The sequence below is a fragment of the Podarcis melisellensis genome (genome assembly GCF_964234715.1).
Source record: "Podarcis melisellensis genome assembly, chromosome: 5".
Classification (NCBI taxonomy): domain Eukaryota; kingdom Metazoa; phylum Chordata; class Lepidosauria; order Squamata; family Lacertidae; genus Podarcis; species Podarcis melisellensis.
In genome coordinates this window covers 76,085,298-76,229,476 of record NC_138537.1, presented here as the reverse complement: position 1 = coordinate 76,229,476, position 144,179 = coordinate 76,085,298, and the positions used below count along the sequence as shown (strand labels likewise).

At 43.4% G+C, this 144,179-nt stretch overlaps 1 protein-coding gene across 4 annotated transcripts; it reads left to right on the top strand.

Annotated features, from left to right (window-relative positions):
- Nucleotides 1-25,410: 25,410 nt before the first annotated feature.
- Nucleotides 25,411-86,535, top strand: WAPL (WAPL cohesin release factor). 4 transcript variants are annotated; one of them, XM_081913483.1, is made up of 19 exons: nt 25,411-25,577; nt 44,405-44,925; nt 52,789-53,823; nt 58,026-58,144; nt 59,045-59,140; nt 60,197-60,349; nt 60,576-60,712; nt 62,514-62,625; nt 63,076-63,303; nt 65,657-65,768; nt 67,659-67,756; nt 68,966-69,042; nt 77,175-77,350; nt 78,123-78,238; nt 79,129-79,290; nt 80,962-81,169; nt 81,865-81,953; nt 82,958-83,053; nt 84,070-86,535. In XM_081913483.1, exons 2-19 carry the CDS (start codon nt 44,427-44,429, stop codon nt 84,133-84,135), a joined length of 3,579 nt encoding a protein of 1,192 aa, XP_081769609.1. In that variant the 5' UTR covers nt 25,411-25,577; nt 44,405-44,426; the 3' UTR covers nt 84,136-86,535. The 4 variants fall into 4 exon arrangements, with proteins under 4 accessions (XP_081769609.1, XP_081769610.1, XP_081769611.1 ...); XM_081913484.1 differs by lacking the exon at nt 25,411-25,577 and adding an exon at nt 39,227-39,623; XM_081913485.1 differs by lacking the exon at nt 25,411-25,577 and adding an exon at nt 39,475-39,619.
- Nucleotides 86,536-144,179: the final 57,644 nt, after the last annotated feature.

Below are 144,179 nucleotides of genomic sequence, written 5' to 3'. Positions count from 1 at the left end.
CAATATACAGCCTTGCCGTACTCCTTTCCCAATTTTGAACCAATCAGTTGTTCCATGTCCAGTTCTAACTGTAGCTTCTTGTCCCACATAAAGATTTCTCAGGAGACAGATGAGGTGATCAGGCACTCCCATTTCTTTAAGAACTTGCCATAGTTTGCCGTGGTCGACACAGTCAAAGGCTTTTGCATAGTCAATGAAGCAGAAGTAGATTTCTTTCTGGAACTCTCTAGCTTTCTCCATAATCCAGCGCATGTTTGCAATTTGGTCTCTGGTTACTCTGCCCCTTCGAAATCCAGCTTGCACTTCTGGGAGTTCTCGGTCCACATACTGCTTAAGCCTGCCTTGTAGAATTTTAAGCATAACCTTGCTAGCGTGTGAAATGAGTGAAATTGTGCGGTAGTTGGAGCATTCTTTGGCACTGCCCTTCTTGGGGATTGGGAACGTGTACTGTAGTATTTACCCTATTTAATTAGCCACGCCCCCCCAGCCGACCAGATTGGTCAACCCAAGGAGTGATTCAGCTGGGGACTCCCTAATGGCGTGGGGGCTTGCCACGCCTCCTGCGCAGAGCTCGTGATGAGCCCACAAAAAGGAAGTGGCTTTGGTGGGCAGGCGCTCGGGGGCTGCAAGAGATTGCTTTTTCAAAATTGCCTGGGGGACCATTTGAAACCAGCTCAGGGGCTGCAAGTGCTCCCCGGGCCGGACTTTGGACATGCCTGGACTAGAGAGTTACAAATTATGCTGGCCTGGATTAAGATAACGTTTTTATTTAAAAAATTGACCAGGACCCTCTAACACTTCTCTTATGAAAATAGGGATGCCCTTCAATAGTAATAATAATAATAATAATAATAATAATAATAATAATAATAATAATAATATTTGTACCCTGCCTATCTGAACTGGGTTGCCCCAGCCATTCTGCATAAAAACATAATAAAATATTAAACAAAACTTCCCTATACAGGGCTGCCTTCAGATGTCCTCTAAAGGCTGTAGAGTTACTTATTTTCTTGGCTCAGGGGTCACATAACTCCATACCCTCCCAACATTTCTTCAATGAAAACAGGGACGTCTTAAGGAAAAGCGGGACATTCTAGGATCAAATCAGAAAATGAGAAAGCTTCTGTAAATCTGGGACTGTCCCTGGAAAATAGGGACACTTGGAGAGTCTGGACACACACCCACCTGTCTGGAGTCACACTAGGACTAGAACTGGGAAACTTAGCTCAGGCCAGTGAGCAACTGCTGCACATTGTGAATTAATGGAACTACAGCTTGGAGTATGATACTCTCAAGCTTAATAATAATAATAATTTTATCATTTATATCCCACCCATCTGGCTGGGCTTCCCTAGCCACTCTGGGCGGCTGTCAGCACATATAAAAACATAACAAAATGTCAAACATTTAAAACTTCCTAATACAGGGTTGCCTTCAAATGTCTTCTAAAAGTCAGATAGTTGTTTATTTCCCTGACATCTGATGCGAGAGTGTTCCACAGGGTGAAAGCGGCTACTGAGAAGGCCCTCTGCCTGGTTCCCCGTAACCTCACTTCTCACAGTGAGGGAACCACCAGAAGGTCTTCGGAGCTGGACCTCAGTGTCCGGGCTGAACGATGAGAATGGGGATGCTCCTTCAGGTATACAGGGCTCCTTCAGGTTTACAGGTCAGCACCAACACTTTGAATTGTGCTCAGAAATGTACCGGAGGTCAGTGAAGAAACTTTAGGACCAGTGTTATATGGTCCTGCCTCTACGCTGGCCAAGCCCTGATATTGTAAGTTATGGCAGTACAGAAATACTGTTATGAAGAAGTGAATAAAACTTGGGAGTGTACTGGTTGGCTAGCTCTGCAAACCTGCCCAGGACGACTGTTTGATCCTCCTGGACAAGAATCAGTGTCAGAGTGCTCCCTGTTAAGCCTTAGCTGAGTACAGGGTATTCCTGAACTTTAGCGTGTTCCTGTATCCTTTCGTTCTGGCTTGCTTCTTGATCCCACCCCCTGGTTTGTCCTTTGGCCCTGACTTGGTACTGGCTTGTCCCATAAGCTCCTGGGCCATCTCAGAGTAATGGCTTTGGCCCAGCCTTGACACCACCTGTTGACAAGTGCAGATCCAAGTCCCGGAACCATGTGAAATATACTCGGAGTCGAGAGTGGATTTAATGCTCTTTATTCAGCTCATAGTGGTGAGTAGGAGTGTGAAAGTTCCCCTAAAGTATCTGCTTTATATACCGGTACATTATTTACACAATGGGCTGCACGTGATTGGCTAATTCCGGAATTCTCCTGTAGGCCACTCAGGTTGTGGATTCACATCCATCTGGAGCTGGGTTGGGTGGCTCCTGCAGACCAGTCATACTGCTGAATTGTTCTAGGACCAATCAGACTGCTGCATTCTGAATCCTATTGTTATAGGACCAATCAGACTGCTGCATTTTGGATCCTATTCAACTCAGTACATAACACCATGGTTGTGTCTTTGCCCCTTCTGTCATCCTGTGACAGATCAAGCTGAAAGCGGGTCAGTTATGGCCACCAACTTGGACAGCTTTAAAAGAGGATTGGACAAATTCATGGAGAACATCAGTAGCCACTAGTCATGATGGCTATCTTCTATGCCCATCATCAGAGGCAGTATGCCTCTGCACACCAGTTGCTAGGAATCACAGGTGGGCAGAGTGCTGTTGTGCTCATCTCCTGCTTGTGGGCTTCCCACAGGAATCTGGTTGGTCACTTTAAGAACAGGATGATGACCTAGATGGGCCGTTGGCCTGATGTCATGGTCTTCAGTTCCATCAGTGCAACTAAACAGTCAGCTCTAAACAAAGGCACACCTCTACAGAGCTTCCCAAAGCGGCTCCCATGTCTCCCAGCGGAAGCCTTCCTTTGCAAAACTGCAGACCTGCGGTCTCTAAGCACAAGCAAGGATCAAGAGACTGGGTAACATCTGGCCAATTATCAGCTACCCAAATATCGCAGCCATGCTTAATTGCTGCTGTCATGGTTCCTGAGCCTCCCAGCCACCCTGCCTGCTCCCTGATTGACCTTAATTACCATCATTAAATTTCGTTGTAAAAATAGATGGCATTAGCTATTACCGAAAAACCTTTGCGGGGAGAAGAGAAATCTCACTGTAACTTGGAAAATTGGGCCCGGAGGGACCTACTTGGAGTTTCCAGCTCTTACACTGCTTCTCTGGGTATACTGTAGTTAACTTTCAATCCTCAATTGGGAAAGCAAAGTGATCCTTTGCTATGGGAACTGATGATCCTGCTATGGGATCCTGGGTCTTGCTACTTCCCTATCTTCCCATGTTTCATGCTACATGGGACAAAGGGAGAAGCAACAGGAAACACACAGGCCAGAGGTCCACGTTGGCTTCCCACGGGATTCCCATCTGCCCCTCAGTTATACAACTCAACCGCTGTTGCGTGTAAGGCAGGAGCCATAGCTCAGCAGCAGAGCACAAGTTTTCCATGTGGAAAGTCCCACGTTGAATCCTGGCATCTCCAATTAAAAGGTTCAAGCAGTGGGTGGTGGTGAGGAAATGCTTCTTCCCGAGAGAGCAGAAGACTGCTGGGCCAATTGGACAAATAGCCTGACCTGGTGGGAACCAGCAACTCCCTAAGCTTCAAAACAGGCAAAGAACTCTTAAACCCAGGGCTGGGAACCTGTGGCTCTCCTGGCACAGCCCACATCACTCCCAGCCAGAATGACCAAAGGACTGTGACCTGCAGTCTCAGAACATCTGGAGGACCACAGATCCCTGGCCCTAGGCTGTGTACATACCACATGTTCAAAGCACATGTCTTACCCCAAAGAACCCTGGAGGAACCCCTCCCAAAGCAACAATTCCCAGCACCCTTAACAAGCTAGAGTTCCCAGAACTCTTGGGGGAAGTGATGTGCTTTAAGTGTATCTGAGAAATCATTAGCTCTTGCAGTTCCGTCTGTGGTCTGTAAAGGCATTCGCTGGATTTTTCATCCTCTGTTGCTTGCCAAATTCAGGGCCTTTCTGCACGTACTGTTTAGAGCAGAACAGCTGCTCCTTGACCTGACATTTTTAAGAGTGAAGTTGTAGGTGACTGTCAGCATTGTTCATAGGGCCACCAGACTGGGCTTCTCTGTACTAGCACCTTTACACAGGTAGCATATATACAATCACTGTAGTTTTTACCGTGGCAGCTGTTAAGCAAGGGCTTCCTCTATCGCAGACCAGATATGCACTGAACACAAAACGGCAACTCGTAGTAGCACAGCCTGGAGGCAGCCCTGAGTAATCCCAAGGCAATTGCATGAGTCATCATCATATGTAAACCAGCCCTTGATGTCTTACAGCTGAATCTATGAACTGTTTCCATTGACAAATAGTGTGTATGACCAATATCCTTGAACTCCATGTTGTGGACTTGAAAGTTCCCACTTTCTTACACAGGAATTTCAGAAGGGAAGCTCCAGCGCAAAATAGCTGAATGAGAACTACCAACTAAGTTTGATTCTCTCGATTTGGACATGAATAGAGACAATGGTTTCCTGACCCACTGTACATGTTAATTAACTTTGCAGGGCTGAAATGATTGTGTTATCATGAATTACTGCAGTTGTGAATGGTCACTGTGCTTATTTTCCATAGCTTTAAGCTTTCAATGAATTTCTAGTCTGCACTTTTTTGCATTTGATTGCTATTTGAGTCCCTTGTCCTTTCCCTCACCATCCTTCTAAACATATTTCTGCCTATTCAGGATAAAGTTGGATGCATCTGAGAAAGTGAACCCCATTCCATGAAAAGCCTGTGCCATAAAAAATACCTTTAATGTGCCACAAAACTCTTTGATGTTTTCGTTTAGTGCAATGCTTTGAGCAGCTCCCAGTGGGCTCCCATCCAGACTCTGATGCAAATTTCAACAAAGGTGCAGCATCAACTGTTCCCAGATATAAAACCTCTAGGAAGACGACTCATTCACACTTCATGTGAACATGGGTGTCTATGTATTTGAACAGGGCTTTAGTCCAGTGAGGGCATATATTCAAAATCTCCTGCCTCAGTCTGCTTGTGCCCACAGAAAAGATCTTAGTAGCTTCCACACACTGCTAAAGAGAAGCATGGCAATTTGTATTGGAGACCCTTCCTGGTCACAGAGAACAGAAGCAGATATAAAGGGTCTCTGTATGCTACTAATGAACAAAGCAGTAACTGTACAAATCAACAAAGCGGGAAAGCTAGAAAGCTGAAAAAGAGGGAAACTACTAAAAAAAGAGGGTCTCTTTTCCATTTGATGTCACAGGAGGGAAGAGAGGAGCAACGGAAAGCATCTAATTTCCCAGAAATTTCTTAAAATAAAAGAAAAAATGCCCACAACGTTCTCATAAAAACATCGGTTGGGGGCAAACAGCAAAGGCAGAATAAAAAAGCTGTCTATTTCTGGAGTGCCCCAGTGTGCAGAAATTGGGGGACTCCTGGCCATTTCTGAGGCAATAAGAACACTGCTGGAGTTCTGTTTGCCCCTGTCGTTTTCCTAGGAGGGAATCACAAGTTTATTGTAAGCAGTTGGCAGTACATCATCTGTTCTATAATTATCTTTTGGGAAAGAGCTGTTTATTTCATTCTGAGCACTGTTCTCTGGAAAGTAGAATGCAAGCCAGGCTGAATCTTGCTTACTTTTTATCTGTATTTTGAGAACATTTACATCCCTACCTTTGCCGTGGAGTCAGCCCTGCATGGTTAATGAATGTCATTTGACAGCACCCACCCACCCAGATATACACAATGCTAATCATTCCCTCTATTTCCGGTGCTTAGGCTATGAGTGCCATTGTGAATGTAGCCAATACCAAACTGGGATCTCTATGTGAACTCTAAAGGCTATTTTTATTTCAGTCCGTTTTCTACCTGTTTTATTGCTGACCCCTTACTTGCAGCTGCTTTTATTGTATGCTTTTCATGGCCATACATAGCTGTCAATTTACAGATTTGAAAATAAGGGACCAGCAGCCTTGAAAATAAGGGACCATCAGCCAAAATAAGGGACTGCTGCCTCTCCTGTTCCAGGCACTTTTCCATAGATATTTTTTTCCTGTTGTTGTTGTTGTTGTTTAGTCATTTAGTCATGTCCGACTCTTCATGACCCCATGGAGCAGAGCATGCCAGGCACTCCTGTCTTCCACTGCCTCCCACAGTTTGGTCAAACTCATGCTGGTAGCTTCGAGAACACTGTCCAACTAACTTTGTAACCAGAGGTTCAACTGAATAGAATCTGAATCACATGCACCACAAGGCCTATGCAGCCTCAACTTAAGATGGCTCCCCGGCCTGGCTTTGCACTGCAAAGTTTGCAGCAGCACATGCAACAAAATGGCGTCCAGCATTCAAAAAACCCCTCAGCTTGCATTAACTATCCACACACAAGGCATGCAACCTCCACCCCCCAGTCGTTCTTAGACTTCTTATTGGGTGAGCAACACAGCCAAGCAACAAAGTTGGAGCCTCCCTCCTCCCTGGCCGGCAGGAGGGAGAGGAGCTGCTTCCTTTGAAATTTAAGGGACATCATTTAAGGGACACCCATCAATAAGGGACAGCAGCGGGACATGGCGCTGGAATAAGGGACTGTCCCTTCAAATAAGGGACACTTGACAGCTATGTGACCATACAATAGATAAGTTGACAATAAAGAAGGAACCATTAAATATGGTTGTTCAAGGGCATCATTTCACCTGAGACAAGCAGGCTTAGAGAGCACTGATCAGGCTTGCAAACAGGTACTAGTCTGGTCACTTTTGATGAGTAAGAATTGCCTCCTGGTGGTGATCAGCAGAGATGCTTCTGAATGCTGCTGCAATGGGGTAGTCTTTTAAAAAATAAATAAACTGAGCAAATCAGGGACTTATTTGCGAGTCCAGAAATCAGTCTCATTGTTTGGTACTGTTAGCAAACTATGATGCTGCAGTTATTTTCTGTGCTTCCGTTATGGGTGCCACTGGAGAGCTGTCCAGGAGAATTAAGGGTATGGGATCTGTGCCAGATCCTGATCAGGGCAAACTGATGAAGCAACATACACCTCTGCCAGAAAGCCATTAGCCTGTCTCCATCTCCCATGGATCAAGCAATTAATAGATCAAAGGTTTCCCAAGCAACAAGGCCTTCAAGGGAAGGAGACAACAATTATGCTGTCCACAGAGGTCTCTGCTCTCTTTACAAAAAGCAGCCATTTAATTTGAAATTAGAATGCGCTCCCGCAGTTATTATTGAAAGTCCAGTTGATGGTGCTGGCGAATCATCATTTTGCAAGGCTTTCTGTGATGCTCTCCCTGCCGCTGCCACTTCTAAGATGTTAGGATGGTATATTTTGCTCCCTGCACAGCTAAGCCTTGAAGTGACTTAGCACTATTGCCACACCTGTACAGAAGAATGGTTGGTGTGATGGCTGGTAACCCTGCCCCTCTTCCTTCAACACCACTTGCTGTCCATTCTCTCTCCTTGAAGAGAAATTGGCAGTGTGGGGGGAGGACAATTTTAGGACAAAGTTGGAAGGTCTTCAAATGAGCATTGGGTGGGCTGGAAGAGTTGGGTTTCACCAGCTTCTCCTTGATTGCCAGCTTTCTGATCTCCCAAGCTTCCCAACTTTCCTGAACATTGTTTACATTTAGTTGACTGTAAGAGCTGGAGGGTGGGGGGCTTTCACCCTGACTGCCACTCAGCCTGTCCTTTGACTGCTCTCCCCATACCCTATTGCTAGGCTTGGGCTTGATGTCTAGGTCGCTCCTTTGTGGCAGTGATAGGTCACAAGGGAGCTTGTAGGGCCATGCTGGGGCTGAATGAATCTCTCTGGTGATGCTGGGAAAAGATATATAATGAAGTTAAAACATATATATGTTTAAAATAACTTTTGTTAAAAGACCATGTTATGTATAAGCTTGGATCCTAGAACAATAGGCAAGTAGGATCCTAGAATGCAACAACTGATTGGCTTGCAGGAAAAGACCAATCAGGCTCCAGGAGGGAAGCAGAATCAGCCAATCAGATGGGACTCATTGTGTAAATAATGTATATAAAAGCCTGAGGGTTTTTTGGGGGGAGGGCAATTAATCACTGTTTTACAAGCTGCAATAAAGAGCATGAAATCACTACAGGACTCTGAGTATATTTCAGAACAGAAGCCTTTCTTTTAGGAATTTTAGGTAAAGACATACCGAAACATATGAGAAGAGTGTTCATGTACACGACTACAGCTGCAAGGATGCTGCTTGCTCAGTGATGGAAAGATGATAAGATGCTGACAAAGGTGAACTGGCAGACAAAACTATTGGAATATGCAGAGATGGCCAGACTGATTGGGAAAATAAAAAATCAGGGGGACCACGACTTCAATAAAGAATGGGACAAATGTAGATTGTATTAAAAAGAACACCGTAAATACTTTAAATCTCTGGCAGGCTTTGAATAACTTGTGCAAGGACCCAAAGATGGGAGATATATTTGGAAAACTATAATTTGGATGACTTATAATACAGTGGTAATGCAGGTTAAGAACTTAATTTGTTCTGGAGGTCCGTTCTTAACCTGAAACTGTTCTTAACCTGAAGCACCACTTTAGCTAATGTGGCCTCCCGCTTCCGCCGTGCTTCCGCTGCACAATTTCTGTTCTCATCCTGAAGCAAAGTTCTTAACCCGAGGTACTATTTCTGGGTTAGCAGAGTCTGCAACTAAAAGCGTCTGTAACTTGAAGCGTCTGTAACCTGAGGTACCACTGTATGCAGTAGACTAAGATATTGGAAGGACCCACGGAGGGGAGGAGGGAAGTCCTCAGATTCGAAAGAATCTTGGTTTTGTTTTAAAATTTAAATGTTCTAATTGTATGAATCAATTTGTAAAATCAATAAAAATTATTATTATTATTATTTTTAAAAAGGCCAGGAGAAAAGGACAGAAGAGAGAATTTCAGCAGGTGAAGCTTCCCGTTTCTTTTTCTAGGTAAAGGTAAAGGTACCCCTGACCGTTAGGTCCAGTTGTGGACGACTCTGGGGTTGCACAGTCATCTCATTCTATAGGCTGAGGGAGCCGCCGTTTGTCCACAGACAGCTTCCGGGTCATGTGACCAGCATGACTAAGCCATTTCTGGCGAACCAGAGCAGCGCACAGAAATGCCGTTTGCCTTCCCACCAGTGCAGTACCTATTTATCTAACTGCACTTGACGTGCTTTTGAACTGCTAGGCGGGCAGGAGCAGTGACCAAACAATGGGAGCTCACCCCTGCTGCGGGGATTCGTACTGCCGACCTTCTGATCGGCAAGCCCTAGGCTCTGTGGTTTAGACCACTTTTTCTAGATAACTATTAAAGGTGCAGAAGCCCACATTCTCTTCTTCACCTATGGCAGACTCCCGCCCAGTCACTGACCAGAACAAGAACTTCCTAGTTTCAGCAAGATTGTGGCATCTTGGCCCTCAGATGAGATTAACAGCCATCAGCTGAAACAGTGGTGGGAAGTTGTTGTGGGAGCATCAATGTTTGGCCATGGCCATGGCTCCAGAGGCCACAACTGAGACCAAACGTTCTCCCCAGCCATGTCTTCCTCTGAGTGATGCTACAGATTCCCATGGACATTGAACAGAAGAGAAGATCAGCAAGGGACCTCCAAGTATGTCATTACTGCAATTACTGAAACAATTACTGAAATGATAAAGGGATATTTCCTGTTCCCTGGTGGCGGGCTATTTAATTAATTGTTCAGGTTATATATTATTACATCTCAGAATCCCAGTTGTATTGTCATGTAATTGTGATTTTTTTTTTAAGAAAAAAACCCCCAACAAGAACACTAAACTAAAACTGCTTGTTGCCAAGGAAAAGGAAATGACACATTAAGGCCATGATACTGTACACTTAGTTGAACAAAAGGGAGATTTATTTCTGAGTAAATGTGCATAGGATCAGGCTGCACAGGAATGATTTCAGTGCAGTTCAAAGCAGGTCCTGCCCTTGGCTAAGACCTGAACAGATTCGCTGTCTTAGTGACAGACCAGTCTTCATCCATTCAAGCTGGCTGCTAGGAAATCAATCTAGCTCTTTTAAAGTTCTGCAGCCATGTTTCCCCCCATCGCCAGTACAAAGCCCATTGCTTCTCAAGTCTTCTTCCATTGAAAGGCTAGATAGCACATTTGCTTCTCCTCTGCCAAGTCTTAGAATTCTGTAAACTGGAGCTGGAAGTATTTGCTTTCGGATTGATGACTATTTTAAACAATATTTTTGCTTATTGCCTTTGCTTTATCATGTTTCACAGTAGACCTAAGCAATTCTGTAGGGTGTTTTTTGTTTAGCATGCATCAGTGGTTATTGCCAAAAACAGGTACAGATAAGTGAAAGGTTTTTCAAAGTCTGGCCTTTTTAACAACAAGAACAAGCAACAACAAAAAAGAGGAGGAGGAAAAGCTAGGATAGTCATTATGCCCTATTTGGAATGTGAATCTTGTCTTTCCCTGTTTCAAGTAATATCCAATTTTGAAATTGAAGTGTGCTATGGAGGAAAGGGTTGGGCACCAAAGAGCACTTTGCTTTTGTTGGGAAAAATACGTGAGTGCACATTCTCTCTCTCTCTCTCTCTCTCTCTCTCTCTCTCTTACACACACACACACACACACCACAAATTCAAAATAAGAGAGGCGTGTACAGCTTAAACCACCCTGGCAAAATTTCCCATCAAGCCTGGATGATTTAGTTCCTGGAACACCATTAAATTCAGTTTCCATAAAATAAGCAGAACTACAGTATTGGAAAAGTGAAACATATTAAATCAAAGAAAACACATGAATATTTCCACTACTTTGAAGAGACAGATTGAAAGGCTATTTCCTCCCTCAGTGCCTTGTTTTATTTTCTTACCTTCCAATGACTGTCAGGGTATTAAAATGGGGGACTTTTATCTCAATTAAATTATGGATGTGCTTTTTAAAACATAAATGCCACCAGGGAAGCAAGAAGAAGAGGCTGTCAGAATATTATGGCTTACCTGTTTGCTGCTTATGCAATAAAATAAGATGCCCCCCATGTTCTGGCAAGTTTAGCCCAAGTAGATAATATATTTTCTTTACTAATAATGCAACAAGCCATTCTCTTGAGTGCTGATGCTTATGTAACCAAAACAACACTCACCCACACACAAGAGGAAGGTACCAGCAGGCTTTGGGGATCCCCATGGTTTATAGAAGCACAAAACTTTGGGATGGGGACAGCAGCATAGCGTGGGTTGCTGGCGCCCGGGGCGGGCAAACCACGAATGCCATCAGAGCCGTGCTGTGCTGCCTGCCTGTGCAGGTGGGAGCCTGGCTGGCTGATGTGACCCTTGGCAGGTGAATCTCTCCGATGCCCATGGAAAGGAGCGCTGGGCCGGGCCATGCTAGGGTCATCCCTTGCCTGCTTCCTCCCATATGTGCCCACTCACAGTGGGCCTTGGCTGCTCTGCTACCTTTGCTGGGGCAGGGATTCCTGAAGTCAGCGTCTGCATGGGGGCGCCTGGTTGTGCACCCTCAGAATTTTGTGCCTGGGGCCACGGCCCCCCTGGACTCCCCTCATGCTATGCCACTGGGTTAGGAGCCTGGCCAGGGGGAACACCCCAAAATTCTTTGAGGGAAAGAATGTGCTTTAAAGATATAGTGCATACCGAGCCATCGCTTGAAGATCAAGTGAGGAGTGCTAAAATGTGTTTGAAGCTCCTAGCCGTCTCCTAGTTGCGACAAATGGAACATGAGACCTTCATGTTTTAAGGATTCACTTGCAAATCCTTGGATAGCATATAGCTCGCTCTATATACTGTATATGTGACGTACACCTAGTCCCTTTTAACACTGCCAGTTAAAGATAACAGATAACAGAGCAAGTCCTTTGCCAATCACAGCAGGGAATGCAGGGCTCGAAAGCCCAGTGACCCGACCCTAATGAAGGGAGTCTCATCTGTTCAAGTTTATTTGGTGATGTGCAAATAAGGATACTTTTTTCTATGGCAGCAGTCATATGCAGTGCATGACCAGACCAAAGCAACTCATCATGTGTAGAATTTTCTAATGGCTGCTGGACTAATCCAGGTGGCCAAATGCGCACATCACACTCCAGTGATATCTGTTGGAAACAATCATGTCGCTTGAGCCACAGATGCTGTTACTCCACATAGCTGGTGTGTGAAATAAACCACATAATTTACTTGACTCAGGCAATTGCTTTCTGAAGACCTTCATGGGTGGCAAGAGATTCAGCTCCCATTTTGGCTCAACAGTGTATGACCTTGTTGCTCAATTCTTTTGCCCTCCCCCACGAGGTATTTTGGTGCTTTTTCTTCTAAGGAAAAGCACCAGGAAGCAGCTTGAATCTTGAAGGGGGATGGCAGCTCAAACTTCTCTTCGCCAAATGTTTGAGTGCTAAGAATCTGCCTCCTCCCCGCTGCCCCAAACTGCTGGGAAAGCAGCTGACAAATGACAGGCAGGGTAAGGGTTAAGCTGTGAGGTACCCAGCCTCATATAACCAACCTACTGAATTCTAATTAATGCATGGCAGGGTTAATACAGTAAGCTGTCCTGCCAAGCTTAGCTAGGTCACTTGTGTAATTTGGGAGGAAATAGGTAATCAAGCCTATTGTGCTCCCCACCCTCAGTCTACTAAAGAAGTTTGAGCTTTTTTCTCCTGCTCAGCCACATGACTCTGACCAGCCATTTTTATGTTCCTATACCAATAATTTAGGAACTTTTATCATTTTGTAACTAAGCTAAGTTTTACTGCCTGTGCAACTTTTCTAACTGATGTATGGAAAAGCACATGAATCTGACCTTTGGAGATTTTGTAAGGAAACCATTTCCAACTTACCAAACATGTGTTTTTTTCCTATGCAGGTGGAAGAGGGAAACTTTGGAAGGGCATATTTTAAAGATCTAGTAGCCTATATCTCAGGGAATTGGACTAGATGACGCTTGTGGTCCCTTCCAACTCTGCAATTCTATGATTCTATGATTCCATGCTTCACTTTGCTGCATATTTAATGACTTTAAATCTCTGCTGGGGTTCTCTCACCAAATAATTGTTGTCCCAAACTTGGATCTTGGCACCCAGAAATTCTCTCTCTCCCTCTCCCTCTCTCTATATATTTGTACCACCATAGACACTCCCTATCCATTGTTTTTAAAGCAGTAAGAAACACAGGCAGTACAACTTAGGTTCCAAAGTGGTAAGAGTTTCTAAATTATTCGTATAGAAACACAAATATGGCTTGCTAAGCCTAGAATATCTAGCTTAGACCACCTTACTGGTAGGATTCACATGGTGGAATGGGAGAACAAAGAGCTTGATAACCCTTCATTCCAAAGTGTGGGGGAGTGACCTAGCTAAGCCCAGCAGGACAGCTTACTCTATGGTCTTAACCCCATCATGCACTAATCAAACTTAAGGATATTAGTTATATGAGGCTGTCTAGCCCACAATCTGAAGCAGCATCCAAACCCTAGACGGCTTGCATCACTGCGTGAAGCTCAGCAAAACAGGGATTCTTTTATTATTCATTCTAACAGAAGGGGATGTGCACCGGCACGATCTTTTGGATATTTGCATTTTTACAATTGCTGCAGGGACTGCAGCATTCTTTCTGAGATCTGAATCTGATGAGCATTTCCAAAAATACATGTAAACTTTAAGAGGCTATTGGTATGGGGGTGGGATATTAACACAATCTGAATTTCATATTGAAGCAGAGAAAATTGTGTGTCTGAATGTACTTTTTTTAAAAAAATCCATTCTTTGGAAGTTTGTTTAAAATGATTTCATAGATCACATTATGACTCATTTGGCAGGTTCTGAGTCTTCTGTTGAGGCTGTAGCTTGATAACCTATGAGTCACCCAGCCCATTAATCCTTTTTCTTTCAGTTGACTTTTATCTGCTATTCACTTTCTCTCCCATTAGAGCCCCTCCACATCCCTTTCCCTTCACTTTTCTCTTTTAGGATCAGTTCAAATGCATTTCCCCTCTAGCGGTCCATTTCTACTGTTTCTTGCCATTTCTGCAAGGGGCCAGAGAGAGATTTTTTGCAGCTTTCATTATTTTCCTTTACCTGGATACGAGCAAGCTTTTGAAATGCCACTCGATTATTATCTTTCATTTTGATGCATCTAGATCCCATCTGCCAGATGCAAATGGCAAAAGCAGCAGAACAGATTAGTGGATTGGGGCAAAACTCTAGAACTAACTCATGGCGGAAACAGATCATTGTGTAAGGAATGGTTAGGAAGAAACCCCTTCTTGACAATGTCCCCAGGTTTATGAAATTATCCAGGTGAGCAGTGCAGCACATTGAAAGATCCTTACTTCGGCTGTGCACATATGGTTATGTAGACTGAAAATTGTCCTTCCTCAAAGGGCTTGAAGGTCAAATAGAAAGAAAGGCATAGATCTCCCCAGGAAAATGGGTGCAAATGGGGAGGGAGATTCTGCCCTGGTTCCATCTTCCCCCAAGACTCTTTGAGACAAACTGTTACTTCTACAAAGTGATGCTACCTCTTCTGTGGGTCCCTTAAAGATCACAAGGAAAATTGAATCTTGAATTCAAAATGAGCCACTGAGTGTGGAAATGGCATTGAATTTCTCGGTTTAAATTTATTTTCAACTCTGGATCATATATCCAGGAGTGTTAGTGATGGAAGTCTTGCATTCAGCTTGCATTCAGACAATACGCTTGCAACCTCAAGGGGGGGGGGATTTGTGGCCCTGTGGATGTTTGGCTCCAAACTCCCATAATTCCCAACCATTGGCCATGCTGGCTGGGGCAGATGGGAGTCAGAGTCCTTCAACATCTGGACAGCCACAGGTTCCCTATCCCTACGGTACACATATTATTATTGAAAAATCATGGTTTGTTAGTTTGTTTAGCAACATTTACCTATTGTCCAACAGCAATTGTCCTGTGGGTGGTTTACAATAAGACATTTTGCAGAGCTTTTTAAAGATCTTTTGCATTCATGGCATTTGCTGTTGCTGGGTTAACTCTGGCTTACGCTGCGAATGGTTTTAATTTGTTTTAAATTGCATTTTATCTCTTTGTCTCAACATAATTTTAGAACAAATTGAAACCAGCCATAGGATATACCAGAGTAAACCCAGCAACAGCAAATGCCATGAGTGCAAAAGGTCTGAAAAGCACTTTAAAAATGGAAAATATTCTTAAATGGAAAATGATGAAAAGGCCAGAGATCATTGAAAAATAAAAAAGACTGCAGTTTGGCTTACTTCTGAGTAGGCGTGTATTGGATTGTACAATTAGTCTGTAGTCTTGTACTCACTTACCTGGGAGTAAGTTCCATGGAACTCAATGAAGCTTATGTCTGAGTAGATATGCACAGGATTGTACAATACAAGTCAGTTTTTACTATTTAGGTATTCAGTATCTCAAACCTGAGGGGACACAGGTGGCGCTGTGGGTTAAAGCCTCAGCGCCTAGGACTTGCCGATCGAAAGGTCGGCGGTTCGAATCCCTGCTGCGGGGTGCGCTCCCGCTGCTTGGTCCCAGCACCTGCCAACCTAGCAGTTCGAAAGCACCTCCGGGTGCAAGTAGATAAATAGGGACCGCTTACCAGCGGGAAGGTAAACGGCGTTTCCGTGTGCAGCTCTGGCTCGCCAGAGCAGCGATGTCACACTGACCATGTGACCCGGAAGTGTCTGCGGACAGCGCTGGCCCCTGGCCTCTTAAGTGAGATGGGCGCACAACCCCAGAGTCTGTCAAGACTGGCCCGTACGGGCAGGGGTACCTTTACCTTTACCTTTTATCTCAAACCTGAGATTAGGGTGCCTGCAGAAGAACGCATTCTGTATCTGCCCTACCCCATATTTTGCCTGCATAGTTTTTACTGCTACTCTTGCTGTGCACGAATGCATGATTACAAAGTATGTAAATAAATTATTATAACAATAGTATTTTTAATCTTACTTTGCAAGTTGTTGCCTTATTCTTTCTTAATTTTGGTTAGAAGGAGAAAGCCAGCTTACTTCGAAGCTGGACTTGCACAAAACAAGGTTTTTCAGTCTCATTCCTATGCTTTTAATTTTCCTGCAAAGGACGGCAGTTTGAAACTCTGTTCAACCCACACACATAAGCTCCTGGAGAGATAAATTGCAATTAATATAGCCTCTCCTACCCATTAAAACCCATAACCCATCCCTCACCAATTTCTCTGTATAATGTCTCTTACAACAATCATAAGCAATTGTCACTGTATCTCAAAATGCCCACCCAGCTTCCCTAGCCAATTATCAGGAAAGTGTTTTCCAACAACCTTTGAGGAAGGGGAATCCTTACCCTAGATGGAACTTTTGTTGGATTTAAGGTCATACAGGCTGGCAAGCCGTTGATGAAGAAACCCTATTTCCACCTTCCCTTTTGTCCCCCACAATTTTAAATTCAACAAACCCCAAGGTAGACAGACAGGCTAACACAGTGCCATGAAACAGGCAAAACAGAGAGGACTAAGGGGTGGCACTGGGGTGTGGGGTGGTAGTTTTTTCTGTCCTGAAAATAGATAAAGGAATCAATGTCAGAAACATAGGAAGCTTACTATTGTCTACACACGGATTGGTAGCAGCTCCCCAAGCTTACCCATAGGAGTTAGAAATGGCCAGGGACTGAACCCAGGGTTGTCTGTATATGCTCTACCACTGAGCTGCAGCCCTGTAGGTTTTCCTAGAAGCCCTGTGGACTGTTAAGGCTTAAGCAGTGCTAGCGATTTGTTAGAAACTCCTAAGAAATGTCCCGGCAAACCCTAATAAGCCTAACGAAACACGTCCTTTCTGAATCAAGCTGAAGGGCAACTGCAGTCATTTTGAAGTACTCTTCTTTCCTTTCCTCTCTATCTGCCAGGAATGAATTGGTACAGTCAAAGAGGCATTCTTTGGCCTGGGAGCCTGTTTGCATTGTCTTCCTGCTTCCCTGCCTGCTACTTATTTATAATTACATACAACTCTCTCTCTCTCTCTCTCTCTCTCTCTCTCTCTCTCTCTCTCTCTCTCTCTCTCTCTCTCTCTAATATTGAGCTTTTTCCAAAACACTTCTCTCAGATTCCTACTTGTCAGCTCCCAATTGCATGTTGATTGCGGCTTGGAGGTCAACATGAGATTCAAGAGGATGAAACAGAAATGCAAATTTTCCTCTCTCTTGTCTTGCAAATGTTGCTCCAGCCACCTCAGGGGGGAAGAAGAAGAACAGACCAGCTGATGTCAAGGCAAAGGCCTCTCAAGGAAAGCTTGATCACATGGACATTAGGCCATTTTTCACAATGGCTGGAAGCTTCCGGTTGATTATTGGTAGTCAAAATTGAACTGAGGAGGGCAATTTTTAATTGATGAGTGAGCTAAGGGCACATGTATGCTTTCCGAATTCATTTTGATTCTGCTCTCTTTTGCAGTACTAGGAAATTTTAAAAACCCTGCAACCTTATGCAAAAGTTCCACTTTGAACAGAAATGAGGAGGTGTGAGTCTCTTGAGGACACAGAAAATTTCCCACTGTTGGACTTGAGTAACAGCCCTCCAGTCAAATAAAAGTTGTTTCTTAACAACTTTGGGTATATCCAGAAGTCCAGTCTCCTCTTCATCTCTCGTTATTTGCATTTCTTTCTTTTCTTTGCAAGAACAGCTCCTGGGAACCTCAAGACTGGAGTAGGAAAGAGCTATGTGAGATCTAGGAGCTTACCACAACTGCTTTGATAATAGATTAGATGGTCATCGAATCACAGAATCGTAGAGTTGGATGGGATGCCAAGGGTCATCTAGTCCAACCCCCTGCAATGCAGGAATCTCAGCTAAAGCATCCATGACAGATGGCCATCCAACCTCTGCTTAAAAACCTCCAAGGAAGGAGAGTCCATAACCTCCCAAGGGAGACTGTTCTACTGTCAAACAGCTCTTACTGTCAGAAGGTTTTTCTCTATGTTAAGTCAGAATCTCCCATCAGGTTTAAATCAGGACCAATTTCACCCATGCTCACCAAACTACACTGTCATATAACTCTATGAATAAACTTGATGGCTACAATCCAGGAGAGATTTAGATATGTTAAAGTTGATTAAAAACAGTGGACAGAGGCCTGGAGGTTGTTGTTATTAACCTTATTTATAGTCCTTCACCTGAAGGTTCTGAGGCAGAAAAAACAAACAAAATTAAAACCGAAACGAAACACTAATATTAAAATCAGCCAACATAATTTCCATAAAAATAAAGCAGCAATTTAAAAAAAATGTACCTCATCCTTTCCCAAAACCTGAACAAAGAGGTGCGTCCTCACTTGAGGATGAAATGACAACCACATCATGGAGTGAGACACTTCAGAGGGGAGGCCAATGCAGAGGCAAGGGGCTGCCTTTGAAAAAGCCCATCATCACGTTCCCATCCCATGGATCTCACTGGGTGAGCAGATCCCTAAGTGGGCTTCCATGGCAGATTTCAAGACATGATATAGGAAGAAGTATGGGACGCGGGTGGCGCTGTGGGTTAAACCACAGAGCCTAGGACTTGTCGATCAGAAGGTCAGCAGTTTGAATCCCCGTGACGGGGTGAGCTCCTGTTGCTCGGTCCCTTCTCCTGCCAACCTAGCAGTTCGAAAGCACATCAAAGTGCAAGTAGATAAATAGGTACCGCTCCGGCAGGAAGGTAAATGGCGTTTCCGTGCGCTGCTCTGGTTCGCCAGAAGCGGCTTAGTCATGCTGGCCACATGACCCGGAAGCTGTACACCGTCTCCCTTGGCCAATAAAATGAAATGAGCACCACAGCCCCAGAGTTGGTCACGACTGGACCTAATGGTCAGGGGTCCCTTTCCTTTTTTTTTAGGAGGAAGTATTCTTTCAAATACTTGGAACCCTGGTCATTTAGGGCAGGAATGGTGAAGTTGTGGCCCTCCATATGTTGTTGGACTCCAACTCCCATCAGCCCTAATCAACATGGTCACTGGGCAAGGATTATGGGAGTTGTAGGCTGGCAACTGCTAGAGGGTTTCCCCACCCCTGGCTTGGGGCTATAAATACTAAAGACATGGTTCTCACATATAGAATTGTAACTTGATTACTATGTGAAATCTGTACACTCAGATGAGGTAAATGTGTACATCAGCCTTCCCCAACTTCCACCATCCCTGACTTGATCATTGACCATATTGGCTGGAGGTAATGGGAGTTCAAAACCCCCTGAAGCCTGTCAGGTTGAGGAAGGCTGAATTGACTCTAGCACACGAAAGCACATGCCCAGAGTCCTTTGAGTGGACCTGGGGCAGGGGAGTCTAAGAAACTACCATTCCCAGAATTCTTTGAGGGAAGCCATGGCTGTTTAAAGTGGTACGATAGTGCTTTACATGTATCATGCAGATGAGGCCACACTTAATCATTCTCCTCACTAGCCATGAGCTGGAGCCAATCTTTAGTTTCACTTCCTGTGGCGCGTGGACCAAGCTAGTAACAAGCACATTATGACAAGATAGTGTACTGAGTGGAGACTGGAGTACAGGCTGCATTTTTGGCCCTGCTCTCTGACATGGGGTCCCCCCCCCTACAACAACCTCCTGTTGTGCATGGTTGTCTGTAAAGAAAGTCCAATCTCCTGCTTGTGATGGTGTCCTATCACATTCATTGTTGAAAAAGATCTAGTCCTGGGGATGGGACCAAAAATGTAGCCCCATCCTCAATTTTCAGCACGGTTATGCTCTAAGCATAAGTTACATATGGTACATGCCTTCTCTCTGTTGAAATGTGTTCCTTTTGTGCTTAAGAAACACAGGATGTTCTAGCTATCATGGCCCATTCGAACATGCAAGCCACTGCTTGCTGTTCATTTCGTACATCTCTCCCTCTCCACTTCTTCCAAGGTTCTCAGGATAGCATATGTGGCTCTCCCCTTCTCCCATGTTCACCTTCACAGCCACCCAGTACGTGGGGCTGCCTCTGAAGACTGGTTGGAAACTGCAGCTGGTGCAGATCTACAGTGTGGAAACCCGCAGCAATGCTGGAGAGGCAGAGTTAGAGAATGGAGCCATGCAAGAAACTTTTAACATGGTCAGTTGCCTGGAAATGGCTCTGAATTCTTCTTTCTTCAACAGGGCTCAAAAGGATTTCACATGCCAATGTGGTGGTTACTGGATCAGTGTTTTAATGGCAATGTAGGTGGCAGATCCTTACCCCACAACTGATCTCTGGCAGAGGATAAATGCTCTCGTAAGCAGTTTCTTTCAGCCCCATTCATATAATGCAGAGGCTAGTTTGTAAGAGCCAAGTTACAGTGGCCCTTTCAGTGACCTCTTCTTAGGAAGAAATAATGCTCAATTTAGATGCAAATTTACTTTCATGCTCAAGGAAGCTGCAGTGTTTTCATGGCATATTGTACATTAACAACAGAAACACTAAGCGTAACCAGGACCTGAGGAAATGTTTATCCCAAACAAATTCCCAGTCATTTAACTGATGGGCTAATCCTCTTCTTGTGGGTTTTGACGCTCCCCACCCCACCCCAGCTCTTGCCGTTCAACACCCCCACCTAGATTAGCATTTATTTTTCACAGTGGTTCCCTGTCCTCTTTCAAAGTGCAGAACAGCTTACATGGCATGGTCCCCATGTATAGCGATAGCGCTATTTCAATTTTAATATTTTATCTTAACAACAACCCTGCGGAGAACAACTAAGTTTGTTATTGATATGAGCTTTTGTGTGCATGCACACTTCTTTACGAAAGCTCATACCAATAACAAACTTAGCTGGTCTTTAAGGTGCTACTTGAAGGAATTTTTTTATTTTGTTTCGACTATGGCAGACCAACACGGCTACCTAACTGTAACTAAAATCTGTGGAGAACGATAGGCTGATAGATAGTGATTTGTCCAGGTCCAGCCAGCCAGCTTCATGGTGAGCAAGGATCTGAACCCAGGACTCATTGGTCCAAATCTGCCCAGTGCACTGCCTTTTACTGAAATGCGAGAGCCAATCAGAGTGCAAGAAAGCACCTCAATAGAAGAATCTTTCTGTATTAGCCTGCATTTTATACAGTTTGTATATGATGTTTGTTTGTTAATGTGGGGGTGTGCTATGCCTAATAAAGGATTTTTAATTGAATTATAAGACAGGAAATCCTAGGTCTGAGTCTGAGTCGTGAGACTATCCGTCTAAAGCCAAGCAATCTAAGAGACTCAGGTGGAGTCTGCGCCTGCTGCCAAATCCTAAAAGCCATCCTAAGGAAAGCTGGCAGAACTGCAACAGGGCTGTTGCAAAATGTCTCAAATGGATTGGTCTTTTTTGCCAAGCACTCACAAAGCAAGCTGATAGCTAATTTCAAAACAAGACCAAGCTTCAAGAAAACTGCATTCTTTACCATTAGACCTACTATTGGTCTTGTTATAAGAAAAAAAGCTGCTCCTGTTCCCTTATGGGGTACCCAAGAGCCCATATAGAGTCCTTTTGTAGGTTCCCTATTGGTAGGAGAAAATAACAGAGACCAACCAGAGAATATTGAGAAGCAAAGCAGCTAGTAAGCCTGATCTTTATTAACTGTTGCAACAAGGTGCTCCCCCAGACGCAGGAGAGAGGAGGAGGACCCAGAACAAAGGTGTGCCTGCCCTTATATAGATGTTTCAAATTGCCCGCCCTGGAGTCCAAGACCACCCCCAGATACAACATACCTATATCACAGAAAAGGCGTCTACAACAGAAATATGAGTGTGTTGTTTCTCTCATGTGTGGCAAGTTACCTGATTGCATTACCTGGGTTTTGGCCACTTTTTTGTTATTATAACTACTTAATTTCTGAATCTAGGTCACAGGCTCTCACCCTGTTCATATCTTGAATGTGCCGTTAAGACAGGATTTGTGAGGACAGGATTTGTGAGGAAAGAGACAATGGGGAGGTTTTCCACTTTGACCTTGCAGAGAAATATTTGAGGTCAATTTGTTCAGGACCTTTTCTATGGGGTTTCAGACATGTGCTTTATATATACAGTTATGAACATTATATATATATATATATATATATATATATATATATATATATACCTTAAAATTCTTATAACAGTCTCATCCTCTCAATCTGCTTTGTATGCAGGGGAAGTCCCTAACTCGCCAAGGTCTTCACATGCAGAACGTGTGTATGTAAGCTGCAAACGGGCAAAAATATTATGGATGAAGCAAAAAACAGTGCTCAGAGATTGGAGCGGTTGTGTGGTATAAAAGCTGAACAGAGAAGATCTTTGTTAAATATTTGTGCTGAACTAGGGTTGCCATATTTCAAAAAGTAAAAACCAGGACATATCCCCAAAGTTGTTGAGGAAGACCCCAGAATTGTTGAGCCTTTTTTAAGGAAACCACTGAAATTGTTCAGCTTTTTGATAGACTTGCCTAAGATCAAGGACAAAGCCTTACCTTACAGAAATCCCCCCACCAGAGGTTGATTCCATCTTTGAAATCTTGGACATATGGATTTCTTTTAATCACATTAATTACCGTTAAAAGGCATTTATTGCAGTTTCAGATTATTCTGTCGTTTGTATTGCTATGGAAGTTGAAAAATGTCCTTTTGATTTCATTCATATGTGAAAATGCCTTTTCAAAAGACCTGTTCTAAACCAGCTGGCCACCTAAAGAGAGCCCAACCTTAGTTTTTCTGCATTCAACCCAGTTGTCTTGACACATGCGTATAATTGCCATCCGCTTCAAAGTGAGCACCTCTTTAAATAACCAGCAAGCCTTAACTGCTGGGGGCAACTTCAAATGATACTATAACCATTTTATCTCTCCTGATCAAACAGGTTGCAAAGGTTTTCAAAACACCTAAAATCTTTTTTAAAAATCTGCTTACCAGAGGCAATGACGGGACAGGGGTACACACAATATGGGCCAACATGCTTCTGTACTGCTACGTTCAATACAGCTAGAGGAAAAACCACAGATTCACAGACGGGCAACAATCTGACATTTGCTGCTGAACTCCGCCAATGCTGCTGTTATATTAGCAAGTAATGCCAGGGTGGTGTATATATATATATATATATATATATATATATATATATATATATATGCTTTCGTAGATTTTCACGGGTACAGGAATGCAGGTTTTGGTGTCCTCGGGTGTCTTCCCGTGTAAAAGTTGGGGTGTCTAGGCGACGTTTCGACGAGGTCTCACTCGTCATCTTCAGGCTGGTGCTTTCGGCTTCTTGTTACTGGAACAGAGCAGTATTTATAGGAACTCAAACACTGAGATCCTGCTCTGTTCCAGTAACAAGAAGCCGAAAGCACCAGCCTGAAGATGACGAGTGAGACCTCGTCGAAACGTCGCCTAGACACCCCAACTTTTACACGGGAAGACACCCGAGGACACCAAAACCTGCATATATATATATATATATATGGAGGAGGAAAGGCCTGCATTTCCATTCCCCAGCAATCCAGGAAGATTAATTCCCAATTCTCCATATGGGCCTATCAACTTCTTCTGAGCTAACAGGTAAATGCTGTGTTATTAAGCAGTTTACAGAAATGCAAACATTTATCACAGATAATATACCACGGTGCTCTTGCATGTCACTGTCAAGGCCAATTTAAAGAGTTATTCTTGGGAACGCAGGGCCAATGAATGGAGCCGCCGTAGTCTATTAAACGGATGCGGTTTCCACTGACATTTGGAGCAGCTACGATTTATCACGTCAGGCCTACTGGGAAGTTTTCCAGGTCACAGAATACAGAACCGAGGGAGCCGTGAGGAGAGTACATATGAGTAGGGAAGACTTTCCGTTGGCCAAAGCGAACTGTGAGCCATATTTATAACCGTATCCCTGAAGTTCTCAGCTCATTGGGAAAGAATCCTCCTGCGTTTTGCATACTGGTCAAGGGCAAAATATATTGGTGTGTTCGTCTGAGGGGCTGACCATGAAGAAAGGTGTCCAGGCTTGTTAGTTGCTGCAGCATCTGTTAAAGCTGCCGGGCCCTGCCTCCCAGCCCCTCCTGGTCAGCCCGCGGAAACACCCATCTAATAGCAGGACAAACGGCCAATAGTTTAGTTCTTTATTGACAAAGCACACACTTACAGCAGCTCATAAGGTGCAGTGAAGACACACATACACACACACTTCTTGTGACTACGTAGGTGAAATAAAAACGGGATTAGACAGGAGGATAAAGTTGCTAGTGGCTGCTGTTGATGGTGGCTCTATATTGCCTCCCTGAACTGGATACCTGATGCTGGGGAACAAGTGTGAGAGAAGACTATTGCTCTCATGCCTTGCTTTGGGGTTTTCAGGCAACCAATGTGAGAAGAGAAATACTGGAATAGATGGGCCTTTGGTCTGATCCAGCAAGGCTCCTGTTATGTTCTTTAATCTAACTACCATTTCCTGAATAAGAGGATGGAAATCTTGTATAGTTCCCTAAGGATAACCATTGGTCTGTCAAAGTGGGTTTGTAGGAGATATGTCAAACTGCTATGTATTGGGTTTAACACATTTTATGTTACAAGGCGCATTCTAACCAATCGTAGAAGCGTTGGTAGACGAACGTTCTAATGGCAAGTAAGCGAAGGCACTTTCAACTGTCAACTGTCAACGGCCAGTTCATGCTCAGGTTTATTATTGTGTGTCCAGTCAGTTTGGTTCTTGTGTTCCTATGAGTGAACCGTTGTCACTGACAAATGTTGAATAAACTTAGTTGAGGAACTTATACAGTGGTACCTCGGGTTAAGTACTTAATTCGTTCTGGAGGTCCGTACTTAACCTGAAACTGTTCTTAACTTGAAGCACCACTTTAGCTAATGGGGCCTCCTGCTGCTGCCGCGCCGCCGGAGCCCAATTTCTGTTCTTATCCTGAAGCAAAGTTCTTAACCTGAAGCACTATTTCTGGGTTAGCGGAGTGTGTAACCTGAAGCGTATGTAACCCGATAATATACCACAAGGTACCACTGTACCGATAATATACCGAGGTAGCACTGTACTGCCTTGGGCTTTTGACTTTTTCCAAACATTTAATATTGGCGACGAAGGTGGGATCGATGAGCTCCTGCCAGCTGCCAGAGGCCCAAGACTGCACATCAGCACCTCCGCCTGCCGCCTTGCAGTAAGCGCAACCTCACTGCCACGCTGGACTCAGCAAATAGTCCCAGAAACGAGACTGTGCCTGCCACGTCTTCGCAACCACCCACAATCGCACAAGAGACTGCTTCAGGTCCAAGAATGGCTACCAGTCATAGTCGGCCGCCACTGGACTTCAATATGAGCCATCCTACAAAATGGCCACAGTGGCTCCGCCAAATAAGAAGCTACGTCTGGCTACAAGGCTTCACAAGGGAGGCAGACAAGGTGGATGTGCTACTGACGGTGCTCGTATGCTCCGCCATCACTCTACTGGAAGGTCTGATGGCACCCAGGGACATAGAGGCATGCACTTTCGATGAGCTGACACAGGCTATGACAAGACACCTCGCGCCTCAGCCAACTAAGAACCACCGCCGCTATGACTTTGCGCACAGAGAGCAGCAAGCGCAAGAGTCAGTGAGTGAATACATCCTGGTTCATGCTACAGCACAAGGACGCACTAATATTTCAGGTAGGAACATCTCGACTGCCAAGATTCTGCTATCAGAAACAATTTGCTGCCGCCGGTTCCTTTGAAGCAGTTTCTCCCTTACCAGATCCTGATGAGCAGTATCCACACCTAGTGTAAATGGCAATCATTTAACAGAGACCTTTAAAGGGAACCTACTTTAAAATGCAACGGCACAAATGTTTTATTCATGTTCCAAAGACAGTCATGTGCATGATCACTGTCTTTTGAGTTATGTCAATTTTAGCTGACAGAGGTTCATGGTTGAGTACAGCATTCCGCTGCACTCCTGTTTAAATAAGGGATATTTTGTAAAGCCAGAGGCTGTGTGGCCTCAGGAGACGTGGGATTGCGACTAGACAGACACAGTAGTTTTGCGGATGTTAAGTCGTAAACTGGAATCTCCCTGCGGAGAAGGAATCTACGTTTTAGTCTGTTTTATAAATGAATGAATGGATGAGAGATGCTGCAATTCTGGGGTGGGGAAGCTCAGGCCTGGGATAGAGGCAAATGCAGTCCTTCAGCCTCTCTATGTGGCCCTCAGGACTGTTTCCACACCACACCCCCTCCCCAGGCCACCCCTCTCACCAGCTCTGCTTTTCACACTTTTTGAGTATTTTTGCCTGACTGGAATATGCCCTTGAACTCTGATTGTGCCTTGAACTCTCCTCTGGACGGAAAGCTGTGTGTGAGCCTCAGGGCGGGTACCAGGAGCAGGTCAGCAATAACTCACAAGGTATCAATGAAGGGAACACTTTATGCAAAGAAACAAAACAGCTCAGGCCCAGTGAGCACATCAACTCTTCCCAGCAGGTCTTGTCCCAATGAGGCAGTTGCGAGGACTGAAGATGTTCCACAGTTTTCTAAGTCTCCTTGTCCCTCAGCTCCTTCCCAAGCAATCTGAGACTCCGGCACCTTGTCTGTCTCTGCTCTGCCGTCTTCGTGCCTCTGCCAGTTCTGAGATATGGGGGGGGGACTGGTTACAGCAGGAGTGGGGGACTCCTTGGCTTCTTCAGCAGCCTGCCTGATCACTGCCTCTTGGCCTCCCTCTTCCCCAGCCTCAGCTTCTGCCTCTGATTCTGGACTGCTCTCTGCCACAGCCTCTTCCTGCTCACTAAACCCTGTTAGCTCTTCAGCTTCCGACACTTCCTCCAGCCTGATCCCTTTTCTCTCTGACCACTCATCGCCATCCCACCACCACTCCCCAAGCACTGAGCCTTCTTTGCTTGGAGGTTCCCTAGCCCTGCCACTCCTCGGCAGCCAGCCAGTCCGTGGCAGTCCGTGTATGCAGAAAATTGCCTAGTGTATCATTTCCATTTGTTGTCCCGCCCACTTTTGCCCCTTGCCCCACCCATCAATGACACCTCAGAAAGTTGCCCAGAGGAGAATGAGGCCCTCGAAGACTCCAGGTTCCATCCCTGGCATCAAATGTGAAGAATTACCAAAAGGAGGGGTTAAAATTCTCCTGCCCAGAAACCAAGAGAACTGCTGGCAGTCTGAAGAGACAATGCTGGGCTAAACAAAGCGGTGGTTTGACAGATTAATTTGGTTAAGGGTTGTAACAATAACGCAGTACACGCATGTCTTCACAAGCCTTTTGCTCTTATCCTGGCAGCAGGTCACGAAAACAACCTACGGCATGCAGCTCTGTTGTTCTCTTTGGAGTATTCCAACAAGCCCTACAGTGGTGTGAACCGAGGATGGCAATAACGCTCTCCTCAGTGGAGGGATATTTGCATTCCTTGTCAAGTACTGCTGGTGTCTCCATGGGATTCCATTTCTGTTCTGTTATTATAGTGCTTTCTGAAGTCGGTGGTTAATATTAACTGACAGGGCCAGCTGAGAATGTTGGGCTTCCCCATTACGGCTAATGAAGCAAAATACTAATTGAGGCACCGACTGCTTCCTTGTACTTAATCGCATTACGGCATCTCAACTTGGCTTCACCACAAATTCCAGGGCCTGTTGATGTACAGTGGTACCTCAGGTTAAGAACTTAATTCGTTCTGGAGGTCCATTCTTAACCTGAAACTGTTCTTAACCTGAGGTATCACTTTAGCTAATGGGGCCTCCCGCTACCGCCGCACAATTTCTGTTCTCATCTTGAAGCAAAGTTCTTAACCCGAGGTACTATTTCTGGGTTAGTGGAGTCTGTAACCTGAAGTGTCTATAACCTGAAGCACCTGTAACCCGAGGTACCACTGTATCTCTTTTTAAAATCTGGGTTCAGATACCTTCTCAGGCATGAATCTCTCAGGGTAACTGTAGGCCATTTGTTACCTTTCAGTCTCAAAGGGCTGTTAGTAGGGAGGAAAGGCAAGGAACTTGCAGGCTACATTGTGCTCCTTGAAGAAAAGGTAGGATATAAAACAAAATGGTTGGGTCTGTGATTATTACGCCTCCAAATGTGTTGTGAACATAACCTTTAAAAAAAGAAAAAGAAAACTGAAAAACGATCGCAGCTTAAATGAATTTTAAATGGAATATCAGAAGTTCAGATTTGTCAAGCCAAACTGAAAACACAGTCCTTCAATATGTCCGGCTGCACAAGCTCATTGAGACGAATGGACACTTTCCAATCACAGTTAAGGCCTGAAATGAAGGATTTCCCCCTGTGTTAAAAATATGGGGAGGCAGCAGATTTTGTCCCTGCCCTCACCCCCTCCACTACTGTCCTCTAGTGCTGATGGGGCATGGCAGCCATTCATTGCTCCAAATTGGCTGTGCTCACCCATGTCAAGATTTGCACAGGAGAAGGTCCTGGTGAGCTGTGCCCTTAAGGGTTTAAACTCACTCAGTCATTGCATCTCCTCCAAAAGTAATGTGGAGTGACTTGCAGATCTTACCATGGTTTATTCTTTAGCATGGTCAGGAAAAGGTTGGCCTGAGACATTGCCTTAATGGGCAATCTCTCTGCAGGGCAGGTTCCCACCCTAGCAAAGTCACTACAATAAGGAGTCCGGAGAAAAGGAAAGGAAATCCCGATAACAGCTTCCTGAGGAAACTGAACAAAAACAGTATATAATTTGAGGAGAAAGAAACAGAGAGTTTTTGTCTTTCTTATTTCGGTCCTTGTTCAGGGCAGGGATGTATAGGATCCAACATACACCAGCAAACATCTTGCCAGTCTGCCTGGTTGCTAAGCAACACCTCCCCAATTCCTGGAAAACCCAGACGTATGGCAAGTTGGGTTATTTTAATTTTTTTTAATCTTAAAAAATTAAAGAAAAGCCCCCCAAAGCTCAACAACTTCAAGCCCCAAAAAGAAAAGAAGTTCAATAGCTCTGTCCGGATTTTCACTTTTGGGAATATGGCAACCCTACTTTAACACTAGCAGAATTAGCCCTTAAATTACATACTTACCGGTAAATGATCTCTGCTGCTGCATTTCCACCTCCCTCCACAACACAGAGACCCCACCACCAGAGAAGAAAATCAGCTGGCAATGGCAAAGTAACCACCAGCAAGGGAAAATCATTGGGGGGGGGCTATAAAGCATCTGGTTTACTTTTGGGGGTACTGCTGCTATTTTTGAGATTTGCATTTTCCATCTACTTGCCGGTCTGCTCCCCCATGCTTAGCATATATTCTCTGTCTCTGTCTCTCTCTCTCTCTCTCTCTGTGTGTGTGTGTGTGTGAAAACACACGTGTATAAATGAATAAATAGCTATCATAAAAATCTATAATCCTCTCTTGTTTGGAAGAAAACTAAGCCCTGTAGATTTCTTCATCCTCAGAAGTGGAGAGACTGTAGCAATATGCTTTTTAAAATTATTATGTATTTTAATACATTGATATCTCGCCTTTCTCCCATGATGGGGCTCAGTCTGGTATTTCCTAGTTGCCTCCCATACAAGCACTGACCAAACCCAGACCTGCTTAGCTTCAGCAAGGCTTCTGCATCATGTTTGCTCAGTCCATGCCCTTTGTTATGCTTTCAAATGAAGGCATAGCTATGCTTTCCATTAACGAAAAAGCAACCAGGTGCCCGAAGCGTTTCGCTTGTTCCTTAGCTTTGACATTTTGACAATATGCTTCTGGTGTGTGTTGATATTATATGAATTGCCTCCATCAACAACTACAACAATTAAAACAAACTTCTTTGTTTTTTGGCTCTCCCCTCCTCCAAAGAACCCCACCTTGCTAACATTTTGGGGTGTGGGCGGAACTATAAATACATGCAGGTAACTCTTTATTGATCCCACATTCTGTAGGGTTTCCCCCCCTGATTCAATTACATTTTAATTTCATTTTGCTCAGCTCCGATTTATAATGCAGTCTTTGCTTCCCTGCATTTACATCTGTCAAGGACCTGCTTGGTGATGTATAATTTAGCAGTGCTCCTTTGAAGACAATGATAAAAAAAAACGCACTCAAGGTGCAGCCCAAATCCTCTTTTGAATAATAAGTTCACAGCTTTGCCTTAACTGTAATTCAGGCGTCTAACATGATTTTCACCTTGAATTACCACAATCTCCTTCTTAATGAACCGAAGGACAGAGATGTGAGTTAAACATTCCCGGCATTTCCTCCAGAGCCACTGCCATGCTCTTTGCTTCCCATTAGGTGTCAGTGCAGACCAACGCAATAGGATGCCACTAAATATGCTTTTCTCCTTTATAAAAATGCGTCTAGGCACACTTGACGTGTGAAGACTATGTGACGCACCTATCGCCATGTCAGCTGGGGAGGGGAGACTGCCCTTATACAGTAAACCCCCCTAAAGCAGGCTCCATCCAAGGCCAGCTGAATACAGGCCTGTAGCTCATGCATAGTGCTTACCGTATTTTTTGCTCTATAAGACTCACTTTTTCCCTCCTAAAAAGTAAGGGGAAATGTGTGTGCTTCTTATGGAGTGAATGCAGGCTGCGCAGCTATCCCAGAAGCCAGAACAGCAAGAGGGATTGCTGCTTTCACTGCGCAGCAATCCCTCTTGCTGTTCTGGCTTCTGAGATTCAGATTTTTTTTCTTGTTTACCTTCTCCAAAAACTAGGTGCGTCTCGTGGTCTGGTGCATCTTATAGAGCGAAAAATACGGTATTTTGCATGCAAAAGGTCCCAGCTTTAATCCTCAGCATCTCCAGCTAGGGCTGGCAGGAGAGACTTCAGTCTGAACACCTGGACAGCTGCTGCCAGTCAGTGTAGATAACTCTAAGCTATATACACCAATGGAAGAAGGCAGCCTCTCATGTTCCTGTGAACATTTATTTATTTATTTGCTGTCAGGGGAGAGTGGCAAATGCCTTCCCCAGTCAAGGCATCAATAATACCCAAGGCTGGCCCCTGAGACAGAAAATCCCATAAGCATCTCTCCCTGCCCTCAGCAAATGAAAACACAAGAAGAACAGAAAAAATAATTAACAATTTGATACATGGGCGTAACCAGGGGGGGGGGTGGCAGGCAGGGGCAGCTGCCCCCCAATCAGTAGAAAATTTTTAAAAATACATAGCAAACTGAGGTTCTGCCCCCCCAACAAAACGTCTGCCCCCCGCAACAAAAACCCTGGCTACGCCCATGATTTGATGCCCTCTAACGATGCCCGAAGTCAGTTGCCTGAGGCGGCTTTCTCACTATGCCTAAGGAGATGGGAGGAAAAATGTGAAATGATCCAGTGGTAGGAACTGAATGTATTCAGTGCTTTGGGGGGGGGGCACGTAGGGGTACGCATACCCCAAAATATTTTGTGAATCTAAGTTTGGCCTCACTGAGGGGCAGTATTTCAATATGAATAGGAAAATGAGAGTACCCCTAAACATTTTTTTTTAAAGAAAAAAAGCACTGAATATATATACTTCGTTGCAAGGAACTATTACGATCCTAAATGGTCTGGCCTGTAAACTGCATCTCAATGGAAGGAAAAGAGTTATATTAACCTTTCCTAAACCACTGGAAAATTGAATTGTAAAACCATTTAAGCCACACACCACCCTCGCCCTCATTCAGGTGGCATTAAGTGTCTTCCTTTCTCTACCAAAGTGTTTGTGACTTGACTTTTCAAAATGTGCCCACCTGACCTTATGTTCTTGGTGCGTCTCAAGGACCAACCAGCAATTGATGTTGCAGCCCTTGAATGAGCAATCATCCGGTGCTTTCCCCCCCAAGAATCTAGTCTATTTTGTAGGAGCAAAATGGACAGAAAACAAAGGCAGGCAGGCCTGTGTCTTGGAACCAGGACGAGTGACAGGTTGTTTTTTTGCAGAGAAGCCAAAAATGTTTGTTTCCCCTGCTTGTTGGGGAGGGAATGTGTTTGCTGACGTTCTGTTGAAGGCTTCACCTGCACGGAGTCATGTCACAGGCCCAGAAGCCCAAGTGCATGTGCCCAGTTTGGTACAGATTGCTGAACCAAAAGGTTTAGTGGTAGCATGAGAATATACTGTGCCATTGTTCAGTGGAGAGCTGATGGGAAGCAACAAACTGGCCTCTGCCACTAGCTAGGGCCTCAAGATCACCCCTTCCTCCCGGTCTTCTCTCTCTTCTCCCTCTGACCCCTCATCATTGTCCCACAACCAACCCCTTGGTTCTGAGCCTTCTTCCCTTGGGGGTTCCCCAGTGGGTTAATATCACCATTCCTCTGCGTCCAACCAGTCCATGACACCAGCCACACCTCTGAAAGCGAGTAAGGAAACTTTCCTGGGATCCCAAAACGTCAGGCGAGTGAGTCAGATTAGCACCAAAGGGAGCTCTTATCCTGCCCATGGGCCTTAGAGCCTTAACCCACAGGCTTCAGGAGTCTCCGGTTGCCCTACGTGTGCCTCAGTGTGCACTCTTCCTACCTTGGATCAAATCTACGCTTCCAGGTGTCATAAGAAAGCTGCAGAGATAGTGCAGGATAGTGCACACCCTGAAAATGATCTCTTTCAGCTTCTGCCTTCTGGAAGAAGGTACAGGGTTATAAAGACTAGGACTAGCCACCTGAGAAACAGTTTCTATCCAAATGTGATTTTGGTTTTAAACGCAGTGTAAGGTAGTCTCTATGGGAGTATATTGTATTTAATTATAGGGTATCAGAGTTTTTAGGGAGCTAACCAGGCTGGGATAGCTGGGATAGCAGGCTTGTTGGTTTTTGAATGTCTGATGTAGATTTTTTCAATTTCGTTGTTCTGTATGGGACAATGACAATAAAGATTATCATATCAGTTGCTCACTTAGGCAGCCTGCCTACTCCATCTTCCTGCAAAAAGTAGCTAGATTAACTTATTTAGTTTCCTGTGTTGCAGGGGGTTGGTCTAGATGACACTTGTGGACCCTTCTAACTCTACAATTTTATGATTCTTATTTATTGTATTTATATATCACCCTATACCCGGAGGTCTCAGGGCGGTTCGCAGAAAAAAAATCAAAATATAAAACCACAAAATATATAATCAAAATAAAAACAACCACCCAATATCGTCCCCCCACCCCTCCCTTAGATCACAGTTTTGGGCACCCACCTCACCTAGTTTTGACAATTCTTTTCTGTCCCTGTTTATTTACCCAAAAGCCACGAGCAAAGTTCATCTCCTCACTTTACACGTGACAACAATGCTCTTTCTGAGAGCCGAAGGGCATCCTCAAGTAGCTTTCTAAATGGAATTATTTCAGGATGAACAATGTTCATTTTATCCTACCCACTTTCAAGTGTGATCATTTCAAGGTACCAAAAAACCCCACATATGGGCTTGATTGTTTAACCTCTCAGCAAATAGGTGATCCATGCGAATGTTTGAAACAGGCAACAGTCTTAAGACTTACAAGCTGTTGGGATGGCTGTTGATTTTATTTTCTATTTTTTTACAAGTGTCAACTTATCATATTATCATCTTGATTTATTACTGGCCCTTTGTACTAAGTTCCCAGGGCAGGACACCACAATTTAAAACACAACATTAAAATCAGTTTAAAACAAATGACAAAAACAGTGTGGGGTAGGTCAAAAACCATAAGTCAGGGTAAAGATGCATGTATCTTTATGTTTGGATGTTCTGTGCTCTGGTAATGATCTATTTTTATTACAGAAGTCACAATAGCCAATCAATAGGATTGTGATTTCACTTTGCTTGTCAACTTCTTCAGATTTATCTATCATCTATCTAGTGCATCTGGTACCTACTTAGATTTCAAAGGACTGTGCAATTGAAACACGCAGAATCTGCTTAATACACTACAGAGGTTGGTACTACCAATATAATCAGAATCACAGGAAACTGAGTAGAGCAGCTCATTTATTTAGTGCTGCTTTTTAATGCGTTTACTGACAGATTTGCTTTGCCATATTCCATTGCCTCTTAGTGACAACACACACACACATTTTTTTTTAAAAAATCTATTCTGCTTCATTATTCTAGCTGGATCATTAATTCTGTCACCTGCTGGAGGTAAATAACTACACAGCCACCCTGAGATTTCAGTGGCCTGTGAATTGCTTTTCCCCTCGCCCCCTTCCTTAGAATTTCTCTTGTAATGTAATAGCTAGGCTGTTGTTTTGCAGAGGAATATGGATGGACTTTTGTATTCCTTGATTGATGGTTTAATAGCCCCTGATGGGCTGCTAGGGCCTTCTTTCACAAGGTGTGTTTGGGCAAGGTGGACTGTTTTAACTATCTTACTGAGGGTTTCACCATTATTTAATCCTGCCATTACTGGCACTTGGCTCTCTGTGTTTTGTGTTCTGATGGGTGGATTATATTTTCCTGTTCAGAAAGTTTGCAAGCCTGCTTGAAGGACCTAGTTTTATGTGAAACGTTGTAAATAAATAATGCGTGCTTGTGTGAATGAATCCTTTGGATGTCCAGGGGCCATCTCTGGGAGTGGGGGTTTCTGTTGTCAGGTTTCATTCCTCCACCCATATCCGTTTAATGTCATGGCTTTCCCCAAAGAATCTTGGGAATTGTGGTACCTCAACGGTGCCAACTTCACCCTTCTCAGCACCCTCAACAAACTACAGTTCGCAGGGTTCTACATGACTATGAAAGAAGTGTAGGACCGCTTTAGGTTAATGGGGTGGATGTGAGGGGTGCTTGTTTTGGACTTTATGACCTGTAACATGGCTGCTATACATCCTAGGAGGTAAAGGAGGCTGGGGCCCTCTTTGGCATGTGCTTTATTGACAAGCCCCTTTCAATCCCTTCCACAGAAAGCGACACAAAGACTAGAAGAACTCGCTGAAGGGGGAAAAAGGGTGGTAAAGACAGAAAAGGGAGAGAAGGCTGGGCATAGGGCCGTGCAAGTTGAGGAAACTACAGTTTTGGACCTCTAACTGCAACTTTTTAAAAACAACAACAAAATTTCAAGTTTTACATAATTGGTTGGAAAATAAATGGGGGAAACAGAACCTAAAACAGACATCATTGTTCTGATAAGACAAAAATATGATTTATTATTTCCATTTCCATTATGTGAGAATAATACACTTTCCAGTGTGGGGCTTACTGCTATGGGGCATTTGAAGCTTGATATACCTTAGGGCTTCAACATGTCTTAATATGGCCCTTGTCCTGTGTCAAATAGCTTACCACAACCTCATTCTGAGATTTAACTCCTCATCTTGAATACTCAGGGCAGGAGGAGGCTATGACCCTGAACCCTGTTGCCCCCTTGCCCACCACCATCCTAGTCATCCAACACTCATGTCAGTAAGCCATGTTCATGAAATAAAAATAATAAAACCAAAAGTCCAAACGCCACCAAAGAAAAGAACTTTAACTTGCCCCAAATATCCTGGGTTGGATTCCAGTACTGTGTGTGACTAGCAGGAGAATCCTCAGCATGCCTACTCAAGACATAGTAAATTAAATGGGGTGTACTCCTAGGTAGGGGGTTAGGAATGCAGCCTAACTTGCCCCATTACCTTCAACAGTACTGCACTGATTTAAGTCCTACTGGATTCAACCATCTGGTATCTTACCACATCTTATCAGAGATAGCTACAACGTGAGAAAATGTAATCCTGCAATTCCCACTCCAACCCAGCCTAAAATAACTATATTTTTAAAAAACAACCTTTGGGTTTCCTCAAAGTTTCTCATATCTCTGCCTGAGAATGAACCTGAATTCACTTCAGATTTTGCTTTAGACAAAAACTTGTGACAACCAAGGGATATGCAGGACACACAGAAATATTGCTAGTCTTAATGTAATTCTTTCAGCCTAGCACAATTTTTTGTGTGTGTGAGAAAGAACTCCCAAGTAAAATTTGCTTTAAAATTCATTCTGTGAGAAACAGTGGTGGCAATCCTGTTAAAAACTGAGATTTTTAACGCAATATAGTTTAGTAATACTGTCTTTCAGGAGCGAATGTTGCTCATTGTTCATGTAGGAGTTGGGGCGGGGGTGGGGGGTGGGAAGACTGGTGAAGATGTACTGTATGAGATGTATGACTATCATTGTTGCTTCATCCTGTAGAACCAGTATTTCCAGCAGCTATTACCTACTAGGGAGGATTCTCAAACTGGCATGATTGTACCATATGGGAGTGTAAACTGCAGAAAAGAAAGGGTGTTTGAGCGCACAGCAGTTCTTTGCTGACTGGCTTGCACTTCTGACACAGGGGAGCCATGATAGGGATCACTTATTGATTCCCCATCTCTTGAATTTTGATTTCAGTCACTGATACTTGGTTTTTCACTTGCCGGCATTTACAAAGCTGATGTATTCTAGCATTTAGGCTTCAGGCCATCTATGTGCCAGGTTGCAATATCTTTAGTAAGGGAAAGCAACCAGTCAGAAGCTGGTCTCAACTGCAGATTGCTGGCTAAAATCAGTTCAAGTTGTGCCTCAAAAGTAGACTCAGAACTATGGCCTTGGGCACATAAGCAAGCGTAGAACTTTGATTCTTAAGATACAAATGAAGAAAGATTGCTTCATAAAATATTTTACAAAGCCCCCTCAATATACATTTGTTTTACAATATCAACGTACGTAAAACAAAAACTAACCAAAACCACCAGATTACTGCCTCCTGAAGACTCTAATATGGATGAGAGAGGGAGGAACATGAACTGGGAGAATAGATTGAAATGAAATGTAAATACATGTAACACCACAAATGTCCCTTTTAACTTCATGTATTTTGATGTTGTGAAGCGCCCTGTGATTTTTGGATGAAGGGCGGTTTTCAAATTTAATAAATATTCTTTTGTATTCTGTTGGAAGCCGCCCAGAGCGGATGGGCAACTCAGTCACATGGGCAGGGTAAAAGAAATTAAAATAACAACAACAACAATTTCTTCCCTCTAGTTCATGGGTAGGCAAACTAAGGCCCGGGGGCCGGATCCGGCCCAATCGCTTTCTAAATCCGGTCCACTGGTGGTCCGGGAATCAGCATATTTTTACGAATAGAATGTGTGCTTTTATTTAAAATGCATCTCTGGGTTATTTGTGGGGCATAGGAATTTGTTCATTATTTCCCCCCAAAAAATACAGTCTGGCCCCCCACAAGGTCTGAAGGACAGTGGACTGGCCCCCTGCTGAAAAAGTTTGCTGACCCCTGCTCTAGTTGTCCTTCTCTCCCTCCTCTCCTTTTGTTGACTCTGGCCAGTGTTGAAATTTAGACTAAAATTATTCATGTAGGGACCTGCCCTTTTGCTTTTGTTACATGGTAGAGCACTGCTATACTGATAGAGCTATATAAAGTAACTATGATGAGGATTTCAACATTGTCTCCTAGATAGGGTTGGAGGGGAGAGGGCCAGTGCCACTCCCCTCACACGCACATCAACAGTTTCACCACGGGCCCTCCTTTATTTTATCCCATATATGTGAATGGAATTAATTCTTATGGGGCAAAGTAAAGTCCAGAAAGTCAAATGAGAGTTCTTAAACAGCTTGCCCTTGCCCATTACTGGATGTTCTCCATTTTGACCAGGACTCTTGAGATCAAGAGTCTCTTCTACTGACTGAGTTACGTTGCTAGGCTAGAAAATCAGACTATATACAATATTGGTCCACACTAAAACCAAACCACAGGAAGAAAAGGAGTTAAATGGCAGTAGAAGCTTGTGCATTTGGAGACAAGAGAACAATCAGAAGTTTGGGGCTGGATTAAATATTAAGCACATAATTAAGGCATCAAGGGAAGGGAAACACCACAGACATTTTCCAATGCCAGATTTACCATGGACCATGTGGTTCAGCTGAAAATAAACATTATTTATACAAATATAGAAAAAGAAACATTTTCCATCTTACTGTAGGTTTTTTTATTTTGAAAAAATAAAATTGTATTTTATGGTTTAATATTGTTTATACAGTTGTACCTTGGAAGTTGAATGGAATCCATTCCGGAAGTCCATTCAACTTCCAAAATTTTCGAAAACCAAATTGTGGCTTCTGATTGGCTCCTGCAGCCAATCAGAAGCTGCAGAAACCCCATTGGACATTTGGGTTACAAAAGAATGTTTGCAAACTGGAAGAATCACTTCCAGGTTTGTGGCATTCAAGAGCCAAAACATCCGAGTTCCAGGGTGTTCAGGACCCAAGGTATGACTGTATTTTGAAATAGATATATATAGGGGAACCAAAATCTTTGAAGTGCTTTGGGCCTCTACAGGTCTTAATCTGGCCCTGGTGGTGTGGTATGTGTTGTTGTTATTTCCATCCCCATCATTCGGCCCAGACACTGAGGTTCAGCTCCAAGGGCCTTCTGGCGGCTCCCTCACTGCGAGAAGTGAAGTTAAAAAGGGAACCAGGCAGAGGGCCTTCTCGGTAGTGGCACCCACCCTGTGGAATGCCCTCCCATCAGATGTCTAGGAAATAAACAACTTTCTGACATTTAGAAGACATCTGAAGGCAGCCGTTTAGGGAAGTTTTTAATGTTTGATGTTTTATCATGCTTTTAGTAATCTGTTGGGAGCCGCCCAGAGCGGATGGGGAAACCCAGCCAGATGGATAGGGTATAAATAATAAAATTCTTGTTGTTGTTTGCATGCTGCTTTTAACCCAGAGGTCAGCAAGGTTTACCTCGCCTGGGCCGGTTCACTCCAGCGGAGATCCCTGTGGGCCGGATTGTGAGCGTGCGCGGCTGCGATTCCTGGCATCTGCGTCTGCACAGACACAATTTTCGGCGTCTGAATGTGCACAGAAATGATTTCTGGCACCGCGGTAGCGAGTTGCACCGGTTTAGCGCAGTGCAAGGGGACTTGCCGTGCAGGTGGCTCGGTTTGGGGGTGGCTCGTGGGCCGGTTAAACAACCCCCATGGGCTGCTTGTGGCCCATGGGCCTTAGGTTGCCTACCCCTGTTTTACCCCATGGGTCCTTCCCGCAAACCAGAGCAACAACCCATTTCAAACTCAATAAAAAGCAACGCATCCAACAGCCAGACCGCAAAAAACAGGGGATATTAAGTAGGTAAGCTGTCAAGGGAGCCCTTGGGCCACTGAGTCAGCACTGCTGCGGTTTGCAGAACTCTCCAGAGGCTCCAAAACGCGTCCCCAAAAAGGGAAGTCACCATGACTGTGCGCGTGCGAGGAGGAGCAGGGGGCGAGGAAAGGAGCTACAACCAGCCAGACGGAACACCAACTACATATCCTATCAGCCCTTCGGCTGGCTGGCGCGCGCGCGCACTCGCGGGGGCGCCCGAACGCGGCCGGCGGCGGCGCATGCGCGACGTCGCCCGGCTCGTCGGTTGAGCAACGCGGGCCGTGATTGGCCGCGGCGGCGGCGGCGACGGAGGGAGGCCGAGTGTGTGAGCGCAGTGACGGAAGGAGCGGGGGGCAAATGGCGGAGAGATGGTCCAGGGCCCTGTTCAAAGAGCAGCCGCACTAGTAGTAGCAGCAGCGGCGGAGGCAGCGAGAATCCCGGCGCGGAGGAAGCGGCGGCGCAGCAGCAGCAGCCGGAGGAGGAGGCGGCGGCGGTGGTGGCGGCGGCTCGGCGGCTCCTGCCAGGACGCGAGGCCGGCGCTCTAGCCCGGGCGGCCTGTGAGGAGAGGCGGCCGGAGGAGCCCGAGGCCCCGGGGGCGTCGCCCGAAGGCACCGAGCGAGGGCAGGAAGGAGAGAGCCCGGGAGCCCGGCCGTTGGGAGCGAAGCCGGCGGAGGCCCCGCCACCCCCGTCCCTCTCCACCTACCCCGGCAGGTTTCGTTCCCCCCTCCCCTTCCGTTTCTCGGTTGTGGTTGTGCGTTTGTGTGCTCGCTTCCTCGGCCTCGCTGTGGTAAGTGTGGAGAATTAGAGAGAGGCCGAGCGAACTCCCGGAGGCCTATGCCGGGCTCTCCGGCGCTGGGTTAGGAGGAGGCGGCGGCGGCCTGCTTTCTCTTCCTCGCTTTCCGACACGACGGGAAGCCTCGCAAGGCCGCAGAAGGCGAGGCGGCCCCGAGGATGAAGCCGGGAGGGAATCCGTAGATAAATATGTGTGTGTACATAAGGAGAGGGGGAGGGTGGAGGCGTTAACCCCGAAGCCTGGATGGCCTGCGTTTCTGTGACTATAAACACCAAGCAAGGGATCTTCTCTCCCTACCCCCTCCCAAAGCTTAAAAAATACTCCTCCCCGGTTGCCCCCCCTGGCACGCAACCGGGATCGGGGGCTGCAACCTCGGGCAGGAGGACTCGGTTCCTAGCGGACCGCGGCGCAAGTGACTCCCGAGGAGACGTGCGCGGCGAATCGGTTCCTGCGACCTGCTTATTTCGAGGGTCTTAACCCGCCGCCCTGCGTTTCTCCTCCCCCCTCCCTTCCCGTCGCCCCCAATCGAGATCCGGGGCGGTTGCGAGCGAGGGGGGCCTTGGGGCGATCAGGTGGGTCGGAATCCGAGAGAGGCGTCGACTCCTAGCGCCGAGGCCTCTTCCGGGGTAAGTGCTGAGGAGGCGACTTTGGCCTCATCCCGGAACGGCCCGCTTCGGCTCGGGATGCTCCCGATCTCGGGGGGCTGTTGCCCAAAGTACGAACTCCTGCCAAGCTCTCTCGTGTGGTCCTGTATCCTCCCTCCCCCAGCTCGGACTAGGGTGCGGCTTGGACGCCGCCTCGGGTTCAGGGCCTCCCCCCCTTCCCGTTATTATTCGGAGGGGTCCCTGTCCCGAAACAGTGGCCGCAGTGGCTCCCTGTTTCCCCGCTTTCCCCTATGGTCGCGCTGGCGCTGTCTGCTCTCTTGCAAGTTACATGGGTGGGTGGGGAGCGAGGCGGGAGGACGGTAACAGCCATGAGAAAACCGGAAGGGAAATGACGACATCTTCCATTAACTTGGTGTTTTCGTTCGGGATGACACGGTATCCTCATCCTCCGGCCCCTCCATTGCCGTCATAAGGCACCATCGCCCGTGCCTTAAGTTAAAAGGGGGGAGGCCGCATTTCATGATCTGAGAAGCAGTGCAGGAAAATACATTAAGGCCCTTGAGGCAGGCTATCTTTAAAATGATTGATCAGGTGGCTTTCGATATAACTTTTTGAACAACCATATGAGCGTAGCATTAATACTTGATGATGTAGTAAACTTTGCACATTTATATTCTGTGATCTTCTTTTTCACTGTCCCAGCCTTAACTAATATCTTAGTGGTCAGCAAAGAATATGAAAGGGCTAGGTTGTGAGCTGCAAAGTAAAACTGAAGCACTCTTGGAAGAGTAGAAGGCAGAAAGGGGAAGGTGCTTCAGTTGCAAAAATTTCAAGGCTAGTTTTTTTCATAGTGTGCTTGATCTGATTCAGAACTTTAGATCAACTTCGGTGTTTTGAACTTAAATAATTCCTAGTCTAATCAAATGAAATTGTAGGGTGGGGATAGAAAGCCTGTGGCCCTCCAAACCTTGCTGCGGTACAACTCTCATCATCAGTCACTATGGGTCTTTGTTGACTTGGACTCATGGGAGTTGGAGTCCATCTGGAGGGCTGCAGGTTTCCCCATCTTCACAGTAAAGTAAAACAAGTTATTTACCAGGCAATTATGCAAGATGCTGTTCTAAAAACTGGTGTGTGTGGCTGAATGTAATTTGTTCTTTAGCAAGTAATACTATTACTGAGCACAATTGAAAGTGTTGGTGCTGACCTTTAAAGCCTTAAACGGCTTCGGCCCAGTATACCTGAAGGAGCGTCTCCACCTCCATCATTCACTGAGATCCAGGTCTGAGGGCCTTCTGGAGGTTCCCTCACTGCGAGAAGTGAGGTTACAGGGAACCAGCCAGCGGGCCTTCTCGGTAGTGGTACCCACCCTGTGGAAGACCCATCAGATGTCAAGGAAATAAACAACTATCTGACATTTAGAAGACAGCCCTGTTTAGGGAAGTTTTTAATGTCTGATGTTTTATCGCTTTATTATTATGATTATCATCATTAATTTTGTTGGGAGCCGCCCAGAGTGGCTGGGGAAACCCAGCCAGATGGGCAGGGTATAAATAAATTACCGTATTATTATTATTATTAACCACCCCTATAGCATAAGTTGACAAGTTGCACCAGTGTATCAATACTGATACTGGGCGAGACCAGTACAGGTCATATTTGAATTGCCCCTTTCACCAGCATTTTGTAGTACAGTATGTATGCATATATAATTAGATGGTCTAGTAATAAATCTACCCTCGCTTAATAAAATATTCCACATATTTCAAATAGCAACTTTAAAAAGTTTGAAGAATTAAAATGACAATAGGGTTTTAAAAAGAAACAAATCTTATGATAAGGGCAACAGCGTTTATAAAACAATCTTATTCTAGTCTTGTGGGCGTAAGGATGCCTATGTTTGAGAGGATGAGATCCACAGCGTTAGGGTATTCCTGAACAATGTACAATACATGGAATATCAGGATTTTAGTTGTTAGGGATGCTTTTCGTGGCTTGATAACAAATCAATCAATACATTATACTTTATTTTGTCTACTCTATTACATTCTACAGAACTGTTCTAGACAATTTGAATCTGTGGCTGTTTTTGCAAACACTGAATTAGTTGTGTGTGGGTCTGTAGGGAATTATGTGCTTTGATTGAGATGGGACCATGGGTGTAGCGGGGGGGGGGGACAGCTGCTCCCCCAATCAACAAAAAATCAATAAAAATACTTAACTAACTGAGGTTCTGACCCCCCTAACAAAAATCCTGGCTACACCCGTGAATGGGACATAAACCGAAAGACAGGTTGCCACAGTTGCTACCTTATAGGCAGAAATAAAATGAAATACTGAAAATAACATTAATCTACTTAATATGTATGTATGTAAAATGGGATTAACAGTTAATAGGGTTTTTTTGCAGTTTTCTCTTGTACAAGCTTTGTGTCTTGAATTTTGTATGTTGAAATACTTACCTGGTATATTGAAACATAAGCTTTTTTCTATTTAGCAGAATGTTTGTCTTCCATGCTGATAAGAAATTCTTTCCCCCACTCAAAATATTGAGTCTTCGGATGTTTTGTTTTTGAAATTTCAGTAGGATGCACTGTGGTCACAGTCAGTAGTTTTATCAGCTGTTAGGAGGTTCAGGAATGTTTATTAAAACAGTATACTTGGTGTCCCAAGTTCTTAGGAAAACTACAAAGAGACTCACTGTTAAGATAAGAGCCCCAAATAGTGTTTTGATTCCATATCATGGTTGAAGCATGGGCCATTTACTGCTAAGAGGAGAGCTAATATTATGGCTGTGGTTTAAACCACAAGGAGAACAGGCTGTGCTGTCATTGATGATTAAAGCCGTTTACGGTTGTAGCATCAGAGTCATGGAGTGAGCCACTGGTGTTAATCATTTTAGAAGCAGCAGCCCCCCCAAAGTGTTGTGGTCAGAAGCAGAAGCCTGTACCCATAACCTATGAGCTATGTCCCCTTCCCCCCACTCCTGTGGTTTAACTTCATAAATTTAAAGCATTCTTGCCCTGTTCATCAACCAAAAAGCCTCCCAGGACAGCTTGTAGATAATCTTTTTTAAAAAGTAGTCTCTGACCTCATGACACACAAGGCAAAAGTGTTGAGGAGGGAAGATGGAAACTAGCAAGCACAAGAACCGCTTCTTGATGTTGTTGGGTTCTTATAACAACCAGCTTAGATGGCAACAGTTCAGTGAGAGAAGAAACCTAAAACATCTGCAGAGCTAGTGGAGTGGTCCTGCCTTCCCTTCTGCCTCAGCTGCAGTCTACCTTGGGTAGAAAATTTGCCTTTAAGGCTTGATGCGAATACTTTCTAATATGAATGGCATGTCATCAGTAGTATAAAAACAAACAAGATCATGTAAACAATTGAAGAGGGTTAAAAGGGACGCGCGCGGCGGGGTGCGCTCCCGTTGCTCGGTCCCAGCGCCTGCCAACCTAGCAGTTCGAAAGCACATCAAAGTGCAAGTAGATAAATAGGGACCGCTTACTAGCGGGAAGGTAAACGGCGTTTCCGTGTGCTGCGCTGGCTCGCCAGATGCAGCTTGTCACGCTGGCCACGTGACCCGGAAGTGTCTGCGGACAGGCCTGGCTCCCGGCCTATAGAGTGAGATGAGCGCACAACCCTAGAGTCTGGCAAGACTGGCCCGTACGGGCAGGGGTACCTTTACCTAAACAATTGAAAGGGAGCTTAACTATGCATCCCCCCAAAAAAACCACCCTAATGTCAGATGCAGTCTGTGAATGTAGTGTGAAAAATATTTTAAGATGACAAACTTAAATTTTTATCCATAACTTGTGTTATTTTAGGTTGGTGGCAGCTAAACCAGTGGCCCCCCAGAGGTTCTGAATTACAATTCCCATCATTCCTGATGGGTCTGATGGAAGTTATAGTTCATTAATGTCTGAAAGGTCACAGGTTAGACAGCCCTGCTTTAGCTGATATTCTGTAAAAGTGCCATGAGTATTGCTTCTTGTAATTATTGTTTATTTGAAAGTTGCTTCTGTGTGTAACTCTTAATGTAATAAAATGTAGTAAAAATTGTATTCTAAAAGATACTCATTTTTTTGTTTCTACAGAGAATATGAAACAGTTGTCAAAATGACATCCAGATTTGGGAAGACGTATAGCAGGAAAGGGGGCAATGGCAGTTCAAAATTTGATGAAGTTTTTTCCAACAAACGGACTACTCTTAGTACAAAATGGGGAGAAACTACCTTTATGGCCAAGCTAGGACAGAAGAGGCCCAACATAAAGCCAGACATTTCTGAAATTCCTAAGAAACCCAAAATAGAAGAGGAAGCAATAGAAGACCCATTTGGATTTGACAGTGATGAAGAATCCCTGCCAGTATCTTCAAAGAATGTGTCACAACCTAAAGGTTCTTCTCAGTTGGAGTCAGTTGAACCATCTCAGTCTGGCGACTTCTCTTCTGTACTTGAATCTAATAGCAAAATTACTCAGTCAATCAGTGAAGATATTTTGTCCAGCAAATGTGTGTCTTTCGAGAATGCTGTTCATGGATTAAAAGAGAAGAACTCAAACAGAAATATGGAGGATGGTGACCTCAAAAGCAGCAGTGTTAACACTGTAATGGCAGGTAAGCTTGGATAATAGTTAATTTCAGAGTTAACAACTAAAGTCAGCCATGCAAGTTGGCCGCTCTTTTGACCAAATAATGTTTTCTTTCAGATTCAGATGCTTATCAGATCCTCTACTTTAATTGTTCCATGGCATGGGCTTATGCGTAGGGATTTCTGGTTGTGAGAGATGAAGTTTCATAAACTTCACATATTTGCAAGTTGGAACGTTTAATAAATTTGTGCTCACTAGCTTCAAGTTGAAGGTCAGGGAAGCAAGGAATTGGTTGAGGGATCTTCTGGAGCACATTTTGGAGGTGTGCAGTGCGGAGGAGGGAAAGGTGAATCCGCACCCAGTATGAGTGGAAGTTGCCCAAACAATGATGAATTCCTCCCGTTACAATGGCTCTGCCAACTTATGTGTGATTAAGTAGTGTGTTAGCTTTTAAGATTAAAATAACTTTTATGACAAGTGCTCTATGGTTGCTTTTGTTCTTTCCTTTATTATTTTTAAGGCACCTCTATAGTGATGTAGAAATGTCAAGATCTCTGCATAAATGTCAAAATGTCTACTTTGTATATTAGAGAAGTAAGAAAAACAGAAATGTGATTGAAACTAGGGCTGATATTTTTTAGCCATTTGTGGATGAAGTGAAAAATCTAAAATTGGAGTGGAGCAGAAGAAATGTCCTGGGAGGGGGCAGTTGCAGAAGTTTGGCTTTTTGCTTGGCACATACCCCAGGATGTCTTAGCTTACGGGTGAGGCTGCAGAGATCCTGAAGAGTGGTGCAAGGCTTAAAAATAGTTTAAAAAGAACAGCACTTGAATGCCACTTAATGTTACATTAAGTGGCAAACCAATGGCCAACCCCCCATAACTCCCATAAACATTTTAATGAACTTATTTTGCCCTGTCAGGTGACAAGCCCTGTCCTGCTGTTGTGAGGAAAAACCAGATTTGCAAAATTAGAGGGAAGTATTAGAGGTAGAATGTTACTGTTTTTGCTGTCTTTTTGGTAACATGCAGAGTAGGGACTTAAGTATCCTCCCTACAAAATAGAACATGTAAATCACTTCTTATGAGATCAGGGGGTCTGCACTTTGTATGTTACTGCAGAAGCAAGGAAAGCACAAAACTGACTTGCTTGTGCTTCTGTTTTGCTCACTTGGCATAATGTGCAACTTCTTTTGCATTTTATACATAGCTGTAAGGGGTGTAATTACCTGTATTTTAATGTTACTAGTTTCTGAAAATGTGGCTAAAAGTTGGATAAAAGACCAAAGGTATAATAGGAGATGAGGTTCATTTGAAAATCATAGAGCAATAATACTCATTAGCAAAATCCACCTGCTCAAGAATTGAAGAAAAACAGATCATGTTTACCAGAAATCTCTGGTGTGCTCAAATTAAATCCCACAGAGTAATACTCATCTGGATTCCTGAAATACTTGATAAAACAACAAGTGTTCATTCACTAAGCATGTGCCTGCATAGATAATCAAATTAAGATAGTATACACATATATTATATGATTACAGTATACGATCTCTAAATCTGGTCACATAAGCTGTGATCTAGGAAATTACAACATTTGTTACTTTCCTAAATGCATAGTTGGGCACTTGAAGTCTGGCATCTCACAAAATGTCACCCCCTCAGCAGCTTAAATTTCAGACAGAGAGTTATGGAATATTTTAAGTTAGTAGGGCTCTACTGTGCTCTTATGTCCAAGACTGAAGATTCTAATTCATTTTTAAAAGCGGGTCACTTGCTTGACTGTCAATTTGGCATTGTTTGCATGTCATCCTAAACCAAAATTTAGTAGGAACAAATCACAATGAGCTTGCTTCCCCCCACCATACTCTTGTCCATCCTAGAGGAGAAATACAGAAGATGGACATGTTCAATTGTCGGGATTCTGTTTTTTTTTTTTAATAAATATTTATTAAGATTTTTAGAAAGAAAATACAATAATAATAAACATTATTGCTTTGTTTTAACAAAGTTTCATAATATTCTTGAGCTTCCTCACGTCTCCCGCTCCCATTTACATCTTTAATAAATTTTGTCAAGCAAATTATCCTCTTATTTCCAAATCTATAACCACATGCTTAAATATCAATTCTTAATCTATTTTAATGATGGCCAATTATTTATAACCAAGCATCCTTCTTAACATTCCACTAAGTCACAATATTTCTGCAGGTAGGTCTTGAATTTCTTCCAATCTTCTTCAATCCTTTCTTCTCCCAGGTCTCGGATTCTGCCAGTCATCTCCGCCAGTTGCATATAGTCCATCAGTTGCATCTGCCATTCTTCCAGTGTGGGTAGATCTTGAGTTTTCCAGTTCTTAGCGAGTAGTATCCTTGCTGCTGTTGTTGCGTACATGAAAAATGTTCTATCTTTCTTCAATTGTCGGGATTCTGGACCAACAAACCTGCTTAGCTATGATTAGTTTCAAACAAGTCACCTTCAAACAGTAGTTATTGAGGCAGGTTTGTTTCTACTAAACATAGTTAAGATTGATGACAGTTCTGGATCCAGATGGCATGGCAAGCTCTGGTTAATCAAAGCTTGAAACAAACACTTCTGAACTCCTTCCGAAGTCCAGACACATGGGAGGAAAAGAGAGGGAAGTAAATAAGCTTGCAGTTTGTTGCTGCTTGTTTCTTCTAATTCACATTGCACTGAGCTTTGGTTTAGCATGATGCAGAAATGCAGCCGCTATGTATACAGTTTTTTTAATAGGGATGTGAGTTATGATTAGAGATGTTGTAATCAATGTGACGCTGAGATGCACAGTAATATAATGATTTATGTAACTTTTGTAAATGTTGCCTCCTCCAGTTGATAGTACAAGCTAATAGCTCTTGCAGCTACAAAGCCAAAAACACAAAATCTAGAACACGTTGCCTAACTTTTGATCAGCCCCAGATGCCATGGCCATTGGCCAGAGATGATGAGAGTTGTCCATAAACACCTGGAGAGGCACAGCATAGCTATCTCTGATCTATAGAACCAGCAGAACCTCTTTATATTTCAGAGAGATCTTGTGTTCAGAAGTGCTAGGATGATTTTTATGTGCATATGAAGAGGGTTTGATCTTGCCTTCTGGCTTTCTTGATAACGCTCTGGTGTGTGCAATCATGAGTAGTAGTTGGGAGGAGGTTCTTAATGTTTGCATCCTGATAGAAGCTTGAGCTCTGCTAATGAAATGCCATACTAATTGAAAGCTTTTGTACTATTACACATGATCTTCCATGCTTTTCCTCTCTCCAGAGCTGGATGAGTTTATGAACAACAGCTGATTGAAGGAGTTTGCTCTCCTTATGCAGGTGAAATGAAAGTATGTAGGTGCCATGCCAAATAAAGAGGGAAGAAGGACAATGCGTGTAGGGCTATCCTTTCCCCCTTTCTGTAGCTGCAGACTTTGACTGTCAGGTACTAAGTGTCAGATCCCTTTTTTGAGTATAAACTATTCTTTCATGAGTAGTGCATGTTCTTTGGTAGTTAGTGCCTGTTTTACCCAGACCTTTACAAATGTAGTCTGAGACAACTCTTTACAGGCACATGTTCTAACTCTCTTCCTTTTTTACTTGAATTCCTCAAAAACCCTGTAATGGTTCTGTTTGGTCACTTTGGAAAACTTATCTTGATGATACAGTTGGTAGTTTGCTTAAAGGATGGTTATATTATCTTTTCTGCCCTTTACAAGTAGTAATACAGCAGAGACATGCATAGTGGTGCCAGTTTTCCCTAATTCATTTTATGATTCTAATTTATAGTCCTATAAAATCATGATATTCCTTGAAGCCTCCCTTTCCTATTAAATATCATTTATTATCTGTATAAAACACAAGCTTGTCCTGGTAAGGATGTGGTTAAAGGGAACATCTGTTGGAAGGATTCTAGATAAGAAGGCTGTGGAAAGGTTACATAAAGATTAGAGCAACAGCTCACCCAGCAAAGAAGCAATTTTGGTAAACGTGGTAGGAAATAGTCAAAGGACAAAGCAGAAGTAGCAAGCTAAATGCTCTTGTCAACAGCATTCATCCTTAAAGAGCTCTACTGCTGAATTCATGAGAATTGACATTGCATTTCTGCTTTAGAGCACAAGCAGTGCGGAGAGTTTTGTTTGATTACCACTGTTGGTAGAAGTTGTAGTGAAGCTTCAGTTTAACTGTTTGTGATCTTGAAATATTTTAGACACTTGGCTGATAGCTTTTTCATAGAACATGAATTTGCCATGTAAATGTAGGTACTCTTCTTAATTTATCAGTAAGCATGTTCTGAAAGCTTCATGCTACACTTGTTGACTTGGAATGTTTTGAAGCCTATATGTGATGAAGTGAGGGTGGAATAGTTGGAGATTTGTGAGGAAAGTAGGGTTATCTGTGGCTTATATTCATAAACAAAAATTGGCTTGGAGCAGGCTTGTCCCCGGATGTTGCCTGGTTTTGGCTGGGCCGGCTCCCAAGATGGTGGCGCACCAAAGGGGGTCCCTGAGAGGGAGCCAGAAGGCGGCGAGGAGGAGAAGGAAGGAAGGAAGGAAGGAAGGAAGGAAGGAAGGAAGGAAGGAAGGAAGGAAGGAGCACAGACAAGGCAGCGAGCGGGGTCTGCTAGGAGGAGGAACAGGATATATAGCCCGTGTGCTGGGACTGGCACTAGCCTGAGGTGCTGCCTGGCTGCTGCTGAGGGGCGTGTGAGTCCCACCAGCCTCCACCTCTCTCTGCCCATTCCGTCAGGGGCTATGGTGGTGCTGACCCTCTGGAAGTACTGCTGCTGGCAGTGGAGTGAAAGCGCTGTCCCCTTGGCCCCCACTCCTCCTCGGGTTATGTCTCTCCCCCTCCTTTAATTTTAAAGGTGCGGCTTATATTCGGGTGCAGCTTATATTCGGACCAATACGGTACTGTACAAACTGATTTCAACAAATTAGACTTCCTCATCTCCAAAAGTAAGATGCACTTCATTGGGGAGATCATTTGAAAGTTTTGGAACTGACACTGAAAAAGCTCTGATATAGACCCTTGTACCTCATCACTTGCAGGAATCACCACGAAAGCCTCTTTAGCTTATTTTAAAGCAGGACAGCTTGGTTTGGGAAAGACATTCTCTAAGATATTTGGGTCCCAGGCTATTCAGGACAACATAAGCACTTTGAATTCAGCTCAAAACTTGCAAAACATGTAGTTGTTTACTAGAGGCGAGTGACCATTCATCAGTTTGAAGAAGCGTTACTTGAATTGGTACAAATAAAGAACCAAATAAAGACTGCCAAAGACAGTAAAACAGTATGCTAATTACAACATAAGGAATAGAGACAAAGCATGGTTACCATACACATTGCAGAAGCAGACCCTTTGAAAAAGCAGAATCCAGTCATTTAAGTAGTGCACATACAATTCTCTCATCTCATGCTTCATGTTCTTCATGAGGATCTGTATTAGAGAAGGAGAGTAGGCACATAATACAGGCAACATCTGGTGACTGATGCTAGTCTTCAGCACAAGGGGCTGGGCTAGTCCCCAGTGGTTGTGCCACCTTACACCATCCCTCCCCACCATGCCTGTTCACTCTAGCAGAAGCTCCCTGTTACGTGTAAGTGGGCAGTATTCCTTCCCCAATGGCTTCATCCCTGGCAGAGGTAGGTTTCCTCTGGAGAGCTGCCTGCTACCAGCATGGGCAAGGAACATAGCCAATAGCAGGACTGATTTGAGATTTCTCATGACATTTTTGTCTCCCTTTAGTAAGTAGAGGAGCATGGCTGATGGAGGCAGCCGACCCTGTATTGCCCACCAGCAGAAAGCTCTTTTCCTGTACTCAAGTGTAGGTAATGGCAGGCTTGGTTCTGCACCTTCCATCATAAAGATGGTAATGTGTAATTCAGCTGCAAGTTTTAATGAGATGAGCTTGGCACATATTTTAAGATTATATGGCAGAGAAACATAGCAGGCTGTCAGGGCAGTACTCCTCTCTTCCTCTGGCAGCCTGCTCATTTGCCTGGATGAAATTCTTTGTCGCCAGTGGTGACTAGGTGAGTAGTTAAAAAGCAAGTCTAAAAATAAGAATAAATGATAAAACAGTAGGGAACAAAACTTTGTTTGCAACCTTAAAGGCTCTAAAAAAAGCAAAGTGTGTGACCTGGTACTTAAAATTCAACAAGGCAAACTTCTTCCAGAAGGAAATTCCACAACCTAGGTTTTATTTGAGGACTTTCCCCTTCACTTCTCTACCTTCACAAAAGAGAACAGTGTAAATTGAACATGAATGGTCCATGATTCTGCTGATTTCTCTGACTGCTTCAACTGAAAAGGACAGATGCAGACTTGAATTCAATTGGTCGTGGGGTGGGGGTGTCCAGCTTACCCATGTCATCTTCAGAAGTGACGTTTTGCAGTATATGGGGCACTTAGCAGAAGAGAGGAGTAAAGCAGGAAAAACCCACTTATATTTCTAGTTGTTTTCGTGGGTCAGAGCCATAGGCAAAAAAAAAAAGGGGGGACTGATGGTTTATGAGAAGTGTAACAAAAGCAAAACTGGAGAGAATAGCTAGAACTGTCTGCAGTCTTTTAGGTCTTGTGGGGTAGGAGAATAACTGCTTATCTTTATCAAACTGTTTCTACTATCCTTCTATTATATTTAGTTGGCTTCATTGTGTGGATTTTCTGCAGGAATAAACTTGATGAGTGTTGCAAATACCTCAGTTTACAGTGGCTAGGAAAGAAGTCAGAAGGCCACATATAATGGGCTCATTAGGTTTAGTTAAAGCACTGCTTATACATTGATTTAATACTTATTAGCCTTCACAACAGTCCTGTGAAGCAGGCCATTGTTCCTGCAAACATTGTTAAAAATGTTAACTGAGGTTGAATGAGTAGAAAGTGACCTGTTGGAATCGCATCTACAATGCATCATGGCTGAGCAGAGATTTGAACCTAGGCATTTAAAGATTTCAATGCAGTACCTGACGTAGTGAACCAATGCCAAGGACATGGGTTCAGTTCCCATAGGGCCACCTCCATATTCCAGCATTGCAGGGGGTTGGATTAGAACACCTTCGGGAGTCCATTCCAACTCTATAATTCTATGACAGTAACTGCAGTTACTTCCTTTTATGCAAATTTTAATTTGTTTAAAGGAGCAAGAAAACTTCTAGAGTATTTAGTGGATAAGCTGTGCTTAATACTGGAAGATTGAATACAGAAATTTCTAGTACACAGCTAATGAAATGCTAAGCTGTTTGTAGGTATTGAACCTATTATGAACAGATGATACACATTGGACGCATCACTTTATAATTTATTTTGCAACCTTCTGACTAAATGTAGTAACTTGATCTGACCTGCCATTCCAACATTGCTCTTTATAGGTTTTGGTCTATGTTTAGTACTATCCCAAACAGTGTTAACATGGCTTGGTCAAAGGATCTGTAACTTGAATTCAATTAGAGTTGTGAATGTGGCTGAGGCTGGTCCATAGCAATCCTGTCTTGAGTTTACATTGAGGCATGGTACTGTACTGGGTAACCCGGGTGGAGTGTAATGAAAGTGGGTGGAGTGGCAGCTTTAGTCAGCAAACTCCAGACATGTTACGTGAATGCTGGTTTGGTTTTGCTGCAGAAGAAAAACTGCAGCTATGGAGTGACTCCTGCACCTGGGTGGAGATATGTTCTGTACCCAGGCCTGATTATTGTCTCGTGTCACTAAAAAACAGAGGGTAATATTGTAGTGAACCTAATAGTAACAAATAACTGTCTTGTTAATGTGTCCCAACTGGGAAATTGCTGTTTGTTGAATATTTCTCTATTTATTTGTAAAGTATAAATAAAATGCAGTTAAACTTAAAATATGAGCTATATTTAATTATTGCTATTTGTTTTATAGATACAGTACAGACTTTTAACGACAGTGAGAACAGTCACTTCATCTACAAGAATGTTGAAGACAATAACATAATTAATGCTCAAACAGCAGAAATCTCTGGGTACAATATTGAAATGAAGGAATCTCATGATTCTTGGGACTCCCATATCGGGAAGAGAGACTCTCCATCAGAAGTGTCACTTACAAAGGAATCATTAGTGACTGGCTTATATGAGTGGGAAGATGAGAATGAGGATACCCGAAGAGGAGAATATATGTTGGGTTTTGATGATGAACCACTTTCAGAGATAAAAAACAAGGATGAATATCTGGTTAAAGAAGATATGGAAAGTCCAAAGGAAACCATTAGCGAAGAACTGATGCAAACTGTTCTCAGGCCAAGTAATTGTCGGACATACTGTAGATCCAACAAAACAAAATCACAGGGGACAACAAATTTTGATAAGCTACTGGATGGCACTCTTCAACCTTTAGCCAAAGCAAACAGTGATTCAAATACTGATGGTGTGAACCCAGTGAAAAAAGTTGCTTTAAGTAGTGGGACCAGTTTTAGAGGGACTGGAAGGACTAGAGACTACACTGTTCTCCATCCATCATGTTTGTCGGTTTGTAATGTTACCATACAAGACACTATGGATCGTATTGATGAGTATGCCACATCTACACCTACTGATTTGGGAGAAGCAGGACGTCTGAGAAAGAAAGCCGACATGGCAACAACCAAGACAACAACTAGATTTCGACCTAGCAATACCAAATCCAAAAAAGATGTCAAATTAGAATTCTTTGGGTTTGACGACAATGATGAAGGAGGGGGTGGTGAAGGCGGCTCTAGAACATCTGGAAGCTCAAATTACAAAATTAAATACTTTGGTTTTGATGACTTGAGTGAAAGTGAAGATGACGATGAAGAGCGGCCGTTAGAAAGAAAAGTCAATAAAAAAAGAAACCGGGCAGCTCCATCCTCTTCACTTCAGTCCACTTCTGATGGAAGTGAGAACTATTCACAAGACAGTCAGTCAAGCACTAACCCAGGTAACATTAATTTGTTGCACTTGTTTCACAATTTAATAGCTACAGTTTGATAGTTAATAATTTGGTTCATTAATCCAAGAGTGGAAATCTGAATCTTTCTCTTTCTCTCCTCCCCCTTTCTGGCCCCCACATTTTGCATGTCAGCTTCAGGGCTTCTGACCTGGTTAATTCAAAGCAGTTTTCTGTTGCAGTGGAATTGAGAAACTGTGGCTTCATCTTTGTGTAGTCAACAGGGTCTGATCTTGTTTCACAGAAATTCCAGTGAAGTCTCATCAAAATATTAGGAAATTGATGTGATTTTTATTGTAGTATGTGTTAGGCTGTCTTTGAAAACAACAACAAATAATTGAACTTAGTGATGGCATTGTGCCTTTCTGATAAAATCAAGTTACTGATCTTTATTTTTGGTATGGATTGGTAAATATGCAGACTGAAGATCTGAATAATCAAGACCTCTTTCCTTTATTTACATATACTTTTAAACATTCAAGGTGGTGAGTTACATTAATTTTGAGTGTGTGGAAGTATATGAGGTTATAAATCTTCAGGCACCCAGACCTAAGATAGAAAGCTGATGAAGATCACCTCCTCCAGTAATTGTTTGATAACTGTAGTCCTGTGAAATAAATGGAAGCAGTTGCTGTAGTTTCATTCATTGACTACAGAGTCTCCCAAAACTAAACTGGGCCATTGGAGTACAACACATGAAATGCTTGATCAGCAAGGCAGACAAGATAAACTGGTTAATCATTGTAGTGATGGTCGCTTTAGCCAAAACAAACATGAATTAATCACAGAGTAGAAGAGAATTGAGGAGAGTGACATATTATGAACCAGCTACTTCAAAGATGACTGTGTTTCCTGTAAACATTTCAAAATGAAGTCTTCTATCTCTTATTGGTTCTCCAGCATAGTCTAAAAATATCAAGGCTAGAATGGATCTCCTCTCAACAGATAACTCTCATATCTTCCTTACTCTGCCATGTTAAACATTGCAGCAATTTGTTGAATTGAAGATTGCTTGCATGGTGTTCCTTTGCCATAGATAGGTGATTGGATTCTGTCAAAGAGAAAGTGAACTCTGTTTTTATTTGGGTAGCTAAAGGATAATATTTGTAAAGTCCTCACTTATTTGTATGCTCCTCTTCCGAAAAAGCTGGTCTCAAGTGTCTCCCCCCAAAAACCAGTCCCAAAATATTCACCTCTCTTTTTCTTGGAGGTGGTGGTTCATGCTTATAAAGCCAAAATACTCCCTGTTCCTTTTCAGTGAAACTCCATATAAAAGCAGATTTTATTTAGAAAAGATAATGATATGAGTGCTGTTATTCTTGGAAGGAAGTAATAATTCACACAGTAGTCCACTAGAGGATTTAAATATTCCTGAAAGTGCTTTAAAGTGGTAAACTTGCTAACAGAATTTTGTGTCTTAATGGTCAAGTAGGTGGGTTGCTGTTGAGTGTAATTGAATTGTCAAATGAGATGGCCATGAAGTAAAGTATAGTGTTGTGTAAGTGGGAGCCTCCATTTTCAGAGGTATTACAAGGTTGCTTGATAGCAATGGCAGGAATGAGGCCCTTTGCTTTCCACTATTGTAGGTGTCAACCTTTCTTCTTAGGTAGGTGGTGCCTTGCAACTTATCTCAGATTGTTCCTTCTCACTGTTCTTCCATTTAAGCCACATAGATTATATACAGTCATACCTTGGAAGTTGAATAGAATCCATTTCAGAAGTCCATTCAACTTCCAAAATGTTTGAAAACCAAATCATGGCCTCTGATTGGCTGCAGGAAATGCAGCCAATCAGAAGCCCCATCGGATGTTCAGGTTCCAAAAGAACGTTCACAAACCAGAACAATCACTTCCAGGTTTGCGGCGTTTGGGAGCCAAAACGTCAGAGTTCCAGAGTGTTTGGGATCCAAGGTACAACTAATTTCTTTCAAGCTTCATGTTACTGTAGGCAGCTTTCAGCAGGAACACACAGATCACACAAGCAGCCACAGAATTGCTACAGAATTTATTGTATTTGATGTGGTGAGAAACGTCCCACTTGTGACCTGGGGTGGTGCTCTGTAAATCTTCTGTAAAAGAATGGTGGCTTTCAGAAGACTACCATATTTGTAACTTGCAACAAATTCAGTTTTTCTTACTGTTCTAATTAATGTGCTTTAATTTGACCAATGCACAGCCAGTCAGTTTGACAAACCCAGGATCGAGGCTGGCATGACTGACTGCTTGTGTTTGCACATGAGTATCTTTTTAACCCCCGCCTTCCAAGCAACAGTGCCCTGCACCTGGAAAAGCCCACTTGCAAGTTCTAGCCCCTCCAGAGCAACATGTAGTAAAATATGAAGGGTTACCATCGAAGGGATTTTTGCCCATTTGCACCACCCCCAAATGCAAGCCTTCTGCTTGGGCCAGAGGAACTGTCCCCCCCCCCTAGAGGTTGTTAAATGTCAACCCTGTGCTAAACATTTGATCCCTAAATGTTAAGTTCGTTTTCTAGCTAAAGATTTAAGTTATTGCAGATTTAAGTTAATGCATGATTCGTGAATCTGCCAAAGAATCTGCGTTGGTGCGGATGTTAAAAAGGAATGATGGAATTAAAGAGGTGGATAACTTGGAGAGAACACAGTGAAATGAGATTCATTGTTGGTTTGTATGTGAAAGTGTTGCTTTTAAAACCATGACCATGAATAGAGTAATGTTTAGTAGGCACATCAGAATAGCTGAACACCCAAGAGCCTGGCTCACTTGTACATGTTCATGACTGCAGTATCAAATAATGACTTCCATGCTTTTGGATGGGACTACACAGATAAAAAGCTCTTCCAGATTGTCCCCAATGTAATAATAATTTATTGAACTGGTTTTAATACCTGAAATGGGAGCAATTAATTTCACTATGGGAGGTTTTTCAACAGGCCTCTGAGTTTATTTTCTTTCTGTTGTGTGTAGTTTAATTATAACTATTGTATGATGATCCTATCTTTCTCCTATTATTAATCCAATTGTTTTATGAACTAGTAAGTTGTTGCAAGCCTGTTTGGTTTACATGTCTTTCTAAGACAATTGTAACGTCTGGTTTACGTTGCTTTCCCTAACCACAGAAAGAAAAGGGCCAATGAGACTTCCCTATCTCTAGATCAGGGCAGTCCAACTTTTCATACCGAGTGGACTGCAAGAGTACTTTGACATGAAACCTGCAGGCTGTGTTGTCATGCAGTGAAGGGGTGGGTGGGAGGGAAGGCATTTGATGTTCCCGCTGCCTTCCCAAAGCTGGGTAAGTGAGGTGCCAGGCTGAGTTTTTGGAAGGAGGCGCAAGGCTCTAAAGGGAGGGTGGTGGTGTTTTTCATAGTGCACTGAGCTTTGGAGTAGGTAGTAGTGGTTAGACCTGCTGCTTCTGTCTGTTTTCAAAGTGCAGTGCAATATTAGACCCCTTCCCTGCGTTGTCTGGCACAGGACTTGGTGGAGCTGAAGGTGTTAACAAATCAGGACTTGGCTAATAAGACTTGCAGAAACCTGTTTCTATATGATGTGATTGTGACAGGACTATGTAATGTAATGTTGTGCTGTATGTTCTTGATGAGTTGATAACTTGATTTCAGCTTTCATGTTCATGTGATTATTCTTAAGCTATGCTTTATTTAACATAGAATGTGCATTTGAAACTGTTATTCCTTCCACAATAGAATGATTTGTGGTAAATCCCTACAGCCCCACCTGTTTTTCTTTGGGAGGGGGAAATTTTATATATTCAACTAGAGTTTTCATCTGAATTCCACTGTTCCCTTTTTAAAATGTAGACTAGCCTCCTCTGATGTTTATGTCAAAAGGAGAAGGCTGCTGAGACACTTTCCCTCCTAATGTAATACTAATGTCTCAACAAATGAAACTGATCTGTGGAAAATGTAACTTGAAAAAAGAGACATTGCACATACTTTTGTAAACCAAGAAATCTTTAATAAAAAGATGTTTGTTTGTTTTTAAAAAGGAGTAGGCTGCACATTCTGTAACAGAACACACACACATTTTTGTGATAAACAAACAAATGGCACTTTTGCTGCAAAGTACTGTTTGTTAATTCCCTCCCAGTATGCAGTCCCCAGTTCTCAGTGTGTTTGAACGTTTCACCCTAGATGAAGGAAACCTCCCTGATACAAACTTGAAAAATTACAACTCCTTGTCTTACTCTTATCCTGGCAGAGCTATTGGAGTTTCCAGAAGATGCATCCAGTGTTCCTGAAAGCAATAAGAAATCCATAAATCCACAAGGTGATAAGTCTAAGGAAAACACACGGAAGATATTTAGTGGACCAAAGAGGGTAAGTAGTACCAATGAAATTAGACTGTCATGGTTTTAGTAGTACTTTTGTTTAAGAGACAGTCCCAGAGCCTAGTAGTTCATAATGCATGTTTCCAAGAACGAATGCATATATGGAAATATAATAGGATGAAAAGCCCATCTGGATTTTATAGCATGCTAGTATCCTGCTGGTTGCTCCTCAGGTCCTTTACTTCCTTTATTTCTCATATATCTTGATAGAAAACAATTTGCAACAGGCACCCACCATTTGTTCACCAGAGGTGAATGTTACTGGGCTCTCTGTGTGCTGCTTGTTGTCCTGTTCACCAGATATCCTCAGGGTCTCTCATTTGAACTGTGGGTTGGTGAACGTAAGAAGTGCTGTTTTGAAGAGAGACTTTATTTTTTCTGTACTCCAGCTCAAATGAGAGAAGATTGCATATCCGTCCCAAAACCTCCCCAGCTCTCTGGAATATGGAGAGGGAGGCCATTGATTGTGGCAATTGATTGTGGCAACAAATAATGGCTCGCTAATAAACAGACTCAAGAGTTGTAGGTCCATGACTAGTGAACTAAAATGCAGATTCCTTTAGGAGATGAATAATGTGAAATATTTGTTTATTCCACACCCCCATGACTATGTTAACTGATAGAAAATCTTGAATTTGAGACAAATATATACACCTTCTAAAGCTTAGTTTTGCACATAATGTCATGATGATGTGTTCTGTTCTGATGTTCTTAGAATTTAAGGGAGTAAAGCACTGTCATGTCAGTGTAAATGTTCAAAACTCCCGTGAAATGTTTTGTGGAAGACAAAACATGATGTAAAATAAATCTCATAGAGGATTTGAAATGGGTGTTCTTATAAATAGCTGGTTAGGTTCTAAATGAATATTCCAACTGTTTTGTTTTGCAGTCACCAACAAAAGCTGTATACAATGCTAGACATTGGAATCAACCAGAATCTGAGACTCTTCCGACATCACAGGTGTTGAAAAATCCAAGTGTCCCTGTGAGTAAGGGGATCTTTTTTCCCCTCTGCCAACCCGCCCAGTGCTTAGAGATGATTCATCTACACCAGGAGAAGTAGCCTGAGAAATGGCTTAAAATTATAGTAGTATACATCAGGGCAGTGTTGCAGACACTGCTGGATATTAAGGTTAAAAAAAAAACCTAGCATATTCCATGGTTGTGTCATGCCTTTAGTATGACAATGGTTATGAATTTAACCAGGAATAATAATGATATTTTAACTACCTTTTCTTAGATTGCAAAGAATACGTTGTCCACTGACATTGGTTTCTTACATTTAGGCTTCTCTTTTGCATGTGGCTATGCAGGTTGAATCCAAACTCATTACTGCATGTTTACTTCTTAGCACATGGAATGGTTTATGTAATTTAAACTGAAATACAAATTGCTTCAACAGGTTATTTTTTGTGACAGCTAGCTGTAAATGTTTGCATCTATTACTTTATAATGCACTTAGAAATGTTATTGGTCCTCAGTCCACACAATTTTAAATCAGGGTTTTTATTGGTCAAAGACATCTCCAAATCATATAAATAACTGGAGGTGATAATTGTGCACAGAAAGTGTTTCCATTACACAGCCAAAAATGAAAGTACAAAATGATTTTGTTGGGGGAATAATATTTTGAATGATTCTATGGCTCAGCATGAGCATGGTTTCAGGGACATATAAGAGGGAGCAATTAACAGCTGCCATTGTGTTTTAAAATATTTTTGGGTTCGTGTATGTCTGCTTAGTTTTTTAAAGCTTAAATGGTTCCATTAGTCTGGATTCTTAAAGTAAATGGTAAGGATGTCACTATACTGTACTTCCATTTCAGTTGCCCCCTGGAGGCCCTTTAAAAAAAAATACCCTACGGCATCTGAATTGTAATCATCTTGCACATACAGCATGTGTTCACTCATTTAATATGCACTTTTGAAGCCTCTGAAAATCCCAGTGGATGAATGCAACAAATGCACATAATTTTCTGTTACCTATTTGGTGTTCATATAAGGCTTAAACATCTACCCATTCAAGTACTTTTCATTAATAGGTAAGGCTGTCTTCAAAGGAGGCAATTCATAAAGATGATGGAGTGTTCAAAGCTCCTGCACCACCTCCCAAAGTGATAAAAACTGTGACCATACCCACTCAACCCTATCAAGAGATAGTAACTGCCTTGAAATGTAGGAAAGAAGATAAAGAAGTAAGTGGAATATCTAAAACTTTCTTGTTTTGAAAGTAAACTTGGTGAAATATTTTTTTACCATTTATGATCCAAAGAACAATTGGCCAGGTGGAGAAACCTCCCTATTAAAAATAGATAACTTATCACTCTGAGCTGGCTGATGATTTCTGTTGCTGCCAGATAAAGTAGTCTTTTAAATGGGAGCTCTAAAACTAAAAACAAGTTTTATACATCTGCCTTCCAGTTATACACTGTTGTTCAACATGTGAAGCACTTCAATGATGTAGTAGAATTTGGAGAGAATCAAGAGTTCACCGATGATATTGAATACTTGTTAAGTGGACTGAAGTGCAATCAGCCCCTAAACACACGTTGCCTTAGGTAAGATATTTCTAATAATAGCATTTCCACATTTACCAAATAGCATCTTTTCTTGTTAGGTGTATTGTGTTCATAAGCATTGTAGACTATTGCACCATTGGGAGGTGAAAGCAGAAATGTGCTAATAATATACACATAGCAATTTTGTTTCCTTCAGGAACGTCCAATGGAGAACCCATGTACTGGTGCAGTTGTGTAAAAAGTATTGCTAGTAAATTGGGCTGATGTTGAATGGAAGTCAGTCTGTATAGCTTAAGTCATACTTGTTAAAAAGGAGAGCCATTTGTTCTCTGTGTTCTCAAGAGAATATAGTAGCCAGATTTTGACTTGACAATGCATTCACAGTAAATAGGTAAATGAAATAATTCCCGCTATTGTTCTGAAGTTGCATGGTGTGACTTTTATTCCCCTTATGGTTAATAAGGAATGTCTCATACTGTCTAAAGAAAGCATTGAATAGTTACTTGGGTAAACACACTGGTTTAAGGATGTTATTAATTGTTATTACCTAGTTCGCTTTTTCTTTCTGAGTAGTTATCGCAAAAGTATTTCATTGATGCATTTTCATCTTCAGGGAGTGCTCAAGGAAACTTGCTGTAGTTTAAAATAAAACTAAAAAATGACACTAAACTTACACAAATGCAACAGAAAAACACAAGATCAGAGACATGGATTACATTTTAGGGTGGGTCAAACGTCCAGACGGTCACATAGATTAGATTAATAATTCATCAGTTGCTTTTAATAGGTTAATAATTAATCAATTGCATATGTAGCCAGTCAGTCTCACCCTTCTTTCCATGAAGAAATCTTGTTTCAAACTGGTGTTGTCTGCTACAGCAGAGCGAGACTGCTGATGGCAGGCACCCCTTCTCCAGCCTTAACCATTATCGTTAGCATGTTGATCCAGATACAGTAAATTCACCAGACAGCTGGCACTGAATCAGCTGGAAAGAGAAAGAGCTTGTGTCATCAGAATACCCCTATCAAAAACATAATGGTATCTCTGCATAAGGTTGTACATGTATGCATACCTGATTGTTTCATGTAGCTTGATCTTTCTGAGGTAGTACGGGGTAAATAGAAAACCAATAGGAGATCTCTAAATGTTTGTGACTGTGTGCAGACATCTTGATTGGAGCTCTTCAGTCACTGAAGCTCTTCCCTCTGTAAACTAAGCATTGATCAATCCTCTTTGCTGGACTGTCCTTAACTAAGGGACCAGATTACAAGTGATTGACAGGAGCTGTGATGGTGGCAGCTCTCTTGCTGGTTTGTGGCTTAGCCAGCTGATTGTAAACATTGAAAACTTCCTGACTTCAGCTGCTGCCCACGGCATCACACAGCATAGTAGTAGCCATAGAGGGGAGATGGGGAAGGGGATCAGTGGAGCACTGGGGGGTTTCTTCCTCACTACATACACTTGCTAGGCACACTATGTCCACAGAGGAGCACCTTGAGTCAAATTGCTCACTGCTTCTGATTTTGCCGTAGGCCTGCTGCACTGGGAGTGGGAAATATGTCTGACAGTCAGGCTATTTGTGCTACAGGCCTGCACTTTTGGGTAGTGCCCCATCGACAAAGTTTCCTCCACGCACTTTGGGTTTGCTTGACACGAAGCCAGAACGACATTGTCCTGTGGGGTGCACCTTGTCATTTGATTTGATTATGCTCCATTGTGACTGTAGGGGTTTTGCAGACAGGCAACCTGGGCTCTCCATTGGTTGTTGAATTCTTTAAAATTCTCTGCTAGAGACTTGGAGAAACTTTAGTTCATAAGATTTTTTTGTTTTGTTTTTAGTGTTATCAGCCTGGCGACAAAGTGCGCCATGCCCAGTTTCCGAATGCATTTGAGAGCACATGGAATGGTAGCTATGGTCTTCAAAACACTGGATGACTCGCAGCATCACCACGTATGTAGAGTTGTGGTTGCAGATGTGAAATGGCACATCCATCACTTAAATACTCATACTGGTTTTAATTGTGTTTTTATTTCGTCTGTTGTGTATTATTTTATTGCAGTTTAAATTCTTCGGAATGCCCTGAAATATAATCTCTATGAAATGAAAGAAGCGAAAGAAATACTATTTAAAAATAATGCAGCATCTAGTACTGTGCAGAAAAATCATTAAGTTTGTCTGCCAAGACCCTCAGCAATTTTTAAGTAGTCCTTGGGGACTACTTAACTGAGAGTTCAAAAAACTTTTGCTTGGACATAGCCTTGCCCCTGACTTGCATAATGAAAGTCTGTGGGCTAACTGTAACTCCTTGGATCTTACATTCATGTTTAAATCTTACTAGATTTCTGCATTTTAACTAAATATTTAACCACTTTGTTTTCCTGTTTTTCCTTTCCATTGAAGAATTTATCACTTTGTACAGCAGCTTTAATGTATATCTTGAGCAGAGATCGCTTGAACATGGATCTAGATAGAGCCAGCTTAGATTTAATGATCCGGCTTCTGGAACTAGAACAAGACTCTTCTTCATCCAAGTTGCTCAATGAAAAAGACATGAACAAGATTAAGGAAAAAATCCGAAGACTCTGTGAAACTGTTCACAACAAACACCTTGATCTAGAAAATATAACGGTAGGTTGTGTGACTGTTAACCTAATTTTTCTCTAATGTGAAAATGGTACAGGTGTTATTGCTGTTTTTGTGGGTAGAAACAAGTTAACTTTTAAAAGATGCTTTTAGAACAGTAGAGTGTAGGAAAACCCTGGCACTTCTGAAATAACAGCAGTGATCCCTGCAGGTATTACTTAGTGTAGTCATGGCTTCTTTCTCTCACATCTTCTAAAAATTTTAACTAGGGCAGATGAAGAGTGTTGAACTCTTGAAAGATAAAACCCAAACACTTTTAAGTATTTAACAGTGCAGTTCATCTCATGGTTTTTTCTTCTTCATGGTAATAGGCAGACGGTATAGAACAAATAGATCTATTTAGCTAAGCCACTAAAATAGTGTATTTAATTGCTTCTATAATTAAACACTAATGACTTTTCTGAATAATATTTCACTTGATAGAATGGGAGCTGAAAACAGTTATTTTTGTGATTCTGTGTGTATAAAAATGTCCACTTTTACTAGGGCTAAATGTGCTATCTGGTATGAAATCTTTACATGCTACTAGTATAAGAGGTGGGACGCGGGTTGCGCTGTGGGTAAAACCTCAGTGCCTAGGACTTGCTGATTGTAAGGTCGGCGGTTCGAATCCCCGCGGCAGGGTGAGCTCCCGTCTTTCGGTCCCAGCTCCTGCCCACCTAGCAGTTCGAAAGCACCCCTAAGTGCAAGTAGATAAATAGGTACCACTTTATAGCGGGAAGGTAAACGGTGTTTCCGTGTGCGGCACTGGTGCTGGCTCGCCAGATGCAGCTTGTCACGCTGGCCACATGACCCGGAAGTGTCTTCGGACAGTGCCGGCTCCCGGCCTCTTAAGCGAGATGAGAGCGCAACCCTAGAGTCGGTCACGACTGGCCCGTACTGGCAGGGGTACCTTTACCTTTACCTTAGTAGAAGAGGTTGCAGGGTGGAGTTTTCCTGTTCAGGCACCCATTCCTTTTAAAGGATTCCTTTTTCCTCCCCCCCACAAAAAAAAAACACCACAGCCAGACAACTCTGAATTCTGTGGCTGTTGAGCAGGAGAAGTTATCAGTTGGACTGTGTTGGGTGATTTCCCCCACCTTAAGGTTTTCTTCCAAAAACATTTTGTATTTCTGCAAACTATGCCTGTTTGAGTGAGACCCTGTCAGTATCTGACACCTGTTCTCTGAGACCTGCACTGCTTGCCAGTTTGCTGCTGAGCCAAATTCAGTGTGTTGCTATTAGTACAAAAAGTACAACTTGGGACCAGTTTACCTGGAAGATCGCCTCACCCCAAATATCCCCACTTGACCACTTCAGGCTGTGGAACTGGCACTGTTACAGCTGCTGCATAGAACCCCTTTTAGCGTGGCAGCTGTTGTACGTTGGAACTCCCTGCCTGTTGATATCGGGCAGGCACATTTACTGTACAGTAAGCCCACAACCTACATGCATTTAACTTGTGTGCATTCAGGTTTATGCATGAGGCAAAAAAAAGGGATGGTGGGGGGGGGGGGGCGGTTTTAGGGGAAATGGCTGGCTATCCCACCCATCATTGAACCCAATGTGTTGGACTATACATAGTTTTGGCTTTAGGTGTAATCCCTGGAACATAATCCCTATGTAAATTGCAGGCTTACTGTACTTTTTCTGGTGCCCAATAACACATTTTTGTTTAGGCAAGCCTACCCAGACATGTAGAATGTTGATACGTGTTTTAGTCTATGTTTAGTTTATCTTGTGTTTTTATTCTTTAAATGTTTTAATTAGTTGTTTATAACCTTTTTATGGATTATTTTAAATGTTTTATTCTTTTTGTTAACAACTTGGCAAATAGAGGGATTGATGCCTACACAATCTTCTCGCTTAGGGACTATATTTGTCACCTATCTAAAGCCACCATTTCTTACATCAGACCTTCTTCATGCGGGTTTTGATGCCATTTTATTTGAGATGCATAAAGCTACACTAAAATTATCAGTTTGGTTTCATACTACCTCTTACATTTTGAGACTTGCCCCCAATCTGCAGTACACTGATCCATTGGCTCAATCATTGTATGACTAGGTAAAGAAAAACAATGGTGCAATTTGATTTTGCATATGAATTCATTTATTTTGCGAGTAGTAAAAGAGTTGGAAGGGAGTAAGATATGGTGATAGTGCAGCAACATTTTGCTAAGATACAATAATAATCTATAAACACATGGAGCAGTAAAATATTTTGGTGGTTAATGCACTTTCAAACTTATAATACATAATCATGTAATCGAGATTCAAGTGACAGTGTTAATGGAAGAAGTACCTGATAGAGTGCTGCTTTTAATTTATAAACCATTTTTTCTCTGTGTGTTTTCTAGACAGGGCATTTGGCAATGGAAACATTGCTCTCTCTCACTTCAAAACGGGCAGGAGACTGGTTTAAAGAAGAGTTGCGACTTCTTGGTGGTCTTGATCACATTGTAGATAAAGGTATGCACATAGCTCGAGTGAGAATTAAAGTATATATATTTTATTATTAGAAGGTAGTTTATATTACTCGTGTGGTAGAATGAAAGGACTGTATTAGAATACATGCAAATAGTGAAATTTTCTGATGCGCTGGATAGACGAGCCCATGGAATGCTATGAATTTCCAAAACCCTTTTCTTGTAGTGTGTGTACTTAAACTTAGCTATTGCAATAGTAAAATAATATATACAACTGTAGTGATATGACCTCAGTTTCAACTTTTGCCCAATAAAAAGGTATACTCGACAAGATCATGAAAGAACTGTTCCCAATAGAGAACAAAGAAATAAAATTCCTAAGTTGCCCTATTAATTTATCCCATCAGTAACTTAAATAGAGATCTTAATCATAGTTAATTCTGTGAGAGGCTCCCCCCCCCCCAATTGCAGCAGAGGCCTGTTGGTACTCCTTGCTGAATGAGCCTAGTAGTTGTGGGGTGCTCAGTTCCCTAGTTAAAATTTAACATTGCAAGCCATCCCAATGATGACCTTGGGAATAAGAGTTTGTCTTGATAATGCGTACCTTTTGGAGCAAAGAAATGGTTTGTGGCCAGAGCTACACATGGATAGGAAGGGATCAGCTGTCCTCATTGAAGTGAATCTTATTTTACAAGAAGCAATAGCCTACGTAGCTCTCGCTTTTCCCTGCCAGAGGTTATATGGAGAGTTCTGGCTATGTGTATCAGCTGCCACAGGATTGAAACCTTGTATCTGAAGTTGTGGGTATCACTTGATCCCCACTGACCTGAGGCACACCTGTGTTGGGAAGTTGTAGTGGACTTTTCTTGGAAGTATGCCCGGGCCTTGTAGGACAGGGTATGGACGGGATTCTCTTGACATCCATGACAGTCATGTCACTGTGTGTTTTGCTACTTGACTTTCATGCACATCTGACATGAGGGCTGTTGGGCAAGTGTCATGATCACTTGGTGTTGATTGAGTTACAAGACTTGTGGTGTGGTTTTGCCAAATCCTTGAGACAGTCAGGATTGCATCTTAAAATCTTTTAAATGATAGCAAATGGTTATCTGTATTCTGTATACATTTTACAATTTGATAGCTTAGGCTACCCAGGCATAGAACTCTATGGTTGCGTTCACATGTAACACTAAACCACTTAGTGTTGTTGGTTTTTTGTTGTTGTAGTTATTACGGCTAAGCAGTATATGTATCACAGTAGATAAACCAACAGTCATGGTTTGGTGCTATGCAGATTAGCCTGAACATGCCCAAGCAAAGGGTTGCCTTTCATGTTCCCCACCTCCCCTCTTCCTTCCCTCTTACTGCCATATGGAGGACTTCATCACAGTTTAATTTCAATTTTACAGAACCCTGGCTTAACATTAACTTCACTTTCCGACCAGGGGTCCTGGTTTAAAACAACCGTAGGTAACTTTCACAACAAGCCAGTGAATAAGTTATGAAATCTTTTTTATACCATAACCCCTGGTTTGAAAGTGAAGTTAATTCTGGATTTTGAATGAGTGAAGCTAAAGTCTTCTGATGCCCTCCTCCTAACTTGGTAGGAGAAGGTTTGTACAGGCCCATTCACTTAGGGCTAAACTCTGATTTAGCATGAAGTGTGAATATGGTCATATATGTGCACGACATACATGTATTTTTAAATTGGCCTCTTTGTGGTGTGTGTGTGTGTGTGTGTGTGTGTGTGTGAGAGAGAGAGAGAGAGAGAGAGAGAGAGAGAGAGAGAGAGAGAGAGAGAGAAGTTGGCTTAAAGTATATTGATAAAACATAATTAGAGTATTAGGGTATTTCATCACATATATGCAATTTTGGAAAGTAAAAAATACTTCCTTTAACAGTTTAGTAACAACATAAACTCTTTGTTTCTTAGTCAAAGAATGTGTGGATCACTTAAGCAGCGATGAAAATGAAGAGAAATTGGTTGCTTCATTATGGGGAGCAGAACGATGTTTACGGGTCTTAGAAAGCGTAAGTATTTAACTTTGTAAAGAGTGATTTATTTTTAATGGTCCAGAACCAGGGGTGAGGAAAGTCAGAACCATGGGTTCTAGCCATAGAGCTTCTTACTATTTATGTGCCGTTTGTGTTAATTAGCTACTACACTGCTTTGGGTTCGCCCTGGGTTAAGCTTGATGGGCCATATTCAGATTGGACATTCTGAATCTAATTATAAAAAACTAGCTCACTTCAGCAAATGTCCAACTGGTAGCACTTTCCTAAATGGTATTGAGGTGAAAGATGTTGCTGACAAGGTGTGTGTGTGGGAGAGAGAGAGCGAGAGAGAGAGAGCGGGTGGGGAGAATTTCTTTGTTCCCTTTTTCTATTCTGTTTTTTGGTTTCTTGGGGGAGAGAAATGGAGACCAGCAGCCACATTGGAGGGGAGCTTGTATGTACCTGTTTGTGTGTGTAGACTAACACACATGTATATTTGACAGTATTTATGTTTGTGAACACAAGGTGCTTTGTCTCTTTCAGGGTTTCCCAAATTTGGGACACCAGCTGTTTTTGCACTATAATTCCCATCATCCCTGGCCACTAGTCCCACTAGCTAGGGATTACAGGAGTTGTAGTTCAGATACAGCTGGAGACCCAATTTTGAGAAACCCTGGTCCATTTGTATATTAGCATGTCTCTGTGTGTATTATCATGAGAGATCTTATTCGTTCACTTCCTGTTAATGGTGGGACGGTGACTCTAGAATTCCTTACTAAGCCCAAAGTAAAAATGTGGCACTGGCTCTATATGTTAATGAGGCTCTTAGCTAACAATATACTATTTGTAACGCCTCCACTTGCCCAGTCACCTCTAAGTGGGGGTAGTGTTGAAATGGCCAGGCCTGGAAAAGTTAAACTGGCTGAGGGTTTGGTTAGTTGGCCTTGTAGGCTTCCCTGAGTTTGTTCTGTTTAGCTTGAGGACTCCCTAGCTTTTTGCTTTAGGCTGGAGATCTCCCAGCTCAAACCTATTCCCTTAGCCCAGGCTGTTGGGCGACGTCAAGTGTTCTAGAAAATCCAGGTTTCTATAAATTAAGTTAATGGTGCACAAAGCAGAATGTTAAATTGCAGCATTCTAGAAGTTTGAGAGATCTGTTAAAAGCATAGTGTTCTTTCAGAAGGTGAAAGGAGCTTAACTCCCACATCAAAGGATGATACCTGTATGATATTTTCTTTTCTTTTTTAGGTAACAGTTCATAATCCAGAAAATCAGAGTTACTTGATAGCATATAAGGATTCGCAGCTCATTGTCTCTTCAGCTAAGTAAGTTCTAATGAATGCTTTTTAAAATACAGTATGGTATACTTCTTTAAAGGTTTATGTTGTTAGGTTATGTATTAACACTGTGATCTTGGTGATAGTTTTCCTCAGCATGTGTGTGTGTATTGCAGCTTAGTATTTTCAAATGAGGGGGAAAGCGAGTTAGATTGTTTCCTGCTTCCGCTTACTGATATGCTTTTTTCTACCTGCTGGAAGTAACTTCTGTTGCTAATTATGTTTTGTGTGATAACGTTTTGCAATCAAAATCACTTTTGGTTGTGAAATGTTTCCATACAAACATTATACACACACCCCACATTATCTTTATACGTGCTTCTCAATTTGGGGAAACTTTTTCTTTCAACAACTTCCCTATGGAACTCACAGGATTGGGGGGGTGACATAAGTAGTGCTTTCAGAAATTCTGGTCAGCACTCAAGCGGAGTAAAAATATTGACAGGAAGATTTATATGTAGTTTATGGGTTCCAGTGAGGGAAATTTGTTGACATAAACCCTGTATACATTTACTTACATTTGAATCATAGCAATTAAAGACAATTACATGGCCATATACAGTGATGCATGTTGTCACGGCCACCCAGGACGGGTCCCAGCTCACAAGAGACCTCACTCCGTTGCAGTTTATTTACAGGAAAAGTTTATTGAAGATTTCTGCTTCTCGTACAGTTCAGCATCGTGGCCGTACGTCTGTCACGTTAGACCGCTGAAGTCCCCTCTGACTCCTCCCCTCTTCCACACCAACTTAATAGCCTGGCTCTAGACCACCTCTTCCTCTCCTTTCTTTTCCGCAGGGTCTTCCTGCCCCCCTGGGTTCCCTCTCTCCGTGACTCGCCTGAGGCTGAATCCTCTGCCGCCTCTTCCCCCCTCCTTCTGGCTTTAGGGCCGGGCTCCTCCCCTGAGCTCTCTCCACTTCCGCGCGCCTCTACGTTTGAACTTGGCGCGCGTACGTTGCTGCTGACCTTTCTTTCGACCGCTACACCACCCCTTGTTCTGCTCTCCACCCTTTCCGGCTGAACACCTTGCTCCAACCCCCTTTCTCTGTTCTCTCCTAATCCTGCTCCCTCCGAGAGGCTGACGACTCCACCCCCTTTTCTCCGTTCCGGCTGAGACGCCTCTTGCTGCGTCTGTCTTCCACTGGGCTCCTCTCCGCTTCTCCCTTCTCCTCCCTTTTGCTTGATTAAGGTAACCCCCTTTTGAGAATCCTCTGACTCGCTGCTCAGACTCGTGGATTCCCTCAGAATTCCGTCATCTTCTTCCTCATCCTTCTGCCCCTCCTCCCACTCGCTCTCCGTCTCCTCTGTCATCTCCTCCTCTCTCCCAGAAACCCTGACATCCATCCCCCCCTCGAAGCCCCCCCTTCCCCCCTCCCGCTCGCCGGGTGCAGGTTGAGGAAAACGTGGTACTTCCTGGGTCGGTTCAGGATACAAGTTGTCCACCTCAACGTTCTCCTCTGTCATCTCCGTATATGTGTGTTCGAACTCGGGTTCCCCACCCACAGACCTCACAGTCTCTTCCTCCATCACTGCTTCTCCTGGCGCTGCCTGCCAAGGACCTACCATCCATCTCTGACTCCATGCCTCCCTTGGCTGATCCACCCACCAACAAGGGCCTGTCTCCTCCCCCCCCAGTCTCGGATCCCTGGTCGGGCTTGTTTCGGGCGTATGGCCCTCGGGTGAGGAGAAACCCTCGAACGTGCTGTCTGACAAAGTGGGCGTGAAAAGCCAATCATCAAAATACTCCTCGGGCATGGGCTTGTGCGGAAAAAGTGCATGGAACTCCTCCTTCAACAGGGGTTCGTCCAACGCGTAACCCGGCACCCAGCTATTGGCAGAGGCCGGAGTGCCTTCCCTGGCTAGAAAATATTCAACTCCCTCCTCCCCCCATCTCGAGTCCAGTATCTCTGTGACCTCGTTAAGAGGTTCTGGTCTTGGCGATTCCCCCCCCTCAGGCGCCCTCCTACGTGGCTCTGGGAGTGCTCCTGACTCTTGAAACCTGTGTGGGGTTTTGTAGGGAGTGAGCACCGACCTATGAAAGACCGGGTGCACCCTGGAACCCTCCGGAAGGGCTAGACGAAAAGCCACCGGATTGATCTTAGCCTCAACTTGATATGGCCCTAGCTGCCTGTGTCCTAACTTCTTCTTGGCCAATGACCTGGCCGGCATCGCGTGGGCTGCTAACCACACCCAGTCCCCAATCTGGATGTCCTCTCCCGCCCTCCTGTGCTTATCGGCCTGCACCTTATACGCCTGTTTTGCCAGCTCCAAATGTCTCCGCAGCTCCTCGTGCACCTCTTGCAACTCCGCTGCAAACTGGTCGGCATCTTGAGGCCCCCCCCCTCCTGGTGCCGCAAATCTCGGGAAGGTTCTGGGATGACGGCCATTGTTCGCGAAGAAAGGCGTCACCCCGGTGGATGCGTGTTTCGTGTTGTTGTAGGCGAATTCAGCCATCGGCAGATAGTCCACCCACGCCGCAGGTCGCTGGTTGGCGTAGCACCGCAGGTACTGCTGCATGATCGCGTTGACCCTCTCCGCTTGACCGTTGGTTTGTGGATGTCTCGCCGATGTCAGGTTGATTTTGACGTGCAATATGCCCAGAAGCTTTCGCCAGAAAGTGGAAACAAACTGGCGCCCCCTGTCGGACAAGACGGACTGCGGAAGTCCATGCACTCTGAAGACGTGATCGATGAAGAGCTTTGCGGTCTGTTCTGCCGTCGCCACCTTGGCACAAGGGATGAAATGCGCCATCTTGGTGAACAAGTCCACCACCACTAACACCGCCGTCTTACCTCTGGAGCTGGGCAGGTCCGTAACAAAGTCCAACGCTACCCTCTCCCACGGTTGCTGCGGTGTCTCCAGCGGTTCTAGCAATCCCGCCTGCTTCTGGTGCACTGGTTTGGACCTCTGGCAGATATCACACCTGGCGACGTAGTCCGCCACCTCTCCTCTCATCTGGGGCCACCAAAAGTCTCTAGCCACCAATTCCATCGTCTTCTCTTTGCCGAAATGGCCTGCACTAGGGGCGTCATGCAATTGTTGCAGAACCTTGGCTCGAAGATCGTCGGTGGGCACGTAAAGGGCACCCTTACGAGTCAAAAGTCCATCTTGCAATTGGAACTCATCGTTGTCTCGCGACCCTCCGCGTAGCTCCTCCATCTTGGACTGTGCAAACTGATCCCTTTGCAACGCGCGTCGCACCGCGTCCAGGTCGACTGCGATGGTAGCGCACGTCCACGCCTGCGGTGCGAAAATGTGCTTTGCTGCGATTGGAGCTGCTTCCTCCAAGTATTGCGGCTTTCGGGACAGCGCGTCTGCAATAACATTGGAGTCTCCTGGGATGTATTCTATTTTGAAGTCGAAATCCGCAAAGAACTCCGCCCAGCGCATGTGTCGCTGGGTCTGTAACTTAGCCGTCCGCCAATACTCTAAGTTCTTGTGATCCGTGCGGACTTGCACCGTGTGCTTGGCTCCTATTAAGAAGTGTCGCCACGCTTTGAAAGCTGCATGAATGGCCAACAACTCCCTGTCCCATATGGTATAATTGCGCTCCGTCTTGCTGAGCTTCCGGGAGTAGAACGCACCCGGTCTCCAGTTGCCTTGCGAATCCTCTTGCAAAAGAACGGCCCCAACCGCTCTGTCTGACGCATCGGTCTCTACCCGCATGGGTCTGCCGGGATTCACGTGGAGCAGCTGCTCTTCGGAGGCGAAAAGACCTTTAAGCGTCCGGAAGGACCGCTCCGCTTGTTCGGTCCAGACGAACTTCTTCTTCTTGGAACTGAGGGTGTCAGTGATAGCCGCCGTCGCGTTCGCAAAACCTTTAATAAACTTGCGGTAAAAATTGGCAAAGCCGATGAACCTCTGGACCTCTTTCCGATTTCGAGGGCTTTTCCAGTCCAACAGCGCTTGAACCTTAGCCCTGTCCATGGCCAGTCCCTCGTCGGACAACTTGTAGCCAAGGAAATCAACCTCTCTGACATCAAACTGGCATTTTTCCAACTTGGCGTACAGCCTGTGGTCCTTCAGCCTCTGCAGGACCTCCCTCACGTCCTTATCGTGATCCTCCGACGATTCCGAGAAAATCAGGATATCGTCGAGAAAGCAGACACACTTCTTGTAGAGGAGACCTGCTAGCACGTGGTGCATAAATGCTTGAAAAACGTGGCTGCCATTTTGGAGACCGAAAGGCATGACTCTGTATTCGTATGTGCCCAGAGGGGTGAACATGGCGGTCTTCCACTCATCTCCTTTCCGGATGCGGATGAGATTGTAAGCTCCACGTAGGTCCAGCTTGGTGAAAATCTTGCCCCTCCTGACGGTCGCTAAAAGGTCGTCAATCTTGGGCATGGGGAAAGCTTTGGGCTTAGTCAAGCTGTTTATGAACCTGTAATCCACTATAAGCCTTTTTTGGGGCGTGTTTTTCTTCTTCACAAAGAACACAGGGCTGCCACCCGCTGCTTTAGATTCCTGGATGAAACCTCGCTTGAGGTTATGGTCTATGAACTCCCGAAGCTCTTGCATCTCGTCTTCCGACATGGAGTACAGCTTGGCAGCAGGCAGTTGCGCCCCTGGCACTAAATCAATCGCGCAGTCGTAAGGTCTGTGAGGCGGCAACTTGTCAGCTTCCTTCTCACAGAAAACCTCCAAGAAGTCCTGGTACTTGTGAGGCACCGTTTGCACCATACCCAGATGCAACTGCTGCTCGGCTTCTCCTCCCTGATCGGTCTGAAAGCAATGCTGAGCACAATACGATGAACAAAAGGTGATCTGCCGCTGGTACCACGCAACCGCGGGACTGTGCCTCTCCAGCCAACTCATGCCTAACACGATGGGTGTGTCCGATAAGTGGGTGACATTGAAACTAATAAGTTCTCGATGGTTGCCAATCTGCATCATCATGGGAGGGGTTTGCTGCACCACTTGCCCCCCCAGCAACTTCCTGCCGTCTACCGTGACCACGTTTAGAGGCGTCGTTGCAGGCAGGAGCGCCATGTTGTGCTGCTTAACGAACTGCAGTCCCACGAAGTCGGCGTTGCTTCCCGAATCGATCGTTATTGGAACCTCGAGGAGTCTCCCATCAGGCAACTGGAGTGTTGCTGTGAGCAGAACTGCCGGTCTGGGAGGCAAAGGGTCCACGCTTTGCAGTGATGCTGGGGGCTTGTCTACAGATCCGCCTGGCTGAGCCCCAGTAGCTCTGCTTCCAGCCAGGCACTGTCGTTTCCCTGAAGCTGCTCCCCTGGTTGCACCTCTGCTGTTACAGTTGCCAGTGCTGCAGTGTGCTTCTGGAGCCTCTGGGGGCACTCTTTCGCCATATGGTGCGCACTGTCACAGATGTAACACTTCCTGGTTCCTCTAGGAGGCTTCGCTTTGGCTGCACCAGGGACAGGGCTCTGGGATGGCTTCTGAGCCCTAGCACCACCAATCTCCATTGGCTCCTCGCTGTCCTTCCCCATTGGCGAGGGGTGCGCACGGCTGAAATCCCTGTGCACAAAAGGGAGAGTCCTCGCTTGCGCACGCGCTTGGGACCCGTCCTCCTCGTGCCACGGACGTCCCTCATGTCGAATTCCAATAGCTAAAGCCCGGTGCACCACGTCTTCTAGGGTCTGGGGTCTGTCCCCCCTAGCGATCTCATCCTTGATGGGGGGGCTCAATCCCTCCCAAAAAAGATCTCTGACCGGCTTACTGTCCTTTGGCCAATCTAAGGCGGTGAGCAATGCAAAAAATTTAGAGTGGTATTGGCGCACAGTCGCTTTCCCCTGCCTCAGCCCGTGCATTTGACGGCGCGCAATGTCCACATCCACAGAGGATTGAAAACAAGAATCCATCGCTTTGATGAACGCAGTTGAATTGCGACGGGCCGGTCCATCTTCGCGCCACAGATTGCGTAGCCAAGCCCTGGCCTCCCCATGCAGGTGCGAAACAATGAACCCCACTTTCTCCTCCTCATCTTTAAAATCGTGACGGAGTAAATGCAGTGCATATACGACGTCCGCTCTGAAATTGGGATAGTCTTGCAAGTTGCCATTAAAATGCGGAACCAGGGCACCCCCCCTCCGTCCAAGCGCAATGCCCTCCGCTCTGGAACCTGGGGCCCCCGCCCTGTCCGCGTGTTCCCACCTTGCCTGCAAATCCTGGCACGTCTTCTCCAAGTCGTCATTCTTCTTCTGCGAAGCAATGACTGCCGATGTGAGAGCGGTAACCTGATCCCGCAGTGCAACCAGCTGCTCCTCAGCGCTCATGGCTGCTCCCGTTCGTGAGCTTCGCAAAAAAAAATTTTTGCTTTCTGAGAGGGGACTTACTGTCACGGCCACCCAGGACGGGTCCCAGCTCACAAGAGACCTCACTCCGTTGCAGTTTATTTACAGGAAAAGTTTATTGAAGATTTCTGCTTCTCGTACAGTTCAGCATCGTGGCCGTACGTCTGTCACGTTAGACCGCTGAAGTCCCCTCTGACTCCTCCCCTCTTCCACACCAACTTAATAGCCTGGCTCTAGACCACCTCTTCCTCTCCTTTCTTTTCCGCAGGGTCTTCCTGCCCCCCTGGGTTCCCTCTCTCCGTGACTCGCCTGAGGCTGAATCCTCTGCCGCCTCTTCCCCCCTCCTTCTGGCTTTAGGGCCGGGCTCCTCCCCTGAGCTCTCTCCACTTCCGCGCGCCTCTACGTTTGAACTTGGCGCGCGTACGTTGCTGCTGACCTTTCTTCCGACCGCTACACCACCCCTTGTTCTGCTCTCCACCCTTTCCGGCTGAACACCTTGCTCCAACCCCCTTTCTCTGTTCTCTCCTAATCCTGCTCCCTCCGAGAGGCTGACGACTCCACCCCCTTTTCTCCGTTCCGGCTGAGACGCCTCTTGCTGCGTCTGTCTTCCACTGGGCTCCTCTCCGCTTCTCCCTTCTCCTCCCTTTTGCTTGATTAAGGTAACCCCCTTTTGAGAATCCTCTGACTCGCTGCTCAGACTCGTGGATCCCCTCAGAATTCCGTCATCTTCTTCCTCATCCTTCTGCCCCTCCTCCCACTCGCTCTCCGTCTCCTCTGTCATCTCCTCCTCTCTCCCAGAAACCCTGACACATGTTTTCTGTGCAAGCCTCTAGAGTGCATAGTATGGGGGAGAAGCTTAATCTGTTGCCATAATTGAATGAAGACACAAACCTGGAATTAGCATTGTGTCTACAAGAGTTAGCTTTACATGACTTCATCTCTCTATCAAATACGTCACGAACGTTAAAAATTCTTATTGCAAGTTTGTTTGTTTGTTTAATAAACTGCCCTATACCTGGAGATCTCAGGGTGGTGTAGAGAAAAGAAAAGTTTATGGATTATGCCGAAATGGCAAAAATGACTGGAAGAACCAGAAATCAGGAAGACTCAAATTTTAATAAGGAATGGGGGACGTTTATAATTTATCTTAAAAACTGCTGTAAACAGCTAAAATTGTTAGTAGGATTGGAATGACACTTGTAGTTTAATGGTGAATTTTGGACTTAATGGAGATGTAAAAGATTTGGATTATTATAAAAGATGCAGGAGGAAATGACTAACAATAGGACCCACAGAGGAGGGAAGTTCAGGAGATTGTCTGGAATCTTGTTTTTATGTTGTATGTTGGATATTGGATATGTGATTGTAAAACTTTAATCTGAAAAACCAAATAAATAATTTTATTTTTTAAAAATAATCTTACTGCAGACATTTGGCGTTAAGTGAAAACAGTCCTGTTAACATTTAGCTTTATGACCAGACAACTAGTGCACATAAAAGGGGCCAAGTGACTAACATACCAGTTATGGTTCTGCTTTTTCAACGCCTTACTTCAATACTTGCTGGACCCAAAGTGCTTTGTGCTGCTAATATGTTGCAGATTCCTGTGTGAAGAATCTGGGACTAGATCATTATGAAGTGCACCTTTGGACCTTTTTTCCTAATAAAAAGTACATGAGATGATGCTTTCTAATATAATTTTGGGGACTGTGTCGCTAGTTACCATTAAACCAGCATGATAAATGAAAACTAAGCTTGCTGTTTACAGCTGGAACTGGGTTTTTTACGTGAAGAAATTTTGTCACACTGATATGAAAATGATTTGCGTTGTATATTTTGTTTTTGTTTTTTTGTAACCTTCAGAGCACTGCAGCATTGTGAGGAGTTGATCCAGAGATACAACCGTGCAGAAGACACCATCTGTCTTCCAGACAGTAGGGTACTGCCACACCAGAATGTAACAAACCATGTGGGTAAGGCAGTGGAAGACTGTATGAGAGCCATCATTGGTGTCTTACTCAATTTAGCAAATGATAATGGTAAGTTACTTATCCTAAAACATAAAATCAGATTATCATCTGTCCTGTCAGATTATTTCCCATGACGTCTAGAGAAAAGTATTCCTGTATTTATGCTTAGGCCAGGTGGCTAGTTAATCAGGTGGACAGTAAGAGGTGTAATAATATCCTTACAGCTCCCACAAAACAATGCTGCAAATGTGAAATACGCATGCAACTATTATTTGAGTAGAGTTAGTGTCAGTACTGCAAATGTTGGTTTTCAGTTTACAAAACTGAAGGGGGTGAGTGTGCATGGCTGCCAAATTAGAACAATGGAAAACAAACTGTCTCTCATAAAGCAGTCAAATTTTTCGACTGACCTTGCATATGTCACTTAGGTATGAATTGGGAAGCAAAAATGCCAAAAATACTCTTTTGGCTTCTATTTTGTTACATTTGAGATGACTTTTGTTAGTCTGTTCAGTTATTTCACCTACTACGGCACCAGAGAATCATGATGGTTTAAGGCAATATTCCCAGCTATGTTGGGCTTAGATGGTTTAGGTTCTGGTTCAGTTACCGGGTGTAAAAGGTGAGATTCAGTCTCCTCCATTGCAGACTGGTGTGTTGGCCTGGGAGAGGTGTAAACTTGATCAGAGATTTGTTTGTGGGAGCAAAACCTTAATCTGAAATTCGATTATGGCCAGGTGTTATTGCCAGTTGCTACTTTTAATTGCTGTAAATGCATGTTTGAAATGCCTGTGGTTTTTTTATATGTCTAATGAGCATTTATATCCTTTAACGTTTGCAGAGTGGGGTAGCACTAAAACAGGTGAACAAGATGGTCTTATTGGCACAGCGCTGAATTGTGTGCTTCAGGTTCCAAAGTTTCTACCTCAAGAACAGAGATTTGATATTCGGGTTCTGGTAAGAAAAACTGTTTAAAAAAATGCCTCTAGAAAATGTAAGGCTACATGTTAAAAATTACTTATGTTAAATTTGATGTACTGAAGTTAGCACGACACCCATGAAAACTGTTTGAAAACTTCCACTGGTTCATAACATGACAGCCTTACTCTTAACTGATCATATCATTTCTCTGTTGAAAGAGTTGTGATTCCCAACACATTTCTGAGTATAAGCCTATCAGTACAACAAGCACCAGTCAAACAGCATCATAAAACATAAAAAACCAAGTGAACAGCAGTAGAATGAAAGCCATAATAGGTTCAGGTAAAACATACCTGCCATTGGAAAAAAGTAATAAAAAAAATAAAAAATAAATCTTATTAGAGCATGCCAAAATGGGTGGATACACAGACACTGACTGGCAGATTATTTCATGGTTTAGGCAACACAACTGATCTTTGCACTGATGGCTGTTTCCGAAGGACAAGTCTTTGGCAGCGATCAAAATGAATTTGGTGTCCTCTAGCAAAACATTTGTAGGAATCACAGATTTCAAATGTTTCTGTATGACTCCTAGAATGAAATTAATTTCTCTTTACTTCTGGATGAGACACGCGTATGGGAGAAGGCTTTACATTGGGGGGGGCAAACACCCCCCCCCTCATTACATCTTTAAAAGCACACATTCGCAAGACCTTTAAGACAGACATTTTCAAGATAAGGTAATGTTGGCTGGTGTAAATGGACAAGAATATTTTGTAGGGTTGTTGAAGGTGCAACTGCCAAAATTTCATGAGGCTTGCCACTTCTTGAATTTGCCAAAATTGGCCATACTTCTGAGCACCCTTAGAGTGTGCAAAGTACAGTTCTTTGTACTCTACTATCTAATATTTTCTTCCTCCTTGCAGGGTTTGGGTCTGCTAATCAATTTGGTAGAGTACAGTGCACGAAATCGGCATTGTCTTGTGAATATGGAAACAACATGTTCCTTTGATTCCTTCTGCTTGGGAGAAGCCAATGATAGCATAAGCACATCTGGACGGATGGCTGCTGTTCATGCTTTAGTTCAGGTAAATCATAGTTTTTACTTAAAAGAACAACTATTTATGCAGTGTGTGAAACAGTTATCACCAGAGGAAAGAAGCAATATTGGTCTAATGTTCAAATGTTGAACTATTTGTCATTCCCATCCCCTTTAAACTAACAGAGACGATAGGTCAGAGGAGGCACTAAGAGTCACTTATTTGTCCCAACATATTTTGAGCCATACATCTCTTTATAGGCCATTGATTTAATCCATGCAAGGGATAATTGAAGCCGTCTTGTGTACTATCTTAGTGGAAAACCAGATGTTACTGGGAGCCCTACAAAGAGCATCCTTGTGATGGCCATCAACTGGTTCTTCTCAGCAACTTGTATTTTACCTTTGAACAAGGTGTTCCCCTTAGTTGCTGTTGCCAATAATAATTGATTAATTTGCGGAGGATCAAATTTTGTAGAGCTTTGAGTCAAACATAGTTGTGAACATTTGGCTTGCCTCTTGAATTATTTCTTCATTAGATAAGAGATTATATTTGTTCTTCACTTGCATTACATTTTTCACTGGGCACTACATGCAGCATGAATTGAAAACTCGTATGTTAATCTCCGGCTGAATAAGGTATATTCTCTGTCTCGGTTGTGTTTGGCTGTTCTTGCCATAGGCATTAGGACTTAGTTTATTATTATGCTGCACACCAACTGTTGGTGTACTGTGCTGCAATCCTTCAGTTCCTTTACGAAATATTATTATTGGCATTTTTATCCTGCTCCTCAGCCAAAAAAAAAGGTCCTGGAGGAGCTTACAAATACCATTGAGGAGGCAGATACTGACCTCGGGCTTAGAATCAGAAAGGAAAAGGCACTGAGAGAAAGTGGTGGTGGGAAACTCAGGCACTTATTCTGACTTACAGAGATCTTGTAGTGAACTGTAGCAATGGGGGGGGGGGGGGGAGAGAACCAGGAGAGCCAATGGAGAGCTCCTGTAGTCCCATCTCTCTAGCAGCCTGATGGAATGCCTGCTGATGACAGTTGACGGAGGAGCCTGATGGCATGTAGTCACTTATAAGAGCTGTTAGAGAGTACCTTCTCTGCTTCTATAGCCTGAGATTTCGATGCCTACACACAGTGTTAGAAACGGAGATATGAAAGCTAGGAGCTAAATGGCACCTTAAACCTAGGTTATGGGCACCGCAATGGAGTGTCTAGGCATGCTTTTTGTATAGCAAGAATACAAAGCTGAAAATGACTGAACTGCAGCTAAAATCTTACGCTCGTTTTCCACATAATCTAGTCCTCATCTGAAGACTGCAAAAAACAAAACCATACTTCCCCTGCCCACCCCGCTAATATTCTTGAGAGGGCCCCTTCTCCAGTCTTCAGAGAGTGGCTGGAAGTGGGGAGGCAGAAAAAGGTCTTCCTTTCCTTCCAGCAATGGCTGTTTTAATCTGAATTCTTTGGCGCAGTACTGCACCCAGAGCTCAGAAGCTGCTCTCATTAATGAAATTCCCTGTCGCAAAGCGCACCTAGAACAATGGGAGTTTCGAACGCTGCCTACGGATGACAGGATGAAACATTCAGTACAAAAGTGAATGCTAATTTAAGCAAGGGAAGGCACACAGATGAGATGCTCCCTGCTGCCAGTTAAGTCGCATGTAGCATTTGGGTTCATGACTCATCATCTGTGGAATTTTCCCTCTCAGTTGTTCCTTGAGCGTGAGCGAGCAGCGCAGCTGGCAGAGAGCCAGACGGATGAACTGATTAAGGAAGCTCCTGCTGCACAGCATGACAAGAGTGGGGAGTGGCAGGAGACGAGCGGAGAGATCCAGTGGGTTACTACAGAAAAGCCTGAGAACGCAGAGGAGAAAGATAAGAAAGAAGAAGATGAAGAAGAACTTGATCTTAATAAAGGTAGGTCCAGGTTCCTGGGGAAGTCAGCAAAGGAAAGAAGTGCTAAATTAAAAAATGTCAGAGCTGCAGTTTTAGAATCCTCTTTCTTTCCCTTTTAAAGCAACTGGGACTCTTGTCCTAGTTAATCTCTTCCCAAAAATGCAGTGGTATTAAGGATCAAAGTACTTTCCTGATTCTTACAAGCCTCACTTCAGCTTCTTTTCCTGAAGATTGTTACCATTACAAAATACAAAAAGCTGCTCCTTGACATATTGTCATAGTAAACGTTAATATTCCCTTTTTACTAATACTTCTATTTAATTTTGGCCCATTTATTCTGGCTCAAACATTGTATCAGTTGATCCTTTCTTAAACATTGTTTTTCCGCACTCTTCTCTGTAATCATTCCCTTCCCTTCCTTTTATGGTTTCCACCTGAACATCTAATTTATCACACTGCCCTGCGTCTGCAAGGGGAATAAACAACTATGTTTACTGGGATGAGATGAGGGTATTGGTCCGAGCAACAGTGGCATTCCACAAAACCACAATATCCACAGTTAGAAATGTTGACATTCTTGGGTACAGAATTATGCTCTGTGTGCATGTGCACATACACATAGAACACATAGAAGTAGCTGTTTTATAAGTATTTGGGCAAAGTGACATTAAAATATAGTTTGGTTATACTTCTAATATTATTGTTTTTACTTGCAGCCCTTCAGCATGCTGGGAAGCACATGGAGGATTGCATTGTGGCCTCGTACACAGCATTGCTTCTGGGATGCCTTTGCCAGGAGAGTCCAGTAAGAAAACTTTTCTGCGTGGTTACTAAATGGGTCTATAAGGCTGGGTAAAAGGGACTGTCTTGAAACCATAAAATGGATCTTGGGAACAGGCATTTTACAATTTAAACTTCAGTTGTTAAAATTTTTCAACTACTTCATATGCTGTCTCAAAATGCAGTTTCCATAAGGGGCAAAACTATATGTCAACCCAACTTTGGGTTATATTGCATTGTCAATTAAAGTGCAAAAGTCTGATGCTTTTCAGTGTGTTAGTCTAATGGAAATTCAGTCATACTTTCAGCAGAGCTCTCAGTAATAAGCAGGCTCCTACATGCTGAGCCAGCTCCTTGCTCTATTAGCCTGAATAACAACAGCTCTGAATAACAACAGCTCTCCAATGTATTTGCCAGTCCTGTTGCTTACGATGCTTGGGATTAAATGGAGTACCTTCTGCATTTGAAGAATGTGCTCTCTAACTAACCGGTTCCCCTCCCTGAGGATATATTACACACTCAACTGGAGTGTCTAGGACATGCTTGTAAATAACCACAGATGAAAAAACAACATTACTAAATCTTGAAGGGACATTCTTCAGAGAATGGGAAGAACTAATCCTGTGGGTTGGTCTTTATATATGCTTGATATTCTCTCCTTTTTATTTTCCTGTGTGCTACATTATTTCAATAGTTGTGTGCAACTGGAAAGGGGCAAGAAGGGGCTCTGGCTTTTCCATTAAGGCTCGGGGTTTGCTTCCAACTTTCACAAAACGTTGAGATTTGTGACTTGGAAGCTCTTGCATTTTAGTGAAAAACTGTCAACTACTAAAGGTTTGGTAGCATTGTTGTGTCATGGCATTGTTGGAAATGCAGATAGGTTTCTGACATCGTGCCCATACTACAAGAAAGATGTATGTCGAGCAGGAATAGAGAATAAATGTGCGGGTTGGTTACTCTAGCGTCGTGTTGGGAAGTCGATTTAATTGCCTTGTCAGAAACTTCCTAATTCTGCATTTATTTCCTTAGATCAATGTGACTACTGTGAGGACATACCTGCCTGAAGGGGATTTCTCAATCATGACAGAAATGCTGAAAAAGTTTCTCAGTTTCATGAACCTTACTGTAAGTAGTATATTACAATTGCTTATTTGTCTGGTGTTTCAGATCAAAATGCTTGAGATGACTTATACCAGTATGTCTGTCATCTTATGGAAGGGTAGGCAAGCTTGGGTGTGTGTGTGTGTGTGTGTGTGTGTGTGTGTGTGTGTGTATGTATTACTAGGAACTCTGGAGGTACACCACTCAGAGCCAGGTGCAAAAAATTGGTTTGCGAGATGCACCTGCACAGAGCACCTCTGAGGATATATGTTTGCAGTGCCAGAACAGAGCTCACAATCCTTTGGTGCAAAAATCCTGATTCTTCTCTCCAATGTTTGTTTATTATTATTATTATTATTATTATTATTATGTTTCATCAGCCTAATTGAGAAGCCTTTCCATTGATATGGAAAAGTTTGCTGATCAACTGTAAATAACCCAGTAATGTACCAGTCGATATCATCCTGTCCTCTACAAGCCCTGATGTAATAGAAGGGCAGGCATAGGAAGATAATCTGGAGTGACAGCTCCTTGCTATTTCTCTCTCTGGTAGGGCAGTTTTCCACTTGTCAAGGAACTGTAACCCCTGTCCCACCCACCCCACTTAATGGGGTTAACAGTGAGCAGGTTAAGTGACTTATCCTCTTCCATCTGTCCAAATGACACCACTAGACTTGCCTCTATTGTAGTCTGTGAAGCAGTCAAATCCCACCCCCACCCCCCAAAAATACCTAAGATCACCTTCAACCAAATCAGCAAGTCTCTCTGGTGTTGCAAGATTGTATTTGCAAATTTATTTAAATAACAGCAGATGTTAAATGATGGCTTCTTCTAAGGCTGAGACATTATAAATTACAGACCACTGTTTGTAAATAGACCGCTTTGCTTGTAAATGGGGAACTGCTGCTACTTAGGTTGATGTAACATAGCATTCCAGACTGTGACCTGCTGTCACATAATCCTTAAATAAGGTGGGAAAATGCATCTTAAACGTTTAATAAACGCCCCGTGTTTCCCTCCACACCTCCTTTCCTTCCCAGTGTGCTGTTGGGACAACAGGCCAGAAAACTATCTCTAGAGTGATTGAATACTTGGAACACTGCTAGAAACTTGAGTCTTGCCGCAGGCACTTGAATGCTGGAGCTCTACCCCTTCGATAAAGGAAGGAAGTCGCGAAAGGAGTCCTCGAGGAAGCACCACCAAGAGCATTCATCAGTCTCATTCGTGTTTGGATTTTTAAGGCTACCTGGTCTCTTCACCATACACTCGGCATTTTCCGAGAGACAGTTCACCACCACATCAATCTGCAACTATCAAAAATTAGGGGGGAAATATCTGAGGAAAGTAAATCAAGAATTCATTATGTTTCTAATAATGCAGTGCAGTATTTAAATATATTTGGCAGGGTTTACTCTCCCTCTTTATTTTTCTGGCTTTGTTTGTGACAACTTTAAAGGGGAAAACTTGCTGCTGGTAGTGCAACTGCTGTTTACTGTTGAGCCACTGTTTTTCATGCCAGCCAGGTGCAAAGGCAGCTTTAGCTACTGAGGTATCAAAAATCTTCTAATAAAGATGCTCTGGGCAGCAGCATTGCTCTGATTTGAGTTTAATTTGCTCTTGCTTTTTAAAGAGATTATTCCAAAATCATAAGAAATAGAAAAATTTTAAATACTTTTTGTGATTTTAACTACTGTCTATATTTAAAATGTGTTGGAATCCAAAGAGGTTGAGGCTTGGATAGTTTATTTTTTATACTGTTTTGATTGAAAATTGGGTTGTTGGAAACTACTTCTCAGTTCTTAAAATTGTCGTGGCCTACGTACTGTAAACTGATTGACCATAACACTTCATAGCTCTAAGAGAGGCATGCAGGAAGAAGAAGAAGAAATAATAATCCCCTCCCAGCTGGTGGCTGTCTGTGTTTCTTTGAAATGCAGTAATTGTAAAGCACCCTGTTTAAAATGGACAATGTGAAAAAAATGTTCAATGCCAGGGGAGTTTACACTTCATGATGCACAAAAAAGAAAGGAAAAGAAGCTGTTGATTTTTGTTTCAAGGAAGAAATGTGGAGCTAAAACACCAGTGGGGATTAATGTTTCCAGTTGACATAATCTTTCTATTTCTTCTCTAGTATGGCGCAGGTAAATGCATACAATACAAAGCCTTAAATAGCTGAATATAGTGAAGATTTTGTTCAGTATGGGGTTCTAGTTCACAGCAAAGGATTGTGTTGAGACTTTAATGGAACAAAAATCCCTGCTAAATACTTTTGTAAAAGAGGTTTTGGACATTAGTGACTTCTCGCACTCATTGTTCCGATGGACAGAATTGCTCATGGTTTTTATTAAGCTGGTCTTGAATTATTCACAAAATGTTTTGAGACATTTGCATCACAGACACTTTCCACATTACCTGTGTAGCTAGTTGCATCATGTTACTTCATTGAATTTGTAAAACTTGAAGCCATAAAAATATTAGTTCTGTGTATAATGAGGGGTGGGAGAAATAACAGAAAATCTAACCTGCTTTTTAGATCTTGTGTTATCTCCATGTATAAACTTACAAACTTGTGCTTTTGTATCAGTGCCAGCTGTAAAATTTTTACATACAGTGGCTGCCTTCTATGTCTTCCTATTTTTGATAATGCAGATTGTTGGGAATTTGGTAAGGAAGTGACTGATTAGAAGCAAAATCCTATATTGGTCCTGCTTTTTTATTTTTATTTTCCTTAACATCTTAATTAAGCAAACTACCCCCCTACAATGTACCAGTGTAACTTAGAAAAAAAAATGCTGAGGTTATGTTTTCCCTTGGATAGAGCTTCCTTATGAGAGGAAGAGCAACTTAGTAAAGCTGTACTTGTAAATTATTTCTGAGATGCAGGATTTACTGGATATATTTTTTGGCATTTAGTTTTAACAACTTAGAGCAATGGCTTTCATTTTTAGTTGGATTTCATATAGATTTAAGTTAGGCTTTTTTCTGTATGCGCAATGACGGGGGATGATTTTAAAATAGATGCAGTGATGAGGTGGAATCAGGAGCCACACTTCTCTGTTACACTGGTAATGACCTGGATCGGAATTGGTTAAACTCGTTGTGTTGAGCATTTCTTAATTAGCAAGCACTGAAACATGCAGACTGTTTGGTTTTTGGAGAGAGGGTCAGGAAACCACCCTGCAAGCTGCAGTGTGTTTTCTTGTTTTAAACCTCATCAAGCTCTGCATTAAATGGGTACTTGAGGCCAACCTTCAAATTTAAAAGTTTTAAAATAACTTTTTTTCCACTGTAAATATATATGTAAATAAGCGCAATTGGAAACTAGAACAGTAGAGTACTTTTCTGAATCCAATCCTATTTTTATTTTATACAGTATTTCTCAGCTGTGATATTTGGAGCAAAAGCCAACGGCAGGAATAATAGTTTGTACCAGTTTCATGAAGTATGTCTTTTGGTTTTTGTAAATAATTTTAACTCGAATAAAAATTGCTACTTTCAATACATAACATACATGTAATGAGCATAGTTTCTTGCTATTGGAGACTCTACCCATGACCTTTAATGTGAAACAGCAAATGGTATGGCTGCCATCTTGAAATTATTCAAACTATGATGCAGTAAATTGAGTGCCATTCTGTGATCAGAAAATGAACTTGGCCTGGGTTGTCTGCTAAACATTTTATCATTTGGTAATTGCTGCAGATCAAACTGTTATTAAAAGAACAACTACCCAGGATAGATTAAAGATTGACAAGAGTGCTTCCACATAGCTGTTTGTGGCAGCATCACCATGGTGTCTGTGTTGTGCTTCCACAATCAATATGAGAGAATCCTATGTTATTGTCCACTTCTCTTATAATTGGAGTGTCATTGGTAAAAGAGTATTTCTCGTTGGGGTGCTAAAGTTTAGATCGGAGCTTTCCAAACTGCATGTCGCCACACATTAGTGTGACAGCTAGTGTTTAGGTGTGCCGCGCAATATGTGCCCATATCTCTTATATGGAGTTAGTTTAACCTCTGGTTTGCTAGTAGTAAAACTGAATTACTGTGTTGCGAACTGATGCCTGTCTTAAAAGTGTGTCATCAACATGAAAAGTTTGGAAAGCTCTGGATTAGATAGTGGGCCATTTCCTTCATAAGTACTAACATTTTAATAAGAGTCAGCTATCTTTTTCAGCCAGTAGCACCCATCTGGTAGCCAACACATGCTTTTGGGCTTCAAAAAGGTATCCATGCCAATTATGCAGTAATTAGTTATGGATAACTTGAATGATAAAAACAAGTAGCTCTGCTGGAGGTAAGTATTGAGGTCGCTCCACATGCATTGTATATGCAACTGCTAGAAACTGCTTTCACCAGAAACCTAAGATGAATTGACCTGTGTGTTAAATCCAATTTCTTCTATCATCTCATGGTATGCTGTTAGTATGTTCATTCATGTGCATTCAAGTTTATTTGTAAATCTCTGAGAATTGAGTGGCTAATGAATGAAAGTATGCAACATTTCAATTTGCATGCTAGTATTAAATTTGTTCTATCAAAATAAGGCTTTTAAAAATCTTGTTTAGATTTAGTGTTAGTTACCAATAGCAAAGAACAACCTCTCTTGCATTAGCATCAATTTAAATATATATAACTTTTTCATATTTAGGCTTTAGGTTTATATGATAGCTCAGTCGGTAGAGCATGAGACTCCTAATCTCAGGGTCATGGGTTTGTGTGTAATATTCCTGCATTGTAAAGGGTTACCCTCTTGGTCCCTTCTTGGTCTAAATTACCCTCTTGGTCCCTTCCAAGTCTACAGTTCTAAGGTATTATTATCTAACTTTGTCTACCATCGTTTCCATACGCATTAACGGGCTAGTCATTGCTGAATTGAAGTGGCTATTTCAGATGTTAGATCCTAGATCCTATCTCCCATCCACCCTAGCAAGCATGGCCAATGGTCTGGGATGAACTGCCAGGCCCAAAGTTCCCCACTGCTGTTGTATTGAAGCGGAAGATTGTCTGACATTTAGTTGTGGCCAGTGAGGCCTCTGAGACTCAAATCGAAATAACCAGGAGCGCTATGGAATGCAGTTGTACATGGTACAAAGTATACACACTTGGCATTGCTGCAGACTAGCTCACAGTGATGCTCTACATATGATGGGCTAGCCATATGCAATTTCAGCAGACGAGTAATTTGCTCAAGAACAAAAAATACACTTACAGTATTTCCCTTCTTTTACCCCACCGAAAAAAAATCCTATGCACATAGCACCCTGGTAGTTACAGCTGCCACGAAAAGCAAGACACTAGTGGCTTATTCATCTTTATGTGAAAATATGTAGACTTCAAGTTGTTCATTGCCTAAAATTGAGATCAAGCTTAATTCATGGCAGGGGCCTTATGAAAAACTTTGGTTGAACTGCCCAATTCAAGGCTTAATTTAAACAAAAGGTCCTAGTTCATTTCAGTGAAGCATTGACACTAATTTATACACACCTGTCTAGAAAATGGCCCCAAACAAGCTGACTGGAAAGCCCTTTTTAACTAAAGAGCAAGGCCAGGTCAAAGCTTACTTGCCGGTAACACTGCAGTTTTTAAGATTCCTGCTTATGCAAGCTGCCAGAGCTATGTTGGGCACACATGGTGAGAGGAGCTGTTTTATCTGCATGATAAATTAATGTGTTTGTGCTAATGCCTTAATAATGGCTTATTTCTGGAAGCACTAGAAGTGCTTCTGTTACTGTAGATCTGCTCTTCAGCAGTAATAATGAGGTGTAATCATGCAGTCTTGAAATTAGCTTATATAATGGTTCCTTCTGTACAAGGGCTTGATAGATGTCTATCAACCTACCCTGTGATGCGCAGATAAGAGTGAATGGTTAATAATTATTTGCACCTGCAAGGTAAAGTTACAAGGATACCCATCCTCTGAGATAGGTAAAATGTTTTTCTGGACATATTACCAGTGTTGGGTTGAAATAGTAATACTTCACCACAGAGCAGCACACACAGAGCCACAATGACTCTTTGCACCCACAATGACTCTTTAGACCCACAATGACTCTTTGCAGTGTCTGCACCTGCCTTGGAAGAACATCTCTGCCAGCGTTTATGGAAATCCCTATTACCCCATGGAGTGTCCTTAGATGTTGCCAAGAAAGTAGGTGAAGGCTTCACAACAAGGTTCTCCTATAATGGAGACAATGGGAGAGTTTGAGGTGGAATGAAAGTTTGTTGCTTTTATTTTTAAAAAACACAGCTTGGGTGAACAAAGCCCATCCATAGCCATTTGCAACAATAAAAAGACACGCACACACACCACTACTGTATTACAAAAAATCCAAAATAATGGCTTGTCACCCAGTGATGAGAGGCAAAATTTGCACCTTGAACTTGACTCACAGCTGTGTTGTGCAATGGCTCCTAAATATATGAAATCGAAATTATTTTTCCCTTGAGCAGTGAAATGTTGGCTTTCCATTTTTACTTGGACTTCTAACAGAAATTATTACACTTGGGACTCCAAGTGGTTTTCACATCCTCTGTTCCTTCGTCTCTTAATGCACAATGATTATTTCTGAAAATATGCTGACAGCGACACAGCGTTCAGAAGGCAAGTATAAGCACTTCCAGAAAATCCACTTAACTGGAACAATGTCTAGGAAATGCCACCTTCAGCAGTTATGAAGGACCTTTATTATCTTAATAGAATAAAAGCAAGTATCTTCTCTAATTCATTTCTGAATTTCTTTGAAAACATACTCTTGCTACCCCAAATTTCTAGAAGGCTAAGGCTTGATGTGGCAACAGTATAATATTTGGGCAGTGTGTCTCAAATGTAGTAAGCCATTTGAGAATAACGGTTTTGAAGATGAGTTTGAGAAGAGTGTACTTCTCTCGTGACAAGAGGAGGGTTTACAGTGAGGGGGAAAAGTGTTTGATCCCCTGCTAAATTTGCCCGTTTGCCCTCTGATGAAAGAAATGACCAGTCCATAATTTTAATGGTAGGTTTATTGTAGCTGTGAGAGACAGAATAACAACAGGGAAACTCCCAGAAACCCAGAGGACAATAAATTGCTTGCAAAAACATGAAAAGACACACACACTTTTTTTTGAAGATTTCTTTTAAAAATGCAGACATGGACATGGAGCAAACCAAATTTAAGGCAAGAAACGTGTAGAACTGAAATGGATATATTTGCCCATCCCTAAACTGTACCTGTAAATTATTTCAGTGGTTAATTTATTTACTACCTTTTAGACCACGGATGGAAAACCTGTGGTCCTCTAATTGAAGCTAGACTCCCCATGCCTAAAGGCCTCAGCCAGATGAGCTGATGGGAACTGCACTCTAAGCAACAGTGAGCGTTGACAGGTTTCCTCCACTCTACTCCATATACTCAAAACAGTAATCCGGATTTAATCTTTTAAAAATACAATTTGTGTAATTGACCCCGGACATGCCACGAAAACACTTTGTTTTGCTGACAAACGGAAGAACGTTGAGCTAATGGTGCTCATGATCACATTTAACAACATAAGAACACCTTCCCTGAGTCAGAGATCCATTTAATTTTGTTTGTTTCTAAAAGCAGTAACTAACAGCACTAGCCTATACATGTTTAGCATGAAGTAAACTCAATTGCGTCTATGTTTATATAAAACATAGTCTGCAAAATATAATAATCTCTTTGAAGGGGTTTAATAATAAAAATATAACAATATTCAATGCAATTTCCTTCCAATGGTGGTATATACACAGTGTACCTTTACAGCACATTTGAAACACATTGTTTCAAAGAATTCCAGGCACTGGAAGTTTACCCCTCACAGTTACAATTCCCAGCATCCCTTAAATTGCAGGATTATTTGAGGGGTAAAGTGTGCGTCAGAGACATAGAGAAAATGCAGCTGTATTGTCACAAAACTGAGTGATGTACAAGCGTCAAGAGTTAAGAAAAGCTTAAGTAAAGATGTGTTTAAAAGAGGCTTTTAAAATGCCATCATTATCTCCATCTCAGAAATTCACTCCCTGGTAAGTGTGTATAAGACTTGCCTAGTTTGGGCCTGGGAAGCTTTTAAGCAGGACATGCCAGCAACATGCCCTTTTGTCCGCTTTCTCACATCTGCATGTCAGTTATACAGCCTGTATGTAAATTCTCCAACACTGGTGACAGCTGTTGACAAGGCCAGGAATGGGGAACCTGGTGTGGTTGGACTTCAATGTCCATTAGCCCCAAAGAGCATAGCCAATTGTTGGCAAATATGCAATATCTGGAATGCCCGCAGGCTCCCCATAGAGCTTTCCTTAAATCTGTCTAGACCCTTCTTTCTGGCCATCAAAGGTAAGCTATTTGAATCACAGAATTATAGAGCTGGAAGGGACCCTAAGGATCATCTAGTCCAACCCCCTTTCTCTTGTGATAGGTTAATTGTGCATTGTGTGATGAGGATGCTTAACCGGGAAGGGATTACAGTGAAGGCCAGAAGAGAAGGTTGTGCATTCTGGGGGGAAACCCACCATTTTTGAAAAAAATATACACATTGTCTATTTTCTCCACCTTACATTACACTTCATTGGATGGCAGGCACTCAAGACTTTTTTTTTTAAAAAAAACTGCCTTATAACCATTTGATTAAATTTTAAATAACTGCATATCACCTGAACTCTAATGAAGAGTCCAAAGTCTGGCATGTCCAAAGTCTGTTTTGGGGGCCTAATCTGGCCCACCAGTTGGAAATCTGGCCCCTGTGATAAAATCCTAAAAAAAAAACCCTCAACATCTTCAACCCTAAAAAAAGCTCAACAACTTACAACTTTGGTTGGCCCTCACGGCCCTTCATCAGACACCACTGCGTAAGTGATAGAAGGAGACAGTTGTCTTTGCAACTTCAAGGATGGTTAAGAAAGGCTGCAACCCTATGCACACATACCTGGGAGTAAGCCCCATTGAATTCAAGGGGACTTCTGAGTGGACTCGTGCAGGATCCTACTACAGATAGGTGGCCGTGTTGGTCTGCCATAGTCAAAACAAACAAATTCCTTCCAGTAGCACCTTAAAGACCAACTAAGTTAGTTCTTGGTATGAGCTTTCGTGTGCATGCACACTTCTTCAGATACCAAAGGATCCTACTGTTACTGTCCACTTAACTCATGCTGCTTTAAGGCTCTTAGTAAAATATACAGGGTTTGTACAGCTTCTGCCTTTTCCCCTGAAGCAGACATGCATCAGCAGCTTGCCATCATTACAAACCTTTAATTACATTGCAAATAAAGTGTTAAGGCTGAGACCCACCCAGTGACTTCACTTTCACTATCATCTTGCTTTACAGACTAAGGTAAGGAAGATGATCCCTGGGTGTTCTTAAGACAATGTTTCTAATGCCCAGGTGCAAGCGTGCCTGTACATCTCTATTGAGAAGTCCAATTTAATTAAATGGGGCTCACCCTTAAGTACCAACGGAAGCCTAACAGTGTCTACTCGGAAGGAAGTCCTGGTGAAGTCAATGGGGCTCCCTTCCAGCAAACTAGGGTCAGGACTGGACTGCAAACCTAACGGGTTGATAGAATCGCACTTTAGCAGCGCAATCCTAACGCAGTACGATCCACTGTCCACTGGGGCTCCCTCCCTAGTGCTTTTACTACCCCAAGCTTAATCCTACTTGTACAACGCCGCCCATGCACATAATATAAACACGGAAGAGAGACGAGTCGCTCCACGAACGAGCGTGTCTTGTCTATCCAGAAAGCAACCCCCTCCTTTTCAAGTCAAACTTTCATTTTTTTTGCCCCCCCTTCCAAAAAACAAAAACACCCTTCTATGTTTGCACACTGATGCAGATCAGGGGTTTTTGACGGGGCGGAGAAGGCAGCAGCCGAAGTCCTGCGCGCTTGTCTAGGCATAAGCACCTCTCCCTGCTAGGGCAGTTTTTGCAAGGGGTTGTGGGGCAGGGATCCGCTCCGCAGGAGCAGGATCAGTTTGGTGATCCTGGGAAGGCAGCGGGAGGCGATCGGCTTCCGTCGCTTCCGGGTGGCGTCGCAGGTGCCTGGGTTGCTGCTTCTCTCCGCGGCGCGCCGGCGCCGACCTCCTGCACCAGCTCGCTCAGCATGGAGATGTAGATCTTGGCCATCTGCAAGGTCTCCGCCTTGGAGAGCTTCCGCTCGCCTCGCAGCGCGGGCACGACGCTCCGCAGACGGTCGAAGGCCACGTTGAGCACCAGCATGCGCCTCCTTTCGCGGGCGTTGGCGGCTAAGCGCCGCCGCTGCCGGATCCATGCCCCGCCGGGTGGCTCGCCAAGGCGTCTCCAGGCGCCTAGCGCTTTCTTGTGCGCCGCCGCGGGCGCCTCGTCCAGGCGGCGGGCGGCATTCAACGTTGCCCTGACGTGATCGCGGTAGCCGGATCTACCGAGGAGCTGCTGATCGGGTACAGTCCAGACAGCAAGTGCCGGCTGCGAAGAGTTCGCTTGCTGCTGAGCCGGCGCCCTTCCTCCTTCCCTCCCCTCCTTGTGCCAAGAGGCAGGGAGTCTCAACGGACTGGCGGTTTCAAAACCGGCCCACCCTAGGGGCTGCTGTTGGGAGCGGAGCTCTTTCATTTTAGCTCCGATTGGGAGATCTGGATACCTCTCTAGATTTGCAAGCACACCCTCCCACTTCCTTTTTTTCCTCCCGGGAGAGCACGTGCGAATGAGCAAGTCAAAGGCAGGGAGGTTGGTTTGTTTATATTGCTGAGCTTGGGGCGCAGGGGGAGGACGGGACACGCGAGGCAGATCACTGGGGGAAAGGGAGGAGGTTTGCAAACAAAACCCACGGGGTTTCCAAAGCGAAACCGTGACAACTTTTGTCACTTTCAAAGGAAAATAAAAAAGAGGAGGAGGAGATGGGGTGGAGGGAGTCTATTAAGGGAGTTCATTCAATTTGGATTAGTCTCTCTCGAGTGATCCTCTGAAGTGTGGCATCAGGAATCAAAGAGGCGTTAATCCTCTAATCTAAAATGTAATTAGATCCTTCCACATGGAAGGATCGCATGCAGTTTTGAGTTTGAAAAAGGAACAGGGTTTTTTGTTTTTTAAAAAAGCTTTGGAAGGCAAGGACAATAGTCATTTAGTCATTTTATTATTTCCATTTACTATCTGGAGATCTTGAAGTGGTTTGCAATAAAATTAAAAGTACCACAGACGCACACAAGGACAAAGTACAATAAAAACAACGTTGGGTGATTTACAAGGAGAGAGAAAATTACAAATACATAAGCTATCACTAGATCCATAAACACAATATACATAGAAATCAAGTCGGAGAGCACTGCAGGGCAGCAGAATGCAAAATCCCAACCTGCATAAAACACAGTTAATGCAATGCGCACCTAATCTCACCCTCATAATCCACTCCCCATAACGACTACAATCTTTCACTACCACATACGTTAGCAACCAACCACTCATGCTCCACAATATTACAACCAATATGCAAAGGATCACTGCCAAACATACATCTAAAATACCTGCCCCATCTCTGATATGCTAATGGACAAGTGCAGTGAATACTGTGTGGAACTAAGACCTGGGAAACCAGGGATTAAACGAGGAAGGAGAGTGCCATGCCCACGACCTTCAACTCCTTAGAGAAAAGGCGGGATATAAATGCAATACATCAATAATTATCCTGTCTCTCACCTGGGAAGGTCTTGCTACTACAACCAGAGCAGGCTTTTCACCTGTTTGTTTTTAAAACTACTTCCATCCCCCAAATAATTGTACCATGCCCGGTACTGTACAATCCCACCTCTGGGTAAATAATGATTCAGTTCTGGTAGCAGACACAAATGCCATTTTTGGCAGCCTCGGTAGCCCGGAGGGTCACAGCAAACTGCCATTTGTCATTACCTTGCAGCTGTGGAACAATTTCTCAGCGGAAAATTTCCTGCTTTCATTAATTCTGTTAAATGATCTAAAATGGAGGGGTGTGGGGCCTAGATCTTGCAAACAAATGAGGTAAGTAAAGACTCTGTCCTGACTGCCCGCTCCCAAAGCTGCACTCTATGAATGTCATGCAGGAGATCCATGATTTGAAACACCAACATTTTTTATTTACACTTAAAAGCAGGGTTCAGGTGTTCATGACACCCTCAAGTGCTGCAGCCTTGCTTGCCTGGGTTAGAAACCTGTCATTTTTGCCTAGCTGGAATGAGGCCTACTATACAATGAAATACCTTCAAGAAAACACTCATGACTTTTATTAACATTTAAGGCTACCACAGTAAAATGTGGCAGCAAAACGCTGCTGTGGATTAGCATTTTCTCAGCATTATGCTTTTTTAGGACTCTGCAAAACACACACACACAAGTTTAAGATGCTCATCTGCAAATCTTATTACATTCTGCCATAGGTGCTGGAAAGAAAAATACGGGACAGCAGCATTCTCTCTCTATGCATCAGAAATAAAGGGGGAAATAGCACAGAATAGAAGGAACAATGTCATGTGCCAAGTCCCATGCTTTGCCCCATCCGCTTTTTGCTGTGAAAGGTTCCTCACCCCTTGTGTAAAATGATAATAAAGAAAACACATTGTGTCAAGCATGGCTCAACAACTCCCTCATGTTGGGACAGTCAGGTTTCATCTCATACAACTCGTCTAACATCCCTATTGCTGTGCTGCCCCTTCTGTAGTAAAGTCGTTCATTTTTATTTTATTTTTTGCTCCACAGTAAACTAGGGTACGGGGCAGGGGCAGGGACCAGGAGAAGAGAAAGTCAGGAGAAGTCCCATTTGCCTTCCTCTTTCACAGTTGGGTTGCTAAGGAGACACGACCTCCATGTTGGAATAACAACAACTCCAACCTGCCCTCACAAGGCCTGCTCCACAGTATCTTGAGGTACTGGAATTCTGAAATGGCACAATGGAGTCTTCCATTTCAGAGTGCGGGTGAATACTCGCCTGTAGTGAAAAACAAAACACCACTGTGCATGTGGAAAACGAGAATGGCAAGGAGCAGACTAGGGCTGGAACTATTCTCCCCGCTAATACTGGCTGCTTTTTGTTTGCAGGGATTCCCAAACCCATTTCAGCTAGCTTTAAAAACAGTATTCCTGCCACCACCACCCCTAAATTTTGAAGTGGTTCAGCCACTCTCCTAAATGCTGCTATATGTGTAAAGCCGATATGAGGCAAAGTTTGAAGGTCTTGATGTGCAACTCTGCCACAATTCTGCCGCCACCTCGGCACTTACAACCCCTTCCACAAATTAACCAGTGCTCCATGCTTGTCAGTTTTGGTTGTTTCTGTTCCCACCTCTCAAACACAGTTTTCTAGTATGCTGAAGAAGTTTGGGGTACCGCACCTTATAATAGTTGTGTACATGAGGGGATTTCGAAGCCATGCCTGCTGAAATTGCCTCCTCTATGCAACTGTCAGAGGCACAAGAGGCCTGTCTTCTTTCTAACTTAGCCCCCATAGATACTGCATTCAACCCAAAGTGAGTTTCCCTCAAACCTGAGTGTGCAACTTTCACATCACCATTTGCACGTGACCAGGGCCGGATTTAGGTTTGATGAGGCCCTAAGCTACTAATGGGGCCCTTTATATGTCCAGCTGTCCTTTGTCAACAACAAATTCTCACAGTTTTTTGTGTTGAATATATGCTATATGGTAATTTATGGACCTAATAGGTATCTAAAACCATTTCCACATGCAGAATGCAGGCACCCTATATATATATAAATGAGCAAACCAGTGATATTTTAGGGAGCAGCCTAGCAGGTGGAGCCCATTACTTACATCATAGGAGCCCACACAACACAAAAACGCTGTTGCCGTATGTAGGTTTTATTTTATTTGTTTTTTTCTCTTTATTTTTGGAAATGTACATCCAGTGTTTTTTTTCCTTTACATTTTTTGGGGGCCCTCAAGAGAGCGGGGCCCTAAGTTATAGCTTGTTTAGCTGATACGTAAATCCGGCACTGCACGTGACAATGTATTTAAGTTTTTCTCCTGCCTTCTGGCAGAACATTCAACTCCGTCAGTCTGGAATAGCAGTGGGACACACTCGCCCTTCTCTGGAGCAGAGTCAACTGTCTGGAGCATTAGCTATTAGGAAGGCAGCCTACATATAGCCCCATGGGCAAACATCCCCTAGGCCTTTAGGCAGGTCCAGTCAATAGTTAGCGCTACCAGGCTACCCACGAGCCCTTTCCCCCGCCCCACTGCTTGGCACAAGAAGAAAAAAGGAAGCCTTTGAAAGTCAGGATTCGGATTCTCAGGACATTTCCAGGTAAAGGGATTTTATTTTCATCTGTTCATGGGAAACCAAGAAAGAATGGGCTTCTGTACATTCAATGAGTCCCTCTTCCATACAATTATTAAAGGTTTAGGAGTTTCATCCTCTTTGGCCTCTGGCCATGCTCTGCTTGTTACACGTTTGCCTTGCTGCTTCTCCAGAAAATTTGAGCTAGAGTCCTAGGAATTTATAAGTGACTCTTGAGGGAGGGATTCGATTTGTGGCAAAAGGAGGATTCCCAAGGCAGCAGTGCCCCCCCCCCATGCAACAAGGACAGAAGCAGCAGGGAGAAGTACAGTACTTAACCCTTCTCCCACCCACTATTTTTTGCTTTGCAATTTCTGGCTCAAAAACTAGGTTTCCTGATGAAATGGGGGAAAAGGCAGCTGGGGTTGGAACAGGAGAACAGTTTCCGGTGTTATCGGACTATTCATTTGGCACCAGAAGCAGCTCTGAGGAGCCCTTTTCAGTGCTTTTATTCTTTGACAATCTTCCTGTATTTGCATTTTGAATCCAAAGCAGCAGAAGTTTGTCACAATTGCAGAGAGATGTAAAAGAGCATTAAATTGGGGCTGTGGGGGAGGGCACACCCGTGTTTTCTTTCTCCTGTGGTTTGTTAAGAATGCCACAGCGCTACAGAAATCAGACATCTCTGCAGGGTGCCGGCATTAATGAAAGGTCATTCTGGGACCTGGTTCCATATTAACCACTTTGAAAGGGTTTTGCTCTCTCTTGGATCGCTTTCAAACATCTATTAAAAATTAACAACTCAGCAGGATTAAAGTGCCTCCAAACCTCCCTTTGTAGGGGCATTTGACAAAAAAAAAATGCAAGGCAGTGTGTTTGTGGGTGGGGAGGGACTGCAGAACTTGAGGCAACCCAGGTTACTTTTTAAGAATTTTGGTAGATTTTCTGTACGGTTGGACTGCAAGAGTACTTTTGCTGTCAGTGGCACCATCAGGGCAGAAGTCAAGGAGCCCCATTCAGCAGATTGAGTAGAAGGGCCCGTCAACACAGCAGGATTGGCATGCCACTTTGGGGGGGGGGATTAAAGTCCTATTGTTGTTGATTGTTGGCACCCGTCTATCTAGGGAGACAATGGAGTGCACCTCTGGGGGTGAAGCCAAACCGCTGCATTAGCTGCACTGAAGTGACCTCCCCAGGGTCCTGTGCCTGGGCAGTGTGTATGGAGGTCCTAGGTCTCAGTTGTGTGGTCAAAAGGAAAGCAGAACAGTATATTTGGCACCAGCTTGGCTGCAGGAATCTCTGAAACAAGGTGTATAAGGCGCCATCCAACCATCTTAGATTTGTGTAATTTACTTCTTAGCCTTTTACTCTCCTAAATCCATCCCAAAAGGCAGCGGAGGTTTAGGATCAGAGTTTTTCTTCTCCTAGATGGGCTAACTTCCCAGGTTGATGAGCCCTCACTTCCCTCTACAGCACCTTTAGAAACTGCCATCTTGAGTTAGACCCACTATTGATATTATCTGCTCAATCTGCCAGAGCTTGTTTTCTCAAGCAGGGGAAGTCCCCAACTCACCAAGGGTTTGAGACCTATCAGCTGCCCTTAGCTGGTTTAGCTGACCAGTCAAAGCTGTTCCTGGGGTGTGGTTGGTGTCACATGCTGGCAACTTCTTGGAGCCACAGGTGGGAGCTGTGTGCAGGGTGGGGACCGAAGGTGAACAAATTACCCTGGAAGGAGTACGACGTGTCCCCCACCAGAGGTACTACACCTCCCCTAACACCCTATGCTCCCCAGTCATATATAGTACCATCTAAAAAACCCATGTTAATACCATTAAGTTCAGAGTCTAAAATCACCACTTAGCACCACTGCTTACTGTATCAGACTAAGGACCATTTTGCCTACTGTTTCTGCTAGGAGCACACCAGCAAAGGCTATGCCCTTTTCTCAGGTTTGTCTGTTGCATCTGGTGTTTGGTGTAAGGTTACCAGATTTTTTTCAATGAATCCGAGGACACTTTTCAACTTCAGTAGGAATGATAGGATTTTGTCAGGGGATTGATTTGTAAATCCAGGGACTGTCCCCGGGAAACGGGGACATTTGGTAACCTTAGCTTAGTGGTATACTGCACTAGTATGCATAGGTTCTCTCTCTCTCCTTATTTATTTATTTTTGGCCAAAATTATGGATAGTTCAGTATTCTGTGGATCTAATGCTTTGTTGTTTTCTTAGTAAACAACTAAAGTAGTGTCTGTTGCCAAATATTGAAGTAGTAACTTCCATATGCCACCTCTTGCTGCTGCTGCTTATTGAGCTATAATGTATATACAGTGGTACCTCGGGTTAAGAACTTAATTCGTTCTGGAGGTCCATTCTTAACCTGAAACTGTTCTTAACCTGAGGTACCACTTTAGGTAATGGGGCCTTCTGCTGCCGCCATGCAATTTCTGTTCTCATCCTGAAGCAAAGTTCTTAACCCGAGGTACTATTTCTGGGTTAGGTATATATTTCTCTCTCCTGCCTAGGCTGGAGTGTATTTAGTATTTTTGCCTGGCTCAAAGGGGTCCTTGAACTCCGATCATGCTGCTTGCTTGTCTGTCTGCAGGATAAAGGTGAGTGACTAGTGGGGTGCCACAGGGTTCTGTCTTGGGCCCGGTCTTATTCAACATCTTTATCAATGACTTGGATGATGGACTCAAGGGCATCCTGATCAAATTTGCAGATGACACCAAACTGGGAGGGGTGGCTAACACCCCAGAGGACAGGATCACACTTCAAATGACCTTGACAGATTAGAGAACTGGGCCAAAACAAACAAGATGAATTTTAACAGGGAGAAATGTAAAGTATTGCACTTGGGCAAAAAAAATGAGAGGCACAAATACAAGATGGGTGACACCTGGCTTGAGAGCAGTACATGTGAAAAGGATCTAGGAGTCTTGGTTGACCACAAACTTGACATGAGCCAACAGTGTGATGCGGCAGCTAAAAAAGCCAATGCAATTCTGGGCTGCATCAATAGGAGTATAGCATCTAGATCAAGGGAAGTAATAGTGCCACTGTATTCTGCTCTGGTCAGACCTCACCTGGAGTACTGTGTCCAGTTCTGGGCACCACAGTTCAAGAAGGACACTGACAAACTGGAACGTGTCCAGAGGAGGGCAACCAAAATGGTCAAAGGCCTGGAAACGATGCCTTATGAGGAACTGCTAAGGGAGCTGGGCATGTTTAGCCTGGAGAAGAGGAGATTAAGGGGTGATATGATAGCCATGTTCAAATATATAAAAGGATGTCACATAGAGGAAGGAGAAAGGTTGTTTTCTGCTGCTCCAGAGAAGCGGGCACAGAGCAATGGATCCAAACTACAAGAAAGAAGATTCCACCTAAACATTAGGAAGAACTTCCTGACAGTAAGAGCTGTTCGACAGTGGAATTTGCTGCCAAGGAGTGTGGTGGAGTCTCCTTCTTTGGAGGTCTTTAAGCAGAGGCTTGACAACCATATGTCAGGAATGCTCTGATGGTGTTTCCTGCTTGGCAGGGGGTTGGACTCGATGGCCCTTGTGGTCTCTTCCAACTCTATGATTCTATGATTCTAAGGTGTATGTATGTATGAAAGTGTGTAGAAACCAGCTGACTGCATAAAATTCGCGTTGCTTGCTCCACCCACTGTTGCCTCTGGCCCCTCCCTCCATTTGCATGCAGCCCTCAGATGATTGCCGAGAAGGGAATGCGGCCCCCACACTGAAAAATGTTCCTTACTCCTGGGTTATAGAGAGGACCCAGCCAGTGTCAGATTGCAGTTGGAAGAGTCTTGCTGGCTTGGCACATACATTACTCTCCAAAGATGCTTAGAAAGTGCTTTGCCTTGCCTGAATCATGCCCTATTACTATACCTAAGAAGAGGTGGGGAGTCTGTGGGCAACATTGCAGTCCTCTGCCAACTTTTATGTAGGCCCCGGCATCTCCTGCATCATGTGGCGTCTCTTTTTGCACCACCATGCATCTCTTTTGGGTCTCTTGCACTGTCTCCTCTGCCAGACCGAGCTGACTCCCCTGGCGCAGGCAATTGCCGACGACTGTGAGAGAAACAGTTGCCTTGCCCCAAAGTGGTTCTGCCCGCTTCCTCCCAGTCGGCTGCACATCCTCCGTTTCAGGAAGTGTGGCCAGCTCAGATGCTGCATCAGAAAGTCTCACGCCACTGCAAGCAGTCCCATGGGGCTCCCTCCCTACCCACAAAAAAACCCTGCGGTGCAGCTGAGCTACCATTTCAGAGGACTTTCTTGATTCTCATTGAAATGACCTAATCTAAAGGAAATTTATTCAAAAGACTGTGCACAACCCCCCCACCACACATTTAAATTGCACAGCTTTCCCCCCAAAGAATCATGGGAACTGTAGTTTACCTCCTATAGAGCCACAGTTCCCAGAACCCTTAGCAGACTACCTCTGTTCATAGAATTGTATAGTTGGAAGGGACCCTGTAGATCACCCTCTGCAGCGCGGGAATATGCAACTGTCCCATATGGGGATCAAACTTGCAATTTTGGCATTATCAGCACCATGCTCTAACCAACTGAGCTATCCAGGTGTCTCTGAGGGGAAGCCGTGCGCTTTAAATGTATGGTGCGCATGAGGGAGGTGTAACTGGTAATGGATGGGAGCAAAGGCAGTAATTGCACATTTAGACTTTATTTGAATAAGGAATGTAGGCTGAAGGGTTGTCCTGTGGAAAAGGTGGGTTTTGAGAAGGACTAAGAGGTGTTAACAGCTGGAGTTGAAGTATCGGGGTAGCAAGTGGGGCTTGAATAGATTTAGGGCATGGAAACCAGGATTGCTGCTGCAAGTCAGTGTGGACCAGAATGGGGAACCTGTGGTCTTCCTGATGTTGGGACCACAGCTCTCACACCCCTGATGGGAGTTGGAGTCCAACAACACCTGGAGTTCCACAGGTTCCGTGGGCAATGCAGAACCAGATGGACAGTGATTTGACTTAATACCCTATGTTCCTAAGGGAGAATGGGCTGCAAATCACCGATTAAGGGTTGTGGTGCTAAGGATATCCTAGATACACAGACCATCAACATGGATAAAAAACATATATATATATTTGTTACAGTGGTACCTCCGTTTACCAACAGTCCTGTTTACGAACGATTCAGTTTATGAACTCTGCAAAACCGGAAGTAGTGTTCTGGTTTGCAAACTTTACCTTGCTCTACGAATGGAATCCAAATGGTGGAAGGTCACTGGCGGTGGGAGGCTTCATTAGGGAAAGCATGCCTTGGTTTAAGAACAGTTTTGGTTTAAGAACAGACTTCAGGAATGGATTAAGTTCATAAAGCAAGGTACCACTGTACCACAAGGTACCACAGCGGCACAATAGTCATCTTCCAGCAGCATCCCGTTTCCATTTGATAAAGCGCGTGTCACGAGGCAGTCTCTAAGGAGAGTGCATCACCGGCGGTATGGCAGGCATCAAAAGAACAGGCATTTTTTGAAGAGTTTTTTTGGGGTGGGAACACTTCTCCAAGAAAGGCCTTGCCGTTTTCTTTTGCGACATCATGGGGTGTACCGCGGAGACGATCCAGACAGTTTTGAAAGATAGCCATGGAGTCTGAAATAAAGCACAGCAGGTAGAAAGAATTCAGCAGGACCTTGGAATGATATTAATATCCATGCAGAAGCCAAGGGTATCTTTTTTTGAAAAAACAACCCAAGAAAACCACAACTTCAATGCCATCTTTTCACCACTGAAGTGTTGTGACACCTCGTCGTTTTTTTAGGACAGACCTTTCAAAATATATTTTTTCAAAGCATCACGAGCTGCTGTGATGTTATGCACATTGTTGTTATAATACTTCAGCATAATGGCAACGAAATAAGCATTGGTTTCATTTTCTTTAGCATTCCATGCACTTACATTAGAGCTTGTGTACTGAAGTGTCAGGGTGATACCCCCTACCCACACCCCAAGGCTATGCTTGCTTTCTACTCACTTAATAGGAATTGCTGCCAAAATGATTAAAACAGCAAAGTGTTGGAGTTGAATAATAGCTCTACTCATTTCTTCTTCTCCCCACAATAATCATTGTAGAAATGGTGGTGGGGAGTAGGGATGAGCCAGTTGGCCCCACTTTATCCTGCACATCCCCATGCCCATTCCTGTAGCCTCTCCTCCCCACTCAAAGTATTGGGCACTGGAAGGCTCCTGCTGGGAGTCTGCATTTTCCAATGGAGAATCAAATGGAGAGAAATGCAACAGGGAGGAGCCAGGGTGGGACACAGTAGAGAAGCACCAGGCGGGGAAGAGGTTAAGTAATCCCTTCTTCTGTTTGCTTCCTGCAAGTGGCCTTTGCCCAGTGACCTACACAGCAGAGGCAGCTAGTGTACTGAGAACCCCATATTTGCTGCTGAGACCCACACAATAACCCCCAAGTGGTAGGGGCACTGTAGGAACAGCAATAGGACATGAAGGAGGGGTGGAGCCAATGAGTGTAGCTTGACAATGCATGTGGATCACAGTTCAGTTGTGCGTCTATGGTCAATCTGTGCCCACATTTTCTCATTCCTCAGGGGAACCCACATGGTGGAAGTTGGACTGGGGTCAGGGAAGCAGCCTTTATTGTTCCTACCGCACCACTTAAGGAAAATAGCTGTTGATATGTCTTGGGCTGGCTGTAGCAAAAATACAGGCGAAGGGTTTAGCAGCCCCTCCCAGCCCCTTTAAACCCTTTGTCTCCCCACTTTTAAAGAATTCACTTCTATCCACCTTCTAACAGTAGCCCCGTACTGCCATATGTACATAGAACCTCAGAGTCACTGCCAGGCCTGATGATGATGAACGAAACATGCCCACGCTCCTCTTCTGAAATGCCAGCACCTGAGCATCAAATTGAATGACATGGCTTTTAAGGCCCCGTAGGTGGTATATGGGGCAAGCTGGTGGGTTAACCTGCCTCTTCTTTCAGCAGATGCCGAGAGGCTAATTCCTGGAGAGGCGTGAAGCAGAACTGGCGGCCACCTCACAGGCCTCCCTGTGCCTTTTGCCAAAGAAGCCATGGCAATGCACATCCGCAGCTTTCAAATTAATCCCATTAGGCGCTCTGCAGGCTGCTGCCCACACTTTGATTGATCCAGCTAGAGCTGTTTGCCAAGGCCTTCCTGCTTCATGGTTCTGCGCACTCTTGATGGGAGGGTACAAGGTGTGGGGATGGGGGTGGGGGGTGAGGGATACTACATGAACCACAGCTTGCTCTCTAGCCAATTCATTGGCTTTCAGGAAAGATGGAGGTCAGGAGAAATACTTACTGGCCTCAGGATCCCTGAGGAGTCCCAAAAAGTGACGTGACCAAATCAGGTTCTTCAGGCTCTTGTTGTAGAGAAGTGAAAGGCTCTTTTTACTCCCCCACCACAGTCTGTCCAAGACACAAATAAATACATATTTATGTAAATATATTTTAGTGTGGAGGGTGTATATAGCATATACATACACATACACACATGCATACATACATCCTGCACACATATCAAAAGAATACAAGGAATCACTGGGATTTCCAGCCTGAGTGTGGATGGGAAGACAGAGTGTTTGTTCATTTGTTGCATTTCTACTCTACCTTTCCTTCAAGGAGCTCAGAAGTTGGGGTATCAGGTGGGCTCGGCTTTGTTTTAGAAGGTGCCTTGTGGCCATTCTTTTCTGGCCAGAGGAAATTACCCAAAGAGGCTGAAGGGCAGTGGAAAGTCAAAAAGAAATGCTCAAATGTGGCAGGCTTGGTGTTCCTTCAACCTTTAAGAGTAGTAGCAAGTGCTGAACTAGCTATGGCGTGATGCCTTCCTGCTTTGTGCAGCCATGTTGTCCTCTGATCACATCAGAGAGGACTGGCTTAAGCCAGTTAAGCACCTCCATGAAAGACCCTCAAAGGAGACCATGACAGTGCAGGAACTACTGATTTTCCAAAGACTTGTGAAGTTGTGCCCCAGTAGCGATTGTGTCTGGCCCCATAATAGCTTATGTTGCTATTTCTGGACAGATATGGTGTATACTGTGCCCTTTATGAGAAGCAGTGCTCAATTTCTTCACCAAGCAGTGCTCAATTTCTTCACCTCTCCTCAATTGGACACCCAGGGGTATTTATGTATCCGGCACTTGTCATCTCCCAGGTTATGGTGTGAAGGTAGATGAGGCCACCACCTGACTGATGCTAAGCAGGTCAGTGCCTAGATTGGGTGACTACTACTTGATGAGCACTTGATAACACCACCTTAGGTTCTGTGAAAATGTAAGAAAAATACCTGGCTTGATGTTTGCTTAAGGCAGCAATCCCAAGCATGTTTACTAGGAAGCAAGCCCCATGGAATGCAGCGCGACTTACATATGAGGAAACATGCATAGGATTTGTTGAATTCATCCTTCTGATGGCAGTTTAACTTTGTAGGGGCAGGAGGTAACTGAAGAAATTGAACTTGTTCTCTCTGAAAAGTTCCATCTGCACTTTTTGTCACTAAATAGTTTGCCAGTATTTACTTTCTCTTGCAAAATAATTACTAGTACTTATCTTCTTTTAAAATAATGGTTCAAAATGATTCAATCATGTCTTCAAGTTTTGTGTGTGTGTCAGGTTTTCTTGGAAAATGGATGGTTATGGTTCTATTTTAGCAAATAACTATTACGTTGAATAGTTAGTGAGAAGCGATTTTTCAGAGATCGAAAGCAAATAAGGAAACTTAGGTTTTCTTTGGAGCAAGTTGATTAAAGGAAATTGAGTGAATTACATTTTCTCTCAGAACAGTTGATTAGAATTTTATTTAAGAAAATATTGTTCGGATAAACATCTATAATCTTTTAATGTCTAAAAGTACTTTTTGAACCCTTACTATAAAACAAATAGAGATACTTTAAAACTAGAAAAGCACTTTTAAAGGGGAAGAGCTGTTGTGAACCACCCTGAGATCTATGGATGAAGGGTGGTATACCAATTTAATAAAACAAATACATACATAAACTCTGTGTACCACATTATAAATTGTAGGTGATGCTTCTTCTGTGAAAGAGGTGGTGAGAAATATCTGAAGAAAAACAAAAAGTCTCCCTGTATTTTAAAGGAGGATAATTTTTGTAGGAAGACTTTAAACATCTTGTTTGGGTAATACATTTATGTTGGCTTTTATCTGATGTTGTATGGGTTGCACATAATGAGAGTGGGAGTAATTACTTCATCTCAATGCATATGTATGTATTATGGCACCCATAAAAAGAGTAGCAAGCTTGAAACATATTGGGCAATTATTTAAAGTCAGTTTTCTGTGGCACTGCTTTGATGTCTTTCTCCTGATTCTCACCCCCCCCCCCCCCCAGTGACTGGAGAGAAAGGTTGACAACAGAATGCAACCAGCAGAAGTCTGAGCTTTGTCACTCCCTGGAAAAACACAGCTGGCTTGGGTTGGGCATGTGCGGATCATAGATGGCCAATGTGGAACTCTCCAGATGTTGATGGACTCCAGTTTCCATAAGCCCCAGCCACCATGTCCAGTCCAGCAACTTCTGGAGGCCACCTGTTGGTTATTTCTGGCCTAGGTGTTTCTCCGTTTCCTTGTGCTCAGCTTGTACATCTTTAAATAAGTCAATAGAGAAATAACTACAAGGCTCAAGTACTCTCTGCTTGCAAGAAAGGAGGAGCCATACCCTAGAATGCCCCACCACTTGGACAGTTCTTCCTTTTTTTCTTTATTAAAGATTTTCTTGTTTTACAGAAGTATGTGTAATGTCTCTTCTATTTTTGCCTTACCACTTGGAGAAGTTGTGGGGTCTAAGAAACATTAAGGTAGAGCTATTAAAGTTCCCTGCTTAAATCCTAGTGTACCTTCCATATAGTGGTACCATCAGGGCAGGAATCCAGGGCCTTGATCTTCTGCCCCAATTGGCAGAATGAGGAAGAAGGGACCCAATTTCAGCAGGTCTGGCTTGCCAAAGAACTCTCATGTTTCCATATTGAAGGGGTTTTGAGAGTTCGTAAAGATTTCTCTACTGCAGTGTTATTTCCTTGAATGTCAACGTAGTCTTCCAGCTCTCAATGAGTGTGCAAAAATACTGTTTTCAGGGAGAGGTTTTCAAGTTATCACGCATGAGAACTCAATAGGAAGAAGAAAGGTTATTTGGATTTGAGAGAAAATGGTAGAAGATGGTAAAATGCTAGACAGTGCCATGGATGGTATTTTATACAACCTTTAAGAAAATAGAGATTTTATTCCACTGGTGTCTGCTTTTGCCTGCCTACAACCCTATTGACTTGGGGACAGAGCTGCTGTGATATCACAGAATGTCCACAAACCTCCTAATAAATCAAAAAGGTCAGGTAGCAATCATGTTGATCGAAATGCCACTTCTGTGTGGGAAGTGAAAGGCTAGTTTAGCTAGGGAAAAATTCATACAGGGCTTAAGCATGAGAGAAAGTGGGCTACTTCAGCAAGATGGGAAGAGGGGAATGAAAAAAAGGGCCTGAGAAGTGGAAGTTGTGAGGGAAATGAGATACAAAGGCAAAGTGGCTGCAAGAGGACAAAACAGATGATCTTAGGAGTAGGAATCAGAGGAACATGTATGGGAGAAAAGGCAAGGAGTTGAGGAAAGAAGAGGAAAACTAAAGAAGGGAGGCTGTGATCGGTTGGCTGTTAGTGAGGGAAGGCACAAGGGAGCCCTGGAGCCTGTGGAAAAACAAGTCAGGGAGGCAAAAGGAGATTAAATGTACTGTACTCATTTTCACTTGAAGCTAGTCAAATTTCCAGCAGCACATCTCAGGAAATCCTTTTATTTCTTCTTGTGGGTGTCATTAAGAACAGCTGTATGAGAAACCTCTTTTGGATGTCTGTCTCCTCCACTTATCCTTTCTTTTGCTTGATGTTAATACTGTATTTTGCAGCACTAATAATACACTTTCAGAGAGGCCCAAACATCCTCAATATTTGTTAGTGCCCTCTAGGGGACAGAAGTAGAGTAGAACGTTATTTTCATCGTTCAGAAAAGAGAAAGTTAGAAGGGAGGATGAACGCAGCTCATAAGACACCCAAGTATTTTGCACAAGAAATATGCAACAAGCTTTACAAGCCAATAAAATGAATTATTCACTTGTCAGCATACATTTATGCCATGCTAATGGATATGCATGAATAAAAAGCTGGCTTGACATTACCGTTTTGTAAATAAATCCAAGGTTCTCTTACATTTTGATAGGCCATGAAAGTCATTAGCAATCATTTGCCTTCTCTCCTAGTAAGAATACTTGCATGGCAATTCTGTTTCATTCCAGCGTACATATACCGTCTGCAACGGAAATCCAAGAACCCGCCAGGCTGTCTGCCTAGTGTTCTACTCATTTATTTTAAAAAACCCTATTGTTTATTTACTATTCATTAAATTTCTAAGCCACCCTTCATCCAAAGATCCACAGGGAAGTTTACGATACAAAATCACCTCTCTAGTCCTCAAACTGAATATATCTGGCCACTGATGCTTGCATACTTTGTAGCTATAACTGCTTTGTGAATCATGGAGTTGGGTTTGTTTGGCTTCTGAGTGTACCTGTTTAATATCTTAGCTCTTACTATTGGAAGCAAGGCAAGCTATAAAAGTGAAAAGAGCAGTGCTTTTTTCCTATAAAAAAAGTTTAGGGGGTACTCTCATTTTCCTACTCATATTGAAATACTTCCCCCCAGTGAGGCCAAATAGATTCACAAAATGTTTAGGAGTGTGTGTACCCCTGTGTACCCCCAGAAAAAAAAACCACTGGAAAAGAGTAAGTGCATTTGCAGGGACTATTAATTTGTACAGTGCTTTAAGCTGAGGGCATATATATATATATATATATATATATATATATATATATATATATATGTAAATATATATATGGAAGCTTTTAAGAGAAGAGGATGTATCATGAAAGCACCCTGATTACATTAATCCCTTGTCTGTGCTGGAACACTCCAAAACTGGAGTTTCAATGGGTTTCAATACAGCATCGTTCCAACCAGGGAAAAGTGGATTGCGAAGGGTGCTCATTAGGTAGAACCTGTGACATTGCCAGCTCATCTTCCTCCCCATTCCCAGAGCCCTTTTCAATGCAGTTAAAAAACCACAAATGTTTGCAACTATTTTTTAATCAGATGAAGAAGGACACATAGGCACATAGTGGAGGCTGGTTCATTAGGGCTACAAATCCCAAGGACAGTGTCAAACAAAGAAATAAAATCCCCCAAATCTCAAGGCCACATAATCTTTGAAGTCCCACACACATTTTAAACTGCAATTTGATCTCAGAGAAGCTCTCCAAACATTTCTGTCAAGCTACTACAGTGGTACCTCGGGTTAAGAACTTAATTCGTTCTGGAGGTCCGTTCTTAACCTGAAACTGTTCTTAACCTGAGGTACCACTTTAGTTAATGGGGCCTCCTGCTGCTGCCGTGCCGCCGCCACGCAATTTCTGTTCTCATCCTGAAGCAAAGTTCTTAACCCAAGGTACTATTTCTGGGTTAGCGGAGTCTGTAACCTGAAGCGTCTGTAACTTGAAGCGTCTGTTACCCGAGGTACCACTGTACTGTTCTATGGACAGTCAGCTCTTTGCAGCAGTCTCTGGGGAGAAAAACATGTGAGAATTTGAATTGTACAAGGACTACCTCTTTTCTAGGCACTGTTGGAAAATCCGCTCCACTTCCCAGTGGTAGGAGTTGCGGTGGATCGTGTGGCCACCCACTCCCCACTGGGGGCAGGGGACTTCATCCCCTATTGCCAGGGGGATCCCGGCCACGTCAGAGCCCGGCCAGCCAACCCGCTGGCCGGGGGAGCATGGCCGGGGCCGTTTAAACGGAGGAGCGAGCCAGAGGACTTCCTCTTTGGCTCGCTTCCTCAATCACCCGCCCTCCCTCCCTATTTTGCAGGTTAGGCTATGGCCTTGCTATGGACTTTGGTTGGTTGCCTTGGTTGTCTGAGGGGCCTGGTAGGAATTTTTCCACTTGGCAAATTGGCACTGGCCACTTGGTTTTCGCCTACCTCGTAGCAATCGTCACAACTTTGTTAGGGTTGCGGTTAGGCATTGTTTGACCTTGTGTGGGGGAGGGGAGATGTGACCATCACCTGCACCTCCATGCTTAAGGGTATTCCGTTAAAGGAATCCGGGGGTGTTGATCTAGTCTGAAGCCCAGCTGGGGGCTAGGGCCTTGATACGACCCCGACGGGAACACCAGGGGGATCTTGAGTTGGTTTGCATCGACAGGGCTCCCCCTACCGGTGGCTTACCCTTACTGGACTTCCTGCACAATGGGCAGGAGTCAGATATAGTCAGGTCCAATCAATGCCTAAGCCAATACCACTCACATTCTGTAATTTCAATAAAGGTGTGGCCAAAATTTGCCCAATAACATAAACCTAATATCCGTGTCCTTGTGTGAGTTATTTCCAATGAGGGGGTGGCTGTGGGGTCTTGACATGCAATTATCCTACCCTATCTGAAAGCTGACAAGCATTTTCAGTATTGGCCTAGTAGGGCTGCCTTGAAGGGCAGTTTGAGCATGCTCAGAGCTGTTTCCTTGAAAGCTACACCTTAAAGCACATTTTTGTTGCTATCCAGGAGAAGGGTGGGGTTGCTGGTCTGAAGAGCTTTTTATAATGTTTTTTAAGAGAGAATGATGGTGGATAGAGCGTGTATCATTCTATAATATCTATTTTTTATGTAATAATTTGCATTTTTGTGTCTTGGGGAGGAGGATTGGGAAGAGCAATTGTGGGTGGCTTCCATGTGTGTTGCAACTTTCAACCTTATGTGCTATTGAAACTGTAGGATTTGTGCACATTTCTAGGTTTGAGAGAAGTATGGAGGTTTTGCATTCCTGATCTTCTTCAGCACGTCTTTCCCAAGGAATGAATTAAAATTCAGCTGGATGCATATTTTCTTTAGCCTAGAACATCCCGCCTTTTGTCTCTGTAGGTGATGAAATCCTTATGTGCTTGCTTTTCAAATCTCTAAATACCAATGTTATATTTAAGCCTTAAAAAAACAAAAAACAAAACAAAAAATAGATCAGCTTCTGCCTCTTGCTACATGGGAGAAGAAAAACAAGTCAAATGTTCAAGGGGAAATAGCCAAATTCATCATGTCGCATCATTAAGAAAGCGGGCTGATAAAATGTGTCATTCTGATGCCAGACAGTTATGTAGATAAATTGATTTTGACCTTGAATCACCTTCAGTGACCCATTCATTTATTTTTTCTGGCAGGGTGGGGAGGGGAATGAATGACTAGATGCAATTTCTCTTTCAAGAAAGATGCATTGTCATGTGGACTATGGCCAGAGAAAATGTGAACTAGTCTATTGCTATTTATTTCCTGGTCACTTTTAATCCTTAGACTACTCCATACTGAAGCCATTACCCTCTTTCCTGTCATATTTTCTTCCCAGGGTTGTCTCACCACCCCAAATGCAGTCTGTCACTGATGAAGAAAATAGCCCTCTGCTGATGTCTGGAACATATGTGCAGCAGAGGACTGGGATAGTGCCAGCCTGCCCCACCTCATGGCGCATCAACTCCCCCTCCCTTTTGTGCATTTCGTCCCACATTTCCATAGGGCATGCTGGCTCAAACATTTTGCTGCCTGATGGGGAGAACAAGAAAGTCTCCCCCTCCAAATTAGTTAGTTACTTCATTCAGTCATCATATTTATATCCCGGTTGTTTGTTGTTATTGTATTTGTTTTAAAACCATAAAAAATAAGAACAGTTAAAAAGCTTCCCACCACCACCCTAAATTAGGCTGCTGAGACAAAGAAAAATTGGGGAGAATATTTTGTCCTGTGGCCTGAAGCATCCTGACCAAGGGCCTGTAGAACGTGAGGTCATTTCCTCCTCCTGCAGTTCACATTGCATTTTATGTTGCTGTACACACCATTACCTGATTTGCTTCCCCTTGTCTGCAGCTCTCTGAACACCTGTTCAACGAAGCCCTCATCTGGGCAAGCACAAGGGATGCTTAAAATTTACACACCTTAGCTTAATGGCGGTCTGCGTTATGGAATCAGATGGAAGCTGGTCTGAGGGAAAGTACATTAAACCAGCATTATCTTTCAAGAAACTGCAGGATACAGATGGCTAACAACATGTGTACTTGGCTTCAGCCGCCATTGCTGGGAGTGCACTGGAGCTGGGGTAATAGGCACATAGCTCTTAGTTCTTAGCTAACATCCTCCCTCCTAAGCACTGTTTTGCACCTGGCTCTGGTTAGTAGACCACAAGGTTCCTGTTGATTTGTTTTGTCTTTTTAGTAGATCCTATAAGGCTAAATTCTGCCCAACTGCATTGTGGTGTACTGTACAGGCTGCACAGTGTGAGTGTACATCTTGGGGCACTTATCAAAACGTAAAATTTGCAAACAAATGGCAACAGAATGGCATGATCCCAGCCCCACACTGTGCAGAAATTCTGGAAGTGCTTTTTATTATTATTTTGCATACAGTCCCCGTTATTGTCATATTAACTACAGGTCCATAGGATACTGAACAAAAAGAAAATAACATTATATAACTAAATTGATAGGTCCTCCCCTGTGTTACAAAGCCCATCACAAAGAAATCTTTCCATCCCTGTTCAGACCTCTTTTTTTGGGGTAGACATTACAAATTATGCCAGAGACACACCATTTAAATCAATGCTACTGAGTAGTGAGGTTCCAATGTCGGGCGAAACAGCTCCTCTGATGGAACTTTGTGCCACAAAGCAAACATGACCTGATAAATTAACCAGTAAATTGTATTTCACAGTCTCCATCAATTCAATCTCTTCTTTGTCTGTTGCAATAGGAGAGGATATAGATGTTTAGAGTTTTCCCTAATTTGCTGCATTTGTGATTCTCTGATTCCTTTTACGTCACCCATTTGGCTAAAACAACATAATGTTCAAAGCCTTCTCCCCTTCTCTATGTAATCAGGAGATTAATGAGATAATTTAAAATAGTTCAATTACCACCCCCACTACATACACTTATACAAAGTTGAAACTGGGATCGATGAAGATACCTCTAAATGGTGCTGGTTTTATAGTCATAACAACTGCTGGTTCAAGCCTCTGAAATTCAGCCTCAATTGCTAGCATTTAGAAGAGATTCATTTATGCTAAACGTCATCAGATTTTGTATGTATAAAGACCATGGCAATCAATTAACAATTTCCTGCTTTTTCACAACACCCCAAATTCAGCAGCCTGAGGACACCGCCTCACTCTCCCTACTGGTAGGGCCAGCCCTGCAGGATTGCATACAGTATTTTGTCCCTATTGCTGGTTCCATCAGCTCTAGTGATGGCCCCTATTTATCAGGGATGGTTCTTGAGTCTATACTTGATAAACCATTGCTCCTATTTTTGCCAGCTAGGGAGAATTTAAGGGTGAGATTTTAAAATTTGCTAATGCAAGTTATTAGAGTTGACGTTCTACGGATTCTGTCTCCCTTCCCTGAGTCTTGAGCAGAGGGCAGATGCACCTTGGGAACAATCTTGCATGGCCGACACACACACACAGAGAACCACTTTTTAGGTGCTGGGAAGCTTGTCACCCAGCAGTGGGCTGCCTTTATGCCAAGCAGCCAGGCCATTCATTCCAAGACAGGCACTTCTGTCTGTTCTATACAAGCGCCCACAGGCTAATCTCCCCCTCCACTGCCAACCTGGGGTAAAGAACAAGAATACTGCTCTTCACAGAAGCTTAGGAGTGCATGACTTTCATGGTAATGCTTGTTTTCATTGAGGCTCAGGAAGTGTTACCTTTGAAAGAAAGGCTGTGCCACCTTCTAGGTAGCATATAGGGCAAAACCTGTTTTTTGCTGCTGAGATTCATTTTGAACTATTGATGACATAAGCTCTCTCTAGGCATTCAGGCCTTGTGCAATTACCCTGCAGGGTGAGGACTGCAGAGAGCAAGAATGAGCTCACTCACCGGCCCTGCTCTCCCTGCTGCACACGTTGGGGTTGCACTTCTGCATTTTATCTAATCATTTATACCCTTTCATTTAAACCCTTTCATGGAACCCAAGGTGATATACTTGTGGCACACATACTTGGCAGCTCACCATTCAGAGAATGGCCCAGAGTCCCAGACCTGCTTAGCTTCAGCCAGTTCGCATGCGCCTTCAGACCCAAACCTGGGACATGGTCTGTAGTCTGAGGTCAGGGTTCTAAATAGTGAAGGAACTTCCTTGTGTGGAGATGACTCTCTGCTACAGGTATTCAGCCCCAATGCAGGGGGGCAGGGAGGCCATTGGGAAAGTGGCAGAGGGGAGCAGGGAAAATTAGCACTTTCCTGCTCCCCCGCTACCAATGAAGTAGGGAGCACATGAGGGGGGAAATCTAGAGAGAACTATAGGGCAGGGGTGCTACCTTGTGACCCTCCATATGTTATTGGACTCCAAATCCCATCAGCCCCAGCCAACCCAGCCCGCAGTTAAGGATGATGGGAGATGTAGTACAGAGACATCTGAAGGCTGATGGGTCAGCTGCCCAGGATCTAGGACCATTGTTTTCTGAGTACAGTGGTACCTCGGGTTACATACGCTTCAGGTTACATACGCTTCAGGTTACAGACTCCGCTAACCCAAAAACAATGCTTCAGGTTAAGAACTTTGCTTCAGGATGAGAACAGAAACCGTGCTCCGGAGGCATGGCAGCAGCAGGAGGCCCCATTAGCTAAAGTGGTGCTTCAGGTTAAGAACAGTTTCAGGTTAGGTACGGATCTCCAGAACGAATTAAGTACTTAACCTGAGGTACCACTGTATGCCTTTGACCAGAAGAAGAAACAACCTATCTGGGTTTTTATTGCTGCAAGATGTAACAAGTGGAGAAGGGCCTTCAGCAATTTGTTGACATCAGTTTGGCTGTCTCAGCATGCATGGGCATACCCTATGGTTGTCCCTTAGAAACCCAATGCCTCAACACATGCACACTAGCTTTGGAAATGCGGCATCCATCAGAACCTGGTGGAAACAGAGACAGCTGGAGACAGTGGGAGTTTGAATTGGACACTGACAGAGGCTGAAAGTTTTTTAGCTGGACGTAATTGGGCTGGAAGCTATGGGAGGCTATGTTGCTTTGGAGAATATGATGCAGGATCTTGCAACCTGTTACCGGAGGTTATATGCTTCCACTATGTTCTGTTCGTATAGGTGCACATAAAAGGGATATTACAAAGGCACAGAGGTCTGCCATTCACAGTCAGAAATTTCACCATGCATGCACAAGCCTTTGGGCAGCTCTTTTTGGATCCCTGCCATTCCTTTAATCTTGAATTTGTCCAAGAGTTGATTTTTTAAAAAATCCCTGTTAACTGTCACCCACCTTTCTCTGATCTCTTTGCCTCCCTTTCTACAAAGATCTAAAATCATGCCACTGTGCATCATGTATGGTCTGTAAGCCAGAAACGACAAGTGAATACCACATTGAAATATTCAATAATTGTCTTGGATTAAATGAACCCAGTGGTCCCGCTGGGATCAATTATGAAGTGCTAGTCATCTGAAACCTGCTAGGAAAGCAAGTAGTTAATCAGGCATGTAGAACTCATATATCAGCTGACCTCCGTGTCCAAGGGCATGAGGTGGGTCTTTTCTCACTTGATCAGCAATGGAGGTGTGGCCAATTAGACTCGTTTTCTCTGACATCAATATCCATTGTGTTTTCTCTTGTCCTTTAATGACCTTACAATTGATCTACTCACTCTTTGATCCTGGTTAGCTGACCAAGGGGAAGCTGGCATCCGTTTCAGTTGCTTAACTTGTTGATTTCAATTGTTGAATATAATTTCCTTGAGTCCATTGTTGCTCATTTCCATGGATGAGGTTTAAATTAGCAGATCAGAGTGGGGAAATGCATCCAAGTTCTTTGTGGTAATTAAGAAGAGGAGGGTTTGAAAGGCTTTTTATAATGGCTGTAAGAAGCATGACAAACTCTGATGCAAAATAACAGGCACTTTTAAAAACAGGCTGCTGTCATAAATAGCCTGAAATAAATTCCAAACTGGAGCTTTGAATTAGTCAGTTGAATTTTCTTTGTGGGTGTTTTTCCCCCTGAGCTAAAGCCCTGATAATAGAAATGTCTAGTAAGAAAAGATAACAACTGCAGCCAAAATTTAAACAGTGAGAGTAAAATAGTATCTTTATGAAGACCAACCAAGATTCATGATGTACAAACTTTGGTTGACAGGCTGCTATCCTAAGCACACTTACATGAAAATAAGTCCCTTTGAAACCCAGGATCCTACTTCCAAATAAACATGGCTAGGGTTGGGTTAGTTTTAGAGAAGTAAAAGTAAAAGTCTTACAGGTCAGGGATATTAAAAGGAATAAGGGGAGGCAGGTGGAATAGAATAGGGCCATGGGAAGATGGGAAGCTTGGGACAAAGCACTTGTGTTGGATTTAGAAGGTGATGGTTCATATGAATTTTCAGGCTTCATAGGGGAAGAAGAGGTGTCAAGAAAAAATTCTTGCAGTGCTTACGAACAGGTGTTGTGTAACAGACAACTCAGGGCCAATTTAGGGAGTATCTGGTTCAAATCTGCTTCTGTAATGGATTCACTAAATAAACTTAGTGGTTTGACCATATTTCACCTGTGTTTTGTCAGCTCAACTGGCTTCCACTGCATTTCCAATTTAAAATACTGGTTTTAACATGTAAATAGCTTGGGACCATGTTACCAGAAAGCTCTGTTGAGATCCTATCTTGATTGCTGCATTATTATATAGAGAGACTGCTTCTGAGAGCAATTCGGAAATGCTTCTGGACCCAATTTGAACTGCTGGTGCATACTTTTAAGTCTCTAAAAGCATATTGGGAGAAAAGTACTTGATGGAGCACTATCAACCTGTCTGCATGCTGTGGTCATTGGGCGCTGCCCTTCATAGAGAAGGAAAACCAACAACAGAAAATTGGGGGGGGATGACAGTGACCCCCCAATTCATTCCCCCCCGATGCCTTCACATCTCTAGCCCTTCCCCAAATAATCACCTTCACTATCTTGTAGCTATCAGCAACACCCCACTTTTAAAATTCACCCAGGCATTTTAAAGCACCTTTTAATATTATCATAAATGTTTTTTAACACTCTGAGACTTTATTGCACTTTTATCTGTTTTCAATTTGTTCAAAGTTTAGTAAACCACACTGAAATCATATGGATGCTTTAAAAAAACCCAACCCCCCCCGTCAATTGGCATTTTGTATATATCGACACAGATACGTATACTTTGAATGATATGGTAGATATAGGATTCCCTCTCCCCACACCTTCCCTGTGGGAAAAATATCAATCCAGGGTATAGCTGACATTGAAACGAATGGCGATCCTCTCATTGGAATCTGTGCGGGGTTTGCTTTATTTAGCGCACTGCAGCTGAGCTTGATGAATGAGGTCTTCATGCTTCAGGGTATGATGCTTTCTTGAATTTGTCTTGTCAGCTGTGACCTGCCATTGTGAAGTCAGCAAGGAGGTCAACAGAAGCTCTGCAAATGAGACAAAACCTCCACAATGTCTGTGTCATTGGCCTGCCGGTAACTGGGCTTGATGCCCAAGAAGACTGTCCAGGTCGGTGGTCCAGAAACTCCAGGCAGGCAAGGACTTGAGCAAATGCTGGAAAGCAGATGGGCAGTCATGTTGGGACAGGTAGTCCGAAAACAGTTCATTCTTCCCCCAAGGGATGAACTGTTCACACTGAGAAGCCAAGCCAGTGCATGATGTGAAAGAGTCTCTTCCTGAGAGCCTGGAGAGCAACTGTCAGTCTGTATAGTACCAGGACAGGGACCCCTTTTCTGGCTGAGGGCCACATCGCCTTATGGGCAACTTTCTGGGGGGCACGTGCCAGTGGTGGGTGGGACTAGAGGCAAAAGTGGGTGGGGCAACAAATGCAAATTTTAGTTTCAAAGAGTAGGTTAGCTTCTGCACAAATGTGTCCTTTTATTTAAAATGCATCTCTGGGTTATTTGTGGGGCATAGGAATTCATTCATCCCCCCCCCCAAATATAGTCCGGCCCACCACAAGGTCTGAGGGACACAGCTGAAAAAGGTTGCTGACCCGTGGACTAGAAGGTGGAGCAAGGCAGGTGGAAGGATGCCTTGCCTGATAGAGTCTCTCCCCTCACCATCTCCCCTCCACCATCTGAAGGTGCATGCCTGGGAATCCCTGGATCTTGACTGTTTTCACACACTAGCAACACATCCTGTTGTATTTTATCTGCACAATCAGAATAAAATTCAGGAACCAAAAAGTCGTATTGTTGCCCCATTCGTAAAGGTGCCCCCCAAATGGCAACTAGGCATTCAGTTTTGGCAACCATCACCCTGGTTAAAGGAGCCATTTGACGCCTAGCTTATATTGCTGAGTTTCTAACACTGAACACATCTTCTCTAAAGAGATCACTGGAGGATGTCTTGGTGGTTTTGACCTACCCTTTTCCTGCTTATTTCTCAAGATCTATGAACAGAACATGATTTGTGAAAAACCACAGTTTGGAGATTCACCTTGCAGATCCTAAAAGTGTTTTTTTAAACAACAACAACTCCCTAGTTTTAATAAAAGTTTCTTGGGAGTTGGGTGCAGAAGCCTCTGAGGAAGATGTCAGCTGTAAAATCCTGCTGAGGACCAGTCACTGCTGTGCTGGATGGTAGCCAGTGCGTCTAAAGCTCTGGCATAATTTGACGGGTAATCTGGAATGATGGAACAGAACAAGACTCTGGCTGCACAGATGGGTCATTCCTTTTCTTTGCTCTGCATGCTGCTACTTACTATCTTGTCACCTCAAAGCTTGCAGCGAGGTCAGCAGAACCTCTGCAGCTGAGATGGAAATTCCTTACTGGCCTGATCTTCGCTGAGGTTAATAGGCAGTGTGATGCACAATCTTAATAGCCATAAAGGCATTTGGAAAGCCTAAGAAGGGAGCGTTCTCAGTTCACCTTGCTTTGGCAATAACATGAAGCATTCAGCGAAAGACTTCACCCATGAATGTGAAGAAGTCCTCAGTGGGAATTTCAGGAGGAATCCTGGATCAATATTATATTGTCAGATGCTCTTTACTTCCTTAAAGTGATGAAAGCCTCTAGGGGCTTTCAGTTATGGCTTTCTCTGGAGAAGGGCGCACTGGAGACAAGTGGTATTTACTTGAACTCGCTGAAAAAGACCTTGTGGTTGAAACAAATTTGGTCATTAAACTTTGTACTGATTCCTTTCACTGCATTCATCACTTTCAGTTCTTCAGTATGCTGATGACACACAGCTCTATTTCTTCTTCATTTGCAAGGTGTGGTGGTGGATTTGCTAAACTGGTGCCTGGCCTTGGCAGTGGACCTGATGAGGACTAACAAACTGAAGCTGTGTCCAGCTAAAAAAGAGACACTGTTAATAGCTGGTTCCCCAGACTGCATGGGTTAAGTGCGTCTTGTTATAGATTGGGTCACTTTTCCCCTGAAGGGGTAGGGGCACAGCTGAGGGGTGCTGTGGATATGTCATCAAAGGAACATGTGGCCACTGTTGCATGGAGTGCCTTCTACCAGCTTCAGCTGGTGGCCCAGCTGTCATCCTATCTGCATGGGGGTAGCCTGACTTGAGAGATCTGTGCTCCAGTAACCTATTGGTTAGATTACTGCAATGCATTGTACTTTGGGCTGCCCCTGAAGACTTCCCAAACAGCAATAAGTGCAGAATGTGGTGGGCAGAGTATTATCCAGGATCAGGTGGTCTGAACATATAACTCCAGTTCTTGGCTCACTTGTGTTGGTGGTCAATTGGTTTCTGAGCCCAGTTCAAAAAACTGGTTTTGACCTATAATGCCTTGCAGCACATCTTGGAATCCCAATAGCTCAAGGACCACCTTTCTCCATATGAACCCATTTCTGGACCCTGAAATCAGCACGGACCCTGTGATCAACATATCAGGCCCTTCCCAGATATGTTCAGGGGGTGGTAATGAGTGAACTGACCTTGTCTATGGTAGCACTCCACCCTGTCCTTATAGAATGCTTGGCCCAGGGAAGATCAGCTGGTTCCAACTTCATCATCTTTTTGGTACCAGGCATAGATTTTTTATTTTCCTTGATATTTGGACAGCACTAATGCTCTGGCTTTTTGGTGTGTATTCTTCTGTTGGATGTCAATGGATATTTACATTGTCATGTTGGGTTGTTGTTGCTGTTGTTTTCAGACAAACACGTTTAGTATACCTATGTATATGTATTGCTTTAATGGATTTTGAATTGTATATTGCATTTTTCTGTTTTTATTGTCATGTAAATCACTTTGGGACTCCTTTTGGGGCACAAAGCCATATATCAGGACCCCCACAAAGAAGCCTACAAACTGTGCAGTGAAGGCTGTTGGATCTTCACCCTCTCTCAACAGAGCTACAATTCTCAAGGTTTTATTTGAAGAAGGAAATGTTAAACCAGTTTAAATATGCTGTGCAGATAAGGTACCTGGAATAAGGGGACCCAAAGTTGAGTGCTCAGTGACTCATTGCTTCTTGAACATCTTCTGCTTTATGTAAAAGCTTATGCTGATCTCGCCCCCCCCAATTAATCAACAAGTTCGCTCACATTTTATTTGCTTCCAAGAAAACATTGCTATTTTCAGTTATAGCCTCCTTTTTGTGCTTTTTTTTAAAGAAGGAAGCACTGAACAGTCTGCCACAAGTGCAGTAGTTCATTAAGCTTCCCTTTTTGCCAACTTCTGTGATTCTTCCAGAATTTTAATCTCTGTAGTATTTTTTTTTAATGCTACAAAGAAGTGCTTTGCTAGGACCATTTATCATCCTTTGCCTTAAGCAAAGTATATAAGATTATATTTGTTCTTGCATTATGTTGTGAACTTCTGGGACTTTTGCAATGAATAGCTGAGGAAGTAGCATATTTTAGCAAATGCAGTGTTGCTTCTTAAAAAAAAAAGTCCTCTAGAAGTAATGCCCCTTTAAATACTGGTTTGTTTATTTTCTCTGATTGTTTCCTGGTTTGCAATGCCACCTAGACGTTTTTATAAATCTGCAGTTCAGCTGAACATGTAGGTTCACACCCCCAACCCCCAATGCCTCAATCACTAATAGTTACTTCACACATGAAAACAGAAGGAACCCAAGATTTACCATTATGGTGTCATGATGAATCTACCCATATAATTCAGGTGTTGCAAGGACATGCTTGTTGTATTCATGCTTATCCTCATGTAATGGATGACATGACCTTGGTCTGGATTCAGACTTAGTTATATTTACTGCTTTCTCAATAGTAACCTGTGCAAGCACAGAGGAGATGAAATATATATAGAGGGGGGGGGGAGGGAGGGAGAGAGAGAGGGAGTAAGTTTCATCAGGTACCATAATTCAGCATTAGGAAGTGTCTGTTTGAAGCAGTTGGTCCAATTTTGTGGAGTTTGGTTGTTGTTGTTTTTACACATACTGAGCATAATCAGTCTTTCTCATTGACTTCAGTCTCAGAGACAGATTTGTATGCTCCATGAAAGCAAAGGAAATCTCTGGCGTAGGCTAATTCTGTAGAAATAAGTCCCATTGACACCAGTGGAGCTTTCTGCCACGGAATGAACTTACAATATGGAAGCTAAGAGCAACAACTTACACACTGCTTTTAAAACAAACTGGTGCTGTAACTTCAAGGCAATACTCTGAGAGCACTAATGGGAAAAGAAACACACTGTGATCATCATCAAAAACTTGCCTCTGAAACTGCTGTGTTAGTGGAGAAAGCATGCACACAGCAAAACCATTTCTCCCTCTGCTGTTATGTATGAGCTTTGGTGGAAGTTCAAGGAGGAGGATGCTTGAGCTGTGATGAATTGTGAGGCTTCTGCCATTGTGAGTAATTGATGCTTAAGATTCAACAAGTCAAATGCTTGGGAGCAATCTGTTTCAGCCTGCTTGTCATCCATTTATTATCTGAAAGTTGTTCCTCAAGGTCCAGCAAGTAAAAGCAATGCTTCTCCTCCCCACCTCAAATAATGGGCCTTCGGTGACAAAGCAACCATCAGTGGTGCAGTGTACAAATGTTGAACTGCAAGACAGACTCCAGGATCATCTTTGCTTTTCTGCGATGTTTTTGTACACCAGAAAATGTTTGATGGAGAGAGAATGCCTGATATTTATCAGAAGGTATCAGCAAATATTTCAAAGATGTGTCACACAGGTTTGTAACATAGCTCCTTTCTGAACTTGCTAGAAAGAATGCTCAGCTCTGCCCACAGAGGTGAAAAAAGGCACACTCTGGTTCCCTCTGTAAGTGACAGGACTGAGGACAGTGTATTGTTTTTGTGTAGTTTGATGGCTTTGTTGTTGTTTTCTTGTAGTTTTTGAAGGTAATTCATCCAATATGCTGGTTAGAAATCTTCAAAAGGAATAATATGAAATATATGCTTAGCTCATGAGCTGAATGAGTAGCTTACAATATTAATGAAAAAGACCTGTGTAATACGGTCAGCTGTCCAAAACCAAGTTGTCAAAAAGTCCACTATACCATTTCATTTCATTTTGTTTCATTTACAATGGTACCTCAGTTCACGATCTTAATCCGTTCTGGAAGTCTGTTCTTAAACCGAAACGGTTCTTAAACTGAGGCGCGCTTTCGCTAATGAGGCCTCCCACTGCTGGTGCCCTTCCACCATTCGGATTCCGTTATTAGACCGAGGTAAAGTTTGCAAACCGGGACACTACTTCCGGTTTTGTGGAATTCGTAAACCTAGTAGTTCATAAACGGGGCTGTTCTTAAACTGAGGTACTACTGTATTTAGTTTATATCCCTTCCTCCTAAAGGAGCCCAGGGAAGCAACTACATCAGTGCATTTTTTGGGGGGGGGGGGAATTAAGACATTTCAGAATCATGTATCACAGCCCCTAACTTCAAAATGTTTTAATGATGTTATAGGGTAACGTTCTCTCCCAGGAACAAGATTTTATGAACTTTTCTTGGCAGACAAGCCATCCTTTGTGCTCATTTATTTGAGGTAGTTGAGTGGGTATGAAATTTTATATTGCAGGACTTCAGGCAAACTTTTAAAATGTCTAGTAGGTAAGAATATGAAACTCCAGTTATCAAAAGAAGGTAATTAAATTTCTAGTGATGGTTCGGTGAACTCTGTGTGCTTTGTCACATCTGTTAAGGCTCCTCACTCCCTGGGTTAAAAAGAGGTTGCTATGGTGTAACTAGCGGTTATGACATCATAAAGTAAGCTGATGTTAGCCTTTGAGTGGGTGGATTAGATAATGATTTGACTTGGTCCACCAGCTCATACCAGGGACAAGCAGCTATTTAAATGCAGGAGTTTCACAGTGAAGCCCAGTAATTTGCCCATTGCACCTTGCTGGTCCATAAAATTTGTATGCCAGCAAAGAATCGTCAACATTTATATCCATTCAGTCAGACTTCAGCCTTATTCCTAACACCTGCGTGAGTAATGACCTAATAAATCTTCAGCTATACTTTATTCATTAATGATCAATAACTGTCATCCCTCCCTGTGTTTTAAAGACAAAAGTCTAGTGTTACTTCTATAAACCTTTTGGCCTTTGGTGAATATCCATCAGTAATGTTTAAAAGTTATATAGCACTTTTTGAGTGTTCAGAAGCTTTTCACATGCATTTGGCTCAGTAACAGCAGTATCATAGTCTTATTGCAGATCTGAAGTTGAGAGATGGTGACTTGCCCATAGCCACCTGATGATTTTGTGCCTGAGGCAAGTCAGGATTCTGAACTGGAGGCTGTCAAATTCACACTTCATTTTTTTTTTTTTAATATAATTTTTATTAAGTTTATAATATACAAAATCCAACTTCCAAATACATATTTCCATAGATCTAATAGACTCCCCCCATCTTCCGAGCACTGCATTCTCTATCGATTCAAAACCTCAGCAATTTGTTAACTTATTTTAAACATTATGTCTTCCATTTTATCGTGATATCTGGTCTCTAAACATTACAGTCCAAATCCATTAATTTTTAGTTTCAACACAATAAAATTATTTCATTACACCACTTCTGTCTTGTTATACCTTATTTTCCAATTCAAAAATTTTCCGATGCTGAAGCTGTAATTTCCTAAAAAGGAGCATTTTTTAACATTCATACAACTTATAATGCTTTTTCAAATAATCCTTGAACTTTTCCCAAACTTCCTCCGTTTCTTCTTCTCCCGAGTCTCGAATTCTGCCAGTCATTTCAGCCAGTTCCATATAGTCCATCAGCTGCGTCTGCCATTCTTCCAATGTGGGTAGATTTTGTGTCTTCCAGTGCTTTGCCATCAAGATCCTTGCTGCTGTAGTAGCATACATAAAGAAAATTCTATCTTTCTTTGCCACCCTCTGGTCCACCATGCCTAGGAGGAAGGCCTCCGGTTTCTTGGGTAAGGTAAATCTAAGCACCTTTTTTAGTTCATTATGTATCATCTCCCAGAAGGCCTTCACCTTCGGGCAGGTCCACCAGAGGTGTAAGAATGTCCCTTCCTCCTCTTTACATTTCCAACATTTGTTGTCAGACAGGTGATATATCTTTGCAAGCTTGACTGGGGTCATGTACCACCGGTATATCATTTTCATAATATTTTCCTTCAGGGCACTACATGCCGTAAATTTCATTCCGGTGTTCCATAACCTTTCCCAGTCTTCGAACATAATGTTGTGCCCCAAATCCTGTGCCCACTTTATCATGGAGGATTTAACAATCTCATCCTGTGTATTCCATTTAAGCAGCAAGTTGTACATTCTCGAAATTAACTTAGATTTTGGCTCTAGCAACTCTGTCTCTAATTTCGATTTTTCCTCCTGGAAACCCACTTTTTTGTCCGCTTTAAAAACTTCCTGGATTTGGGCATAATGCAACCAATCTCGCACCTTGTTTTTTAACTTTTCCATACTCTGCAACCTCCAATTATCTCCAATTTTTTCGATTATTTCCCAATATTTAGGCCAGTGGGCCTCCATATTGAGTCTTTTACGTGCTTTGGCCTCCATCGGTGAGAGCCACCTCGGAGTTTTACTCTCCAATAAGTCTTTATATTTTGACCAGACCATAAAAATTGCCCTTCTGACAATATGGTTTTTGAACAATCTATGAACTTTAACCTTGTCGTACCACAAATATGCATGCCACCCAAAAGCATTATCAAATCCTTCCAGGTCGAGGACATCAGTGTTCTCCAATAAAATCCAATCCTTCAACCAGCAGAGGGCTGCAGATTCATAATATAACCTCAAGTCCGGCAGGGCAAACCCCCCTCTTTCTTTCGCATCAGTTAGTATTTTAAACTTTATTCGGGGCTTTTTGCCCTGCCAGACAAATTTAGAAATATCCCTCTGCCATCTTCCAAAACATTCCACCTTGTCCACGATCTGGAGGGCCTGAAACAAAAATAACATTTTCGGCAATACATTCATCTTTATAGCAGCTATTCTACCCAACAAGGAAAGTTTCAGTCTTGACCATGTTTCCAAGTCTCTTTTAATCTCTGACCAACATTTCTCATAATTGTCCTTAAACAAATTCAAGTTTTTGGAGGTCAAGTACACCCCTAAGTACTTTACTTTTTTAACCACATTTAGTTCCGTTTCTTTTCTGAACTCCTCTATTTCAGTAGTTGTCAAATTTTTTGCTAGAACTTTAGTTTTTTGTTTATTCAGCTTAAATCCCGCCACCCGACCAAAGTCAGAAATTAATTCTAACGCTCTTTTAGTACTAGAGGCTGGCTCCTGTAATGTTAATACCAAGTCATCTGCGAATGCTTTCAGTTTATATTGTTTCTCTCCGACCACAATTCCCTGTGCCAACCGGTCATTTCTGATCATGTTCAATAGCACCTCCAGGACTGAAATAAACAGCAGAGGAGATAGAGGGCACCCCTGTCGTGTCCCTTTTTCAATTTTGAACTCCTCTGTCACCACGTCGTTTACTATCAATTTAGCTTTTTGTTCTGAATAAATTGCTTCTATTCCATTTTCAAACCCCCGCCCTACTCCCATCCTTTCCAAATTTTTCTTCATAAACATCCAAGAAATGTTGTCAAAGGCTTTCTCCGCATCAATAAAAATCAACACCGCTCTTGTATTTGAGTTTGTCTGTAGGAATTCCAAAATGTCAATGATGTTTCTTGTGTTATCAAATAAATGCCTGCCAGGGAGAAAGCCTGCTTGGTCCTTATGAATCACTTCATTTAATACTTTCTTAAACCTGCTTGCCAAAATGTCTGCAAAAATTTTATAATCCACATTTAGGAGTGAAATAGGACGGTAGTTTTTAAGTTGGGTTTTTTCAGTTTCTAATTTTGGTATCAACGTGATGAAAGCTTCTTTCCACGTTTCCGGTGCCTTCTTCCCCTCCATAATCTGGTTACTAACTTCCAACAGTGGTTGTATCAACGAATCCTTCAGTACCTTATAGTATTTGGAAGTAAGTCCATCTGGTCCTGGAGACTTGCCCAGTTGGAGGTTCTGAATGGCGCATTCAATTTCTTGGAACGTAATATTACAGTTCAAGGTTGCTCTCATTTCCTGAGGTATTTTTTGTAATCCATTAGTTATGAAAAATTGGTCCACCTCCGAATCTTTTTGTGGCCTTTGTGAGTAAAGTTCTTTGAAATATCTCTGGAAACACTTTCTAATTTCCTCGGGTTTCTGAACCATTCTCCCTTCGATCTCTAGATTTGTAACTGTATTAAGCTTTTGTCTCTTTTTCAACTGCCAAGCCAGCAGCTTCCCACACTTGTTAGCAGATTCAAAGGATCTTTGTTTCATTTGTTTAATTTTCCATTCCACCTCCTGATTTATCAGTTTCGAATATTGTGCCTGGAAAAACTTCACTTCTCTCAATACTTCCTTTGATTTAGGCCTGGATCTCAATTTTTTCTCTCCTTCTCTTATTTTCTCCAAAATCTTCTCCTTCTTTTCATTCCAGAGCCTTTTTTTGATCGTATTCTGCTGTATTAGAAACCCTCTCATAACTGCTTTACTTGCGTCCCAGATTGTTCTTTTTTCCACATTTGTCTTTAGATTTATTTCAAAATAATCCTTTAAAGCTTTTTGGGCCTTCCTAACAATCTCCTGATCTCTTAACAAAGCGTCATTCATTTTCCATCTGAAAGATCCGGTTGTGTTTAATCTCAGTTCCATTCTCAAAGCATTGTGGTCGGAGCAGGTTTTTGGGCAGATTTCCACTTTTCTAGTCTTAGGTGCCAGTCCTCTAGTTATCCATATTTGGTCGATTCGCGTCCATGTCATATGGGCCTCAGAAAAGAAAGTTCCTTCTTTCCCTAGAGGGTTCTTGATCCTCCATATATCAGTCAAGTCCAAATTGTCAGTCATTTCGAAAAAAGTTTTTGGTAGTCTGCCGTCTTTCGTTATGTTAGCACTTTGCGACTTATCCATATTCACTGAGACGACTCCGTTCATATCTCCCAACATGATAATGTTGTTGTAATCCAAATAGTCCAGCATAGTCTCATGCAGCCTCTTGAAAAATTCCGATTTCCCTTCATTTGGGGCGTATATTCCTAAAATTAAAAACTTTTCTCCTTGTGTCTGAATTTCAACCGCCAAAATTCTGCCCTGTTCATCTTTAAATACAAATTTTGGTGACAAGTTCTCCTTTGCATATATCACCACTCCTCTTTTCTTGACTTTGTCCGATGAAATAAATTCTTGGCCTAACCTTTTATTAATTAACACTTTTCTGTGGAGTCTTGTCACATGTGTTTCTTGCAAGCAGATAATGTCCAATTGTTCTTTTTTCAAAATATGAAATACTTTTCTCCTTTTTTCTGGAGAGTTCCCGCCATTTATGTTCCAACTAAGAAGCTGTAGAGACATCCTGGTCTAGTACTTAAGTATCACAGTTGGGTATCTATGTTATCCTCCGTTCCCGAAGGATGTGGTGCCGGTCCGCCTCCAGATGGTCCTGGTGGTAATCCCGGTGGTGGAGGCCAAGAATCTGCGGCTCTCTTTTGGAGGTCCTCCTCGTTGTCGTGCAGGAACTTCTGCTGGTCCTCTAGTGTTTTAATTCTTACCTTCTTTCCTTTATAGGTAAATGATAAACCTTGAGGGAATTCCCACCTGTAAGGAATTGCGTTGTACCTTAACAGTTTGGCCAAGTCTGTATATGAGGCTCTAAGGTCCAACAGATATTTAGGAATGTCTCTATAAATTTCTGCTCTTTTGCCTTCAACTTCCAGAGATTTTTTAAAATGTTGGCCTAGTATCTTGTCTCTTTCCTCTCTTGTTCTCAAGCAAACCAAACAGTCTCTGGACTTGTCTTTCTTAGCCGATCTTCCCAATCTGAAGGCCGTCACAATTTTAAAGTCTTTGTCTTCCTCAACCCCCCAAAATTTAGAAAATAACTGCGTCAAAAATTCCTCTAGGTTGCCCTGTTCCAGTTCTGGGACGGCCCTCAGCCTAAGATTGCATTCCTTACTTTTCAATTCCACCATTGACAGGTAGGCTTGCTGTTCTCCTACCTGTCTTTTCAGAGGTCTTACTTCCCCTTTGATCTCCTCGACCTTTTTGCACGCTTGCTCAGCTTTTTGGTTGGCTTCCGCAGCTAGTTTATAGTTCTCTACCGTAGCTCCTTGCAATTTCTCAATGGCCTGGGTATGCTGGGAAACCTGATCTGATAACTTACTGATAGTAGATGTAGCTCTGTCAATTTTAGATGACTGATCATCCACCTTTTTATTCAGAAGTGCCAATTGTTCCAAAATTTGTTTCAAGACTGGATCAGTTCCTCCAGTTGCCATATCTTCTGTGGCAAGCGTTTCAACTTCTTCCTCCTGCGCCGTCAGCACAGTTGGTACAGAGGATCTACGTTGATGGATTAACGTTGTTTGAACAAGCTGCCCAGCTCTCTTATCTTTTTCTTTAGCTTCCTTAGCTTTAGCTGCTCTTGTTTTCCCTGGGCCGCTCATTCCCCAGCTGCCTCTGTTCAAGGTCAAATAGTCTTTCAATCCATGAGAAAGGCAAGTCCAGAATGTAAACAATTAAACCACAAAAAATCTCAATATGGTACAGTTCCCAGACCTCTATACCTCCGCAAATCCACTAGGGGGGGTGTTTCATAGGAAGGAAAGTTTCTTTTCCACCATCAAAGTTCCTATTTCAACTTTTATAGTCCCCAAGTTCAAAAAGGAGGCTTCCAGATAAATCTGTTTCAAAGTAGTGCCACAAGGTGACAGAAAGGTTCCAGTATCAGTATTAAAGCGATAATGTATCCATCAATGCGACAATTTGTACTTCAGAGAAAGTTTCAACAGCCTGACAGTTCTCCTTTGCAACACTGGCAGCCCGACAGCTCGGTTATCCCCTTTAACTCCACGTCACTCCACAGTAGGGGGAAGGTTCCGTGGCAAAATAAACCAAAAGATTTAATCCTTCAATCCTTTTACTTTCTAAAAACACAGTCTATTGATCCCTTCGTGCTACTTTCAGAGTCTCTTTTTAAGCGCTTCAGCCCACACCGAATTCTTTGCTTTGCTCTGATTAGCAGGATCGGGAGACGGACTTCCTGTTACTCGCCTCCCGTTTTCAGCCGAATTAAATGAATTTAAGTCAATCTTTAAGTCAATCTTTAGTACTCCTTACTCACGGGTAAATTGCAGCCAATTCCGATGTTTTTCAAGAAGAAAGGTCGACGCTCATCAGCAGCAGCAGCGCGGCTTCACTTCCGCGAAAAGAGCGATGAACTCACAGCGCCGCTCCCCCTTTCACGCTCCGGAGCCTCTTACGAGGTCCCTTCTCCGTTTCTGGGGGGGCTTCTGGCACCCGCCGAGTCCCACGGCCACAGGCTCGCTCTGCCTGCGGTTTGTCTTAATGGGTCTCCGCTTTGCCGCAGCGGACGACCCTTTTTCGCGGAGCCCCTCTTCACAGTGTAAAGAGGACCGCCATTGCCGTTTTGCGCCACCTCCGGAAGTGTCAAATTCACACTTCAGACACGCTGGAATCTTAACTACATAATGCATGACTGGTGGTCATGCAACCTTTGCTTAAAAGCCTACAAGGAAGGAGATTCCACTACCTCTCTTGGGAATTTGTTCCACTGCCAGAAAGTTCTTCCTGAGGTTTAGTCAGAATCTTCTTTCTTGTAACTTGAAGCCATTGGTTCGGGTTCTAGCCTCTGGAGCAGGAGAGAACAAGCTTGCTGCCTCCTCCGTGTGACAATGCTTTAAATATTTGAAGATGGCTGTTGTTCTCCTCTCAGTCTCCTTCTTACCAGGCTAAATATACTCAATCCCCTCAACTGTTCCCCATAAGGCTTGGTTTCCACACCCTTTATCGTCTTGTCTGCACATGCTCCACCTTGTCAACATCCTTCTTAAATTGTGGCACCCAGTACTCCAGGTGTGGTCTGTCCAAGGTTGAATAGAGCAGGATTATTAAATGCCTGGAGAACAAGAAATTCCTCTTCACTGGGCATGGAAGACTGGACACTGAAAGAAGCAACTCCCAGCTGATCTGAGAGCAAGTTCATAGATGGTGTCTTGGCCAGCCTGCTTCTCCTAACACTCACTCACACAAGGCAGTCAATGTCCCATTGCATTAATAAGCACACCATAGCAAATATGGCTTCCAATGGGTAGAATACTACGGCTGTGCCCTGATTGGCTGATTCAAATATCAAGGTTCCTGTTTGGAGCAGTGGCAGTTGGCTGAAGGGAGTCGGTTGGTGAGGTGTGGCAAGAGGGAAAGTGGAACAGCAATGGACTTTCTGCGAGGAAACTATAACAGTTTAACTGCATTGGTCAGTAGCAGTCTCTTTTTCCTATCTTCTTCACCCTGTGGACATGGGCTTTAAATCTTCAACAGCAAAGGGCCACAACCCAGAAAGCTACATCAGGCAGGCACAGCCCACTGATGAAGCAAAGTGAAGCGCTCACCTTGTAGCCTTGGCTTCAGCCTCAAGCAGCAGAAGCCCAAGAGGTGGCACCCCCCCACCCCATCACCTCTGCCAGCAGCGGAGAAGCACCATCACCAGCCAGGGGCGGAAGAAGGGGGGTGCGGTGGGGACGGACCACCCCAGGTGTCTTTGCTGAGGGGAGCGACTCCCAAGCCTACCCCGAGCCATCAGGGGAAGGGGGAGCTGTGCTGTTTTGCCGGCAGCATTCCCACCTTCCCCCTTCATTTTGACAGCTTGGGGGAGGCTTGTGAGTCGCAGGTGGGCGGCACGCCAAATGTCCGCCATTGGCAGATCGCTCCACCCCCGTGGGCAGCTAACTCTGCCCCTGGCTACAGGGCACGCGAGCACCTGAGCAGCTATCCCACGCCTGGGAGGGGACCCTCCGCATCCTGCCCCCTTCAGGAGACCCACTGCCCCCCTTGGGAGCGTGCCACCCCGAGCAGTGCAGGCATATGCTTCGCCACTGTCACCAGCAGCAGTGGATTACAGCAAGATCTCACCAAAATCTTGCAAGATTTCATCAGAGGTGGGAACCACTGCCAGTGCAAAGCAGGTAGGAGGGGTTTAAAGAGGTAGCAGCAAGTGGGAGCGGGGTAACATTCCTATTTTGCCTCAAGAGGCACAATGATACATGCTGTCCCTAACTTCAGGTGTGCTTATAGGCCCTGCATGTGTCAAGTGGGACCCCACCCCCTTTGGACAGGGTGGCCTCTAGGCTTTTGAAAGACTCTCAGAAAGTGGTTTTTTGTGCCTTTTCCCACAGAGCATCTTTTCAAATGGGCAGTTTACCCTGTGAAAGCTGAGGTGGTACAGTCAGTGCCACAAGGGGGCTCTACCACACTGAATTGGCTCGTGACCTGGAGATGAGCTGAAGAAGTCATACCCATATACCATACCTTTAGAGCAAACAAACAACCAATTCTGAAACAGGTTCATCTGACACCTGGGCAGTCATGAATCTTTTGGGGAAAATATAGTGTCACAGTCCTAAAGGATCTACGCTGACCCCATGATGTATCTGAGCACCATTCAAAGTGATGGTGTTGACCTTTATATCCCTAAACAGTCTCGGCCCTCTATACCTGAAGGAGCATCTCCACCTCCACTGTCCAGCCTGGACACTGATCCAACTCTGGTGGTTCCCTCACTACAAGACATGAAGCTATCAGGTATCAGGCAGAGGACCTTCTCAGTAGTGGCACCCGCCCTGTGGAATACTCTCCCATCAGATGTCAAGAAGATAAAGAACTACAGTACACGATTTTTAGAAGGCATCTGAAGGCAACCCTGTTCAGGGAAGTCTTTAATGGTTGATATTTTGCTCTGTTTTTAATATTTTGTTGGGAGCTACCCAGAGTGGCTGGGGAAACCCAGTCAGATGGGTGGCATATGAATATCAATATCATCATCATCGTCGTCATCATCATCATCATCATTTATGAACAGTACAGAAGACTCATACTCTTAAGTAGCCCCTCAGAAGTACCTGATACGGTCCCCTAGGTTTATGTGAACTTAGCCTTATAGATGCAGAAAATGCCAAAAGGAGGGGAAAGCAATTTAAGCATTGCTTGTGAAAATAGCCCTCCTGGGGAAAAGAGTAGACTGATAATTTTAATAGGTAATGCTGTCTCAAGAACCTTGTTCTACAGATGTAACACCTCTAATTAGAAAGAGCCTGAATTTGGGGCTTAGGAGAAAGCAAAAGGAACAGCTTAATCACATTAGCTGCAAAGCATTTCATTCGCTACGGTGTCTTATACACTGGAGCTTTCTCAAGCAGAAGGCAGTCATGGTGCCGAACCATTCTTTTGCCCCGACTCCCACCTTCCCTCCTGTTTATACTCATTCTAAGTAATGAAAGTCCTTCTCTAAGGACTCATTTAGCTCAACATCCAGCCTGTCCCAATTAGTAAACATTTTGCATCACTGATCTCACAATTAATAGGACAATAGTCTTCTAGCTAGTTGTGACATATTGACTACATCTCAAACACTATTAATATCCCGTTGTCGGGGGACAATGCATACACACATTACAGTTGTCACATTTTTAAATTATGAGCATCCATTCCCCAGTTGAATTCACTTAAAATTGTTTACATATGTTGATGTAAATTGATTGATTGCACTCAGGCGCTCTGTTTTCTTCAAAATTACATCACCCAGTTTCACTGTGTGTTGGTGTTATATATACACGTACATTCCAGACACCAGGCTTGTTGGCTGGGCTAGCAGCATTTTGCTTGAGAGCTTCCAAGTACCACGTCTGCTGCAAAAGCAACAGGCAGGAAAGGTTTTTCTTTTCTGAGTATTACTTTGTTTCATATCGCTGAAACTGGAGTTTGGATGAGGTTTGGCAGCTGCTGAGGCCCAGATCCAATAAGGAGGCAGCTTCCTGGCTGGCATTGTTTGCCACTAGTTTGGCTCTCATTTGATCACACCCCATAAAGCCTTGTAACTGCATTGAGATATTCTGTTTTCTTTTTCTTTTTGCTTCAGAATCAAGTGGTATATACGTTTTGTGAAATAAACAGAGTCCAGGGTTTGGTAACATCAACCTGAAATCATTGGGTGAGGCCATTCAGAGATTTAGAAGCATGGTAGAGACAAAGAAAGCGCTGAATCAGTGTCTTGGATTTATACTGGACTGGATGAAGGTCCAAAAAACGAAGCTCAGTACCGGCCAGAAAGGAAGATGGTGCTGTTCATGGTTGCTTCATCTAACCAGGACTGGGGTGTTAAACTGATCCTGGATTGAATTGTACTGCCCCTGAAGGATCAGGTTTGCAGATTGGGAGTGTTGATAGATCTTGTATTGTGGCATTCCTGGTGAATATATAATACTTTCCACCAAAATCTGGTGAGCCCACTGCACCCCCTCCTGGTCATAAAATGCCTCACCACGGTTTCCCATGCCCTGCTAATTTCCAAGCTAAAATTATGGTAATTATGGTATGGTAATTATGGTACATGTACAGTGTACCTTTGAAGACTTCTCAAAAAAATGTGGTTAGTCCAAAGTACGATTGCTCAACTACTAGATGGGAAAGAACAAAGGAAACATATCTTACAAATCGACCTTTGTCCACAGGGCTTCCCTCTCTCTGAGGTTCTATGGGAGAGTATCTTCTTGACTATGTTATCCTGAATGCGAAATGCTCTCTGCAAAGAGACTTGCCTGGCCTGCATGTCTCCGGGGGGTACAGAGGGCAGCTTATTTACTAAATCAAGTAAATAAAAAATACTTAACTAAAAGTGGAAATTGTAGAAATATTTTGACAGATTTTTCTGAGCACTTGGGGTCAAAAGAAAGTAATTTAAAACAACTGCTGTTGAGACATTTCATTCTGAATCTGCTAGACAGAACCAGGCAGAGGATGATGAGAGGTGAGTGTCCTGCCTCCACCCCCGCCCCCAACATATATCCTGGCTACACCCATGTTGCCTATGCCAGGTTCTGGGTCTTTCCAGAATCAGGTAGGGGCCTTTTTATTTTCCAAATATATAGTGGATTCACAGATAAAATAATCATGTATACTTATAAACCACAAACCACATACAAATGTATGAAAGCAATTTAATAGTTCTTTTTATAAAGAATACTTTGTGTGTTTTTGTCTCAAAGACTCGAGAATTTTTTTATTACTGGATGTATAAAAGATCTTACAATACCAGAATTGACAACATTGTCATATTATTCACACTCTTTATTTGGAGACATGCAGATGATGCAGCCACGGTATGTCTTAAAGTAAAGCATGTGGATTAATTCGATGCTCTACTTTGCTGTTCCAATAAAATACAAATGAACATTCATGAACTCCATTTCTCAGGGAGCTTACTGTCTTTTTGTCTCCTCTTTCTAACTCTAATAAAGTTAAAGTATAATCTGAATCCCCAATCCACCAGGCTAAGGGGAGAAGGGTTAGGATATGGTTGTGTGTGTGTGTGTCCGTCCATGTCCCAGTTGAGAGGAGTCTATGCCAGCATAAATACTCCTATCATCAAAAGCCCATTTGCCTGCCAACCACTGCCCAGATCACAACTCTTGCAACTGGGTGGGTATTGTGCCATCTAAAAGGGTAGCACACAGGGGCATGCGCCATACGAAGTAATGGGAGAGGTGCAGTTCCATAAAATTGGGCCATGCCCTCTGAGAATCTACAGCTTAGTACCAGTGTGGAATACCTTTTAGAAGCTACCAAGGGGTCTGGCAAAAGGGCAGGAAAAAAATATCTGAATTAAATGAATAAATATTAGTGCTAGCTGGATGGGGGTAAACAGCTCTCTCCGCCACTTTTTTTGCAAACAGTTTTTTCGACAGTGCAAAAGAAATTGCATTGTGATCCAAAGAGCTATTAAAGGCATAAAAAGGTAAAGGGACCCCTGACAGTTAAGTCCAGTCGCAAACGACTCTGGGATTGCGCTGCTCATCTCACTTTACAGGCCGAGGGAGCCGGCGTTTGTCCGCAGACAGTTTTTCCGGGTCATGTGGCCAGCATGACTAAGCCGCTTCTGGTGCAACGGAACACGGACACCAGAGCAGCGCACGACTGATTGATTTTGTTTCTCTCCGAACAGAAGACTTCATTGCCATGTTGCAAAGTTCCTTTCTTTCTCAAAGCAGTGCCTTGAGGAAACTGGTGTTTGAGAAGCAGAGGGCTGCAAAGAAAGCTGTGGCGATGTGGAAGTTATGTAATTCATTGCATTCTGGCCATTGTTTTTGAATCTTGTGGCCTACAAATTGGACTGGTTGCAATATATACATTTAGGTCCCTTGTGCAGAAGTGATTATATATCGTAGAGAACATAATTCGCAGTTTAACAAAATTGAGTTTCCATTCATCTGCTTTCATTCTTCTTGGTGATACGATGTCTTGGGTTTTTGGCAGGTGATGTGATCAAGTAAGTAACCTTGAGCTGTCACTACTGTTTTTGTTGTTGCAAAAGTACATTATATACAGAACGTGGAAGGAGAAAGTTCTCTTTTGAAAGCAAAAAATGAATGGTTTCTTCTTTATATTCCCTTTTCCTGCTTTGACAGCCATTGTGCCAATAAACATCCTTGCTTACTCAGAAACTTGTTTCGAAAAGAATAATTGCAAAATGGCATCCATGTTTCCAAGGAACTGGGACTCATGCATGTAATTGCTCAAGTTAATGACAGGACTGGGATGGAGTGTTTGCTCTCAGAACAAAGCCATCTTGTTAAAAAATGCTATGTGCAGACAACACACAGCAAATTGCTGAACCAGCCTTTTCTAAAGCATGATTGATGACCAAAGTATAGGGCAAAATTCATTGTTTATCAAGCATCATGCCAGCTTTGGCATTCACAAAAGTATTTCCTGGATGAGGGCTGAAAAACAGCTATTTTGTTAGTTTCAAAAAGTTATATACTGCTGTGTATTTAAATGCAGAAAGGTTAAAGAATGTTGAAGTAGAGACAGGATATTCAACGCTGAAAAAATACAAAGTAGAAGACTCGAATTTGTACTCTGAGATCTTCCAGAATCTATTATCCTTGCTGCCACAAGAGGAGCTTGTATAGTATGTATATGTACAGGCAATGGCAGTTTTGCATGGAGGTTGCATTCCTGAGCACCACACGTGTCAGTGGAGGAGATTAGTTCTCAGTTTAAAGGGGCAGTGCTTGCTTCTGAGGTGTGCACCCTTGCAATGTCTTCTTCTTCTTCTTCTTCTTCTTCTTCTTCTTCTTCTTCTTCTTCTTCTTCTTCTTCTTCTTCCAAATTGGCAAAGTCAGGTTGTTTTTTTTTGATCTTCCAGGAAGGAGTCGTCAGTCTCTGTGGGAATTGGCAAGAAACATTGAGAGCAATTGGTAGAGGAGTTACTGTTCTTTGGTGTATTCCATTTAAGTAAGAACCTGCAAGATGGGTAACCTCCATGGCTGCATCCTAAGATTGTCCAGGAGAACTTGCGCCACACTTTTCAGGGCTTGTGATATTTCAGGATGACTCACTTGATACAGGAGTGTCCAGGCACTGGGTCGTGAAATCCCCCAAACTACTGCATATCGATAATCAGAGCCTGTTACATACTTAACATTACATATTATCAAATCTACTAATTTGTTCAACACATAGCAGGTAATAGATCTTTGAATATCCCATGAAAATGTGAGCATTCAAGGGAAGTCCAGAGAAGATTCAATCTCAAAATTCGCAGAGGACAATGCAGAAGAGACTTTCTGGGCAACAACTTCTCCAAGACCTTCCAGTTACTGCCTTTCAGAACATAACAATTTCCCTTTCCCCTCTGCTTTTGTTGGCTCCAAGTCTGCACAGCGGCAAAATTGTTGCCTTGGATACCCAGTCACCTTGCATCATATTTTTTTTTAATAGAACTGTGTGATCTGTGCCAGTAACTTGATCATCACGACTTTGCATAGATGTAACATTCCCGAGCAAAAGGCAATTGCTTAGGTGACACTCAAAGTGGTGCAGATTCACAAGAATTGCTTAGCAAAACAGCTACTGGAGGGGGGGCAGGCTGCGCTGCTGCAAGCATTCATTACCGTAATAATTGTGACACGAACTAAGTTGCAGGGAATGTAAACTATTACAGAATGTCCCAGTTCTTTATTGTTCCCCCTGCTTTCTTCTGTAGAGAATAAAAGCAGCCTATTAGTATGGCTGTTGCCATTGCCTGATTGAGCTTGTAGCGTCTGCAGTGAAAACGGCAAATTCCATGTTGTGGATCATTGAGAAAGAAATCAAAATCAAAGCTGCTTCCAGTATCCTCAGAAAAGGATATCGGAAAAGGTGCAGAAAATGGCCTCCTCTATAAGGGAACTCCTCTATAAGGGAAGGTTACAATATTTTTGGCTTTTTAGTTTAGGAAAATAAGGCTGGGAGGACAGAGACAAGACATGGTATGCGGAAAGTGAATAGAGAGAAGCTTTTCTCCCTCTCTCTTAATACTTGAACCCAGGATCATCTCCAGTGAAGCAGAATGCTGGGAGACACAGAGCAAAGGAATGGAAGTTGCTTCCATTAGCTGCAATAATGGCCTCCAGATTGGATGGCTTAGACAAATTCATGGAGGATGAAGCTGCTAATGGCTTTTACAGTAACTGTGAAGACTGAGTGCAGAATCGGGGGTGGGATGCCTCTGAATCTGAGCGAATAGGAGCAATAGAGTGCTATTGTACCCATGCCTTGCTTGTTACCTGTCTGGCCACTGTGGGACCAGAATGCTGAGCTAGGTAGGCCTTTGATCTGACCTAGCAGGTCTTTTCTTATAGAGCACATTGTCATATTTGTAAGAAGCTGTACTGTTTGTTTCTTCGTTTTTATAAAAGCTGTAGTAAAATGTAGCTGACTATTTAAGTTCTTTTGTTCTTCAGGGCCAGCTCAAGTTAAATCACTGTCCTAGGTGAACACAGTCCTCACCAGGAATCCCATTGTTATGAGTTGGGTGGTTGCAAAGATTTTGGAGATAAAAGACTTATGATCCAATTGCTGATGCCCATGAGAATAACTGTGGCAAAATTATGTCAGAGTGGATTATCTTATTCTATGGAGGATCCCTGAGCAGGATTCTTAATTTCTGTTAAATCTTGCTTGCCAAATTTACTTTTAATGTGTGGGGCTTTTGTGGGGTTTTTTTTAGTGACAGCTAATTCACAGGCCAGGGACTCAGTCTGGCTCTCTAATGGCTCCCACCTAGCCATCAGCAGAGCATCCAATTTCAAGGACACCTCTCTTAGGAACCTCAGCAGAAAAGCAACAGGCTCTTTTCACGCCCACAGTCTCCAGTATGAGAGGCAGCAGAAGCTTAGGCAGACGTCTTTTGTGCATCTCAGCTGCTCAAAGCAGAGGGGAATGTTTATGTAACCTTCTCCCTCTTTAGTGTGAATAGCAATGGATGCTTAGGAATGAGCTTCTGAAGGCCAAACTAGACAAGATGGCAGCCAGTCTGTGCAGCTTTCTCCATTACTGGAGCTCAGCTGAGGAAAATTAGCTGCTAAAACCAGAAGCTACTCTTTCCATGTGGTTGGGGCAGGCATGCTGGTCTGCTGCCATAATGTCTTGTTTGGTGCTGAGGTGCGTAAGGGGAGAGCTCATATCCTTATGCTCTGTACTGATCCTGCTTACACAGGCTGCCCATTGGGTCCTTCTGGTCAGAAAGAGATATAAAAGGCTTCCGTCTGAGGTGGAGACTTTGCTTGATCAACAAGGTATTCCTGGCTCTGTTTCCTCACCCCAGATCCTTACCTTGGTCCCTTCTGACTCACCTTTGCATGCTGCCCACTTCTCAGCATCAGTTATTATGCACATTGCATGGAGTTTGGAGGGGCAGAGAAGGAGGATAAATAATCCATTGCCTGTCTTAAGGAGCGAAATCAACATGGCTGGTTCTTCTGTTCAACATGTGGCTCATATTAAAAATCAGTACAGTGGTACCTCGGGTTAAGTACTTAATTCGTTCCGGAGGTCCGTACTTAACCTGAAACTGTTATTAACCTGAAGCACCACTTTAGCTAATGGGGCCTCTTGCTGCCGCTGCGCCATCGGAGCACGATTTCTGTGCTCCTGAAGCAAAGTTCTTAACCTGAAACACTATTTCTGGGTTAGCGGAGTCTGTAACCTGAAGCGTATGTAACCCGAGGTATGTACAACCCACAGTGAAGATGCCCTATCACCCTGATTGCACCCACAGGGTCATTTATTTTTTGAACATCAAATACAATGACTGAATCCGTGCAGTTTCATTGCTGTAGTTTCTGGGCATTATATTAAATGATTTGGGCTTTGAAAGTCAGGATCCACATTGTGACATAAAAGGTTGAGTCACTGGCTCAGCTGCTTTTGCATTCATGAAAAATGATGACAAGGAAACCCCAGCTAGACACACATGGTGACAGCTCCAAAAGCAATATATTAGTGAGTGTTATTGATAACTGCATGCCGGAGCATCTAAGCGTCCAGTGCTGAGTTAATCGTGATTGAAATGACGGGAAAATAATAAACTCCGTGGAATGATATACTGCATTTTCTGCAAATGGTTGCATTTCAAGTGCTTCTCCCTCTTGGTTGTCATCAAGCAATTAAGATCGCATATTCTCCAGAGGCACCAGAGTTCTGTCTTTCTTGGTGCTCTTTTCTGATGAAGCCTTGGATATGGTCCTACTTCATTTGACTTGCTTTCCTGAGTGACATCAGGAGCTCCCCCCACTTCTTTTTCTTTTATTATTATTTTTTATTTATTTTAAAACATATTGTTTAACAAAAATTCCACCAAATTTCACCTCTTATACAATCTTTTTGGACTTCCATCAGCACCTCTGTAGATGTTCCATATTTATTATTTCTTCTGCATTTCTTAAATTCATATTGCCTTTAATTAAAATAACTAATATTATCCTTTTTGTTCAATAATGCAATAATACAAATTATTCCCCTCAGAAAACTTCCTGCAAACCTACAAATGTAATCTGGTCATCACAATTATTTTTCATATAGTAGGTAAATTTACGCCAATCTTCCGTGAATCTCTGGTCCTGCCGGTTTCAAATTCTTCCCGTTAGTTTATCTAATTCTGCATAGTCCATCAGTTTCATCCTCCAATCTTCTTTCATCAGTAGTTCTCCCCCCCTCACTTCTTTTCCAAAGCCTTTCTAGCTATGTACACACTATACCTTTAAAGCACATTCACAACACATCCCCCCCTCAAAGAATTAGGGGCACTGTAGTTTATTAAGGGTTGCTGGGAGCTGTCACTCTGTGAGGGTAGAACTACAGTGCCCAGAATTCTCGGTGTGAGTGTGTCTGCTTCAAAAGTGCTTTAAAGGTATAATAGTCTCAATCAGTTCTTGGCTAGGGAAGGAAGGAATAAACCTTTCTCCCCAGGGAAAACCTCCCTTTCCAGTGCCTATGATTAAATAGAGAAAAAGCACAGATATAGTTGCACACTACACACTTAGCATAATATGCAAGAAAGGGATTCTTCTTCTTTAAAGAGCATTCTCTTGCGGCTGCTTAAAGGAGGATATTGACTGTATTGAATAAAAGCTGATCAAAGCGAAGAGTTTGGAAATACTGGGGCGGCGGCGGGGTGTTCATGAAAACCGTGTAGCATCTTTGTTTGATATTCTCATGAATTAACAATTAGACTGGAGGGCAGAGCTGTGTAGTGATCAGAGTGGGCGGAGGTCTTTCTGTAAAGCCAGCCCTCGAGTGTAATGTTATATCAGGAGGCAGAAACGGCGGCAGGAATTTCGTTACCTAATTTTGCGGAGGATTCAAAGAGGACATGAATACTAAACTCCAGTAGTAACCACAGTTACTTCCTCTTTCTTGAGTTTCCTTTAATCTTTACAGGCTGTACCTTAATGCGATCAATTCTTGTCTCCCTGCTTCTTCTGCATAAACGCAGCCCTGGAGGCCTCCCTGTCTGGCTATCAGGATACTGCCCTAACTATGCCTCTTTCTCAGGTGGCAACAGCTGTCACTGGCCCTGATCCGAACCCTCTTCAAGTGCTTTTCTGTGGCATTAAACTGTGATAGAGAGGTGTGTGCATGAGAACATAAGAAGAGCTCTACTGGATCAGGCTGATGACCCATCTAATCCAGCATCCTGTTCTCATAGAGGCTGACCAGATACCAGGATTTGAGCACAACAGCACTCTCTCCTCCTGTGGTTTCTAGCAACTGGTATTCAGAAGGATATAGCCTCTGGCTATGGAGGCAAACACAGTCATCCTGGTTAGTAGCCACTGAAAGACTTGCCCCCCTTGGATTTGTCTAATCATCTTTTAAAGTCATCCAAGCTGGTGGCCATCACAGACCCTCCAAGTGTCCCTATTTTCTAGGGACAGTCCCTGATTTACAGAAGCCATCCCAATTTCTGATTTGATCCTAGAATGTCCCGCTTTTCCTTAGGACGTCCCTATTTTCATCAGAGCAATGTTGTAGGGCATAGAGTTATGCAGCTCCCAGCCAAGGAGATAAGTAACTATACAACCTTTAGAAGACACCTGAAAGATGCCTATATAGGGAAGTTTTTTAAATGTTTTGTTATGTTTTTATATATGTAGGGACTCAGCTACATTAGCCATGTTACAACGCTATAATTGCGGTATAAACATGCAAAACCAGATGGAGGTGTAGAGCATTTTGTTTATGTGGTTTTACATACAGTGTTTTTTCTTTTGTTGTAATGATTTAATTTATGACTTATAGTGGGTTTTTCCCCTGTGTGTAGATCCAGTCTTGGAAGCTGCCCAGTGTGGTGGGAGCAACCCAGCCAGATGGGTGGGGTATAAATAATAAAATTATTGTTCTTATGATGATAGAATAGAACATCCCTATTTTCATCAGAGAAATGTTAGAGGGTATGCCATCAATGCCTCCTGTGTGCTGCATGAAGAAGCACTTTCTTTTATCTGTCCTGAATCTTCCAACATTCAACTGCATTGGCTGACCATGAGTTCTAATGTTATGAGAGAGGGGGTGAAACTTTCCTCTCTCCACTCTCTCTATGCCGTGCATCAGGAGGAACGCGGGTGGTGTTGTAGTCTAAACCACTGAGCCTCTTGAGCTTGCCGATCAGGTCAGCAGTTCAAATCCCCATGATGGGGTGAGCTCCCGTTGCTCTGTCCCAGCTCCTGCCAACCTTGCAGTTCAAAAGCACACCAGTGCAAGTAGATAAATAGGTACTACTGCGGCGGGAAGATAAATGGCATTTCCGTGCGCTCTGGTTTCTGTCACAGTGTTCCGTTGCACGACAAGTGGTTTAGTCATGCTGGCCACATGACCCAGAAAGCCGTGTGGACAAACACCGGCTCCCTTGCCCTGAAAGTGAGATGCACCACAACCCCATAGTCACCTTTGACTAGACTTAACCATCCCGGGGTCCTTTAACTTTTTAATTTTATGTATTATTAAAAGTATTATTTTATGCACTTCTGTCATGTTGCTTCTTAGTTGCCATTTTTCTAACCTAAAAAGTCTCAAATGGTGCAACCTTTCCAAAAAGGGGAGTCGTTCCATCCCCTTCAATCAATTTGTATAGAAACTTTTGACTATGCAAAGATGGAATGTAGCCTACTGTACAAAGGTAAGAGTCACATCTTTTGCTCCCCTCGTTTCTTCTTCTTCTTCTGGCCATGTCCTCTTTTGACTCTGGCCACACCCACCACTGGCACATGATCCTTGGAAGACTGACTCTGGAAGTGTGTGACCCATGGACTGTTCCTCATCCTTGGTCTAAAGCAGTGCTTTCCAAACTCGGATCTCCAGCTTTTTGGACTACAACCCCCATCATCCCTAGCTAGTAGGACTGGTGGGCAGGGATGATGGGAAGTGTAGTCCCAAACAGCTGGCAACCCCAGTTTGGGGGATGTAGTCCCAAACAGCTGGCAACCCCAGTTTGGGAAACCCTGGTCTAAAGCCTTACTTGGGGTCAAATGATACACAAATGTCATTTGTAGTCACCTGACAGTCCTCTTTTAAAGAGGTTTGGTGAGGTCGTGAGAAGCAGTGGGTTGAGGGAAAGGTTAAAGCATCCATTGCCCATGTGTTGCTTCCAGGATTGTACCTAGGGGTTGGTTAGACTGGCACCGACCAAGGAGGCAGGCCCTATGTGTGTGTGTGCGTGTGTGCGCATGTGCATGCATATGCAAAAATCATGCTTCTTCACTCTGGCTCGCAGTGACTAGGAGCCTGCCCACCTGTCTGTGCACTCCCTGGGCTGCTACTCTGCATAACCAGGTGAGGTGTGCAGGCTCCTCTGGGTGCTGAGACAGAAGGGAAAGCAGCAAGAGTAGGGAGGGAGGAAAGCAGGCAGGTACAGACGACAGAGGAAGAAGAAGAGAAGGGGGGCAGCAGCAGCAGAGCAGACGCAACCCCAATGGCCATGGAGGATGTCACTGGCTGAGTGCAAAATACTTTTTGAATTTCTGGTCCATGGTGTTTCCTGGATTCAGAGGCACCTTGCCAAGGGTGCAAAGGAGCT

Coding starts and splice junctions, on each gene's coding strand:
- WAPL (XM_081913483.1), top strand. CDS start 44,427: ATGACATCCAGATTTGGGAAGACGTATAGCAGGAAAGGGGGCAATGGC. Junction 44,926..52,788: donor TGTTAACACTGTAATGGCAG/GTAAGCTTGGAT, acceptor TTTGTTTTATAG/ATACAGTACAGACTTTTAAC. Junction 77,351..78,122: donor CAATTTAGCAAATGATAATG/GTAAGTTACTTA, acceptor TAACGTTTGCAG/AGTGGGGTAGCACTAAAACA.